General features: G+C 40.8%; 7 protein-coding genes across 12 annotated transcripts; 2 read left to right on the forward strand and 5 right to left on the reverse strand.

Moving 5' to 3' along the window:
* Positions 1-13,053: 13,053 nt before the first annotated feature.
* wnt9a (wingless-type MMTV integration site family, member 9A) lies at positions 13,054-33,173 on the reverse strand. The gene is made up of 4 exons (XM_058067182.2): positions 33,041-33,173; positions 18,949-19,208; positions 18,219-18,481; positions 13,054-14,052 (listed from the first exon to the last, which is right to left on the reverse strand). The coding sequence occupies exons 1-4, from the start codon at positions 33,130-33,132 to the stop codon at positions 13,522-13,524; spliced, it is 1,146 nt and encodes a 381-aa protein (XP_057923165.2). The 5' UTR covers positions 33,133-33,173; the 3' UTR covers positions 13,054-13,521.
* Positions 33,174-43,786: 10,613 nt separating this feature from the next.
* On the forward strand, positions 43,787-51,356 carry dhx30 (DEAH (Asp-Glu-Ala-His) box helicase 30). The gene is made up of 18 exons (XM_078791508.1): positions 43,787-43,982; positions 44,120-44,256; positions 44,332-44,442; positions 44,510-44,761; positions 44,833-44,979; positions 45,048-45,200; positions 45,270-45,725; positions 45,894-46,338; positions 46,417-46,521; positions 47,750-47,925; positions 48,049-48,255; positions 48,355-48,436; positions 48,939-49,132; positions 49,269-49,428; positions 49,535-49,692; positions 50,501-50,604; positions 50,676-50,815; positions 50,883-51,356. Exons 1-18 carry the CDS (start codon positions 43,811-43,813, stop codon positions 51,140-51,142), a joined length of 3,459 nt encoding a protein of 1,152 aa, XP_078647634.1. The 5' UTR covers positions 43,787-43,810; the 3' UTR covers positions 51,143-51,356.
* Positions 51,357-52,438: 1,082 nt separating this feature from the next.
* LOC131126198 (alanine aminotransferase 2) lies at positions 52,439-56,607 on the reverse strand. The gene is made up of 11 exons (XM_058068472.2): positions 56,503-56,607; positions 56,330-56,419; positions 56,155-56,263; positions 55,626-55,759; positions 55,314-55,557; positions 55,166-55,245; positions 53,610-53,746; positions 53,349-53,523; positions 53,030-53,185; positions 52,834-52,946; positions 52,439-52,718 (listed from the first exon to the last, which is right to left on the reverse strand). Exons 1-11 carry the CDS (start codon positions 56,605-56,607, stop codon positions 52,628-52,630), a joined length of 1,434 nt encoding a protein of 477 aa, XP_057924455.2. The 3' UTR covers positions 52,439-52,627.
* Positions 56,608-57,454: 847 nt separating this feature from the next.
* On the forward strand, positions 57,455-63,520 carry LOC131126199 (ranBP-type and C3HC4-type zinc finger-containing protein 1-like). Of its 4 annotated transcripts, none has more exons than XM_058068476.2 (9): positions 57,456-57,984; positions 58,598-58,769; positions 58,854-58,931; positions 59,002-59,146; positions 59,831-59,921; positions 59,983-60,268; positions 60,471-60,553; positions 61,470-61,574; positions 61,638-63,520. In XM_058068476.2, the coding sequence occupies exons 1-9, from the start codon at positions 57,724-57,726 to the stop codon at positions 61,695-61,697; spliced, it is 1,281 nt and encodes a 426-aa protein (XP_057924459.2). In that variant the 5' UTR covers positions 57,456-57,723; the 3' UTR covers positions 61,698-63,520. The 4 variants fall into 4 exon arrangements, with proteins under 4 accessions (XP_078647636.1, XP_057924459.2, XP_078647635.1 ...); XM_078791509.1 differs by having other exon boundaries at positions 57,458-57,987; positions 61,470-61,570; XM_058068475.2 differs by having other exon boundaries at positions 57,462-57,987.
* gpaa1 (glycosylphosphatidylinositol anchor attachment 1) lies at positions 62,152-67,652 on the reverse strand. Its single transcript, XM_058068471.2, has 13 exons — positions 67,536-67,652; positions 67,219-67,305; positions 66,955-67,134; positions 66,769-66,880; positions 66,535-66,682; positions 66,105-66,206; positions 65,844-66,040; positions 64,907-65,103; positions 64,689-64,842; positions 64,542-64,613; positions 64,267-64,460; positions 63,917-64,087; positions 62,152-63,837 (listed from the first exon to the last, which is right to left on the reverse strand). Exons 2-13 carry the CDS (start codon positions 67,290-67,292, stop codon positions 63,594-63,596), a joined length of 1,845 nt encoding a protein of 614 aa, XP_057924454.2. The 5' UTR covers positions 67,293-67,305; positions 67,536-67,652; the 3' UTR covers positions 62,152-63,593.
* Positions 67,653-69,112: 1,460 nt separating this feature from the next.
* On the reverse strand, positions 69,113-70,715 carry exosc4 (exosome component 4). The gene is made up of 3 exons (XM_058067797.2): positions 70,481-70,715; positions 69,767-69,973; positions 69,113-69,698 (listed from the first exon to the last, which is right to left on the reverse strand). Exons 1-3 carry the CDS (start codon positions 70,649-70,651, stop codon positions 69,339-69,341), a joined length of 738 nt encoding a protein of 245 aa, XP_057923780.1. The 5' UTR covers positions 70,652-70,715; the 3' UTR covers positions 69,113-69,338.
* Positions 70,716-70,928: 213 nt separating this feature from the next.
* prkacbb (protein kinase, cAMP-dependent, catalytic, beta b) lies at positions 70,929-80,973 on the reverse strand. 3 transcript variants are annotated; one of them, XM_058068134.2, is made up of 10 exons: positions 80,503-80,973; positions 75,482-75,537; positions 75,278-75,406; positions 74,117-74,215; positions 73,945-74,027; positions 73,731-73,857; positions 73,554-73,649; positions 72,833-72,955; positions 72,598-72,762; positions 70,929-72,265 (listed from the first exon to the last, which is right to left on the reverse strand). In XM_058068134.2, the coding sequence occupies exons 1-10, from the start codon at positions 80,546-80,548 to the stop codon at positions 72,140-72,142; spliced, it is 1,050 nt and encodes a 349-aa protein (XP_057924117.1). In that variant the 5' UTR covers positions 80,549-80,973; the 3' UTR covers positions 70,929-72,139. The 3 variants fall into 3 exon arrangements, with proteins under 3 accessions (XP_057924117.1, XP_057924114.1, XP_057924115.1); XM_058068131.2 differs by having other exon boundaries at positions 75,482-75,543; positions 80,503-80,970; XM_058068132.2 differs by lacking the exon at positions 80,503-80,973 and adding an exon at positions 75,944-76,991 and having other exon boundaries at positions 75,482-75,543.
* Between the last annotated feature and the right edge of the window lie 29,532 nt (positions 80,974-110,505).

Here is a 110,505-nt window from a genome sequence, read left to right on the forward strand (position 1 = left end):
CTTAATTGTATTTACTTACGTCTAGTCACTTAGTGTGTTCTAATCCTGGTATGTGAAGTACATGCAGTCTTTCCTCTGCCAGGAAAATTTTGGATAGTTGGAAAAGTTGTAAAAATGTGATAATTTCCTGGTGATTTTTGGTGTCTAATCATCCATCTTGGCAGTCATATTCATTCATTAATAAAAATGAATGCACATGACTTTCTCCTAGCTCGTGCTGCTATCATAAAAAATGGTTTTCATTAATGAATGACAGGGACTTCCCAGACCTGATCCCTTCAGGATATGTCGGCACAGTACTGCAAGCGACTCCCATATGACATTTGTATTTATTTTATTGTTAAATTAACATTTGTACGGGCTGTGGAACTGTACGGTGTACAGTGTAGTAAATGTTTCTGTAACATGATATTATTGGAGACGTGCTGACAAACAGAAACTGACAAACACAAACTATTGAAGGGGACCTATTATGCTCATTTTGCTCCCTTGTATTGAGTTGCTGACGCCTATAGAGCAGCTACACACAATACCCTGCACAAAAGCTTTCTAGATCTTCCAGCACCCATTCCAGCTGTATTGCCTTGGATTTCCAAAACGGTCTGTTTTAATTTATTCCACCCACAGCCCGCCTCCATGCAAGCCCATTTCACTGTGATTGGTCCTACTCAGCTTGTACAGCGAACAGCTTGTACCTGGCCATGGCCCTATAAGGATGTTAGAAAAAACTTGTTCAGAAAACCCAGTGTTCATAGCCATCCCAAACTTCTTTCAGGGCTCACTTCCAAATGCACAAACCTCATTATCTGAAGCATCATTTAACATGATAATATAACATTCTCGCAACATTTATAGTAAGGTTTAGGGCGAGCATAATTATGTGGAAGATGCGTGCTTATGATAATTTTTTGTGTGGTACATTTTCAATCCTTGCACAACAACAAATCCATCAATCAAACGGATGGTCTGGAATGTTTTGCATCTAAAACCTGTTCTTGTAGTGTGAACATCCCAAGCGAAAAACAAGACTAACACTAACAAGTTTGTGGTAGCGGGTTGGGTAGTTCAGAGGGATTGGCGTGATCTAAGCCTGCAAGGTACACTCATCTACCCCGGCTTGTTGCAGGCAAGGAATGGATCGCCTCCTGACAGCTGCTTTAGTGTGTTGACTAAAGCCAACGCAAGGAAACACACAGAGTGAAGACGACGGTTGCTTAACCTGTCGACAGCTCCTCCATAATTCAATAAGTGGAGGAGGAGGACCATTCCTGCCACAAATAGCTGTCCTGGATGATGATGAGTGTGTTTTTTTCCCCTCCATCCGTGTGGTAATCTTGCTTGTCTCTCTCAACAAGCCTGCTCAGATAATTGAAAACACGGGCTTGAAAAAACAGTAGTATCACTAACACAAGGAATGTTCCTTTGTCCCGCATGGTTACGCTTTCACTGTCCTGTTTTAACATGTTCCAAGAATTTCTCCATCTTGTCTGCAGGTCAAGCAGTTTGAGAATGCAAACCCTTGTTCCATCCTTGAACATGAGCTCATCACTGGTGTTAATAGTGTTTGTATCACTATGGCAATAAGGCGCTATGTTGAAATTGTGTGTTTTGATGCAAATTGATTTTTCTTGTTGGTGTACACAGCGGAACCTCATGTGAAACTGATGTTGCATAATTTCACATGCAGAAAAGTTTGTTTTCATGCAAGAGCTCCTCATGCTTTTTTGCAACCTTCTGCAAAAGAAGGAGAAGCCCAACAAGGACTTCAGAAGTTAGCAGACTTGCATCCTCACCGCAGGCATGCTGGAGCCTATCCCAGCTGTCTTCGAGTGAGAGGCGAAGTACACCCCGGATTGGACTGGACTGAATTTCAATACATTTTAAATTTTTCTTTTCTATATGATAAAACATTTTTAAATAACAAAATATGATCCATATCAATAAGAAATTCCAAGAACAGAATGGCCCAGGGGTTTTCAAACATGTGCGATGCCAAATGCCTTTGGGGGAGGTGTAGCAGCTTATTAAAATAAAGAAAAATGCTTCTTAATTAAAAGGCTATCTTACTGTACGTATACAAATACATTTTTATTTCAGGGTCCGGAAGAAAACTGGAAGCCTCGATATGTATTGTATTGTAAACTCCTGCCTTCATTGAAGTTAAGACTCTTTGGAGTTTCTATATTTTAATACTGAAAGCGGTCGGCTTCTTTTTCCACATGCAATAAATAACATTAAAATTGATCCATCCATTGCTTATCCTCATGAGGGTCGCGGGTGTGTTGGAGCCTATCCCAGCTGTGTTCAGGCAAGAGGTGGGGCACACTGGTCAGCCAGCCAATCACAGGGCACATATAGACAAACAACCATTCACACTCACATTCATACCTATGGACAATTTGGAGTCACCAATTAACCTAGCATGTTTTTGAAATGTGGGAGGAAACCGGATTGCCCGAAAAAAACACACACACACACACGGGGACAACATCGAATCCGGGTCTCCTAGCTGTGTGGCCTGCACAATAACCACACAACCACTGTGCGGCCCTAACATTAAAACGTCACTTAAAATATTAATGATGTGTATAAAATGATGGCAGGTTGATCCTGGACATTTGCTGTTTCGAAACACAAACTAATCTTTGGTCCCACGTTGATCTTTTTTATTTGTGATGTCTCCAAATATTAACAAAAGTGAGTCTACACAAGTTATAAAGACTTTTCCATTCAACCTACCATGGATTTTTATTCCAATTCCCTCTTCAAAAGGACCTTTTGTCAAATAAAAGAAGGCATTCCAAAGTTCCCACCGTCCTCCCTTCAATATATGTGCCCAACTCTCAATTGTGACTTAAGTCTCTGCTGGATCCTGGCCAGTGTGTTAACTCCAACTAAATCAATGGATTAGCTATTTAGCCCAGCCCCACTACACAAACACACTCACACTCGCTCCAACACAACACGGCCGCTGCTACCAAACACTAATCTCGGTGATGTGACTTCAGCCAACAAATGGCCAAATTCTCACAAAATGGTGATGAGGGTTCTCGCCGACAATGCGGTCATCCCTCGTCCCGCTGAGAGGCCCCCATACATGTGGAGAATGCAATGACGGATGTTGAAGTGGCTGGCCTGTTAAACGAAACCCCAGCATCCTTTGGGATTTAATTTAGTCTGCACATGCTTGTCACAAAGGCTGCGAGGGTGGGAATGGAGCGAAAGCAAACTTTCCTGCATTTACGGAGAGGATTAAACTATCTCTTTAGCTCATGTTCCCACAGCAAACTCTCCTCGGGCGTTGTAACAGTCGCGGTGGCGAGTGAAGGAGCCAGTTGAACTTTTCCTGACGTCCGACAACTCTTAAAGCTTATTTGTGCCTTAATTTATGGGCAGTAGTTCCAGTGCCTTCCAGTTAGCAGGCCGTGTACTTGTGACACATGAGGTCAGCGTTACTGTTGAACCCCTGCCACAGCGTCTGGTACAGTCAAGCAGGCAAATGTGCAGCTGTGCAAGGGCTGCACAAACACCACGCTGACACACTCTTTGTCATTCGACATGTCAGTCACATTGAGCGCTGCCAAGCCAGCATGAGCTTATTTTTGTACTATGAAGATGCGAAAAAGTTAATACACTTCCTGTGTTTGCATCACTATTTCCCATACAGCATTCCACAATGTTATTTATTTTATTATTATTTATTTTATTATATACATCCACTTTATGTGGCGGCACGGTGGTCTAGAGGTTAGCGCGCAGACCTCACAGCTAGGAGACCAGGGTTCAATTCCACTCTCTGTGTGGAGTTTTCTCCGGGTACTCCGGTTTCCTCCCACATTCCAAAAACATGCTAGGTTAATTGGCGACTCCAAATTGTCCATAGGTATGAATGTGAGTGTGAATGGTTGTTTGTCTATATGTGCCCTGTGATTGGCTGGCGACCAGTCCGGGGTGTGCCCCGCCTCTCGCCCGAAGACAGCTGGGATAGGCTCCAGCACCCCCCGCAACCCTCGTGAGGAAAAAGCAGTAGAAAATGAATGAATCCACTTTATGTGTCACGCCCTGTGTGGGTTCCCACGTGACAGTTTGTGTGTGTTTCCTGTGTGGGCTTTGGTTTCCGTTTTGGATGCTCTTTTGTATGGAACTTGTATGGAACTTCCTTCGTTGCCCCAGTCACCCACACCTGTCCCTGATTTCTGTTATATTTAATTCAGGTGTGTGCTTCTCCCTGCGTGGGATCATTATCATTTCTCCGTCTGCTTCCTGAGTTGCTGTAGCCTGCTGCTGCAATTATTATTCTTAAATTTAACTTTTTACCTGCATTTGATCCCGTTTTCTGAACCTTAAAGCTCTCAAGCCCGACCGTGACAAGTATACATAGGAGAACCTTTATCAACTGTACAGACCATGTCTTACAATCGTAAAAATAAGTTAACCACTGGATAACCCAACCATTCATTTTCTATACCTCTAAGCCTTAAATCTTATCCTCACAAGGGGCGCAGGCATGCTGGAGCCTATCCCAGCTGTCTTTGGGTGAGAGGCTGGTCGCCTCACAGGGCACATATAGACAAACAACCATTCACACTCACATTCATACCTATGGAACACCCATACCTGAAGGAGAACATGCAAACTCCACACAGAGATGCTCGAGGGGAAATCAAACCCAGGTCTCCGATCTGTGTGGCCTGCACACTCACCCCCCATCTTATCTTGATAAGGTGTATGTTATCTTATCTTGATGAAGAGTAGTTCTGCAGACTCCACATATCTCATTTACTATCACTGTTACTTCTCACAACCATCTTTATTTTAGTAGTGTTGCACAAAGCCAAAGAAAAAGCAAAATTTATTTAACAAGGGTTGTATAAGATAAGCTGGAGTGTCATACTGTAATAATATACAGTCAGAAAGGATGAAATAATATATTTACACTTGTTAAAGATCCTCTACTGTGTATGACAGGACCGCTCTGCTGTTTTTAAGAATTCACTGCAAAAACTCTAATCAAAGCTTTTTCATATGACAAGAGTACTCTGGCAATTGCAGGAATCTGCTGCAAAAATGCGACCATCACTCCCAAGTTTTGGACTGAATTCAAGGGCCGATCTGATTTGATTTATGAGGCCGCCAGTTGAGTAGCGCTGGTCTAGACCGTTGCATTCTAATAGACAATACATACATTTCAGGATAGAGACGTGCATCAATAGTCTCTCCCTCGTCCTCCTGTCCCACCACACTCTTCATTCTCCCTGAGTCAGAGGCGCCGGGTCTAGCCCCGGTGCCATGTATCCTAATCACATAAGCACACAGACTAATCCCGAGGACAGCTGGGGAATCTTTTACGGCACAGTTGAGGCATGGATTTGGACTGCGGCTACGTTGACCATCTCTGTAAACCCCCTTCGCTTTCATCAACCAGCCCCCTCTAACAGTACAACTTATTTTCCTACCACCCGCAGACAGACATACTGTAAATGTGCTGTGGCGTGTAGGTCAGCACAGCTGCTGAAAGAAACTTCCAGGTCATCATCCATTTGGTGCCAGTACAACTGTCCTTTATGTGCTGTTTTAGCATCAACATTTTGGAAGGATTTATCCCGGTAATTAAAAAGCCGTTCATCACTGATTGCATGAAGCGGGTGCTGATAGAAGTGTCACTTGTTGATGGCGGGTCACCGTGACACTGCTGTGGTATTAAAAGGCCATTAAAGTGATCCCCAAAGTATACACTGTCCAAGATAATTGATATACCGAGGGGTGAATGTCCATTAAATACATCCCAATGATGATTTATCTTGTTGAAGATATCTACCGCAGTGTTCAGTCTCTGTTAGACAGTTTAAGCATCCATCTCCATGGAGGTTTTGATGAATAATGGAGTCATAGGAGGAAGTTCCTTATGTTTCTAACCATGCACCTCTGCTGGCAGATGCTCCTGCTGCAAAAGGCTTTGCCAAAATCACAGGTGTCCATACTGATGTCAGCTCATCCCACAAAGCCCACGAAGGGGGTCTCTGCCCGGCCTCCTAATGAAAGAAACACAATCCTTTTTGTTTGTTTTTGTTGTGTTTAAAGTCCCCACATCCCCTTTATGAACAATACTGAGTGAGCTCTTCATCTGTTGGAATGGAGCATTTTGAAAAATGAGCTTTGTCATGCGAGGCGGACATTTTTATGACTCTGAGCGAGCGTTGTAAACCTCCCGCACCAGTTATCCATCCCTGACGTGCAAAAGAGGCCTTAAAGGTACGGTCCCTTGTCTCAAGACACTTAAGATTTAGTACACGCATCTGGTGTTTCATAATCAAAGTCTTGAAGAACACTATAAACATTAGTAGATCATACATTATCACCTAATATTTGCAGTTGAACCTCTAGGATGGACACAGAATTCGAAGTTCAAAACAGACTTTCCCATAGGATTTTTTTTTAATGGTATTAATTATTAGTACAGTACAACCTCGGTTTGCATCATGAATTCTGACTCTACCCAAAACAGACTTTAAAAACAATTCAAAATGCATATAAATGATAACTGAGGCATGAATGAACATTTAAGGTTACTTTTACCCGCCCAAAGTCAGCTGGGATAGGCTCCAGCATACCCTTGGACCCTAATGAGGGTTAAGCATCATTGAAAATGGATGGATGGAAGACTTAAGGAAGACTAATTCTTCACTTGAATGAAAACTGGAATGATCTTGCTACCAGATCGTGTCTTTGGGAACAGTTACATCTTCAATGAAGTAAACGTACATGTTCCCTTTTGTTTGTTAAAATTGATTTCTTCATGTATAACTAAAATTGCAACACTATAAAAACCTGTTTGATGTTAACGTTTTTGAGAGTCAACAGCTGATGACATAGGCGAGCAACATAACGTAGCAAGCCAGTGGGATGCTAACAAGAATGTTTTGTGATTTAATTTTTTTTATTTTAACATTTTAACTCCACTTCCCACATTTTTTTAACTAGCTCCAAGTTAATCAATGTACAACAAAACTAAAATAAAGTAAAACCACACACATGTGAAGAAGCCTGACAGGGTGTAACAACATAATAAACAGCTTTAGTATTTTTACAGGCAATATTTTGAGTAGCAAGGTAAAGTATAATACCGCAAATAGAAGGTAAAACTGCTCACCATTTGAATAAACCACCTTCTTTCACCATTTCCATGGTAGCCATTAGCCTTGATGCTTTGAGCGACATGCTATTTCTGTTAATGTCATTATGTTGGTCAAATTCATATGAAGATTAAATCAATATTATATGTATGACAGTTGATTTTGTGCCTAGCAGCCAAACACTTGTCACAGTTAGTTCCATCGCCATAGTTATCTTCTCTTTTATTTGTTTTCCGTGGATTTTTAATCTGTTTTTTTTGTCCTGCCAGGTACCGAACAACAATGACAAAATACAGCCTTAAACACAGACAGCTTTCGGGCAGGGCACAGGAAGGAGGAAGTGACATACCCATCAAAACCTTCGCACAATTTCCTGAGGGAAAGTTTTACTTCTTTCCCATGCTTGTTGAAACTAATGTGTAGAGATATAGATATACGTACATATACTGTATGTATATAACACACACACACATACACTGAATATATATCACTGTGAGTTTCAAAGACCTACAGCATGAGCTCAGGTGTTTTCATAGTGGTCGGCACATATGTTTTACCCTCCCTACGAGTTTAGCTAATGCTTGGATTTCCTCTCTGATGAGAACATTGACATGTTATTGATAATTTTGAAAGTAAAAGTCAGAACAAAAATATGTTAGTATCACCTGCAGTCATAATGCCTGAAAATTAAAGTTAGTGAACTGCCAAAACAAAGAAACGGTTTCTATTTTACTATACTGTATATTATTAAAATATACTGGCTCAAATTTACTAAATGCAAATAAGAATAATAAATAATTTTAAAAAAAGGTCACGGATGAAATGGCCATATTAAAAAGATGGTTTCATGATTATGGATTATCCTTCAACCTAAGTAAAACTAATAGGCATTTAGTAATAAGAGAAAACATACGTACGAGCAAATACAAATAGACGATGTCGGCTATTTCTGGAGATCAAAAAATGGGCTGGAAATCTCCTAGCAAAAATATACGACATAAGGTGGTGAGAAATATTTCAATATTGAACAAAGCAAAATTAATTCTAGATCAAAACTCATTCCATAATCTTTATCGCTCTCTGGTTCGACCATATCTAACTTATTGTGTGGAGATTTGGGGTAATAACTATAAAAGCAATCTTCACTCGCTAAATGTACTACAGAAAGATCAGTAAGGATAATCCATAATGCCGCCTATAAAGAACATTCATTCATTTTCTACCACTTATCCTCACGAGGGTCGCGGGTATGCTGGAGCCTATCCCAGTTGTCTTTGGGCGAGAGGCGGGGTACACCCTGGACTGGTCGCCAGCCAATCACAGGGCACATATAGACAAACAACCATTCACACTCACATTCATACCTATGGACAATTTGGAGTCACCAATTAATCTAGCATGTTTTTGGAATCTGGGAGGAATGATGGCCAATCATGCGCGGGCGATGGTGGAATCGAACTCCGGTCTCCTAGCTGTGTGGCCTGCTCACAAAGCACAGCCAGAGTGAGCAACATATTATATAAATAAATGTAACGACAATGGATAGTAAACACAAAATGCACCACAACAACATAGAAACAATGCATTTCAAGGTTAGTTCCGGGACGGATGGTTCTCAAGAAAACATCACTGCCTCCTTTTTCTCCAGTCTCCTTCACTGACAATCCAACAACTAGCTTGCCATCTCTAGTCAGAAATCATCACCCAAGTTAACAATACAGCTATTTACCTCTTTTTGGTCAGGATTTTTATTTTATTGTTCACCAAAAATTAACAATCTGTCATCCCGTCTGCGGTTCCGCTGTCTCCATTCATGCCAAATATACAGCAAATAGTGAACATTAGGGCGAGAAAGCGTGTTGGGTAATACCAAGTATTCAGCAGGGGGAGGGCGGTTACATTACTGGATGATTAAACCAGCTACTGTTATGCTGGCATATGATATAAATAAAGAAAAACAACAAGATGTTAATGCAAGATAATGTATACTTCTATTAAATCTGAATAATGTGATTATGGGGTTATATGGGCTGGTTCTGATTATTGCGGTGGTCATAACTGCACTTTCCCCGGTGCAAATCATTCACCTCCTTTAGTTGGTTTATTTTCTGGCTTATTTATTTTACTACAACTTTAAGTCATTTTTCAAAATGTTAAATTATGCTGTCCAGAGTTGCATGTTTGAAATATACAGTTATTGAATGTAAAAGTAAGGAGCATGCAGCAGAGCAACACATTGCATGTATAGCTTGTCTAGTGACGTGACGCTAGAATAGCATATAGAACACTTTTCATAAAACTATATCATGACCACGAGGAAGGCCGCCCCGGTTGTAGAGTCGTTAGGAAGAAACTTGTGAGATTCCTGCATTTTTTTTCTTCTGTGTGTGTGCGTGTGCATATGTGCGCCTGTGTGTGTGTGTGTGTGCACCCACTTCCTTCATGGTAACAGCTGTCAAAACGTTGTCGGATTATAGTACACCGCAAAGTTACAGCTCGTATTAGAGCCTGGTACAGGGCAGGAAGCGAGGAGGAGTCCAGAGTCTCTCAGAGGAAGAGTAGCCAACAGTCCAGAGCTGCTAATTTAGCTACACGTGTCAGGGATTTGCTATTCCGGTATTAGAACAGATATCCAATAATTGTGTTTTGCTTTCAAAGCTCGGTGTTAAATTCCTCTATGGAGTCTTGGTTGTGCACCGGGGCTTTAGGGCGAGTGTGATGAAGTTTGTTAGGAGAGAAAACTCCCCCAAAATCTCCCCTCGCCCGCCCGAGGGAACATTGAAATTAATAATAGCAGTGCAGTAGGGTAATTCCGCTCACACGTAATGTATGTCTGAACAGTGTAAGCCCAAATCTGAGTCATGAGTTGCATTTCATGGTGACTTTGTTTGACACTGAGGTCAAGCACACAGACACACAGGTCGAGTGTACAGTACAGTAAGACAGTATGCAGCGTATATAACGGAGGTCTCCATGATGAGTTGACTCTAGACAAGAACGTCAAAGCAACATCATATTGATACTGTATCCTAGAGACCCCAACAATCATGGTAATTCAACAATCTGCCTATCATGTTCAATTTTGAAACATCTCAGTTTTGACATATTGTCTGTCTTTTATGGTCAAATTATTACATACATCACAATAACCAAATATCAAATATGAGATATCAGATATCAGAGTGGGCTGCACGGCCACACAGCCAGGAGACCTGGGTTTGATTTTCAGCTGTGTGGTGTTTGCATGTTCTCCCCATGCATGCAAGGTTTTTTTTTTTCGGGTACTCTGGTTTCCTCCCACATTCCAAAAACATGCTAGGTTAATTGGTGACTCCAAATTGTCCATAGGTATGAATGTGAGTGTGAATGGTTGTTTGTCTATATGTGCCGTGTGATTGGCTGGCCACAGGAGAAGGATGTGGGATTGTACTGCCTGAACTACATCGGAATTCTTTTCTGCTTCATCTCGCCAACCTAGTTGGTATAAGTCTGGGTTTTTCCTGCTCCAGCCTATCCTTTATGCCTGTTTCCTGCCCTCCTAGTTTTTATCTTTGTCAGGTTTTTAGTTGTAAGTTGTCTCTGTAGTTTTTTTCTGTGTCTTCTGAAGTCAGCTGGGATAGGCTCCACCATCCCCCCTCGAACCTAAAGAGGATGAGCGAAATAGAAAACGGATGGCCTTTTGTTTAGTTACCCTGTTTTGCACCATCAACCCCAATGACTCGCCAAGCAAGATGTGAAATAATTTAAAAATTCATTTATTATTTCAGATTTTCTTTCCGCCTTTGTTATACAAAGATGTTAAATAACTTAAATACATTCTTACCAGTCATTTGTGATCTGTTTACGTCTACAAGCTATACACATGAGGTAGAGGGGAAATAATTTAGGGTTCCCATAAGACATGACAAACCGTTGTTGCTGTATGGCATCATCGTTGCAATACATGTTTGTTTGTTTCCATGCACAACACAAACCCTAACAAAAAAATGTAAATGTGTAAAAGTGACAATGTTATATTTCACACAAGTAGTTGATTATACTAACGGATCAGATGCAATAGTCCATGACTGATTTAGTCGGAAGATGGTGCACATGAATACAAATTTGTTAGGATTTGTTAGTGCTTAGGAAAAAAAACAGCAAGTTTTGAAATGAATACATAGAACTGCTTCTTGAAGCCTCCACCCCGAAACATAAAAAAATACATGATATAAACTCAATTTAGACTTTTGACGTTATTTACACTAAACACATGCTCATAATATATTTAAAAATAATTTATCTTTTTTTTTCTACAAAATAGATTTTTTTTTGTACATGATCTACTGCTACCTAAACAGTGCAGAGTTTTGGGATTTGTGGTTTGAGATCATCATTATCTGCTGCTGCGTCATTCTCCTCTTTTGGCTTACATACAATCTATAAACAAACTCTGTGGGCATCTTGCTATTCCTGTCAATGCATCCAATAGTAGAGACCGTCTTGTTTTGGGGTTTTTTTGTGTTGCGAGAGCACACATACCAAAAAGCTGTGGCAAGAAGGCATTTGAGCTGCATGGACCACCATAGCTATTATGGTTTCCATGCAGCGTGGAGGTTCTATGTATATGTGACCAGGGCTTTATTTGGCATGACTCATGCTTATCAAAATGCTTCAAATTCAGGACAAAAAAAATATCTTCCTGGAGCTTAATTAAAAAAAAGAAAAGGTCCATGGTCTATGATTATGATTACAATCTAAAACTTTGAGCAATAACATGTGCCGTTACTTTTGCCTTTTTACCACAGGAGAAGAAACATATTTACAACAAAAGTCTCTACTGCATAAATACAGATTTTTTTTTCTTTAAATACTAGGGGTTTCAGTGTGGGAATGAACGCTATAATACAAAGCTGGGTCCCTCACTCAGTAGTCAAAAAACAAGGCATATGGAAAGGTCCTGTATTTGATAGCTGGATACAATACAAGGCTGTGTTCACACTGGTATAGTTCAGCACTTCAGTCTGGACTGAAAATTTAAAAAAAGATACTCAGGGCACACTTTGGTGCGGTTGGCTGAGCATTCACACTGGTATCTTTGTCATGGGACCAAAGGCTGTGCATATGCAGAGAGTGAGGACTTGATTGGGCAGCTTATGTCACATATCACGTGATGTAACGCAAATATTCCTATTCAAATTGCCATCTTCTGAGTTGAAGGTGTACGTTATTTTAATATTCTGCTATGTTTAGTTTAAAATTTCACAAAAAGCTCCTAAAACATATTTTTAAAGAGTGCTGTTGTCTTACATACAGATCCAGTTTATTTTCTCTCACATATTTATAATTTCTGTATGCTGTTTTAATGTGTATTGTACACATTTGAGCTCTAGTAAACAGAACCATGCCAGAGTGTGGTTCAGCACGCCAAGGGTTCAGATGATGGCATTCTAATGCACCTTATGTGCTGACAATACACACGCCTTTATTATCATAGAAGCAGCTTTCCCGCACCTTAACGAGATGTGTGGTTGATTAATGCGAATGGCAGGAAGAGTATGGCTCAAAGGATTGGTGGTAGTTGTTAAGGGAACAATTTGAAATACTAGTAAAGGGGCTACATTCCTCCATTTTCTCCACAGCTTTCTGAGTGGATTTAAGTTCCACAATGAGGAGTGTCCAAGTTTGATCACACAAGGCCACTGCAGTCTTCATAATGCCGTCAAACAGCCATAGTGGTTTGAGTTATTCCCTGAACATTGATTTGATGGAGACACCTAAACTGGCTGCTTGTGTTCCTCGTTCACCAGACGACACATTATTAACACCTGTACAATCTAGGAGATCTAGATCTACAGGTGTCCTTAATATAGTGTCCAGCAAGTGTATACTTATACTAACATTTGAAAATGCATTTAAAACCAAAGTGTTCCCTCCAAGTGTGAAGGAGAAGTCTTAAAAAAAAAAAAAAGTATCTGATCAGTCACACAAACGGCAAAAGCGTTGGTGCGGTTAGTGGTTTCTCTTAATGTAAAATGAGATAAGTGGCTTGTATAATGTCTTTACAATATATTTATATAATGCTATATGAAGTTATGTACATGCATATGCAAACACACAACATGTGCGCGTGTACAGAATGTGCGTGTAAAGTCATTGATGGAGCTGACCTCCTCTGTCGCTTTCAATACACGCATCGTTCTTCTTCTTCTTCGAGTCTCTTGGCTATGCTTGCTTTTGTAAAGGTTGCATTCTTTGTCGTCTTGAAGGCTTGAGATGTTTACCCAGTTGTCTGAGGAGAAATTCGCAAAGCCAGCACAAAGAAATAAAACAAAAGGAAAAAAAAAATCCCTCAAAGTGCATATGGCGTCAGAGAACAGTGTCCCAACTCCCTCTCCCGGTGTCGGTATTAGCCCTTGCAGGTGTAGACCTCCTCCCTCTGTGTGCACTGCTTGCACTCCACGTAGCAGCACCAGCGCACCTGACACTGGCAGGGCCGCGTCACTTCTCTGCTCTGGGTGTTGTGGCCCCGCCCGCAGCAGATGGCATCGCAGTTTTTGTCCTTGTAGCACTTACGAGCTGCTGTGCCTGATGAGAACTTGCTGGGCCTGCAGAAACTGGGTGAGTCCTCGATGTGGAGCAGGTCCATGGTGCGGGGGATCTGGTCGTTGATACCAGACAGGTGGTGGTGGGGATGCTGAGGCGTCTGCTGCTGCTGTTGCTGTTGGTGTTGCTGTTGTCCCCGCGCTGAGGTGGAGATGTCACCCTCCCCCGTGGCCTCGTTGGTGGAACTGCCCACCTTAACTGATGTCTCATAACGCTGCTTCAGCTGCTTGCCAATCTCGTGGAAGGGCAGCAGCTGCCTCCAGCAGGTCTGGACGGTGCAGGAGCCGGAGACCCCGTGGCATTTGCAGGTGGTCTCCACACCAGCTTTGATAACCTGGACAGTCAGACAATATTATTAATGGCTGTTAAGGAAGAACACTGGATGACAGAATAAGACTAATGTGGTTCTTTGGTCAAATCAGAGACTAATTGCTTCATTCCGGAACCCAAAAGCATCTTTCTACACCTGTCTATGGGATGATTTGGACAGTTTGTTACATGCTGTATAAAGAAGATGCTGCACCTGTCTCGCATGGAACCGTGGAGCTTGTACAGATCGTCTCATTATGAACCGATTTACTGTTTACATGCTTGCATTAGCTCCATTGAATAAACTGCTTAAAACAGTTCACTGCAGGTCCCAAGTTGACTTTGGGCGAAAGGTTGACAAGAGGGTACTTGAGTTGATAAATCTCACGCCAGCTGCGTGTATGTCAGCTACAGTGTCTCACGTGTCAGCAACCACTTCATTGGATCGTCTCAAAGAACAAAACAATTAACTGTGTACTATGAACCACAGCTCCTTACAGTACCGACAATGGAAAACCTCAAGATCTCACTCAGTGTATTTTTTGTCATTTCTAGTCAAAATACCTCAGCAAACTTAATATAAGACAAAATCCCCCGAAGAGAACCGTATATAAAGTCACACTTTTTTTCATAGGTTGGCTGTTCCTGTGACTTATACTCCAGAGCGACTTATAAATTAAAAAAAACTGTTTATGTTACATAAACACTGGACACCTTTTCTGTTCATGTTTATTTTGTGTGTAGCTGAATAACCATTGTGTTAGCATATCTTATGTATATGTATATGTATATGTATATGTATATACACACTCACTGTATAATGGAAAATATGAATATTTATTTGATGTTATTCACTGATGCAGTTCTACATTGTTTCAGTGTTAATCATATAGTAAAGTCAAGGTGCATTCATTGTTACAATTGATTGGAAAATCCAACATTATTTGAATGTTGATTCAATCACTTTCTGATGTAACGAAAAAGTGAAATATTAATGGAACTTGGAATATTACAACAATAACTTAACTCATAAGAATGAATCTTACAGTTTGAGTACGGTAATTTTACTATATATGTGTCTATATGGCTATGCTCAGAGTTTGCCCGTGCAAAGATTGTGCTGGTATATCAAGAAGGTTTGAGCGCTATACCTGACTGTGCTTTAGGACTTTTGACTGCCTAAATAAATGTGTGGTTATTTTCAAGAAGTACGTAGGTTAATGTCTTAAATCCATCACAGTATTACTGTTATAGCTTGCTAATTCTGGTCAGGGATTCCACCTTAAAGACATTTCAAAATGTAGGTGGATGACCTACTGGAACTCAACACACCTAAGCCCAGTTTGAACCGCGATAAATAACACAGGACGTGACCAAGTATTTCCATGTAGTGGCCGTGCTGGACTTCCACTTTCTCTCTTATGGTATGATGTAAAATTGAAGTGGTTTTGAAACCATGACTTTATCATACCGTGGTTTACATTGAAATCAGTAACCAGCCCATACCTGTGGCCGGGTGTTGATTATTTTCTGTGTATAGTACATCTGTACTTGTTATACAAGCTGTACACTGACTACTCGACAAGTACATTCATATATTCAGTGTTGACCTCTCACCCTGACTCACCACGGGGAGATTATATTCCTGACAGCATAAGTAGGATATGGATGAGTGAAACATTAAAAAGCAGCATAAGCACTTAGTTCCATTAGTGGGTGGAGTGTTGTGGTTTGAGAAGATGAAGGTTATTATTGCTGGTCATCAGAACAAAAGGGGAGCAGTTTGTCTCAGAGTACACACATGGAATTTTAATCAAAGTCATTATTAACTATTATTATGATAGGTGAGAGGAGGTTGTTGCCATGACTCTCCCTCTGGATGATAAAGCAGCTATTCACAAAGATGTTTTGGACACTTATACCCGTGCTTTGGCTTTAACTGTGCTTTTGAAACCCAGATATGAGCTGGCCTGCAGCGTCAGTCATTCCATAACTTGGAAGTGACTTGGAACAAAAGATGCCTCATCTATAAGAAGTGAAAAAAAAAAATGACCGCAACGTCAAAAGCAATGAGCGTCTTCAGAATCAATGACAATAACACATTGTCTTAGAGCAGGTTTTGGATACCATCTCACTTTCTTTTCTCCCAACTGTGAAAGAGATCAGAAAGTGAACATTCATCACGGCAACAGGTCAAGAGAATGCAAGAGGTCAGCTTTTTTTTTCATAAATGTCAGACAAGGAGAGCCAGCACATTCCACATCCGTCCTAAATCTACGGTGGGATAAAAACATAACCATACATAGAAAATACATACCAAATTATCTGTTTTGACAGCTTTTATTAGTTTTTGTCTCTGACTATGAAAACTATAAATGTTTCATCATCTGAGAATCAGGAGCCAAAATGGTTGCAGACACCAACTGTCAAATTTATGTTAGTAAAATAAATACAATTTATTAGGGATCTGTATCTGTTCACCCACCTAAATTATCTGCATCTGTGCTCAAAATGGGCGAGGCATTAACTGGAAGAGGGCACAATTTTCTTGAAAAGTGGTAGTGCATGAACTGGAAGTGGGTGTACTTGGCCAGAAATGGGCGGAGCTTCAATCATTACATTATTTTAAGTCTGAAATTAACATGAATTGATGAAAAGTTGCTATATTTGTTTAATAACCAAAAATATGTGTACTGTGTATATGTGTAAGTGATCTATCAGACTTTCATTCGTCAATATTCAATGCCGCTCGCTAGGGCGCGGGGGTACTTTGGGCGAGAGGCGGGGTACACCCTGGACCGGTCGCATCTGTCAGAGTTATTCGTTTTTATTATCAACTCTTCTACAACTTAGATTTTTGTTCTTAGTTACTTTTTCTCGAATGTGCCTTTCACAAGCTCATAAAAAATACGGTCACAAATGGCCCACAGGTAACATTTTGGACATCCTTAGTTTACAAGGAGGTGCTCTTCTGCAGCAAACCTTTTGTGAGGATTACACAGTTTGCATTACAAATGGAACACTTCATCTCGGAGCAGAATTAACAATGCATACAAACAAAAATATCTTTTGAGAAAACAAGTGGGACAGCACTTATGGCTCAAAACTTAAGTCTACATTTTGTGACAAAACAGCACCCCAAAGTGCGCTGAAAGAACGCCAGGATTGGCGCAGGTGAAGCGCACCCTGCGCAGTGGTAAATTTGCTGTTGCGCACAGTGCAGCCACGTCACCAAAACCTCACAGGCAGTGTCAGAGTGTCAGGCACATTTCAATGCAATAAACAATCACAGGACCCACTATTTAATGTCACCGACTGAACCAGCAAGTTTTTGCATTAATTTTCCCATCACATTTGACGTCATATCAAAGACGTCACGCATAATAAGAACTGATGAGAAATGATTTCCATTACGGATACGGATAATTGACAGCTGTACTTGTAATCTGCATCATTTACCTCATCCCTACAATTTATGATCATTTATTTGGTTTATACTAATGCAATCACTTGTTACAACCATTCTTTTTTGTTGTTTATCATTAATATATATGTTTGTAAAAAATGTTTTCAAAATGTGGCACAGTGAGCCTCCCAAAGACGAACAATCAATTATTTGTTCCATTTACAGAACTGAATTTAGCTTAGCAGGTTTGAAAAATATTTTGTTCTTTATTTTTCTCAAGCTGCTCCTTCTCCTAAGTCATCTGGCTGGCCCGCCTCTGGCTTTGAAAACCACTGATCTATGGTATTCAACCTGTGGTCTTCCTTGGACTCTCCAAAACAATCACAAATGTGGTGAACCAATACATGAATTGCGTGAATATCAATAGTAATTCCCAAAATTAATTGAATACATTTATTGGAAGTTGAGACATTTTGCAGTAAAATGATTGTATGACTGTTTTATTATGATGTCTTGAAACTTGCCAATATACCTCATCAGTAGATATAGTCTGCTGCCACGTCAATGAAGTCATAGCAGAATAATGATTGTGTATCTTATCAGCTAATAAATCACTGTTGCCGGGGAACATGTGGAACCTCAAAGGGGTGTGCCTGCATGAGTTTACGATGCTCAAAAACAAGATAGATTAGAACAAGATGGGTCTCCGTGATTGCAGCTATGGGCCTTGTGATCCGTTTCAACTCCATGACCTCAATTAGTAAAAGGTTTGCACGAAAGCTCACCTTCAAGCCGACGTTGGTGTTGTGCATGTCCACGCGAGCGCGGAGGTCCTTGTTGGAGCGTTTGCCCAGGAAGTCCTTGACAAATTTGTTGGCATATTTGAGGTTGTCCCCGCATCCGCCCCACTGCCACGCCTTACGGTTCTCCAGGTCAGGGGCCTCGTCACATGTGCAGCGCTCCATACGACCTGCACTGCAGGCTTTGGCCATGGCGTGGGTCAGACCCGCCGAGGAGATGGCGTACAAGAAAGCTGTTTCTTTGAATCCTGAGGGTCAAAACAGATTTGTAGATTGTTAAGACGATAGAATAGACAGGAATGGAAGTTTCCAGTCTTTGGATGCAGGGCAGCCTCTTGTCTGAAGTACATTTTGACTAAAAACCCATCCAATTACTGTACATAAGAGTACATTTGCCCCAAGCAGGTTTAAATTAGGCATATTTGATCTTTATAAAGGTAAGACTACAATTTTCGGTCTGTTGAGTCGCATATTTTTTTCTCAATACTGTTCCACTTAACTTAAACTACAATTGATGCAATAGTTATCACAAAAAAATGTTGACGCTTAACATATTTATTAATGGGGTTGTTTCTTCTCAGTGTGCATGCACAGCAATGCAAGTCCACAAGCATGGTGGACATCCAGCTGTGAAAATGTTAAAATTCTACATACTGACAAAGCATTTTTTTCACACAGGATTCTTTAAAACGGCCAAGCAGAAACATCCCTTTACCTCTTTTAAGTATGTTGGCTCGGTGGCGGCCTTCCAAGGTGCAGTTCCACCTCTCGAAGCGGAATTGGTATTGGCATTCAAGGGCGCTCATGGTAATGGCCTCTCGCAGGGTCTCGGCCACGCCCGGGTCACGTCTACACATCCTGCGTTGCTTCTTTTCCAGTTTGAGCCGGTCACACAGCTTGTAGTGGGCCCGGCCCACGTTCTCCTCCGGTAAAGAGTTCAGTGGCAGGATAGACAGCGGCTCATTACCTGTCAACCTAAAAAAAACATGCATGGATACGGTTAAAACAGTGTATGAAGGAGGAGTAGTTTCTGTTTGTGGCATTTTTATATGTAAAAATGATAGGGAGGCAACATACAAAAAAAAATACTCTCTGACTACATGTTTTGCTTGTAACAATATAAATCATTCATGCTCAATATAAAACTCCACAACCAAATTGAAATTTTAACTATCTTGAATATACAGCATCATAAATAAACCGGATTCTGTGGCTTATTTTCTACTCCCTTGCCCAGTCACTTATCCTTCATGACACACAAAGTGAAAAATATGACTTCCACACCAGTAAAACTGCCATTCCAGACCCTAAAGCCAGTTCAAGTACTTGCAGCATGTTCAGCCTACTGCTTTAAAAGCAGGTGTGTCCAGAGTGCAGCACATTGTGAAATACAATAAAACAAACAAAAAAAATAACAAAAAAATGGAAAAAAGAGCAAAAATACATAATGCAATGGGAAAATGTACAGAATAATGAGGAACTATGACAATATTAAAAATACACATTTCCAAAATTAGGCCACACAGCTAGGAGACCATAGTTCGATTCCACCGTGGGGTATCTCTGTGTGGAGTTTGCATGTTCTCACCTCAGTGGAAAAAGTTTGGACAATCCTGTCTTAAAGACTTCCAAAAAAGTAGCTAATTAAGTTATACATTTGTGGATCAATTGGAGATTCAGATCAGACCTCCATCACCACAATTAGCTGGAAAGTGCATACATTGTCAACTATAGCTTGAGATCATAAACATTTTAACATGAATAATATGGTATAGAACAGCTACGGACAGGCTTTCAAAACAATGGCATCCAAGCAACGTAAGCACATAATCCAGTGTTAATATTGCTATCATCCACTAGTGGGGTTCGGTCGGAGGCATTCACAGCTGTGTTGTATAGATTTAAACACGACCATACCACAGGATTTACACTCTCATTATAGAATCCCCATACAAACATGGAGCATTCACAGTACTTGAGATCTTAACGCTGCTTAGCTCGCAGCTGCATGGAGAACATGTGGTCGGACTCGCACTCCTCTCTCCTCAGTTTATTTAAGGGAAGCGTATATAAAAACAAACAAGCCAGGCCTCCACCACAGAGCTGGCAGGCCCCCCGAAAAGCATCGTTCTGAGGTTGTGCGACGGCAGGAGCACGGAGCGACTTGCGTAAACACACACAGGGGACATGACAGTCAGCCTGTGACCATTTTGGTCATGGCGACTGACAAAATTGGCACCCTGGCTGCTTATTGTGTATAATCTCTGGCACCCTTTGCACACTTCGAATGAAACCAAAGAATAAACTGATCTGGAGGAGTGACAAAAGGCACACATGTTTTATGATTCATTTAATGCTGCATTGTTAAGTGGAACAAGCCGTTCCATCGGATTCTCCCATCTGTTCTTATTTACAAATTCTCCCCACTGAAAATTATGGAAAGCGGAATCATCTGTTCAAGTGTCCAATTGGCAGCAAAGTAAAAACTTAATTTATTAGTTGAAATGTTTTAGGCAGAAATTTTATCATTCTTAACAGTAATAAAAGTATAAAAAAGTTTGTTGCATTTCACCTCAGAAATGTGAACTATGACCATGTGTCAATGTGCCAGAGTACACCGCACCGGTTCACTTCCCCCATGGTGTGTACCTCCAAAAAAGTCATGTGTCGCAATGTCTGATTGGTTGGCTTGTATAGTATTATTTCCACTTTTGCGAGCACATGCCTTCTCCTCCAATGGGTGATCAGCATGATCAACATTTGCAATAAAAACGACTGTTGTAATGCATGTTCCAGCTTCTCTCTTTAATTACTGTTGTTCGCTCATGAAGAAAGAAGCTCAATATCCATCCATTTTCTACCACTTATTCTCACAAGGGTCGCAAATATGCTGGAGCCTATCCCAGCTGACTTCGGACAAGAGGAGGGGTACACCCTGGACTGGTCGGCAGCCAATCACAGGGCACATATAGGCAAACAACCATCACACTCACATTCATACCTATGGACAATTTGGACTTAGGATGTTTTTGGAATGTGGAAGAAAACCGGAGTCCCCATAGAAAACCCACACATGGATGAGGAGAACATGCAAACTCCACACAGAGATACCCCAGGGTGGAATCAAACTCTGGTCCCCTAGCTGTGTGGCCTATTTTTGGAAATGTGTATTATTAATATTGTCATAGTTCCTCATTATTCTGTCAATATTCCCATTGCATTATGGATTTTTGCTCTTTTTTCCATTTTTTTCTGTTGTTTTTTGTTTGTTTGTTTTATTGTATTCCACAGTGTGCTGCACTCTGGACACACCTGCTTTTAAAGTAGTCTGAACATGCTGCAAGTACAGGAACTAGCGGCTTTAGGGTCTGGAATGGCAGTTTTACTGTGTGTTGTATTTAAAATAGATTAGTGATGAATGTCTATAAATAAACATCAATGTCTAATTTTGTAATTCAAATCTAAACTGGTGTAAACTTTCACACTCACATTCATACCTATGGACAATTTGGAGTCACAAATTAACCTAACAAATAGTCAATGATAATTGTGGTTACTGTGGAATATATAACATATAACTATAAATACCTGGTGGGTAGGAGTGGAGGGGAGAGTCTGCAAGTCTTAAAAGAAGTGAATTGCTGTAAAACTTTAAAGGAAAAACAAAACAATGTGCTTGTGTTTTTCCTTTCAAAACAAGCAACAACACATTGGTGACAGCAATTTAAAACTCTAATATTTCCTTCAGCTTTAGAGGCAAATCCATGTTGTGCTGTGCAAATATTATTCGATACTTCCATACAAACTCCTGCTAGCTAGACACTTGAATGGATCAAAAAGATGGCCATCCACTTCCAATGACGTGACCGCTTTTCAGACGAGACTATCAGCACTCAGGCGAGTCACCTGGGTTCTTTAACAAGAGATTTGTTTTATTAAGTCAAATAACCGACTGAAGTGTTTCCCCCAGAGTCCTCACTTTCATGCTGACGGTCTTAATGGCTTCCATATGCAGCAGCGATATTGTCTTAAGGGTGCGTGCACCGCATGCCTGGGAATGCGAGGAGTCCAAATCGAACGCGGTTGTGGAGGCATCAGGATCCGCTTTCGGATTGCTTTCCTTTTTACAATGCCTGTTTGGCATTTCTTTAACTCCTCTCACAGTTGGGAATTTTAAAAATGGAAACCTGGCAAGCTGTGTGTTGATGCCGGCCGTTCTCTCTGCATCCTTAGGAAAAACATGTATGGAAGCAGGCATTGAAATACGCAGTGGTACTCTCACCTGAGACCATGTATTCCATATGACTGAAACATACCTTTGGTATACATGTTGTGGTAGATTTATTCTTCAATGTAACAATGCTTTCACCATAAGTTATATCCAATTTATATGGAGTCACTGTAAAATGTCCCTTATCTTTATTGCCTAGAGAAATATTAGACCTGTTTTACAAAGTATTTTTTATCAAACTGTATGGTGTGAACTATATAAACCTCGTATCATGGATGGTGGTCACACACTACTGTTCACCAGAGGAAATACAGTAATGCCTTGTTTATCGTTGTTAATTGGTTCATTGAATCCCTGTAAAGTAGATATCCTTATTTCAAATATTAAATCAAATATTTTCAAAGTTAGAGCTTAGAAAACCTATGTATGACCTTTTAAATATATACTTTTTATATGTTTAACATTATTAGTTCCCTCTAGACATGAAATTATCACCTTTACACTTGTATTACCCAATATATGTAGTAGACATAATCAGAGAAAACAAGCCATTTGTGACATAAATAGGACTTGTGCTCGTGTGTTTTTTGCAAAAAAATTGTTCTGGACGGGTGGTGGACAAGGACAAGAAGTGTTATTGTTATGTTTATTATTTATTGTTATGTTCTTTTTAGGGATTTCTGATATGGGCTTTTTTGCTGACAACCGTTATGCAGATATTGTCCAACTGCCTTGTCCAACAAGTGATACCGATATATGAAACATCACAAATTTGTCTTGAGTAAAATTATAGCAAAGTCACAATACTCTTAAATGAGTACAGTTGTTTAATTGGCTACTCCACCTATCTCAGAGTACATAATTAATGTATTACATTATTTATGTAAGAATGCATTTGTGTTTCTTGTGCCATGATTTATATTATATTTGGAAATATTTCATTTGTTTTTACTTAAAGACACTACTTTGTCTTTCTCTGTAGCTGACGTAATGTGAATTACCATTGTGTGGAATCAATAAGGTTCTTATCTTAGCCATCTGAGAAGATCAAATACATTGTATTTGGTGCCCAAGTATATTAGTATGTGTGTGAACGTACTATAACCTAGACGCATTAAGTTAAATTTCAGCCTTGCCACGTCCAAGTAGTTAAATGTATGGAGCTCACATAGTTGTTGGTTATTCTGCATTATTGATTGGTAGTGTCTTGTCTGTTGTTGTCTACATATTAGATCACTGTGTGATGTTTTAGCACTTTAAGACACTGTGAGTAGGAATGGCATGTGGAATAATATGGAACTGGAACTGGTAAGTTTAATGGGAGCTTTGTATATATTTATTTATATATTTGTATATTAGTTCATTTAGTCCTTTGTATGCTTAAAATGCTTGATTTAGACAAAACAGGTGGTGATGTAATAGTATAGTTCCTCCCATCTCACAGGCCCACTCAGCACCTCACCAAGAGTGATTCTTCCTGACGTGTGATATTAGTTACTCCCACTCTCATATAACCACTACTTTACAATCATTGAAAATTGCATATTTACAATCCACCGGTGAAACTTGGAAATAATACCAAAACTTGACGTGCGATGTGCAGTTTGATAAGGACTCACTCATGCGCCGATATTATTGGCAAAAAAAACATGGATATATGATCTGATTATTGTGCCATATTGGCCGATAATATCAGTTGGATTATATTATCTGTCTAACTTTAAAATAATATTTAAATAATATAATAATAAATTCAAGATGTACACCTGGGTTTGTCATAAAGTTAAGTCCGGAAAAAATGACTTCATAAGTTTTGGAAAACAGAAGTTTAGAACATTTAATTTCATTTTGCCTTTAACATACAGTAACTGGAGGCATAAAATTATGTTTTCATTCTTTTTATGAAGCTGCTGAGCCGCGGAAGTCTTCTGGTGCTGCCTCACTTCCACACTCATGTATACAGCTAATGATTTGTCTCCAAGGTAAGATATTCAGCAAAGATCTAAGGTGCAAAGAACAGTACTTTGGGGAACACCACTCCATTGACAAGCCATTGTGTTCTTTTAAGGGTCTCTCAAGGTGTAGTCTGTACTAATTTGTAGTTCTTCCAGGAACAAAAGACAAAAAAAGTTCCCAAGTTGTAAAAGTGAACAGTCACGGGTGCAACAGCAGAACTTCGCCTTTGTGACAAGCTACATACCCCTAAATATGTGTCGAGTACCATAATATCATCATAAAGCTACCAAAGGACTATTCAAATGATGTAAAAAGAAGTAGTTCTAAAAAACAAGTCGAAAATTAAAATAACATCTTCTCCAAGAACATGTCCATAACATGAAATGATTCCATAGGACTCCCAGTATGAGGAAAAATAGCAACGGGCCACCACATGTCAATGCCTGACAGCTGAAACTCTTACAGAGTACTACTACCTCTATCAAGACATGTTAATGTGATTAGACGAGAGCCGAGTGGTGTCTGTTTGCCTGCTCTTCAGGACATCTCAGTGTTTTCACATCCTGGACCGTTTTTCCCCGTACGGTGTTATTGTTTGAGGTGTTGGCCCAGCAACACAAGTTACACACACACAGAATATAACACCGACGTATAAAAGTGGTGATTGTGCTACGTGAAGCTTTGTTTTTCCATTCACACGCACACAGGCTCTTACTCTTCCACCTCTGTCTCATCACTCGCTACAGCGCTGCAGTTTGTTTAGTTCTTTCTCGCCGCATGTCAGCACCTCCCATTGCCCATGACGTTTACTTTACATACATTTTCCATTTCCACTCGCTAGAAGACAATCCCTCAAGGGGAGGAATCATAGACCTTGACAATCATCACTCCCTCTCTGGAAGTGATGCTCAGCTAGTACCATTTTGTTCTGTATTAAAGTACAAGCTCAACCTTGAACCTCCTTCATCCCTAATATCTCAAAAATCCAACCTGTACAATCCGATTCTCTATTAGTTAATTGGCATCAGTGAGTAATTGATACAGCCACGTATAGTTGTCCCCTGTTTATCACAGTTAATTGGTTCCAGACTCAACCGCAATAAGTGAATTTCCGCAAAACAGGATTCAATATTGATGAATTTAATATATTCATTGTTAGAACATAGAACGTGTCTCTAAACACATTCTTACCATTGTTATAGCTCTGTATATGAAATAACACCCCATAGTCACATTTACACTAGTGTCATATATTTGTTTATACCACATTGCAAATGTGCAAACTATGGGATCACTGTAGGGACACAAGACCCGGCCACCGTTTTAACCATAGTATGCTAGAGAGCTAACGAGTGACCCTCCAAATAAGTTATTCTAAACTTAAGTAAGGGGAAGAAGCACAAAGTAAAAAGCCAAAAACGTACCACTTCCACATGGAATTTGAGGATAACTTTTTTCACAATGTCATGTTTGCCATGACATTGCTCACTACATGCAGTGTGAAGTTGAAGTGATGTAATGCCATGTATCATCAATGTTTTGTGTCATTATTGATGCCTAGTGACAAAATGACTCCCCTGTGATTGGTCACACTGTGAAGACAAAACAGTGCCGCAGAACGGGAAAGAAAGGGGAAGCCTACAGCTTGTACCTGGGCACGCCCATACAAGGAAGTCTTTCAGAACCATCCCAAACTTGTTTCAAGGCCTCATTATCTGAATCATATTTTAACACAAACATGTGTAATAGTGTTTCAAATCGGGGAGGCATGACAGGGGGGCATGACAGAACGTAACTGAAAAACATTGTATTATACTAACAAAATATACTAGTGTTATAAATATATTAAGTACATTTTAGTTAACATTTGCTTTTCTTGTAGCTCAACTAAACGTGCGACGACTATAGTCACATGGACTTTGTGCTCACACACAAACACACAAAACCTTACTCAACAATGTATCAACCACCAGCTGAATGCACAGGTTTCTCCATCACAATCCATCACAAGTAACCGCCCTCCTCCTCCTCTTCTCCCTTCTACTTCCCCCCCTTCTACTTATTCCCACTGGTCAATTACTCTAAACGAATGCCAATCATTCCGCCCAGCTGTCGGCTCCACACGAAGCCTCCTTCCAGACAAAACCAAAACGTGGCATTTGCAAAAATGACAGACATCCTGGAATACAAACCTCTAGTGCTTTATTCATTAACTCAACACACTGTTGTAATGCTTCTTCAGTTATACTGTTTAAATACTCTTTTTTGGGTGGCTAAAACTGGATGGCTGAACTTTAGACCACCCTGCCCACACAGGCCATGCCAGCGTTGTAGGAATGTGTGCCGTGCAGCTTAAGTCCTGATGTCTGGAGGCCTGATTGTTTGCTGATTTTTTCTCCAAAGTGAGTAAGCAAGAAGAAGAATAAATGAAATGAACCAACACAGAACAGTAGCATGGGGCAACTTATGGGTCATGATTACTTGTTGAGTCATGGTGAGGATGTCAATGTGAGAGGAGGAGGAGGTGGAAGTCCACTATCTAGTATGACTTAACAGGATGTGCCCCAGCGTTATGTCATCTTTTCGCTGCTCATTTAAAAACTCACTCAGGCTACATGGAGAAATTCTCACGCCCCGAGCCTCCACACACACGCCACACATTTTGTATTATTTTAAAGTCACAGCCCAATTGTTTAATCCAGAGCCGAGAGTGCAGGCAGCATGGTGGTTCGGGAATGGGAGTGTGTGGCATAGTAAGAGGTTTAAGTGCTGTGCCTTCTAAGGTCAGCAGCTCTGTTATGGTCACTGTGTGACTGGCACAGATTGGCCGAGCGACGGCGTCCCGCGTGACTACCGCCGCCGCCGCCGCCACCGCCCCCCGGCTGTGTTCTAGCCCATGCCGTGGCACAGGAGTGGGCTCGTACCAGCCCACTGATGTGCTTCACTCTTTCAGGCGCTGGCTGGTGGCACTGACTCTAACAGAGACCCAGACTAGGCCGGTTTTCCTGAAAAAGCATTTAATTCTTAAAAACGATACATTCCACGAGTCACACCACTACACCATCAACACCAAAATAGTACATCAAATATAATGCATTTGCACCCTTGACCCTTGAACTTTTAGAGTTTTGGCACTGTTCTGGCACTGTTTTGGCCATAGAGATGCCCGAGCAGGGACTCGAAACCAGGTCTCCTAGCTGTGTGGCCTGCGCCCCTTGATATATAAGGGGTGAAAGTTACTTCTTGTTTAGAGAAAATCTGTCTTGAGGGAAGACGCCAGTCTGTGAGAATGTCAATTATGGCATTGCTACTATCAATGATAATTAGGACTGCAACGATTAATCGATGAATCCAATTAATCGACAACTATGTTGGTAATCAATTAATCATTTAATATGAAAATGACTTGACCACCAAATAAGGCACCACCCCTCACCCCAGAGCAGATGAGCCAAAGCCAAATCCACACCCTGCCCCTAAAGTTTATTTATTTATTTTTTGTTTGTTTATTTATTGGTGATACATGCAGCAGTGTGTGCCAGTGCCTCGTTGATTTGAAGCAGTGTTTGTGATATTTGTCAGTTGATCGTTAAAGAAAGAAATGTGAAAGAATCTCCTCTTCCTTGGCCTCTTTGCTATGATTTTGGGGAGCGAAAAAGTCAATTTATGCATTCAAATTAAAAATGTTTTTTGTAATCCGATTTATCGATTAATCAAAAAATAATCGCAGTAGCTGCAGCTCCAACTGTCATTCTTTTAACTTTTATGATATTTAGTTTTTGTTTCCATGCGGGGCTGCACGGTGGTCTAGTGGTGAGCACGCAAGCCTCACAGCTTGGAGACCCAACTTCGATTCCACCCTCTGGCATCTCTGTGTGGAGTTTGCATGTTCTCCCCGTGCATGCGTGGGTTTTCTCCGGGTACTCCGGTTTCCTCCCACATTCCAAAAACATGCTAGGTTAATTGGTGACTCCAAATTGTCCATAGGTATGAATGTGAGTGTGAATGGTTGTTTGTCTATATGTGCCCTGTGATTGGCTGGCGACCAGTCCAGGGTGTAGGGATAGGCTCCAGCACGCCTGCGACCCTTGTGAGGATAAGCGGTAGAAAATGAATGAATTAATGTTTCCACCTGTGGAAACATTAGGTCATGTATGCAAAGATATAAAACATTTTGAAATACATTTTGTGACTCAGGTGTCCAGTCATATTTTTTGTCAATGTAGTTTTCTAAAAAGTAATATTCGTGTATCATCGTATCTCATGAGCTGACAAATTGTTTTGATGGCCAACTTCTAAAAAAGTACGCATTAGTCTCCCTGTTGTGCAAATTGCCTGTGACTCTTTTTTCCTTGGCTTGCAAAAATCATCAAATGTTCAACATTGGACCAAACGGGAATTTCCTTGCCGGGTCCTCTGACGCTCACACCGCCGCTGACAGCTGGAGCTGACGGCTTTTTAAGGCAAAAACACGTCCTCGCTGTGGTCTCTTCGGTGCAGCGATGACGCTCGAGTTGCTCTGATGTGAACACATTTTACAGGGCCTCCCGAGCCATGTCATAGAGTCAGAAATATTCAGCCATTTATTGCCTCTTAACAAGCCACATAAAAAAACAAAGGTGTGTATCAACTTTACCACTTTTTAATGACCCAGTCTTTAAAATCAACAGGAAAGCATCTCTCACATGATTATTTTTGCTTTGTATGCTGAAGTTGAGGATTTCTTAATTGCTTTTACACAAAGTTGGCTGCCTTTAGGTTGGCTGTTTTCACACTTTGCTTCCCACTCTCCTTGTGTTACTGCATTAGGTCACAAAGTGCACACAATACTACTCCACCTAGTGGCACCCTCATGCATAGCAGCTTGTGACATGGGGATGGCATCCAAATTATATATTATAGAAAGCAAACACTCTCAGGTCTGTGTGATGTCAACCCCACAAGTACTGAGAGAATCCTATCTGCTGGCTAAAGTGATACCCTTTGAGGCGGGGCTCAAAACCACAGGATATCCTATGAAGTTGTGGAAATCCCTCTATATCGTCTGCGCTCCACGCCTTGCTGCACGTCAGAGTTAATCAGCCCTTTAAGGCCCAGTAAATGAGACGCCCGCCTGCACCCACTGTCTGCCCACCCACTGGACACACTACTAATGAGCCGTAATCATTCAGAAGCTCCCCACAAAAATCACTGCTACAAGAGCACCGAGAAATGTTTATATGTCAGCTCTTCAGTGATAATTTGCTGTTGACTTTTAAACACAAATCACCCCCTTACTCATTTGTTCATGTTATTTTTGGCAAAGTGCCTCATGTTGCTTGGCAATAGAAAAAAAACAAGTGATGACAGAATGTTTTAAATTAGTAGTAAAGAAGTATTTAAGTATGGAAACTGAAAACCATAGGATCCGTCAAGGATCAGTCACAAACAAACAAGTAATGTGTCTTTTGTATTTGCTTCTCTGTGCAATTGTTGGCCACAATAAGGAGTCACATTTTATCCAAGAGGAGACTGGGGGCAACTAAGTGGAGACTCTAGCAAGGAGGTAAGCTAATATCATCATGTGTGTTTAGTTTTGTAATTTGTTGCAATGTATCCTCAAAGTGTTGATGCTGTGATAGGTACTAGAAAAAGTACCTGGTTGTAACTGCTTTTGCTAGTGGAAATGCATCAAAGTGGAATGGCAACTAGCCAAAAAAGTACAGCTAATGAATATATGTGCTAAATATTTGTCTGTTTTTACAAAACAGTACAGCAAACATGTATTTTGTATTGTCTTCTCTATGTAGCTGTTGGGCAGTCACATTTTATCCAACTGGAGACTTAGGGCAAAGTACAAGTGGAAATAGTGGATGCTATATGTATACTATAGCAGCAGGGTAAGCTAATGTGGGCATGTGTATTTTTGTCATTTTTTTGGAGTATATCTTCACAGTGTTGATGCAACGACAGTTACTAGAAATAAACATTAATAAACAGTAGTGACACTATCAGTAACACCACATGTCCAAGCTGGTCCATATAGGCTTTGTGTTGCCATGACACTAACAGAGATGCTGTTCTCCTTGGTACAAGTTTGTGTGACACAGCACTATTTTGATTCTATTTGAATTATCACTTACTGTGTCTTTAAGATGTGGTCTGCCTAAATTAGTATAGTCATATCATTTGAATATGATGAAGTTGAGCACAGAAGTATCAATCGACAGGTCCATAGTGTCCAACAGAGTAGTCAAGGGCTCTGTTTTTGCTCCTGTCGCACCGTGATTGGAGAGTCCAGCTGCTTCTCCAATGAACTCAATAAAAACAAACCATTGCCTCCTCGCAAACCAGTGAGCGTTTACAAGACCACGGAATGAGAGGCCTTCCTCCCATTTAAGCCAACAGCAGATGTCTTTTAGGCCCAATCCTTGATGCAAAATGATAACGCGTTCAGCAGCACCTGCCACAACAGGCGGGAGTGGAACGAAAACCAGTGCTTGCATTTTTGTGGCGAAGAATGACAATTTAAGCGGGCGCCCGACTACGCCAGGAATCCCACCCCGCCCTCAGCCGCGCAGACCGTGGGCCGGGGAGACGATTGTGTTTATGTTTCACTTACGCTCTGCCGCATACTGGAAATTGGGTATGCAAAGTTGACCCTCTTATTTTGAGTAAATCAGTACTCAGGAGGCCCCCGGGAGGGCCCTGGTGTGTGTTTACAATATTCATGCTGGCAGGTTTGTTTGCACTGTTTGTGCTGCCTCTAACCAGCAGGATAGAGCCGGCGTGACATCAGTGTGGAGTTTCTTTGGGTCGAAGTCACCTGCGCTGCCTCTTTCGGTGAGCATCATGTTCCTCGGCTGCACAGCTCAATCATTCACCCCCCAAAAAATACCTCATTCATATTCTCCTCTCCACCGGGCTGTGACCCGTAAACCTGGAGTGTTGTAACACCATGTGGTAACCCTTTGCTAAGAGAGCAAGTAAATAAACATTGCCATGAGCCGTGAGTGAGTCAGCCAAGAGAGAATCATATTTGTCGACCAGTGACGTAGCATAAAAGGAGCAATTCCATGCTACACATGAGTATGGATCAGCATTTTTTTAACTAAGATTCTGTTGTGTATGAATGTTCTGAACTCCTGTTTGATACAAGATAATTCATTAATCAATGCCCATGTATTATATCTTTCTATCACAATTAATAACACTGGCCAATTTCCAAGTTGAAGACATGATATTCCCAATCAGGCACCTCACTACATAGTAATTCAGGAATATATCACTTTTTGCAATATCATGGATGTATACTTGGAAAATTAGTACATCAGTACATCAACTTTGACAAAATTCCCTTGCTATTTGAATGTTCTGAACTCGTGTTTCAATGAAAATGCTGTGCCAAAGCACGAATGAAGCTCAGCATCACTTAGATTGCGTCATGTTGTCCTTCTTCCAGCTCAACATCCCTTAGCTGATGTCATGCTGACACTTCCTGAGCAAATTAACGCAATTAATCAACAATTAATTCATCAGTTGATTAATTTTCAGCCTGGAAACCCCTGACTACATGGCTTTTGTATCCTTTTGACCCTTCTAGAAGGTACAAACACTTGGCTAAATGTTCTAGGTGTAAATTAGGTGTAAATTACTGTGGACTATGGCTTCTAAATCAGTAGTTTTCTAACCTATTACACCAAGTACCACTACTTTAAAAGTATTTCGATATCACCCTACCACTCACCATCACAGTACAGTACAGTATATGTTACTAATATTTTATTTTTATACAAAAAATACATCTCTGGTGTTCCTAAGTACCACTAGTTGGAGTCTGTGTACCAACAGTGGCATTCGTACCACCATTTGACATGGTTCTGAGAACCTTGTAATATGGTACTTCAACAAAATGTAGTTTGGACACATGGATTTGTTTGGATGTTACTTTAGGATGGATTTCGACAATTTCTTGTCTGACTAACCCATCGGACGAAACATTTCTAGTCTAGTTTCACAGACCCCTTCCAGGTACAATAAATGTACTTCATGTACTACTTCAGGCTCACATCAGTGCTACATTTGATGTCAGGATGGGTCACACCTCTTCCATTCTACTTTCCATTTGCTCCAGTGTGCACCTTTGCCCTCTGTCCAATCAAACATTGACAATTTCAAGATTAATTCACGTGTTCCTGGTGTTATTTTACATACATATGAGCAAAAGGTTGAGGTGAAACAAAAGAAAATAATAGTTCCTGCTGCCTGAGGTGTGTGATGTTTATGCTGGATTGGGTGGGGGAGTTTTTTTTGTGCAAGCCCAGCAGCAGCAGACGTTTGGGCCACCAGTCCAGTCCAGTCAGTCAGATGGCTTTATTGTTACCAGCTGTTGCTTGTGAAGCATGTACGTACACTCACCTTTTGCATTAAGGATATGATGATTTGCTATTTTTGTAAGTAAAAATGTAAAAAAAAAATGTGAATGTAACACTAAACGCAACAGCGCATCTTATAGTGAAAAAAACCTGCAGGAACAAGTGATGCCACTACACTTCATTCATGCACACGTCAAAACGTACCTCCAATTAAGTCAATTAAGTGACAAGAGCAGCAGGCATCAAACTCAACGGAGTCAACTTACCCGAAGTAGGCTGCGCTGGGTGGCGGCAAGTGGACGACAAACACTACGAGTGTGAACGATAACCATCCCAGGAGTAGGTGTCCATCCAGCATTTTGCTGCGGCTCCAGGGAAGATCATTTCGTTGCTCCTGAGTAGCTGTGTGGAGTCCCAACTTGGACGCTCCGGGCTTCTTATAGGAAGAGGAGACGAGGGGCGCTCCTCCCATCCAGCTGCAGAGAGAGAGAGAGAGAGAGAGAGAGAGAGAGAGGAAAGATCGAGCGAGCTGCACTATATAATATAAGCAACACGCATCGATCCTTATGTCACTTCTTTGTTATCTACATACATCTACATCACATCTTCTACAGGCATCACAATGGAGCTTTTTAATAATGATATTTTGGCGCTGATATTAATTTCACCGTATGTTTAGTTGGTGTTGAACTGCACTGAATCAGGATATATAGTATATATTTTTATGTATATTTATTTATATTTATATCATATATATATATATATATATATATATATATTAATTTATTTATGTATATTTATATATATATAATATATTTTGCAATATTTTTAATTGTATATATTATTGTATATGCATATCTATTTATTTTTATGTTACATTATTTCATAATATAATTTTATAATTTTTAAAATATTCTTTAAATACATTTTTCGTATGTATTTTAAATACATCTTGAATATACTATGTGCCATGTTTGTCTTCAGTGATTATTATTATTTAGTTACCTATATAGCACATCACTGTACATACAGTATGTGAGAGTATTCAATTTTAAACCAAAAAATCTATGTTAAAGAATCTGGAAACCGATGTGTATATTTATTATCATAATATATATTTAATAAATATTAATACTATATAAATTTAATACAATTATTCATTCTAATATTATCCATCCATTTTCTATACTGCTTATCCTGACTAGGGTCGTGGGTATTATATTATTATAATGTATACCATTTTTGTATATGCAATTTGAATAAACTATGTGCATACTGTATACATGGATAAATAGCTATACTTGAAAATTATACCATTATATAGCAATGTGAGATGGTCAAAATATAGCAATCAAATGTGTGTATATTTAATACATGTATTTTCATTCATTAAAAGTAAACAATATAAATGTTGTTTATATATGTTTAATGTATAAGATGTATAATACTTATATATAAGAAGATGTATAAGATGTATTAGATTTGATTAAACAATTACAAACATTATACATATAAAATTACAAATATTTAAATACTGTATGCCTGTATATTTGTTTGTAATAAAAAAAAGATACAGTAAAATTTATATGCAGAATAACATGTTATAACTATATATGAGGGAAATTTTCATTTCCAACAGTAATGGGTGGGAGTAAATAAGTTTGTGTTCTTCCCACTCTTTTTGGAGCTAATTTATTTTGTGTGTATTTCCATTCTCCATTCTCTTCTGTATATGTACTGCATATGTATATATATTTTTTTGCTCTACCCACTGTGTGTACATTGTTTACAAAAATGAACACTATATATTTTTGCATGGCCCCAGATAAAGAATCAATCATTCAAACCAAACGTTACGTCCAAGCACCATTTTACAGTCCTTATATTGAAGCTCAGAAGAATGTACAGATGTGCCTAATAATGTGTCTACGTGGTGACAGGATCTCATCGCGGGCCTGATTATTTCCGGTACTGACCTCTAGTTGCAAGTCAAACACTTGTAACGCCATGTCTGCGTCCATGTCACCTTTCCAAAAGACAACACAGGCCTCTGAGAAGTGCAGTAGATTTTTCTTGTGTGTTAAAGATTGGCAGCGGAGGTTAAATATCAGTCCGCTCCTGCCACTGCAAAGCGAGGTGGGTTCACACGCGGTTCACGGCGAAGAAAGAAAAGCTAAAATGTTGTCAGCAAATATGACTGTAGGCCAATTTCACAACAGACCAAAAGCTGGTAATCACTTTGCAAAGCTGTGACACACTGAGAGCCATTGAGATCCACTGGCCAGCTATCAATCATCCTTGGCGAGTAACCTGAACACCTTGGCAGGCCTGCTCATGAAAAATATTTAGCCTCTGCTACTGCTTTTCAATGCGTACGATTTGGGGATTAACTGAGCTGAGGCATGGCGAGTGCAACCGTAACCGCATTGACGAGAACTACTTTTTTTTATGAATTCACATCCATTAAAAAACACATTATTTATGAGGTACTAATCATGAATTGATCACAAACGACAAACCCTGTGTCTACATTTAATCATTAGATTTAGCACAACCACCAACCTCCTTTTCTGTGTAAACACACTTCTGCTACCACCTGACATCTTTTGTGTGCGCCCACACCTTGAATTCTGGCGCGTAAACACGGGCAGGTCGTATGTGAACTTGGAAGCACTCCAGACACACCTGGGCTGCGCTCTGCTGACAGGATCCAGGGTTCAGAGGTCAAATTGTTTCTGAGAATGATCAGCCAATCAGTAGTTACAAACAGTTGGCCGACTCTCCCTGTCCTTTTTATGCTGTGTGTGACAGCGGTTTACTTTCTGTGAATGTTCTGAGCTCCTGTTTCCATGAACATTCATTAAAATCAAGGTTTGCATGAATGTTGCCCAACATCCCATTGCTGACATAATGTTGTTCTTCTTTACAAAGCAGACTAGTCTTCACTTGTTTGTTCCACTTTTGAGAGTAGAGGCTTTTGAATTTCTAGGTTTTCATGACGTCATGAAGGAAAACTCTCCTTCCTTTTAGACATTATGCCCCATGATGAGGGGACGACTTTGTAAAAAAAAAAAGAAATAGGCCTTCCTACACATCTTAAAATAAAACTTTACACTCTTCTACCAGTCAGCAACAGACGTGCAACCTTAATTATGATTGTTTTATTTCCCTCCAGAGAATAACCTTGCAATAACCTTGCATGAGCAGCTCACACAGCTTATACACAGGCAAGTGTAGACTTACGTGGATAAAGTATGCAATAGCACTTCTAGGAGGCAGTGGCCAAACACAGCTCATTAGCATTAAAGCTACAGACATTCAAAATGCCATGTTCCCAGCAGGACTTACCAAACTAAATTCCGACATTAAAAATAAATTCATTACACCCCCACGTGACACTTAATTTACTGTAAAAACTAATTAAAAAAAGAATCCAAGAAGCTATATTGTCCAAAGACACATGTGGCGTACAGTTATTTAAAGCAGTCACGGTCATATCAGTTTTTGATTTGCATGATTTCACTTTAAGGTCATTGGATATTTCACACAGGTGAGCGCTTGAAGGCGCAGGAATGCACTTTTCCCCCTCCTCCAACATTATGAGCTTGTCACTCACTCCCACACAAGGTTTTTTTAAAGGCCTATAGGCCCCCAGTGAGAGTCTTTGCTGCTTAATAACACCTGCTTCTAAGGAGATCAGCAGGAGGGTTTGTCAGTACATGACAAGAATGGACACTAATCCCGGGCAATACCCACCGGGCCCTGCATGTCTCTGGAGTGGGATAATTGATTCCTACACCCTTCTTAAAACACGGCAGTGCCTCCGGCTCACCCCCGCTTCCACTCCACACCAGCAATGAGGGTTAAAAGCGTGTGGTCTTGGCGAGGAGCAGAAATGGTTTTTGGTAATGGACACTAATCTCTCCAGTGTGTCTCCCTCATCTTACCTCCTGCTTTTCTACTCTTCACTCTGAGAGACTGACAAATAATTAATGATAACAACACAAGCGTTCGATTCTTGTGGGTTTTCTCCGGATACTCCGGTTTCCTCCCACATTCCAAAAACATGCTAGGTTAATTGGCGACTCCAAATTGTCCATAGGTATGAATGTGAGTGTGAATGGTTGTTTGTCTATATGTGCCCTGTGATTGACTGGCGACCAGTCCAGGGTGTACCCCGCCTCTCACCTGTAGACAGCTGGGATAGGCTCCAGCATGCCTGCAACTCTAGTAAGGAAAAAAAGCGGTAGAAAATGGATGGTTAGATGACAACACAAGCATATTAGAAACGAAACAATGATACCATTGCAGTAGTATAGTGTACTATAATAAAGTAAACAGGCCAAAGAATGCTGTAAAGCGGTGATTTTTGCCAAAAGAAATGGTGTAATGACCAGTTGTCATTGAACGCACTTCGCGTCTGTGCTATTCACCTGCGATGCCACCATGAAGTGCTTGAGGGGAGTGGAAGGACATAGAGTGAAAACATAACATGCCACATGTCCGATACACAGCTGGATAGCCAGATAGCTACTGGAGAAGAGTGAGATGTAAAGAGAAAGCCCACGTTGAAGCTCAGGAAGACTGCTTGGTCCAATATGAGGATAGGCTTCCTGTTTAATGTGTTTAATGTCCAGTTTAATCTACTGGCCCAGGCAGAGGCGTGGTTTACCCGGAAAAGTGGTCCTCCTTTTATTATCAAACATATAGCACGTGTTGAATCAGAGTAACTGGACTCACTTGATTTTAACTTCATGCTTCACTTCTCATCCAGTGGGGATGTGCAGAATGATACTGAAATAATGATACTTCCGATACCAGCTACTCAATCTCTAAAATCAATATTCAAACCAAAATATTGATAATTTTGACTCTTCAGTCATTTCAAGTAAGGTATATCATCAACAGGAACCCAGTGGAAAACATATACTGGAAAGCATTACAATGTTTTTTGTTCTAATAATTGTTTTAATTTAGATTTGACCTGATCATGAAACTTTTGATATCATTCATGGGCCACGAGTTGAATTCTAAAAAGTTCATGAAGTGCAAAAGTTTAAATATTCTATTTTGAATGGGATTTCTTACCCCTCTCGGGGGAAATACCTCCAAATCCAACACCCAACATCCGAGTGCACATTCCGTCTCATTTGAACGGTCTTGCAACCTCAAAGCCCAGAGGTCCATCCTTGTAATTGCACAGAAATAAAACACTCTAATGTGAAAATGCTGAAAGAGATTTGGCTTTTCAACACCTTTTATTTCAGGCTGCCTCTTTCATGGAAATGTAATATTTTTGGTTTGTCAACTGGTGTCAAAAATCCTCTTTTCCGGACAATCTGGAGACAGTCTGAAGAAGCCACATGGCATCCCTCCTTGTAGACCCTCCACCTGCGAGGGCAAGCATAAGGTAAGCAATGCGCTTTGGGTGGAGTTCGAGGGCGGGCACCTGGTTGACCTGGTCTTCGGCGGTCAAATCTGTTTTTTGGGAGAGAAATATTTCTCTGGTGGGGAAAGAGCCCAAGCTTGTACGAGAGGTTGTCCACATTTTCAGCTTGGCGCAGTGACAATTTCATGGCAAAACAGCACACCAAAGGTGCCCTGGAAGATTGCCAATTCCAACCTGGTCTGTTCTTCATCCAGGCGAAGCGCACCCAGCGCAGTGGTAAATTGGCTGACAGGCGCACTGTGCACACACGTCACCAAAACCTCACAGGCAGGTTTTTCAGAGTGTCAGGCACATTTCAGTGGAATAAACAATGGCAGCAGTCACTATTTAATGTAACCGTACATTTTTGTATTAATTGTGCCATCATATCTGACGTCAGATCAAAGACATCATGCACAATGGGAACAGCCTATGATACCAATCGGGGCCAGCTCTACACTGTGGCTGGGGGGGGTAACACCCCCAAAATAAATGGCTTCATTTTCTAAAAAGCTCTACTCATCACTCATCTTCATGGCTCCCCTCATCCAATCCCAAACATCCAATCACTGTTAGTATGCAAATGCAACAGTGACCCATTAGACAACTAATAATTAACAACAAAGAACCCTGTGATTGGCAGGCGACCAGTCCACCCGCCTGAAGACAGCTGGGATAGGCTCCAGCACTCCCCGCGACCCTCGTGAGGATAAGCGGTAGAAAATGAATGAATGAATAAAAACAAAGATTAATATAACCCATTAGACAACTAATAATTCACAACAAAGAACCCTGTGATTGGCTGGCGACCAGTCCACCTGCCCGAAGACAGCTGGGATAGGCTCCAGCACTCCCCGCAACCCTCGTGAGGATAAGTGGTAGAAAATGAATGAATGAATTAATAAAAACAAAGATTAATATAACGTTGGTTGTTAAAATCTGGCTGTATGATATATTTTTTTTTACTGTTCATTTTTTCTCAAGAAGCATAAGGAGGAGATCCCAAGAATATAGCATCAAAGGTTCTCCTATTTGGCGACGAGGTGGATCACAAGTGCCTGGATTAGCCTGCTGCTTTGTTTAATGTGACTGTCAGGAGTCAGAGTCAAGTTCAAATATTGTCGTCTCATTCTCGTAGACCCAATCTTGCGTATCTTCTCGTCTCATGACACCCCTAGTCAATAGAGTCTGAGTTTTGCGACCTCAGGTTTACCCTCCCTCTCCTCAGCGTCTCGTGCATTAGCCTCGCTCTGACCTTGTCTTGATATCACACCCTTGGAAAAAAAAGGAATGTAAATCGTATCCGTACAATCCCAACCCCGTTACCGCCAAACGCCTCGTTCTCACCGCCCCTACTCGGCTCGGCAGGGCCACATGATCTTTTCCATGTTCCAGACATAATTTGCGGCTTAAGGTTTTGGAGGCTGACGGTGCGTCTGCGCCACTCTGCTGTTTCAGGCGTCGGCTTCGCTGCATGCAGCACTTCTCAGTAGTCGGGAAAAGTCCCATTGCAGGGACCCCCGAGAGGTCGCTATTGATTATTTTCTTTGGAATGCTGTGAGCACCGCATGGGCTAATGCTAACTGAACCACATTATGAAATCATAAATTACGAAAGAATACGCTCACAAATTTAATGCATTATTTTGAATGTAAGCATTTTTTACAGTGTACAGACACATAAACATTTCAGTGTGTTTAAAGGACATTAAGAAACATTTTAGTGCAACTTAATCTGCCTTCATTGAGGGCATTTAACCTAAAGGTTGTGTGCACATTTTCTAGTGAAGTGTTATGACACATGTGAGACATATTGCATGTGAGCGTGCAGCAGCTTGTCTGCTCCTAAAGTCAACTCATCTAAAGTAGTGCTGCTGCTGCAAGAAGCATGACATACATTCATGGTGCATGGCTGGTATGCTGTGAACACGGAAAGTATTTGCTTGCTTCGATATTAAAGAAAAAAAGCTCTCTTATCGAAACTTTCATAATTTTTTTTTAATTTCGACAACAAAATTGTGGGTTGTGCAAAATTTCATGAGGAAAAACATAAATAAAATAGAAATAAATAAATAAATCCTAAATATAGCTATATACAGAAGTAAATAAATTGGTCATGACGGACATTAATCAGTCATTTACCAAATCAAAGAAGTATGGTTAAAAACAACTGAATACCATACAGAGAGATCCATGGAGTGCTGTGGGTTTGATGTGACCTCGTCTGGCCTTGAGTGTTTTCTGAATGGTACTGACAATTAAAAATCATTTTAGGGGGGCGGATGAACCAATAAATTAAACAGTTGAAGTAAAGACAACACAGATTTTTACCTGACCTAAGGCGCCACCAGACAGCTGACATTAAGATTGGACTGTGTCTACCATTATTTGTTTTATCAGTAGCCTTTTTACACCCTGCATTGCAAAGAGGGTTGGATTAGAGATACGTTGTCAACGCCTTTGGTATTGCCCATCCTGAAGATAACGTCAAAGTTGAGGCGGACCCTTTAATTCTCATGCATGGACACCCAGTGGAACAGACACATAAGGAAAAGTGATGAGGTGTTTTAAGGTGTGAGCTCCTTTCCTTATTTAGCAAGGAAATACAGCATGTTACTCTGTAATGTTTGTGAATAGTGAAACGTTGATAAATGTGAAACCAAATAAAAGATACAATAATGCACATAGTTGTTTGTAGTTTTAACTCAGTTGTTACACCAAATTGAATTGGATTCATGTGTACTTTCTGCTTTTTATCCAGCTTTTGTCCAATTTAAGTTAATCTTGTCTGTCTGCTTACTGTTCTTTTAAGGCTACGGAGATACAAAAATTGAACTCTTTAATGAATTGTTTAGTGCAAATAAAACAATGGCTCGGCGCTAATTCCCTTCAATTTAATTCAGATAAAACTGAGGTGCTGGTGATTGCCCCTGATGAAGTTATTCCAGGGATTAAACAGCCTGTCTTGTAAGTCAAGCCTCAGAAATCTTGGAGTAATTTTTGACAAGGAAATGTCATTACAGCACCACTCAAAGCAGCTCACTCGGAATTGTTTCTTTCAGCTAAGAAAAATCTCGAAACTTCGAACAATGGTATCTAAAGGTGAGCTCGAGATGATAATCCATGCCTTTGTGTCTTCTCGTTTAGACTACTGTAATAGTTTGTTTTCTTGTCTAAACAAAAAAGAGTTGTCTCGTCTGCAACAGGTTCAAAATTCTGCTGCGCGGTTATTGACTCGATGCAACAGAAGGGCTCACATCAGGCCGATTCTGAAAGCTCTCCATTGGCTCCCTGTCTCATTCCGTGTGAATTTTTAAATCCTGGTGCTCACTTTTAGAGCCTTGCACGGCCAGGCCCCTGCCTACATACGAGACTTGTTGCGTCCCTATACCCCCTCTCGGAGGCTGAGATCGTTAGATCAAAATTTACTCATGGTCCCTCGTAGTCGTTTTAGGACCTGAGGAGACCTATCTTTTCAGGTTGTTGCGCCGAGGCTCTGGAATGACCTTCCACCCTCCCTACGTTCGCTTGACTCTGTCGATGCATTTAAGAGTAACCTTAAAACTCACTTGTTTTTGCAGGCATACCCAGCTCAGTAGATTTAGGGTACTATGACCATCATATATTTATGTCTATTTTTATTGTACATTGTTTTATTGTATTTTTTATGTGTATTTTAACCCTGTGTTTTGCCTTTTGTGAAGCACTTTGTGACTTCTGTTTGAGAAAGGTGCTATATAAATAAAACTTACTACTTACTACTACTTGACAAACAATTTTGTCTGTTTATATTGTGTTCATTTTCATAGTAATATGTTCAAATCTGTTCTTTTTTCAGTTTAATAAATTGATTTTAAATGACCTGTAGTGTTTTTACTTATCTGTGGCACATTCTACATTAAAATTAACGAGATGATGCAGTGTCAGCAAAAATTCTATTTGTGAATTCTGAAAAGCTGAAGCGAAACTGAAAAACTTTGAAACGGTGCAAAAGCAAAAATTTAGAATGAAAACGTTCGGAAGCTGAAGCTGGACTGAAATGCTGTGGTAATACGCTAAAACATAGAATGAAAGTAAGAGTAAATTGGTAGCTTGAGCTCAAACCAGGCATTGAACCAACCATCTAGGCCAGGGGTGGGCAAACTTTTTGACTCGCGGGCCGCATTGATATGACAAAATTTACAGGGGGGGGGGCAGACTATATATTTTACACGTAACAGTCCACCTGGTATTATTGTATCTGTAAAATTGTATATTTATATTTAAATATTTTAAAAATAATAAAATAATATAATAACTACAATAAAATTAAAATAAAAATTATTATATTATTATTATGTAAAATATGCAAATATAACAATAATATTATATATAATTAATATAATAATTAGCATTAATATAATAATTATAATAATCATAATAGTTCTAATAATTATTATAATAATCTAATAATAATCTAATAATAATCTAATAATAATCTAATAATAATAATAATTATTATTATTATTATGTGCTTGTGTCCCTTTTTTCAGGAGCACTTTGTAAACAACAGACCATGTCAAAAAACGAAATTGATAAAACCATCAAAAGGTTGGCTCAGGCCATGATGCCAGGTTGTATGTTGAGTTTAAATGAAATACTTTGGAAAGATTGGGCGGGCCGTATTCAAACACTTGGCGGGCCGGATGTGGCCCCTGGACCGTAGTTTGCCCACCCCTGATCTAGGCAGTAGGGTATGCCAAATAAGTCTAGTGTGGTCTCCTATCCTGCTTTGCGGCGCTGCTCTTTAAATGGTTGTTAATATTATGTGTTTAGGCCACACAGCTGGGAGACTGGGGTTCGATCCCCCTCTCCAGTATCTCTGTGTGGAGTTTGCATATTCTTCCCGTGCATGTGGGGGTTTTCTCCAGGTACTCCGGTTTCCTCCCACATTCCAAAAACATGCTAGGTTAATTGGTGACTCCAAATTGTCCATACGTATGAATGTGAGTGTGAATGGTTGTTTGTCTATATGTGCCCTGTGATTGGCTGGTGACCAGTCCAGGGTGTACCCCGCCTCTCGCCCAAAGTCAGCTGGGATATGCTCTGACATACCTTTAGTACCTTTAGTGAGGATAAGTGGCATAGAAAATATATGGATGTTTAACTGCGTAGCATATTTTGCATGTTTATTTCAGAATATTTAGCAAAGTATATTTTCACCTACGTTGCATTGGTTTTACGAGTTTTGCATCTGTTTTGCAAAGGTTGGACACCTCTGATATCGAGATGTCATATGCTTTCCATTAAGACGCAATACATACTGTAATACTGTAGACATGTAACAACGCTGACATCTAGTGGAACTACTTATGTGTACACATCCTATTTTCGCACACATTTACTTTCCCTTAACTTTAGTCTTGTCTTTCGGCCAGTCACGTCAGCTTATCTGTACAAATCAAATATCAGCATATTAACATACTATTTAGTATAGAAATTGAAAAGCTCAGAATAACTCCATGTGGAAGCATTATAATGTGTTATTAGTCTGGTCTACTGCCAGAGGAGGCGCTGTTAGCACAACAATTGCTCCACCACCGTCGAAGAAGAAAAATTGTAGTTCAAAGATGGCGCTACCCGGTGTTTTACTCGTGCGATTGAGAGCGCTGTGTCGCCTTGGCAAATGTCTTCAAACGGGAGGACAAACGGTGTCAAACTGGGGCAGAGACATGCGGTGGTGTAGGACACAAACCGGGCGCTTTCGGGAATATGGCACGTCACATTTCCAGGCTAAACGAGGTGAGTGGCAGGGGCATAATAACTCCGTAACAGGTATGGATGTCAAGGGCATCATCATGTGTCAAAATATCACCTTCTTTCGAGTGTTCTGTTGTTTTTCCCCTCTAACGTCTGTATGACTTGTTTTTTCTTATAAGGAAACATTAGCTCAAACCTACTGGATGAATTTCCGGATCCCAAAAGTCTCTTAAATAACACCCTTGCTCGCTCGCTGGGAGTCAACGACCTGTCTCAGCTCATCCAGTACACATGCACCGAGGAAGAGGGTGTCAAGGCAAGAACAGTACCCATAGCTTGTCTAGACTCCTGTTGTATTACTGTATTGACTGTTGTGTAATTTGTTGCATAGAAAGCCACTGTTACCGTGCTGTGGCCCTGTAAGATCGCGGAGGAAGGTTATGCCTCCAGGAAAGTGGATGCAGAGAGACTTGCTGCAGCTGCTGCTTGTCACAAGCTAAAAGTACGATTTTCAATACGAGTGTCAATCTTATAGTGTAATCACTCATAACTATCATGTCATTGCACAGGAAATGGGTGTGATCGGCCCAAATAATCAGCTCCCGAGAAGGAGAGCTAGCAGAGGGAGAGGTGTGCGGTCATCCCTTTACAACATCGATGACAACCCTTGGACTGACTGTGTCCATGATTCTACGCTTGACCTGGTGCCACCTGTCCCTGAAAACACACCTAACTTCACTGAAGCGCTTTCTCTCTTCCCTTCTCCCAAAGCACTATTAACCCGGGTGGTTCAGGTGGCCACGGGATCCAACAGCAGCAAAGTATGTAGCATTGCTCATTAACCATGCTCTTTATGAATGCTGTGTTACTCATTATATATTGTTGGCATTAGCCGATACAGTTCAGGACAGGTGGAGGGAAGCTCAAAAGGTGTGAGCTGACCCTGCACTGGCCGCAGGAAATGACTTTCACTGCGACAGCAAACAACAAGGCTGGAGCAGAGAAGAGGGCAGCGGCTCTCGCTTGCATGAAACTGAAGGTGAAGAGTCTTGCTGTTCTTTTGTGCTTGTTTGGACTGTAAAGTGCATCAAATGTCGTCTTGTGTAGGAACTACAATTGCTGGATGAGAACAACAATCCGCTGACTCATGCCAAGTACCACCGGGATAAGGTGAGGCAGGCAGCAGAGAGTGAGCGGCGCCCCCTTCAAGTGCAAGTCCCGGACTACCTACAGAGCCGTATGAGAGAATATCTCACACAGGTCAGTTAATGACAGCTGTTTCGTTTTAGTTTAGTCACTAAATATGTTTTTGTGTTGTCTTCATGACAGTACCCAGTAGAAGCAGAGGTGCAGAAACTCTGTGAGGAAGAGGATGAGAGAGAGCAGCATGTAGCAGAGGAGGAAGAAGACTTGACGTTAGACGCCATCACAGGAAAGCCGTACAGGCTGCGGTCTCCGCAGGAGGAGACATACCTAAACAACCGCCTGCAGGAGGAATGGAGGAGAGCCTCCCCCAGCCTGAGCGTGGCGCTGCCAGTCGACAGTCACCGTCAGCGCGTCATCTCGGCCGTACGTTCTTCCAAGGTGGTGGTGATTGCCGGAGAAACTGGATGTGGCAAAACCACGCGGATCCCACGGTTTCTCCTGGAGGACTGTGTGACTGTGGGGCAGGGGGCCCAGTGCAACATCCTGGTGACCCAACCTCGTCGGATCAGCGCAGTGTCAGTGGCACATCGCGTCGCCCAGGAGATGGGTCCTGCTCTGAAACACTCCGTTGGATATCAGGTATTAAATGACAATTATTTGAATACTGTGTTCCCTCGTTTGTGAAACTCTTCTATAGCAAACTAGTTGAAACTCAGCTAGAGAACTCCATTTTGTATGCAGTTATTCTACAATCAATTTACATAATTGATAATCTACAGCGTTATGTATAATGATCCCCCTCCATAGGTGAGACTCGAGAGCAGACCCCCGGAACACAATGCCGGAGCCTTGCTCTTCCTCACAGTGGGCGTCCTGCTAAGGAAGCTGCAGTCCAACCCTGCCCTGAAGGGCATAAGCCACGTGGTCGTAGACGAGGTTCACGAGCGTGATGTGAACACGGACCTCCTGCTGGCACTGTTGCGCTCTAGCATGGACAAGAACCCTGACCTACGCGTGGTGCTCATGAGTGCTACCGGAGACAACCAGCGGCTGGCTCGCTACTTTGGGGGCTGTCCCATTGTGAAGGTACCTGGTTTCATGCACCCAGTGAAGGACCGATACCTGGAGGACCTGCTGAGAGAGATGGGGCGCCCCTTGCCTGTGCCAGAGTCGGCACAAACTGATGAGGTCTCTCCAGACCTGGACCTGGTCGCTGATGTCATTGAGCACATTGACAGACATGGACAACCAGGTAGCAAATTCACAAGTCTCTTGCTTTCCACTTGAATTAAAATTCAAGATGACACCCTATCTCCCCGACCTTCCATAGGTGCTGTATTGTGTTTCCTACCTGGCTGGCAGGACATTAAGACGGTTCAACAAAGGCTTCATATGAAGCCACACTTTTCCTCTGGCTCACAGTTGATCCTGCCATGTAAGTATGGAGGACCAAAACTGCCAAAATAATAAATAAATAAATAAATAAAAGTGGAAATAAAAACAAAAATGAAAAAAAAATGAAAAAAATTAAATACAAAAAATGAATATAAATGGAAATAAAAACAAAAATAATTTTTTTTAATTTTTGAATCTTGTTTTTTATTTTTGCTTTTATTTATTTATTTATTTATGTATATATGTTTTAATTTTTGTTTTTATTTCCATTTATATTTATTTTTTGTATTTAATTTTTTGATTTTTTTTTTCATTTTTGTTTTTATTTTCACTTTTATTTATTTATATTTATTTATTATTTTGGCAGTTTTGGTCCTCAGAAATGCAGAAGGAAAAACTATTCAAATGAGGGGGTGGTCCTAAGTGGGTTGGGTTGAACTGTTCGCCTATTGGTTGATCGACATGTGAGTGCGAAAATCGACTAGGTATGCCTGCAAACAGCCACAGCAAGAGGAAGTCACCACACCACTCTCGTCCGATTCGTCCGAAGTTGAAGCTTGTGAAAGCAGAAAGTAAAGAAAGAGTCAACACACCTGAACTGGAATTAAGTAAAAGCGCAACACATCAGCTGTTTCATACTTACCACGTTCCAAATCATCCAAACGATTGGCAGCGTCCCTGAGAAGCTCGGACACCGACTTCCTGGTGGACCCCGCCATTATTGTCCCGGTAAATGTATACTTTTCTGCCTGTATACTTCCTCTTGCTGTGGCCGTTTGCAGGCATACCTAGTCGATTTTCGCACTCACATGTCAATCAACCAATAGGCGAACAGTTCAACCCAAGACACACTTAGGACCGCCCCCTCATTTGAATAGTTTTTCCTTCTGCATTTCTATGAGGACCAAAACTGCCAAAATAATAAATAAATAAATAAAAGTGAAAATAAAAACAAAAATGAAAAAAAAATTAAATACAAAAAATAAATATAAATGGAAATAAAAACAAATAAAAATATATATACATAAATAAATAACTAAAAGCAAAAATAAATACAAAAATAAAAAACAAGATTCAAAAATTTAAAAAAAATATATTTTTGTTTTTATTTCCATTTATATTTATTATTTTTTTTTTTTGTTTTTATTTCCACTTTTATTTATTTATTTATTATTTTGGCAGTTTTGGTCCTCCATATGTAAGAGCACACACATCCATCTTTAAAACACATTTCATTTGCAGCACATAAATTCATGCTTTTGTTTCAGTGCATTCTAGTTTGTCAGTGGCGGATCAGCAGGCGGTGTTTCAGCGCCCCCAAGAGGGCAGGAGGAAAATTGTCTTGGCCACCAACATCGCTGAGACCTCCATCACCATCGATGATATTGTGCATGTGGTGGATGCAGGAACACACAAAGAGCATCATTATGACCCACGCACTAAAGTAAGGCCATGCATTTGCGGTACTAGTACAAAGCCATTTTAAAATTTCATTCAAATTTTTATAAAAATTCCATGCTAAGCCAAGAATGCGTTGGGGAAACATCTTATCTTTATTCCTCTCCAGGTATCTTGTCTGGACACTGTGTGGATATCTCGATCCAATGTCACTCAACGAAAAGGAAGAGCAGGGCGCTGTCAACCAGGGCAGTCCTACCATCTGTTTCCACGAACACAGCTAGACTCCATGAGCCCCTTCCCCATCCCAGAGATCCTGCGCATCCCCCTAGAGAGCTTGGTGGTTCAGGCCAAGATCCACAGTCCAAAATGCAAGGTACATTTTATTTAATTTATTTTTGTCTGCCTGCTTGTCTTCCATAAACATTGCATAATGTCCTACAGTATTGTTTGTGTGCGTGCGTGTGTCACTTAGGCTGTAGAGTTTTTATCACAAGTGTTGGACAGCCCAGAGCAGGGAGCAGTGTCAGACGCCGTCCGAAATCTACAAGACATTGGTGAGTGTTCTGTGTGCCAACAATTTTATATTCCGTAATTAATGTCCACATCTGATTTAGATTTGAATTAAATGTAATGTTATTTAAACCAGTATTTAATTTTTCCATTTTTCAGGGTAAAAAAATAATGTTCCAATTTTTAAACATCTACATATGTAAAACAAATATAAAAGTAATGAATATTATTTAAAAAAAAACATGACTAAAATTTATATCTTTGTGAGAAGCAACTTATTAAATTTGTCTGATTTTTATGAGCTAGATGTTTGATAAAAGAGTAACATTAAGACAGTCATATACAAAATGCAATAAATGAGATTGAAAAACTATAACAAAAAGCGTAATGTTGAAGAATATAGAATAGCATACATATATTAATTTGCTATATTAGCTTTTTTTTTTAAAGGTCCATAATGTCAGTATAAAGTGAACCAAAACATGGTTTATAAATGGATACAATGACCAAAATTTTTTGTAATGTATGCCAATGTTTCCTCTGCAGGAGTTCTTGACGGGTCAGAAACGTTGACGCCTTTAGGAGAGCGTGTGGCGTCCATGTCATGTGACCCACGTCTTGGCAAAGTTCTGGTCCTGAGCACCATGTTCAGGTGCATCCTGCCTATGTTGTCAATAGCCGCCTGTCTTACCCGGGATCCTTTTCACAATAGCCTGCAGAACCGATCGATGGTCACCAAGGTGAGATGCACAAAGAGACTTCAAAGTTCACACTGCAGTGTATGAAAATGCCCAAAAGCATATATACGAAAACAAAAATATCAGAATGACCTGCAGTGTAGCCTAGTACACAACTTTTTTTTTTTTTTTTCCTCAGGCCAAAGCGAATCTGAGCGACTCCAGCTTCAGCGACTACTTGGTGTTCAGTCGAGCCGTATTGGGATGGAGGAAACTTCAGCAAGAGGGTGACTGCAAGGACAGGGACGGCTATCTGGAAAAGCACATTTTGTCTAAGGCCGGCCTCAGGTTCATCAACGGTTAGTGGGAAGCTATCACACACACATATACACACACACACACACACACACACACACACACACACACAGCAAGTTGCATTACACTTTCTGTTGCTCTGTGTCCCAGGCTTGATCTCTCAGTTCAGCGATAACCTACGCGAGGCTCAGCTAGTGTCCCATGCTAGCGAGTGTCAGCGTCACTCTTCACTTTTCAACAAGAACAGTGACCAGGAACACCTACTGAAAGCGGTGCTGCTTGCGGGACTCTACCCCAACCTTATCCAGGTACCTGCAACCTCTTTGAATCAAGTCGTATTCCACTTTAACGCTCCAAAGCTTGAAGGACAAAATATGAATGGAAGAGTTTGGGCTTTTTCTGATCATGCACAGGCATTTTTAAAAGGCATTGAAGGCCTACCAGCAAAATTCATGTAAGGGTTCTCATGTAGCTATGTTTGGAATCGTATCGGCACATGTCCAGATTCAGGTATTGGGATAATTGTGGATGGGTGCATGTCAAAGCAACAGGTGGTGCTGTACTCCTTAACTGTCCAATTAGGCCAATTAGAGTGGTTAGCACGCAGGCCACACAGCTAGGAGACTCTGTTTCGATTCTCCGCTGGGGCATCTCTGTGTGGAGTTTTCATGTTCTCCACATGTTGCGTGGGTTTTCCGGTTTCCTCCCACATTCCAAAAACATGCTAGGTTAATTGGCGACTCCAAATTGTCCATAGGTATGAATGTGAGTGTGAATGGTTGTTTGTCTATATGTGCCCTGTGATTGGCTGGCGACCAGTCCAGGGTGTACCCCGCCACTCGCCCAAAGACAGCTGGCATAGCCTCCAGCACTCCTGCGACACTCGTGAGGATAAGCGGCACAGAAAATGACTCACAGACACCAGAAGAAAGCTGTTCCTGGAAAAGGCATAGTGATAATCAGAAATGGAGTACAACTTGACTTATTGTAAAGTAAACATACTCCTTAAATCACACGAATAATACACAAAAAGCAAATGAAATTTAGAAAAATGACTCCTCAGAATATTTATACTGTGATACACAAGAGTAACAAGCCAGTGTCTTTACCTTCAAGGTGAAGAAGGGCATTGTGACCAAAGGGGGGCGCTTCCGTCCCAACCGCTTGGCCTTCCGTACACTCAGCGGCAACGTCCTGCTTCACCGCTCCTCTGTGAACAGGTGAGACAATGCTCATACGGGAAAAATCCAACCAAGTATGACGTTCCTAATGTGTTTTTATGGCTTTATAGAGGAAAGGAGGAGCTGCCTTGTCGATGGCTCACTTTCTTTGGAGCCGTCAAGTCCAATGGCTCAGTTTTCATTCGGGACTCGTCAGCAGTACATCCACTTGCCCTGTTGTTGCTCACAGATTGTAACATCACTGAGACAGGTACGTGGAGCTTGTACGCCATCCTCACATCAATGTCCACCTAAATATGTATTCTTTTGTGTTTAAGTGAGCGGAGACACAGTCGAGGTGTCTTTCCCTGGTCGCTCGCTGGTGCGCTGCCAGCTGGTGGCTGACACGTGGGAGCTGCTGTGGGAGCTCCGCACGTCCATTCAGGCCATGCTCCAGCGCAACCTCCGCAACCCGAGGAACATAGCCACCCACAAGGCCCAGGACGGAGAGCTTGTCTCACTCCTGGTGGAGCTTCTCAATGACACCGAACAGAATCCGTGGGCTCGGAATGACGGCAGCGACAGTGAAGTTGACTGAGGACAGACACATAGCACATGATGGCCAGAAGAAGGGGATGTCATCTTATTTATTTTGTTGTTTTGTATTGTGAGTACCCTTTTTGGATTGGTACTTAAAATATACTGTAGTATTCAGGGCTCCACCACGAAAAAAAATCATGAACTTGTCGTATGGAGCCTCATATTTATTGCTTTATTAAAAGCAGATGTGTTGACATTCATTAATGAATAAAATGACGTGACTAGTCTAACATTGTGCATGTATGATGTTATATACTATTTTTAATATATAATATTTAATACGATGGTCATAAAATTGGGTTCACCTGCACCGTTTACTCAGCGCTAACACGGGGGTAGGCAAAATAGGTGATAATACAACTGCACGCTATTGAATGTCCCTTTTTAGATCGATTTTAAGCCATACAAATGGCCACAAGCAGGCAGAAGTGCACACATGACAGGAAGGAGGAAGTGGAAGATCATGGAGGAGTGTAGCAAGGTTACTCATTGTAGTGCATACATACACACACACACAGTTTAGCTCCAAATATAACATTTGTAAATGGTTCATGGTGTTATATTTGTAAATAAATTATTTTGATGTAAATCAACACGGTTTGTGTTGTTTGTTTAGATACAGTATTTCAGTTAATGGGAAAAGTCAATATATCTTTTCATAAAGCTGGTTTTCTCCATTTTTAGTTTTTTGTCAAGAACTTAGACATATTTTCCTGAAATGTACCTATGTTCTACTGCTGATTACTAAAGAATGAAAAAAGATAGAAACTGATGAAAGAAGTGAGTCTATTCTTTCTTTTGGTAGGTTTCATGAGCCATAGAACACAATATTCTGTGTGCATTGAAAAATCAGTCAAAATTGTCTAAAATGGTTAGTACTGAACGCATTTGTCTTTTCAAAAATTGCCACGATTAAATGAATTGAAGTTAAACTTACGCACTTTAATCCATTCATCCATCAGACACCAAAACTTGATTATTACTGGATAGTGTGGTAGTTATTGAGAGGTGAAGAAGTAAACATCTCTCTTTTTAATGAGCCAGCTAATTAATCAGCTGCTCTCTGCAGAGCCAACCCTTTTGACCAAGAAAATGGCGGAAAGGAAAAAGATATGGAGTACCACGCAAAACCATGCAACATTCGAAGTCACATTAATAGTACAAAGTATTTAATTCATTTCTGGGATAGCTTCAGTATAACACTGTTATTGAACAGAAAAAAATCAGAGACTCATTAAATTCTAAAATTGTTGGTCTTGCAAGCATTTAGTTATATTCAATGTTAAAAAATATATTTCTCTCTATGAAATAAATGTTAAAACATGTAGCTTTCATGGGTCTCTTAGCCAAAAATGTTCCCGACCCCTGCGCTAACCCAATAGCTGTATGCTATATGTAATGTATTAATACTTCCTCTGAGAGTGTGTCAGTGTTGATTTAAAAAACTGTATTATGAGCAATCTGGTTTTCCAAAAAGTTTGATTTAGGAAAAGTCCTTCATGAACTGTAAGTGAAAGCTGCTCAGGCGTCGCAGAAGTTCCTTCATGGTGTCAACAGTCGTCATGATGCAAAATCTGTCAAAAACAAACAAACAAAAAAAAAAACATTTACTAAACATCCATTCTGCTGAATGTGTGCTCAATGTGACACACTGGAGAGTAACTTGACCAAAAAATATTGTCTAATAACCTGATGTGATAGGTGCCTTCCTTTTGTCCGTACTCACAGCCAGGGCTAACAAACACGCCCTCGTCCTCCAGCAGTCTCACACAGTAGAATGTGTCAGGCTTCATCCCCACTTCCTGAAAATATAAATAATATTGTTTGTGTGAATGCGAATATTGGACCATTTGTGTGTGTGTGTGTGTGTGTGTGTGTGTGTAACCTTGGCTTTCTGGATGGCTTTTGGTGGTAGATGCAGTCTGGGGAAAGCAAACGCTCCTCCTTCCACCGGCTGGCAACTGAAACCTGGCAACCGGTTTAGAACCTTCTCCACTTTTTTCACATTATGAAGCAGTGTGCTTTGTATGTGTCTGATCTCCTAGAGAATAACATGAACTTAAAACTGGCATTTAGTTATGGCAGTTCAGTTATTAAATTTAGTTATGGCCATTAATGCGTTGTTGTACACACACAACTCTTGCTTCTTGTGCATGCTTTCTGAAATAAAACAGCTAAAGTTCAAAGGTCACATATGGACTCACATTCGTGTACAGAGTATAGGAGGGCTCTCCTGGCTTGGGAGGGTCCACCATCAGCTCCAGCGCAATCTGACCCGCTACTGGAGGACAGGCGTCCATATGGAACAGCATGTAGATGTGTTTCAGGACATCAGGCTCTATGTTTACAAGCTCCACATATCCTCCACGAAGACCACACCTGCAGGGAAACCCAGCATTGTTACTACAAGAGCCAGTCAGGAATGTGTGTGTGTGTGTGTGTGTGTCACATGATCCACAGCTTACTCTCCCAGAAAGCCTTTGGAGGCCGAGTGGAAAGAGGCCAGCTCCAGCATGTCAGAAAGAGGAGGCCCCATGTTGGATAAAACCTTCTTATAGGAGACAAACGGAGTCTTTTCTCCATAGACACAGCCCTGATAGACCTGTAGGTGAGCATGTGACATCACTGGGGTCATCCACAAATTCATCTAGGTTCCCAAAATGGAGTATGCCAATTGTCATGGGGGGGTTGTGAATATAAAAATGAAAAACAATTAACTCACAATTACGAAATGTGTGGTTTCTTATCCACATTTTTTATAGTGCATTTGTGAGATGTACTACTAGCCCGTGACTAAATGGGTAAACAGTCTGTGATAAGATCATAGTGTGCATGTACATTTGCAGCCAATGTGGACATTTGATGGTGAATGTGTTTGAAATTACTGAGATTAATTTTGATTTGTTTCAAGACAAGTGCTTTTAATGACTGACAACTTTGAGTCAACCCAAACACTCAGATATTTGGATTCTGATACGATTGTCACGTATGATCATCGAGGTATTGTTGAACTCAATCCGCTTAAGTGTATCTGGTGAAAAATTAAAACATAATTGTGACAGTGTAAAATGTCTTCTCAAGATGGAGGAACACAGCACCGACAATCTTGTTGTTAAATATGAGATCAATTAGTGTCTTTGTGGCGTTTGTTATTCTTGTTGGCCCATTGTTGATCTAATGTTGATCTAATTCCTCCCCCTTTTCTTGGTCCCTTTGCGGCTTGCCTGTAAATATTCTAACCAGAAATATTCAGAGCTACTGATGGTGCGTTTTGATTAATCCAGATTTTGGTTAAGCATAAGCATGCAAAGGTAAAAAGCAAGGCCAACACAATGGTGAGCAAGACAGGTGGTCACAAAAAAACCCACAAGAACATCCAAAGAACTGCAGGCCTTGCTTGCCTCAGTTAAGGCCAGTGTTCATAAGAGAGACACAGGGCAAAAACGGCCTGCAGGGCAGTCTTCCAAGACGAAAAACCACTACTGAACAAAAATCATATTTATGCTCAGTGGTCTAAAGAGACAAAATGGAAATTTGTGGAAGGACTGTGTTTATGTAAAGGTAACGGCACATTTCAGAAAAAGCATCATACCAACGGTAAAATATGGTGGTGGTAGTGTGATGGTCTAGTGCTGTTATGCTGCTTAGAGACCTGGAAGACTTGCTGTGAAAAATTGAACCATGAATTCTGCTGTCAGCCCAAAAAGTCCTGCCATCTGTTTGTGACCTCAAGCTGAAACCAATATTGGATCCAAAACGCATTAGCAAGTCCACCTCTCAATGGCTGAAGAAAAACAAACTGAAGACTTTGAAGTGGCCTTTTCAAAGTCCTGACCTGAATCCTATTGAGGTGCTGTGGAATGACCTTAAAAAGGCGGTTAAATGAAAACCCACCAGTGTGGCTGAATTACAACAATTCTGCAAAGAAGAGTGGGCCAAAATTCCTCCACATGGCTGTAAGAGACTCATTGCAAGTTCTGATCCAAGACCATGCTGATCACAACGCTCAACGGAGGCCTACCTCATCTGCAAGAAGGAAAAGTTTCTTTTCCCAGACGAACCTGAGGACCTCTTCCATGGATTTCCTGCTCTGGATGTGACCTGCCAGGAAATTAACACCCAAAAAAATAACTTGGATGCATTTTAAAGGCAAAGCTTTAAGGTGGTACCTGTGGGATTTCCCGGGTTAATGATATACAAAGCCACAGGCTTGCAGACCCCTTCAGCGGACTCCAACGCTCGATGCAGCTCCTCTATCTGGAGCTCCCATCCGTGCTCCTCATCCAGGAAGTAAGGGACCACCACCCCCCCAAGGGCCTCCACAGACACATGTGACGTGCTGTAACATGGCACTGGCATCAACACGCCACTCCTGGGTGACCCGTCGCTATTTACCAACACCCTGAGCATGTTCTAGAATGTATAGTACAAACAATTTGTCACATAGAAAAAGCAGAATAACTTATTGATGGCTGTCATACCGTGAGTGACCACTGGGAACCAGAATGGATCCATATGTTCTCAGGATCAGCTGGAACACCACCATCTCTTTGGGTTATGAAGTGAGCGATGCTGTGAATTACTTCGGTTAATCCTGGTGTGTGTGTGTATGAGCCTGGAAGAAAAAATAATACAACATAATAAATGTAATTTTAAAAATGGTATAATGTAATTGTATCATTGTGAAGTCATAGAAGATGGATGAATTCTAAGTCAATATCTCCATGTGATGATGCAGTAGAATGTATTTTCAATAATCTACATTTGTCCTACCTACGGCACGGTGGTCTAGTGGTTAGCACGCAGACCTCACAGTTAGGAGACCAGGGTTCAATTCCACCCTCATCTCTGTGTGGAGTTTGCATGTTCTCCATAGGTATGAATGTGAGTGTGAATGGTTGTTTGTCTATATGTGCCCTGTGATTGGCTGGCGCCTCTGGGATAGGCTCCAGCACCCCTGCGACCCTCGTGAGGAAAAAGCGGTAGAAAATGACTGAATGAATGTCCTACCTACACAGCCACCCTCACACCAGTGCAGCAGCTCCCGTGCTCGCTGTTTGACATCCACTGGCAGTTTGTTGCCGTCCATGAGTTGAGGGTAAAAACAAGCAGCGAGAACCTGACAAGTAATTTCAGGAATGCCACTTTAATGTATGCATTATTACAAAGCATATTTTGAGGTTACCTGTCTGACAAAGGTGAGAGGCTTCACTCCTGTGCTGTGTGGGTCACCCCAGGAGACATTTATCACATATTTATAGGGCTTCTTCACTCCCTGTTGCAGACATTATACCACAGCAGTAAATATATATATACATGATATCCACATTTTACACAATTACATCTCCATTCTCTTACCTGCCTGAGCATCTCCTTGATGAGATTCGCTTGTCTTTCCAGGGCCGTCATCTCGGTTTCCCTCATGTTTTTCACATTGATGTTGATCTCCTGCAGGACAGACATGTTTCCAGCTCCACTTGACACAGTTTAAGTGAGGCCAGCAGCTCACTTATTGGCAAGTAAGTGGATTTTTGGTTAAAGATACACAAAGAAAAATAAATATGTGCCTTATTAAGAGTTTTTTTTTTTTTACATGTGTTGAATCCAGGTGTGGTAGCTTTCTGTTCGAAAATGTTGTTAATATGTGACCATCACTGCTAGGAAGGTGAGAGGTAAGGTTAAACATTATACTTTTTGACAGTTTACTCACTTCGTACACCATGCTTGACATTTTCAAATCAAATCAATAACACAGGGGCGGCACAGCGGCCGAGTGGTTAGCGTGCAGACCTCACAGCTAGGAGACCAGGGTTCAATTCCACTCTCGGCCATCTCTGTGTGGAGTTTGCATGTTCTCCCTGTGCATGCGTGGGTTTTCTTCGGGTACTCCGGTTTCCTCCCACATTCCAAAAACATGCTCGATTAATTGGTGACTCCAAATTGTCCATAGGTGTGAATGGTTGTTTGTTTGTATGTTTTGGCAATATGTTCTTGAAACCAGCAAAGCGCTCCTGTCATATCTATGATCTTTGAGTAGTGTTTTTTTAGGTTGTTAAAAACAGCCATGCTATGCTACCTGTCCATGCTATGTGTAAGCTTTATGACTTGTGCTTTTGGAAGAAAGTGTGCTATATACATTTTGATATTTTTCAAATGTATATTTTGTTAGAGTGTGAAAATATCCTTAATGTTTATTTTGGTATTGTGTGGTGTGTTTTTACTCTTACTTTTTACACCCTACAATGCGATAACAATGCTGTTGTAATAACGTATACTCCCATTCAACAGAGGGCAGTATGTCACGCAAACAAAACAGACAAAGAAGAAGCCTACGTTGTTTCTTGACGGAGAGCAATCTTCGACGTACTGGTCCACTTCCTGTTTTGTTTCCTCTCCCCTTATTAACTGTTGGCTCGATTCTCGTTGGAAATGGAGCCATTATCCAGACAGGTAGACAACAAGAACCACCCCGCGAAGACACGCGCTTTCATCCGCCAACGGTGGACCTTATAAACACAGCCTAAGCCGTTGACGCCACTTCTCGTAAGGGGCTTTCGAGCCCACACAACCCCCGGCGACATGGCACTCAGCTCGGGCGGCTGGGCTCCGCAGGTCCCGCTCCTCGGATCGTCCCAGCCTGGTGCCTGCGATGGGCTCACGGCCTCGGCTTGCTGCAGTACGGTCTTAATGTCTGTACGCGTCTCGGTGTCCCACTCCGGTATCCGTCCCTTGTGCCTCCCCGGAGCAGACAGCGAGGCTCTGCGCCTCCAGCTCAGCATGGACCCCAGCCGGGCCGGAGAGTTCCGACTGGCCCTGAGGGACACCAGCGGGAATCGTAACGTGGTAGACCTTTTTTAATTTATATATTTATGTATGTGTGTACACACACATATATACTGTGTACATTTGTTGCAGTACATGGAGTAGTAGCCCTTTAAGACAATTTTAATACAAACCCCAATGATGAGTATCATTGAGTGTTGATTCCAAACAATGTCTAATAATAGGGTGCGGCCAGTTTCACTTTAGTTATTAACAAATAATCAACATGTTTCACCTTTTGAGATCTTCTAGTCAAATATGTGCCATTCACTTTATATCTGTGTTACATGAATATAGGTGAAATATGCCAGAGGATATTGTGTTTGTATTCATTTTATGTGAAAATACAGAATGCAATGTTTATATAAAGATGGTAATTGGGATTACTTACTTTCAGTTTGCCTGCAGAAACATGTCTCACCTTTGACTGCGTGTTGCTTTTGAAGCAACACGCATACTGTATATTAATCACAGAAAACACTGAAATAGTATTAGAAGGTTGACTCAGTATATCACCTTTTGATAATCTGTGAATGAATTATATGGACTCAAGGGTTAAATATGTCCCTAACATTAACTTAACACTGACCCACTGACTAACCGCAACCAAACCCTTCTCCTCCACATCCAGTTGGTGGAGTTTGACCTTCGCTCAGTGCACTACGAGGTCAAATCCCCTCGTTGCCATGAGATGCGCCTGGCTGCGCCGCCCCACAACTTTATCCGCTTCACTTTCCGTTGCGACCGGGAAGCAGAGGAATGGGCCACCGTGGTGATGTCATCTCTGCGAGAGGCCCAGCGGGGTCAGTTGGACGGATTTTTCATGTACTGTATGTCATGTGGCAAGACATTTACATTGTGTTTATATTGTGTCTCTTGGTTCACAGTTGCCAACATGGCTGCCTTCGATGCAGGCGGCAGGCAAATACAGACTTCTCCAGAAATGTCCTCCTTACCACTGGCCGGTGAGTGTCTTTATTCTGATTATCTTTTAGCTGAATCTCTTTCCTGATATTATTCTCATCCGTGCTTCAGAGGAGCTTTGCATGGAGCTGGCCAAGGCGGTGGAAGCAGGTGACGCTCAAGCCGCCTCCCAGCATGCATCAGCTCTTGCTCGACAGAAAGCAGCACTCACCATCCAATTGGCAGAGAACAACTACACCGCTACTGGAGAGATCAGGTGACTACTTCAGCCTAAAATATACATTTTACTAACATTGTTGACAAATGTGGGCTGTACAAATGTGTGTGTATGTATATTATGTATATATGTACTGTAGAGGCATTAACTTAAAGCGGGAGTAACATTCCGACGTATGTGTTGCCACACACATGGGCTCCGTAATTTTTGGGAAATGCATTGGCCATGGCCATTACGTAGAGGAAGCAGGGCCAATGTACACAATGTACTTTTAAACTTGCAACGCACTCACTCCTCCCCTGCCTTACCATTGCAAGATGGCTGCATGCAAGGTTTGCTGCAATCTCAGCAAATGCAATGTTAATGCTGCATGTTCTGTATCAGTTCTCATTATTGGGAAAATCTCACCCCATATCGGATTTTAGGCTGATATTGTTCTACAATTATCGGTATTATTTATATTATGTTCATTCTTAGTTGCTCTTTTTAGCTGTTTGATATCTTTATAATGCACAGAAAAAAAGAGACGTGTTCATGGTTGGATGAGAGGCAAAATTCACTCAAAAGTGCAGTTTTGAAATGATTGAGGAAATGTGTTTGTAGGTAAATATGGGATCAAAAACAGCTTTTTAATGACTTTTTTGGGGGGACAAATGTGTTACTTTCCCTGTAGCTTTGCACCAGTTGAATGAGTTTCAGCCAATGATACGCAATGTCTTCCAGTCTGTCCGTGGTGGTGGAGGACGTGTCTTCTTCCTGCTGCTTCACAGTCAAAGTCTTCCCCTTCATGACCGTCGCTGCACTCAAACAACAGGTCAGAAGGTCGTAACATCAACAAAAGTCCATAAAACACTGATATTGTTACCTCGTCCCAGGTGTTTGTGGAGTACGGCTTCCACCCGCGGGTGCAGCGCTGGGTGATGGGTCAGTGCCTGTGCACAGACCTTAGGTCACTGGCCTCTTATGGCGTGCAGAAGGACGGTGACACTGCCTACCTCTACCTGATCTCTGCCCGTCAGGCCCGCATCACAAGACAACTGTTTCAGCAAGATTTAGAGGGTGCACTGGTGGCCCCGCCCCTTCCTCCCAGCAATGGCCCCACCTCTCAAGACTGGAGGGGCTACAGTACTCTGCCGCCACGGCTAACGCACAGCAACCAGGGTGAGTGGCGCATCCCGATCAGGACCACGGTCATTTTGTTCACACAATATTTCCTCAAGCATAAACAATTATTAATAAATGATGTGAAATGATCCCATTAATCTAATATTCAAAAACAAATGTGCAGTGGACTGCTACAACTTATGTTCCTGTTTTTTTTCCTTGTTACTTATGGTGTCTCCTGTATCACTTCCGAGCACAGGAGGAGATAAACCAGCTGACCTTCAGGTTGTCCTTGACATGGATAACCTGCAGCTGAACAACAAAACTTCTACAAGGACACAGGTAACCACAAAGAATCACCTTTGGGTTAACAGATGTCCACATTTAGTCATTTTATTATATGATTGGATTTTTCAGGAATTATTGTTTCCTGGTTGATTATGGTCTATGCCAAAAATATGTTATGTACCTTTGAGCATATTTTATATAGGATTGGTCTAAAAGCATTTCCAAGCATAAAAGTTGCTAACTAAAGGAAAATACAAGGCATGGGGTACACATACAGTGCTTATTGTTCAGTGTCCTCTGCACTGATTGGCTCAGCTTCACGCAGCATCCACCCACATGTGCTTCCTACATTCCTACACTTCTAAACATGCTGCCTTTTCTACAGCTTTATCTATTCGTCATTCATTCATTTTCTACCGCTTATCTTCATGAGGGTCGTGGGGGGTGCTGGAGCCTATCCCAGCTGTCTTCGGGTGAGAGGCGGGGTACACCCTGGACTGGTTGCCAGCCAATCACAGGGCACATATAGACAAACAACCATTCACTCACATTCATACCTATGGACAATTTGGAGTCGCCAATTAACCTAGCATGTTTATGGAATGTGGGAGGAAACCGGAGTACCCGGAGAAAACCCGCGCATGCACGGGGAGAACATGCAAACTCCACACAGAGATGGCTGAGGGTGGAATTGAACTCAGGTCTCTTAGCTGTGAGGCCTGCGTGCTAACCACTCGTGCAGCCCAGTTTTATCTAATTTCTGTCATATTTTCTATTACAATACAGCACAGTATTATGTTCATTAACATTGATTCATAAATCACAGAAATGAGTTTTACAATTGGGTCTCAGTGAGGAATTGCCGTATTCCATTTAATATTGAATTCTACTTTGCGGAAATTCACTTATCACTGTTGGGTACACAGGTACATTTCTGTGTTGATGCTAAGCCAACACTGTTCTCTTGTAGAAGGAGTGGGCGTGTCCTTCATGCACTTTCATCAACAAGCCTTCTCGTCCAGGCTGTGAAATCTGTGCTACAGCCAAACCTGACATAAACGCCGCCACCCAGCAGGTACAAAGTCAACAATTTTGCTCATTCTAGTTTTTGTCACCTTTTTGACTCTCTTTCCTACAGGAGAAAGTAAGCATAAATGACCGAGGTGAGCTGGCCTTGAGCAGCAGCAGCAGCAGCTGACCGCCCATCACCAGTAGCTGACCACCCATCACCGCCACCGTCTGGTCTCTCATTCACACATGCACAGCTATGCTAATTCTACCATCCATGTTGTCCACTCTTACACAGTGATTGTCAAGTGCACTGAGAGTCTTGGCAGCTGATTGGCTTTTCAAGACGTTTGAAGCACTGTAGCATGATGCTGAGACACACACACACACACACACACGTGTTTGGACATTTTCAGTTCAGTCAATGTGTTAATTTTAAAGAGGCCCTAATATTTATTGGAGGGGAAGTGCTGATTGTTAGGAAGTAGTGGCGAGTTACCTAATGTTCAATTGAGGGAGGGCAAAACTGAAGTTGGCAGTGGATGAGTGAGGGAGATGTTTACATACAGGGTCATCAAGTGCTTTTACTCTTTAAAATCTATTTTTCTTGGGGGTGTGTTTTTTTTAATGAGGCGCAATTGATGTACATTTTAGTAGCTGGTTTGATTTTATTAGAGTGCCGCTGAGTTGTGACAGCAATGGAATGATGTTTTCAGTACATACGACTATGTAAAAAAAAAAAAAGACATTAGCTGAATAAACATAATGTAACATTGACGACCACATAACTTTTCCTTGTGAAAAACTGGTACCTGCAAAAAAATCATAATTTAAACTAAATGTACAATGATATCAAAACTCATAAAACCCCCTTTGCTCTCAAAGGGTACCTGCCAACATCAAAAACTCAGCAATATTTTACAAAGACCCAGAAGGCTTCCCAACATTGTTTAGCTGTATTTAGGCATTAAATAAGTTAAGCGATGATAAATCAGTCCATAAAAGAGATTTTGCTAAAATAATAAATTCACATGAAATTAAAATTGAAAAAAGAATTATACATTTTATGGCAGGAAATTGACAATTTTTCATTCATAAACAAATTGACTACATTTATAGTTTTCTTACAATTTAGCGTGGCGACTAAATTATTCAATTTTGCATATGATTTTTTTTTTTATTTACTGCCATAAATTTTAAAATTAAGATTAGGTAGGTTTCCATGTCCAATAACCTTTTTCCACTTCAAAACATCAAAATAGTATAGACCCTAGGTACCCAAAGTGGAGTACGTGTTCCTTCATGGGTACACCAATTGTAATAGGGGGCACGTGAATAAAAATGAAAAACAATTAGTGTGTTACACTCCCAATTCTGAGACAACCTGAACACCTCACGGTGCAAGGAGAACAGCAGAAAGGTGACATAGCATAAAGTTCATTGCTATACATGCATCAAAAGAACACATTAATTTGATGATTATTTTATCATTTATACTGGTGTTCTAATCTTCTCACGGTGTACTGAGTAGGGGTTCCCCCGAAAATTTTTGCTTTATTGTTGGTTGTATGTATTTTTTGTACTTCGGCTACTGCTTTATTTTGGTTGTTCAACTTTGCCCTATAATATGATAGTACATTCAAATGCAGACTTCATGAGTGGACAAGAAAGTGAAGCTCAAATTCAACCCATTCATATGGAAGGATGCCAACATCAGACTGGAACAAAATATATGTATGATGATTAACTACTTATCAGTACTCATGTGAATATCAAAATGTCACTGTGCAAAATATACATTTTTGACCTGGAATTACTGTAAAATTAATTAACCAAAGCTTGGCAACCACAGTTCAACTGACTCAACAGTGCCTCTAATGGTTGCAACCAAGTAGTGCACGCTATTTTGATTCAGTTTTCTTTACCAATAATGGACTCATTTATTATTCCCATCCCTAATACAAATTATGTAAAAAAAATGTCAGTACAATACAGACCTTTGTGTTTTCCGTCTCTCCAGTATATTGTTGACGTTTCCATGTAGGGAGAAGAATCTGAGATACCTCAGAGGTTGTTGTCCTCAGGTTTACTTCCAGAAAAGAATGTTCCAAAAGAGCAGCCAGCAGGGATAGACCAGCAGGGAGACCAGCGGGAATACCAACGAGCCGTAGAGCGAGTGGTCCAGGATGCCCTGCGAGATGACCGACAGGAAGAGCAGCCAGCCGTCCTGGAAGCTGAGCGGCATCTCCTGCAACTCCTGGAAAAGGAAGACAGAGAAGAGCAGCGTGCAGGCAGGACTGAGGACCACCATGATGAAGGCCGTCAGCAACCTGAGCACACAGAGCGGAGGAGGAGTGAGCTTTAGTGAAACAGTTTGGATTTTAAGCTTGTGACGTTCAAGTGTTGTACTTGGGGACGTGTGGCGTGACCACGGCGGCCACAGGCACCAGCGTGAGGGCCAGGATGAAGCCTAGAGAGAAGTTGATGAGGGCGATGCAGCCCAGCAGGACAGCTAGGTACAACACAGCCACCAGCTTCAGGACTCTCCAACCTTGTTCTGTACCTTCACCGGACACCAACCTGATCACAACAATTGGACACCATCAGTTGATGGCTGAAAACATTTAAGAATGAAACACTATGTTGCTGGGGTGTCTCACAGGGGGCCAAAATTCAAAGCTGACTTTACATCATAGGCAGCAAATTTACTATCAACCTGCAAACAAATCCTTGTGGAAGTAATAACACCAAAATGTTACCTGTGTGTGTTATGAGGCAAAGCCAGACCCGCAGTATATACAGCAATGGCTGTCAGCACCACTGCCTCAGTCTCCGACACGGGGAAGTGCTCTACTGCCATCTCCTGGAAGCGGATTGGCAGCGTGTACAGCGCCACTCCTGTCAGATGGCTGATAACCAGAGGTGTCAGCACAGACAGCACACCAGGACTGGCCTGTTAAGGGAATTGAATGTGGATCAAAATTGTGCCATTGGATGCAAAGAAGAGACTGTGAGGTAGTGAGGTATAAGTAACCTGCTCCACATCAGCAATGCCGTCTTCTGTTGCAGGAGGCGGAGATGACAGTTGCACCCACAGATCCAAGGCCTGCATGGCAATCAGTCAAAGACTAAAGCATAGGTGTTGTATATTTATTTGAGATGGAACCTTGTGTAAGGATACACGGAGCAACAAGATGACAGCCAGCAGGCCGAAGGCTGGCATGTAGTAACCAATGGAGACAAAGTGGGAGAGCGAGGGCATCAGGTAGAAGAAGTAGGACTGGTGCAGTCGCTCCAGCAGGTTGTTCAACTTGCGGTACATTCCCTCCAGGAGCCTAGCACACAGGAAAAAGCAGTGAATCACATCCTAAAGATGAGGGGAAGAAACTGAGAAAATACCTGCCAACAGTAGTGGCGTCTGTTTTGTATTGACGGAAACTGTTGATGCCTTTGATGGTGGCAGCCTCGATGTGGTAGCGCAGGAAAAGACCGTGGTCCCCCCAGGGACGTCCGCTGGCTTGCTTGAGCACCATCAGCATCAGAGTCTGCACCGCGTGGCTGTAGCCTGACGCACTGTCCCAGTCGTTCCTCTGCAGCTGTAACATTTTAAAGATGGGATAAATTGGGAATGGGAATCCTGCATACACACTGGATTTTAAAGTGTACTGCATTTTCTTTATGTATTTAATATTGGCTGTGCCTGAGATCAAGGAATTTAAACATTGATATGGGTATTTTTTTAAATGTAAATAATATTTGTTCATTCATTAATTTTCTACCGCTTATCCTCACGAGGGTCGCGGGGGTGCTGGAGCCTATCCCAGCTGTCTTCGGGCGAGAGGCGGGGTACACCCTGGACTGGTCGCCAGCCAATCACAGGGCACATATAGACAAACAACCATTCATTGTAAATAATATATTTAACAAAAACATGCTAGGTTAATTGGCGACTCCAAATTGCCCATAGGTATGAATGTGAGTGTGAATGGTTGTTTGTCTATACTATGTGCCCTGTGATTGGCTGGCGACCAGTCGAGGGTGTACCCCGCCTCTCGCCCAAAGGCAGCTGGGATATGCTCTGACATACCCCCACGACCTTAGTGAGGATAAGTGGTATAGAAAATATATGGATGTTTAACTGCATAGCATATTTTGCATGTTTATTTCCGAATATGTACCCCGCCTCTCACATGAAAACACATTTTAACATGAAAAATCAAAGAAATGCCATGTCATTATTTTAGACACATGTTATTCAACACCCTTGACTAAAGGAAGATCACATTTCATGACAAATTTTACCATTAAAAATAGTAATGTGTTGTGTGGTGTTTACCTTTCCCTGTATGGTGCAAAGGACCCCAATCTTCTGACAGAAAGCATAGAAGAGGTTGGTAAGATCCAGGTTGGGAAGCTGCCCATTGAGTCCCTCCAGCACGATGTCCAAACTGGTCACAACATCAGAGCTCAGCTCCAGAGACAGCGCTGCCTGGATGGAACCGGCGCGGCCTTGCAGTGGAGACCAGTTCATTCCTAGATGGAGGAGGAAGAAGTTAAAAGAACACACCTCTACTCCATAAGTGGTTGAGATGGTCACCTGTAGTGTTTGTGTGGTGGTAGCCTTCCAGCCAAGCCTGCATGCCGATCAAATCATGTTCATTGACCAGGAAAATTATGTCCTTGGCCCAGTACACCTGATCTATAGGATGGGAAAATTATGTACAGATCACTCTTGACTGACACGATAATGCATACAGAGTGCTGTACAAAAGCATTAGGCACCACTGATGTTTTGGTTACTTTGTAAGACTACACAACATCTACATATCAAAGATTAGTGGCAGATCTGGATACATATGTATTTTTCAGCATTAAGGTGTGCTACTATTGGGGTCAAGTGTGGCAGTAAACCACCAGATCTAGCAGATGGACCTTCAAAAAGCACTTATACTACGTAATGTATTCTACTGCCACCTATAGCACAGTGTTTCACATGATCTTTTGATTGTATTTCGCCACAAGCTTACTTCTGAAGTACTGTGCCAAAACGAGCAGCAGTCCCACAGCCTGGTTATTGGTGTCCCCTGGGCTGCAGCTTGCGCTCAGCACTAGTGTTTCTGTCCGTGGAGCTCGAGGTGCACGAAGGATACCATACACGTTTGTACCTTTCACCATCTTGACAGAAAAAAAAAAGAATGGAAAAAAATCACATGACGACAAGCATCAGTTATGCATCAAATATGCAAGAAAGGCTGAATTACAAATCTCTCTTTGTTTTCATCTGGGAATGGAAGAGTGCGAGAGAAGGTCTGCTTGAATACTTCCAGGCCTCGATCCTGCATGGTCTTCACCAGCCAGTTCACAGGCATCCCACTGCACATAAATGACATAGTCACTATAGCACTAAAAGAATGATGTCAGCCATGACTGAATTGTGTGTAAAGTACTGTTCTTTTTTCTTATGTGCTGCAAACTCCCTGCCCGTGACCAGTGCCCTTTCTCCGGCTGGGAAGCGCTCCTCCACCATGGTGGAACCCATGGCGTTCTCTGACATATAAGTGCGCAGGGTGAAGGGCTCGAATGCTAAACCCATGAACCAGGCCACACCTGCCATGTAGCACACAACACTGGAGGATGAGAGAGGAAAAGATGAATAATATGACCAAAAGTAATGATGGACATTGCTGTTTTATGGGAGACCAGGAACAAACCAGATTGGAGCATTAAGACGAGTGAGCAAGCTGATCAATGCCTGTCTTCTGTTGGGATCAGACAAAAGCCCCATGTTTCGATGAATCCTGCAGTGAGACAAACACATAACTTAAAAGATTATATTATTACATGTCCACAGTGAAATCGACAATATATTATGATTAGGTTATGTTTACACCTGCATCAGTGTCGCTGTTGACAGCTGAGCAGTTAGCCATTAGCCTGGTAACTACCTAGCTTCAAAACATTTTCAAGAGAAAAAAATGCAAGTAGTCACAAAATATATTTATGTTTGAAAAACATATAAAAGACGTACCCTTTCCCAGTCAAAACAGCGATCAGAGCCACCGACTGGGGACGTGTTACCGTTTATTCATAGAAGCCGTATTTTAGTTTGCCGGTTCTTCGTTTCTCTCGGAAAAATTAACACGACGGATCTACTTCCGGTTCCATGAAGGATTCTACAGTTAAAAAAGGATGAGTACGCAAATGAAGGGAAGGCACTGAAAGTCCGCCATGATAGAAAGCAGAAGAGGTGGGCGGGGCGAGGCGGCCAATAGAATACAATGTATTCACTAGCTCTGAACTGAATACAAAATAAAGTTATAGCCGAGCATACACACTGATAAAATGGATCAACGTTATTTAGTGACCACAACAAATATATATGTCTATATTTTCGTTTGTAAAAACCCATTATACTTTTATACTATGAGCAAATGAATCTAGCAACTTCCACGGTTTTCATAACTTTTTCAAAATCACTTATATTCTTACCTAAAAAACTATACCATTGTATTTTCAAGAAATGTAACTCTTATTAGCTATTTTTGTTGTCATCGTTATATTTGTACAAACAACCGCACCTTTGGTTGTACCAGGCATTAAAATTGACAAGAAACTGAAGAAACAAAGTGGTCTAATAATTTTTGGAAGTACATGGCTGTTGGAAGTGTTTACACAATGCAACATTTATTTCAGTACACTATAATCTAATTACAGACTTGCCATTAATTCAGCTAATCGCCCATAATCGCACATAAACAAATTAGCTAAAAGCTATATTGTGTGGGATACCCATACAGTATACACTTTTTAAATCTTGTCCAATGTTCTGTTTATTTATAACAACCAGTGTTATAAATCCACAAAATTTTTATCACACATACCTGTCTGGACCGACTACTTGAGCAATTATTGGTTGAGCAGTGTGCCGAGAACTTGTTTTCAAGGCATTTTTTTCTGGATTCTGCTTTCTATCATGGCGTCCAACCCCGCCCAGGACATAATACGGAAACGGATATTGAGTGGTTTGTCCCATTCTATACTGTCTTTGGTTGCCATGTCGCGCACCAACTTCCGGTCCGGGCCCAATCCATGAGGGAAAAAAATTCTTCTAATTTTTTAAACACTAAAAAAGGATTAAAAAAAACGTTTTAAGCCACAAATGACTAATGCAATACCAACAATAGTTGGTTTAACATTTATCACAAATTATACAATCATAAAAAAACAATGTTTATGGTTTCTTGTGAGTTCATTCACAGTACTCAGCCATTATCCGGTCATTTTATATTTTACACTTGTGACTGTTACATGAATTATTTGCAATAAGACCTTTGACAAATATTTTACCACAAATACATTATCTTGTCATTTTCCTATGTATGAATGTCAATGTATTGCAATAGATGCAATAGATTTGCTTCTTCCTACTCCTTTTGGAAATGTGGAACTATGAATTGTATTAACTTAATTGTATTAACTTGTTCAGATAAATTAAACCATTACATTATAGCTCAATTAAAAAAATCTTGTGTATCTTAGTGTCATTTCATTCAATTACCAAATACAGTATTTTAATAAAATAAATCTTACGGTTTCATTTAAAGTCTGTGAGGATTTAATAACATACTGCAACAAAACAAAAAAACAGTGGCAAGGAATATTAAGCCATTAGTTATGTATTTTTAAAAAATCATTACAACTTGAACAATACATTATGAAAAGTATGTATAATTATTGTCACTCACAAATACACAATAATGTACAAAGGTAATTTGTCATAAATGGATAAAAAAAGGTTTTATTTGTTCCAGTTCTTATGTTCTTTTATCTATCATTCTCCAGTCGACAGTGAGACTTCTTGGAGGTGTTGACGCACCACCTGGTCAAGCACCTTGCTCATGCCCTTGCAGGCGGTCATGGCGGCGTCTATCATGTTATCCAGGTGGTCCTGATGCAGTCGGGCGTCCATTTGCAGCAGAGCAATCTGCCCAGCTCGGGGTAGCAGCGCCAAAGCCAGAGAGCTCACGCCACCGCTTTCCTCGGCGTAGCAAAGATCTGCGAGCGGCGTCTCATCCACAAAACCCACAGTGCAGGCACATACATAGTCCAGCATGGGAATGCCTGCATCGATGATGGCGAGGGTGGCGGCATTGACGCACACGCTGTAGTTTCCTCCGTCTGACTGTAGGATCTAATTATGAGTGAAAAAACCCATTAGGACCAAAACTTTAAGACCTTGGCAGCTGGCAAGTTATTTACCTTGACATAAATGTCTATTTGAGAGCGCGGGTACAGCTGAGTCATCACAGCGGCTTCAAATGTCTGCTTGAGGTGGAGGCTCATCTCGGTAGACTTGCGATCACCGTGTGGCCTCCTCTTCCTTTCAGATGTGCTGAAGGTGGCCATGCTGTACTGGCAGTTGATGACAGCCCGGTCGTGAAGGGTCCGACTGCGGGAGCCTCGCATCTAAAAGGAAACAGGGTCAGTTCTTGTCACATTCTAAATTTGAAAAATAATATGGTCATGCACTGAAATAACCACACAACGATTACAAACTTCATAGTTCATCTACTGTTTTAGGTTTGCACGCATATTACCATTATAATTTTACAGCTAATGCCAAGCAATGTCAAGCAAGAGTGTGTATAATGTTGCATTGCAGTCGTTAATTACATTGTTGAAGAGCCTTGGCCAGGATACTTTTAATAATTTTCATATATATCCTATCTTGCTTAAATAAGAATAATGATCTATGGCAAAAACGTAATTGATTCATTTGGTGCAGTCTGTGACTTAAGTCATTGCCAACAGTTACACAACAGTATTTTAAATAGAATTTAATTAAAATGTGATACAATGAACATTCAAGACCAAAGATAAAGATACTTAAGATACTGTAGGCACATAAACGCCTACAGTACAATACAACTTTAGCACCAAGTTAGCATTCGGCTAACTTCCATTGCTACTTGCCTCATGTGGACCGTACACAACAGCCAGAGCTTTGGTGTTCCCTTGCTCTAAATACGCGGAGCCGTCGGCCTGGGCGAACACACCCATGCGGGCCTGAACCTTCCGGAGTTCGGTGGCCTTTCTTCCATCCAGACGATAGCCTTGGTCAGACAGCAGCTCCAAACCCGCCATGTTTGTACTGATTCAGGTAACGCAAGAAGACATGTGTCTGTCTGAAGTACTACATTACCTATAATCCCTTTCGCTGGGAGAGCTACGGAAAGCAAAACTAGTCAAAACTGTAGTGCAACGCCATAAACTGTAACACGGGGTCTACCACAGTGGAGTATTTTCGGAGTGAAATTTTTATGCAAGTTTTACGCATTTACAGTTACCTGTATTTGTTTTGTCAAACTACTGTACTATCAATACGATATAACTGTTAACATTAACGACATTACCATGTAAACACTTTTAAAAATAAAATTTATTAGCATCTCTAATGTGTATAAATAAAACATATGAAACAATGCATATACGTATATGAGCTGAACAGTAACAGGGATACATGGTGTTACAAAGGAGCAGTTCTTTACTTGAGCCAGTGTATTTGTGAAGAAAACTGTACCTTGATATTCACGCCATCAAATATGCACACTTATAAATTGCAATCCACATTCCTTGAAAAAAAATAACTGAAACCAAACATTCACTGGCGGTAACAAAAAAAAGCTGCAGTTTTGTGTTTTTATTAAATTCTCAAAATCAATAAACGATTCTGCACATTATATTTTTTAAAGGTTTCACTAACCATGTTGAGGCGTAGAGCTTCAACGCTATTCACATTGACTTTTCTCACCTTTTACACTTCATAAAAAGCATAAAAGGATTTCTTTTCACTTCATTTGAATTTACAGAAGTCACATTGTATTGTAATAAGGGGTCTTTATGCGCAATCTTGGAGAACATATGAAAAAATATGACAAAGAGCAGACACTGACAAAAAAAAGAGTAACAAATGGCATACGTAACTATAAGACCCCAAAAGGATCAAACAAGTCAATAGCGTTATACTCTAATGTAACAGGGTTGGTTATTCTCAGCGATGGCTTGCTGTAGGCCTGGGTCGGAATACCGAGGAGGATCAACGCTTTCGCTGGGCTCTCTAAGGCAAAAGCAGAGAAAGGGAGAAGGAACGTCTCCTTCTTCTTGTGTCGCCCAAAGTTTTGCTATTCAGTCATGCTCTTAAAACACTCAAGAGTGTTCAAACATCTTACAAAACGGACAGATATGCACACACGGGACGAGAAGCTACCGGCCATGAACGTAACAGGACCCCATGTAACATGGAAGTGGAACCATTGCTTTGTCCTTCATGGTTTAAAAGGGCAGGACAACATCCAAGACCTTCAAAAAGTACAAAATAAACAGTAGATGGGTTAAAAAAGAAAAGTGGTGCGTCTGCTTTAATATGCAGGTGTTGGTGACAGTGAGAGGTTATCGGCACCAAAGGATCATGGCAAACTCATTGAGCTGTGTGAAAGATCGTGTCATAGAGCTGAGAAAGGGAAACAAGAGGGGAGGAAGGTGGAGGAAAACATGGTCTCCAAGTCTCCATTCCAAGTCTTTAGAAGAGTGCAAAGATCCCCCTTATATCATCCCCTGACAAAGCCGTCTGTCTTAAAACTCCGCAAACTCCTTCACGCATTTTTCCGTTACGGAAACACGGATGTCCTCCTCATCGTAGTCGTCAAAGTTGCTGGTGTCGCCGGGGCCTCTGCACTTCGGTATGAAAGGGGCCTCCACCTGACAGAGCAAACAAAAAGTGTCAACCAAGCCTCTCCAAATTACAAATGCGAATGTGACTACATGTTGAGCTCTCATTGTCGCTAATTAATAAACAAACATCATCATAGCATGCCATTTAACCAGCTAGCAATTAGCGTTGACGCTTAACACATCATTAACAGCTGTGGCTGTAGGCAACCTCCTTATGTAGTTGTATATTCCCAGATTTTACAAAATTTCCACAAAATGTTTCCCATTGAAAATGAATGGGACATTTTTAACAGTTGCGTATATCTCAACATGTTTGATGTAGCTGCAATCAAATAACGAAACAGCACAAACTGTCTTGCCTTCCTCTCGTAGACTGCGATCCAGTCTGTTGTGGCGAACCATTTGTGTCCCTTGATGTCGTTTACGCCGTTCTTCAGGTTGCCGAAGCGTTTGGTCAGGTCCACCTGCAGCAAGTTCCTCAGCAGATCCTTCAGGTCTGAGCTGAAATGGGAGGGGAAGCGCACCTGAGAAGATAAAAAGGCGTTACAGATATGCTGTCGTTATTAAAGCCCCCCCTTCTCTCTTGATGTATACCTTGCCGGACACGATCTTCTCGTAGATCTGAATGGGCTGGTCGGCAAAGAATGGAGGGTAACCAGCTGCCATTTCATAAATAAGGACGCCGAGGGCCCACCAGTCCACAGCTTTGTTGTAGCCCTAAAGAGTCATCACAATGTCAAATGTAAGGACAATTCCCAAGTTCTCTAAAGTTGCACAAAACCTAGTTCAAACCAGGGAGCAACAAATGACTAATTAAGTGCATTATGCTTATTATTTAGCTTTTTGTGGCACTTTGGTGCGGGTTATAGTCCGGAATTTACAGAAATGTGTCATGTTGGAGGACAAAGCGTTAACGCAGGTGGGCTGTACACCCTCTGAATAAGTCTTTACAGACAAAAAAATATGTACAATAGTTTGCGTCTCTGCAACTCGGTAATTTATTTTTGGAGGTGCATGTCACACTACAAGAAGATACTTGAACTCAATTAAAACGGCGAAATGCAACAGAATTCATACCGAAGAGTGTAGGAGTGTGTTCAAGGATTAAAATGTGGGCCGTGTATGAAAAATAGGTATATGTTAGCAGGTCTGTGTAGTTTAAGATGCATTTCTGGGCATTAATGTACATCATAAGGGAAAATACAATCTAAAGGAGAATCATAAATACCATCACATACAATCTATATGGCACATGCCAAAAACATACTGGAAGTGCTAAATATGACATTAATAAATCTGTGCTAAAATACTGTACTTTGCTGAGAATAATTTCTGGGGCCAGGTACTCCGGTGTGCCGCACAACGTCCAAGTTCTGCCTTTTACCCGCTTGGCAAACCCAAAGTCTGTCACCTGAAAAATGGGAATGCAGCGCGTGAGAACCAAAGAAAGCGACCACCATTTTGGAATGCACCAACAATGTGGAGCTGTCACCTGAATGTAGCCGTGGTGGTCGATGAGAAGGTTCTCAGGTTTCAGATCTCTGTAGATGAGATCTAGTGAATGGAGGTACTCAAATGTCAGCACTATCTGGGCGGCGTAAAAGCGTGCGTGTGGTTCGCTGGAGATGAAAGGAACAGAAAAATCAATGTCTGCACAAACCGCAAGTCAAAACAAAGTAGGTCCTTAGTCCTCTTTACGGCCTCACCTGAACCTTCCAATCCGTCTTAAGTGTGAAAACATCTCTCCTCCTGGAACATACTCCATTACCATGTACAAATTGGAGTTGTCCTAATATAATACACAAACAATTACTCTTATCTTCTATTATCAAGTCGAAACTGACTGTCAATTATTGAACAAAAGGAGTCATGCCTTACCTTAAATGAGTACTCAAGTTTAACAAGGAAGGGGAAGCTGACAGCTTGTAATATCCTCTTCTCGTTCAATGTGTGTTCTATTTGTTTAAGTTTCACCACCTGACAGACAAAAAGTGGTAAGTGACACTCTGGTCAATACATTAGGTACACCTGCCTATACGGATTTATACTCACAAACTACCTTGTGAGGAAAAAGCGGTAGAAAATGAATGAATGAATAAACTACCTAATTTTTTTGTCCACTTTGCACAGACAGCCCTTCACTTGAAATATGTATGGTGTGGCAAGTGGAACATTACGTGTCCAGGCACACACACCTACCCATGCACAGTGCAAAAAATATTGCACACTCGCGGTTGATAAGGGGCGATTGTCCCGTGCAAGTATTTTACCATGCACTGTTGAATCCGCATTGTATGATTTACAGTTTCAGTCTATTTTAGTTAATTACTATAATGAAGCTTTGGTGTTAAAATACAGCTGTTTGACATGTTTCTACATGCCGGGATGCATCCAGGCATCATGTCACGTATTAATAAAGTGTGTCCTTTGAGACATTCTGAGATTTATTGAACAGGTATTGAGAAATCCTGACATTAAACATGTAGGTTTTTATTGTATCCATATAGACTTATTTCAGTATCTGTATGTTTTGTCTGTCTCTCGGTCTAAACGTTGACCTCTCCCTCTGGTTTCGTCTTCTGCCAGGGCCGTTGACAAGGGGGGGACAAACGAGTATCTTGTCTGGGGCCCAGAACTGGTCCCTCATGAAAATATGATGAATCATTCTGTTTCATTTCAAAATTTGTTAATTTGGGGGCGAAAATGTGCCATATTTACATGCAAAAAATTATTTTTGGTTCTTTTGCCTTTATTGAGTCAAGAATCCCCCTATCACCCCTACTGCACAAATGGTTTGGTCTGATTAAGGCATTAATCAGCGACTTATATACAGTGTCACTTATATAAGATTCTTCATGATGCATTATTGATTGATGCAACCTGTACCTGTAGTCCAGAAAATACAATACAGTACATGTTCTATATAATCTGTAAAGAGTTTGATAACATTTTTAACTTTAGCTGCACATTTTTAGCATTATAATTATTATTATTATTATTAACTCCTCTGTAAATATAACTCTGTAAATAAAAGCAGACCTTCTGCTTGTCCAGTATTTTCATGGCAAAGTACTGCTCTGTTCCTTTGTGTTTCACCAGCATGACTCTCCCAAATGAGCCAGTCCCCAGCGTCTTTAATCTGTCAAAGTCATCGAGGCACGTCGTGCTCTGCAGGGACACACAGCATGTTAGTGTGTCTGGAAATATTTGTTTTGTTGATCAACTTGAAACAAGCATTCTAACCTGTGGCGGACATTCCCATTTCCGCAAGAAATCTTCTTTGGCTTTGGCTAGAAACTCTTTCACTGAAGAGGAAAGAAAACAATGGCGGTAATTAGCATACATTCCCTTAGTGATGACTGGCATAAAAAGGTATTAGGGTTTTAGGTAAAAATATGCAATGTAGGGCATCAGAGGAGGGAAGGAAAGAGAAAGTCATTAAAGAAGACTCTCATCTGGATATTAGACATATCGTTTTAAAGAAAACACAAAACACAAGGCAACATCCAGGGCAGGCAAGACTAGTGATGCATGCCAAGACACCGTATACTCTTAATTTCTGTTATTTAGTAGCCTTAGTCAAGGAGGAGGAGGGGACCAGCACAACACTCAAGTTAAAAAATTTTACTATCTCTGAGTATCTTGTGCATCACTTTAAAGGGGAAGGCTAATAAACACAGAAGTGTATTTGAAGCAAAGACAAACCGATGTATGGCAAACACAGCAGATATCCAGATTGAGAGAACATACAACAAAAACAAAAAGCACACACTTATTATCAAAGCACACAATAACAGCAAGCACATTGAGAAGCTTTTTGCACAATGAGACCAGGCACCAAATTTTGCCATCTCATCTTTTTGTTGTTGCTGTTGCAGGAATGTGCATACCAAACGTCTCTATTGATCACCACGTTTTTTTTTGCAGGAACAACCACCCACACGGATGGGATGATACGGACGGAAAAAGAGAAGACAGAAAGAGAGAGAAAAAGACAAGCGTTGATGTAGACAAAACAACAATAAACATGACTGCAGGAAGGAATTTGCGGGCAGCTTTGACAATATCAGTGGTGTGTATTACATTAGATTGAAAGGAAATGATAAGGAAAAAACCTCCTACACAGTTTATATTAGCTTCTGAATTTAAATAGTAATGATGATAATGGACCTTGTTTACATTCTAATGTGCAATGTTGTTGAAATATACACTCACAAGTCAAAACATTAGGTACACCTGAACAATCAGATCAGATTTCTGACACACGGATTATGTTGGTATCAGAACTCAATACAGAATGAAAACTGACCTAGCTCAAAATGTATTATCCTTCTGATGTGGGCATAAAGGCTCAAAGTTCGGTTCTTTTGCCAAATATATAAGCTTAAATTAAAATTGTTTGACTTGCATTATTAAATCAACGGGAAATGATGCAATTTGTGCAACAGTTATTTTCTAGCAGCTTCATTTGCATCAATAGTTGTCAGCTATTTTCTGTCGTGCCTCCACTAGGGGATAGAAATGTTTTAATTTATTCCACCCACGGCCCGCCTCCAGGCATGCCCACTCCCCTATGATTGGTCACACCTTCCTAACTATGAACCATATAAGGAAGTCCATCCCTCTGTGACATCACAAAAGAACAGTTTTACCACGCCTTTTCAATCCGATTATTTTGAGCCATCCCAAACTTCTTAACTTTAACACGAGAATACAACATCGTAACTTCATTTATAAGTCAGAAAAGTGGAAAAAGCATAATAGGTGTGTGTGTATATATATATATATATATATATATTGCAGTTGACCAAAGGAGAAGACAAACATGAAGACAATCTTCAAACTGCAGCAAATTAATTTGTTCATTCATTCATTCATTGTTGAAATTGTCCACACACACACACACACACTCACAAAGGATGCTAATCTGCTGTGACTGTCAGTGATCCATCCACGTAGGCAGACGTCTTAGTAGTGTAAACACAGGTAATCTTGTGTGTATTCAGCAATGTAGGTAACCAGGTTGCCTCATCAGAGCTGCTCCACTCACTCGCACACATAGAGACGAATCTGCAACTGGGCCACCGTGTCACCTTTAACAGGTTTAACAGTCCTGGCTTTTTAACAACTTGAATATAGTCGGGCCGGGCAATACGGACCAAAACCTATATCCCAATTTATTTAGCTTGAATATCGATAAACAATATACTGTATATCCTGATAATTTTTTCCCCACTAAATGAGTTCAGACAAGGCAAATATGAGTCATGTTGTTTTATTAAAAAAAACAAGTACTCAAAATGGGGAAGTTTTTTGGCATTGTCAAGCAGGGGTCAATAGCCACATATTTTAAAATGCATTTCCATGAGCCAAGTAACCAAATTATAACCAATAATAATAACATACTTTTACTTCTGGTGCATGCATGGTCTTTCACAGTACGCTTCGTCTTTCTATCTTTTCACCATATTCTTTGTCAGCAAGGTTTGCTCTGCAGAATAAGCGAGCTGACTATTTAATTGAAGGAGGGAAGTTTACTTCTTGACTTCTGAATGACCCGAGTAGGCTACCACCTTCTCCTATAATAATCACATTTTAGTGTATAACCCAGAAACTTTTTTCCACTTTTCTGAACTGGAAATGTTGTTAGAATGTTGTTTTATCTTGTTGAACTATGCCAAAGTTTCAGATAATGAGGTCTGTGCATTCGGTTTCAGCAAGTTTTTTCTAGCACCGGCTCAATATATTTGTTAAGCAAGCTAACTTGCCTAAAGACACAAACATCAAGCAGAAGTGGTTGGAGTTGCAGATTTTTTTGTGAACATGTTAATTGCAGGGGAGAGAAATATTGCCAAAAAATTGTCATATTAGAATTTATATAGCTAATAGTCATATATTGGTTAAAATAGAAAGATTAAAGATTTGTACAAGAGCAAAGTATTAAAATTACAAGAAAATTGTGATGACAAAAGTAATAATATTAGCGAGAAGACAATTGCAATATTGGGAAAAAAGGAAGTAATTTGGGGTGAAATTGGGCTTCTCCCATTCTGATAACATTCAATTTTGTTTCCAATTTCTTAGCACATTTCACCTTTTTTCGGGTAATATAATGTCCCACCTTTATCCAGGTTATTACAACTTAAATTTTTTGTCAATCTTTTAACGTTTCCCTTTTTTTGTAATGTTTCAACTTTATTCAGGTTCTATAAGTCACCCCTTTTTTGAAGCTTTGAACCCAGCGGGTTATACAAAGCTTGACGTCTTCTATACTTCAGAATTAATCGTTTTAAATATGTATTTTGGAAAACGCTCCATGAGGGAGCAAAAAAGTACAGAAAACAACCAAAACACGTTACGAAGCCCCCATTTCACGACGTTTACCATTAACAATTGAATGGGCGACAATCACAATTTATGTGTAAAATAATGTAAAACATTGTGCGACTTAGAATTATTCAATTAACACATACCGCCAAGATTGCAAATATGTTAAAATTAATGAAAAAATGTGAGGCTAAGCGGTAGAAAACGAATAAATGAATATGAAATCACAGACATACCTGGACCCAGGAGAATCCAGGCACTATGATGACTCAAAGGAGGCCACAAAGGTGCCACTGTACAGTCGTTCTTATGACGTCCGGAGGATCCATCAGAAATATTATGCAATATCCAGCTATTTCATAAGTGATGTACGTAGTGCTATGGCCATACAAATCATACCCGCTGACATAAATGAACAAAAAGAGATAAATGAAATATACATGTAAAATATAAAACAAAATATAAAATGCTGCGTTGTTTTCTTGTAGATGAATAAAATACCTGTCCATCTCAATTTCACAGGTGACCCTGCTAAACCTTTATGTAATAGTAGCTCCATAAGTATACACGTCATATCTGTTGACATTCTTCATGTTTGCAGCGGGTCGAAATCAACAAATAGGTGCATGCCGCAACTTTCAATACCGGAATGTAGGTGTGGTGCCTGGATGTTGACATGAGTGTCTTGATATTATGAAGCTGTTTAATTCGGACATGGAAGATGAAGACTTGTGTGTTTTTTTGTTCCCAAGATGACAAAGGCAAATGACTTCTTGTAAGCTATTATTATTTATATTCCCCAACTGGCACTGTTCAACTCTGGTGCACAAGTGGTCTAACTTTAGCCACTCAAAATACACTTTTTAGAAACATGCATAAGGAAAACAGGGAAACACTGATGATTTACTCTACAGTAGATGTTCAGTGATGACAACATGACAACATGGGAGCATACAAGTACGTTAACACCGGCCTGGGTCACATTACGTCAAACCGTTCAAAGCTTGTAATACCCCTTCATCCCCTGACGGAGGTCTGATGACAAGCTGCTCCAGTCAATGACAAGGTCTGTAAACCATGATGGACCCTAAACCACGCCATTAAATAGAAGCTGCAGGTCATACATTTGAAGATGGTTGAAAAAGAGTAGTATGGTGCCACTTTTTGTGAACGAGAACGCGTGCATTTGTCATTTCTTTTCCATATTTGGTAACAACTGTGCAGTGCAGCTGGAAGGCTTTGTTTATGCAGCCAAGAATAAAATGTGGCAATGCAGCCCCTGGGGTGGGGGCAGAAGCAAAGCACACCCTCCCATTCTAGTTGAGTTTGAGTAGCTATTCAAGACAATTACACATGGTTTTGTGGCTTCTAGCTGCAGATTTGATCAGTGCTGTCCAGATTGAGAGATGATGAGGTGTCTGGAGACTTGTAGCATGCCAATAGGAAGTGACAACACACGCACACATGCCTGATGGCTCCCACCATCAAGGGGCGTTAAAATGACAGGGGCCTTCTGATGGCTAATCCCCCTCACCACAACTCCCTTTTACGGCTACAGTTAGCATGGTAACTGCTATGTCAATATAAGGCCCGTAACAACAATGTATTAACTAATTTGCTGTTGTTATACTTTCATAATGACAGATTGTGCTTTTTTAAATTCCCACCCCTTCCATCAACATCTAACGGGATACTGCGGTGGCTAGCTCTGCATTTAGCTCACCGAAGAATGTATCACAACAAATACGCCAACTAGTTGCGTAATATCAAAAAGACACATAAAAGGTTGTTTTTTGTAGGAAAGTGATGGGTGACAGTCGTGCCTCTGTTGCTTGGGACAGTTCTGGTGTCGCCACAAGCTAGCTAGCTATTGGCTACGTGATAATAAAACAAAACATTGAACCCGTTCGGTGAGGACCACCACCAGCGGGACTCACCGCTCTCTAGCTCGTTGCCCTTCTTGGCGGTGGCAGCGTTCCCCATCGTGGAAGACGCACGGTGGTGGCTCCGACGTTAGAGCGAGAGATGGCGGTGGCTGGCTAGCTCGCTAGCTAACCTCCCTGCAGCGCTTGCTCCGTTTCACAAAGTAATGGTCGATGTTGTTTAAATGTGTTGCTGGTCCAAACGAAAATTAATACAATGTCCTAACCAGCAGTGGTCTTCGCTCGTCATTTGCCGTCCACCCTCGCTCTTTTCTCTGTGAAAGGTTCCCACTATCGTGTGGCTGACATCAAGCTAGCGGTCACTGGTACTGCTGCTTCCGCCTGCCTGCCTGGGAAACGCTCCCCCCCGCCCGGGAGTCTCTCACCACCTCCGTTATGCCTCCGGGACACAACTACTTCGTAGTGATTACATTTGAAGCCATTAAACCAAAAGCATTACTACTGTTTTGTACCACAAAATGCCACACTTGATTGGTATTACACATTAAGGACAAGTAGGTGATCGACCCACCTTATCCTACAGATGGTTGACTGACGCACGTACATGCACACACACACACACACACACACACACACACACACACACACACACACACACACACACACACACACTTTTTGACTTCCCATCCTATCCGATTTTTTTTCTTTATAGTCTTGAAGATCCGATACGATTTTTATTAAATAAGTTTTTGTTACAAATACGAATTTGTGGAATTCAATATGTTTATCAAAATATTAATACAATCATTAAGAAAGCATATAACCGAAATATTGCAGAATTTACTTTATTACAATATTTTTGATTCCAATAGTATTGTTTTTTTTATCAAACAACTTGAACAAGAATTTTATTAATTTTCTGTTAGCAGTACACAGTCACTGGCAATGGTAACCTGCATTAACTGGCCACAACATTAGGTACACTTGCATAGTAGCACAAGAGTGGCATCAAGCATTCTGCATGTATGGCTGTCATAAGCGTACTAAAATATTACACCCCTCACAATATGTTGCAATCTTAAATGTGTTTCATAACTTACAAGATGTGTTTTACAAAACTGTGAGCACGATTGTGCATCAGTCACTGACGAGTATGGGTTTTTTATTCATCTGCTTGGAAAACTACTTGCAATAGGAACGTGGTTATTTTGAGAAAAATACACTCAACAAGGCTGACTTTCCTGTTTGCCATGTTTGCATCACCAACTTCACACAGCTCATTAAAATAATCGATAAAGTCACCAGGATCACTTACACACATACACAGTACAAATATATCTGAATAATAACCATAGCAACTGAGTTGCTAACCAAGTCAAATTTTGACTTAAAATAATGTACAGACCATTTCCAATTAAACCTGTCTATACCCAGCCCACTCAGAGTACCGCTACGGATACAGATAATTCAGAGTAACAGATACAGATATCGATACAGATAGTGGTGCACTCGCTCATCCCTATTAATTGGTGACTAAAGTGTTCATAGTTATGAATGTATTTGTCGTGCAATTTAAGTTTAAATTAATTTAATTTGATTTACTAAAAAAAGTATTGAATTTCATAACATAATTAATTTCACTATACTTGAAAATTATTAGTTCAGTCAACATTATCAAATCATTATCAAAATATGTAGTTTCAGATAAAATGATTTTGTGCAACCACTGAGAATAATAACATTATGTTGATTCAACAAACTATTTTTTTTCAGTGTGGCACAAGTGACAATAAAAATTGATGGGACACGCCAAAGCAGTATTGTATACGTCTATACATATGATAGATAGCATTAGTATAGCTAAACTTTGTCAAATCGCTGTCATAACTAGTGGTGGCTGTGTTACGTGGAAAGTATTTTACAAGCTCACAGCAGGAACAGGGCGGGACAGAATGCTTGATGTTTGAAAGTTGTAGCGTCGTCATGGCAGCCATATGTTAAAATTTGGTGTCAAATTAATATGCAGATGTAAAGTCAGACATAATTACTTTTTCAAAATGCGACCATGCAAAATACATTTTTGACCTGGAATTACAAAAAAAAAGAACCAATTATGTTCAATATTTCAAGTTAATTTGAGATCAAAACAAAAGGTTTATGTTTATGTGGGCTGAGACAACATGTAATTAGCAAGCTCTTTTTCAAAGGATTTTTGAAATATTCCTTAAATATAACTAAGTTTTTCTAAGTTGATCCATTTTCAGGGAGCAAGAAGTGATATGGATACTATGTATAATTTGTATTTTTATCCAAAATTGGTTCAATATTTTAAGTTAATTTGAGATAAAAACAAAAGGTTTATGTTGATGTGGGCTGAGACAACATGTAAGTACCAAGCTATTTTTTTCAAAGGATTTTAGAAGTATTCCTTAAATATAACTATTATATTATTATAATTATTTCTAAGTTGACCCATTTTCAGGGAACAAGAAGTGATATGGATATGTATAATTTGTATTTTTATGCAAATTAGTATTAGTATCCAGTGAAATAAAGAACTCCAATCATGGATGGTATGTACTGTAGCTGCAGTGTCAGGTCTTTTTCACAGATATGTTGCGTGATTATCATGACAGTGTGGAATGGGTGGTTCCGCCTCTGCCGTTGACACACTCAGCACAGTCATAATTTGAAGTGTGCAATAACTTGTGTTGTCTGTCTTCCCTGCTTCAAAGGTGTAGTATCATTTACATGTACTGCTAATGATCATTTAAACAGAACTCAACGCAATGTGAGTGTGCAATGTGCAGTGCTCTAAAGAAAAATCGTCTTATGCAATTTTACTTTCGTACACAAGAGGGCAGCAGACTCCTGTTGCACAATTGTCAAAACCTTCAGTCCGGTCATTAGCTGTCATCTGTTGTGTAGTTTTTTGTGCTTTTGCTCACGTCTGCTGTTTGCTGTGTGAATTTTTATTTTTGTTTGGAAACTACAAATTGTAATTATTTTGCTGTACATAGACAGTTTATGCCATCTTGAGAATAAATGTTGGAATACAAAATGTGACCAGCATCTGTATTCACTCTTATCTTCTCATGTCTACTGTCTTCCTGTTTACTTCTCACCAGAAACATGTCATGTTCAACCCAAAGGACAGCTGCTTTCCATATTTATATTGCCTTTTTTGTCTTTTAATGTTTCTCACTGGGCTGTGCTTCAAAGGGAATGATTTAAGCCTTTAGGTGAATGAATGCATGAATGCAGCAAGGAAGGAGAAGCTCCCACTTTTCTGCCCGTTATTTTCTACTTGGCGTTCAACTTTGAACATCAGTGATTATAATGACTTGGCTGGCATCAAAACGTCTCAGCTGCTTTACCAGTCTTACAATGACAGTTTTTGTGTTTGTTTTTCCAAAATATGAACACAGTGGAACCTTTAAAATGCTGAACATTGATTGACCTGTGATTTACTTGGATTCCCGAAAGAACTAATGGACATTGAATTAATCAATTCCAGCACCAATATGTCTCCATGATTAAACCATTATTAACTACAGTCAATGTTTTAAGTAACAGTTTAGAAATGCTGTAAAACATTGAATAACTTTTATTATTGGTTATAATTATTATTCAGTTGAATATGTCTGGAATAAAAGTTGTGTTTTTATTTGTTTCTTTCTTGGAAGTGGACAAAATGCACAGCAGAAAGTTTCTTGGAAACTACTGGGCAATTAATTATAAGAAGCTGGTGACAAACCTACTGGAGTCCTGCAAAGCCCTTGGTTGTAATATGTCAGTGAAGATACATTTTATACATTCCTGTCTAGATTTCTTTCCATTGAACAGTGGAGAAGTAAGTAACGATTCCATCAGGAGATTGCAGCTATGGAGAAAAGATATCAGGGAAAGTGGAATTCATCTATGCTTGCTGACTACTCTTGGAATGTGCGGTCAGGGATGACATGCTGCTCAGTATAAAAGACAAGACAAAAAGTGTCCTTCAGATACCGATTAAAGGAAACTAAGTGATCTAAGTGATCCATCTATTTTCTATACCGCTTATCCTCACAAAGGTCACTGGCATGCTGGAGCCTATCCCAGCTGTCCTGGGGCGAGACGTGGGGTACACCCTGGCACACAACAAACATACATTCACACCACACTCACAATCACACAGAGATGCCTGAGGGGGAATCGAACCCAGGTTTGGCATGCACGCTAACCACTCATTCACTGTGCATCCTCTTTCTAAGTGATACTTGTCAAGTAACAAGTACATATTTTTTGCCTAAATTAAGCATTTTCAACCCAAATATAAGGCATTCAAAAGACCCATTCAAAGACATTGACATTGTATTCTACAGTAGTCACTGTCAGTAATGTTACTGTATGAAAATGAAAATAATTTTATTTGAAAATTTTGGCGATCGCATTAATACCGATGGCTTAGAATATCTTGACTGATGTTGGATTCATTTTAGTATGTTTCATAACAAAAGGATGAAGAATCGCCTACAATTCATCCTTCCAAGTCTGAACACCCCTGCTGCACTGTAAGCTTTTCCAACAGGTCACTCACTTTTGCACAAGGAGTTTTTGTTCAACACAAATAAATCCAAAAATACATTCTGACAGTCACTTGGACGTCTGCTCTGTTTGCACATGATTTATATCTATCCAGTACGTGACATTAAACAAGCAGCGTTTGCTATAAAACCTACTGTACACGGCACTGCAGTGGACAACAATAGAGCCGTGCCTTGTGCAAATGAATTATATAAACAAATGCATGATTAAAAGTGGTGCTGGGACTCGAAAGCCAGCTGTTTGACACAGCTTGTGCACATGTGTCTGCTCGCTATAAATCAAATGTCCCATTGTGCTCATCTGGAGTGAATTAGGAGAGAATGGAGGGAGGGGAAGGTGGTAAGACGGGGTGGGAGTGGGCTTTGATATACAGAGAAGGAAATGGGTAATGTCCTGAAACCACATGCAGCATCCTAATAGTAGCGAGTAACTTATAGGGAGGAAATAGATAGAAGATGGGTGTCTACAATTTATAACCTGGTCTTCTTGCTTTTTAAAGAGGATCTATTATGCTCAGTTTTGACCCTTTTATTGAGTTGCGGACTCCTATACAGTCATGATAGCCCAAACAGAAAGCTTGCTAGAGCTTCCAGAATCTTCACCAGCTGTAGACCGTGATTGGTCACACTCCCAAACACTCCCAAGGACTTCCGGACTACTACCAAACTCCTCTTTCTGATTTTGTCAGTATAGAAGTTGATCATACTGTAAATCAATGAACCCTCTAGAGAAGTACTTAAAAATGATTAGGAGCTACTGGTACATGGGACTCCTGACTTACTGTGTATGAACTCAAAGCGTGGTAGAGCTCAGGAGAAACTTGACATGAGGGCATTCAAAGCCATCCCAAACTTCTTTCAGGGCTCACTTCCAAATGCGCAAACCTCATGATCTGAAACTTTGGCATCGTTTAACACAAGAATACTAAATTCTAAAACTAGTCAGAAAAGTGGAAAAGAGCAAAATAGGTCCCCTGTAACTATATTTAAAATGTGTTTTGCAATGTATTTTCTTCTTTTCATAATCTCCTTGGCCTGTCCTAATTGCGTCCATCACTACATATCTATTTAGCTCACACAAGCGGTGCCAGCACAGTCGCACATGCTTGTGAGCTGAATGGGCTTGGCATCGCAATCCCGAGCTTAAGCTGGAACACTGCAAATACCTCACAGCCCAATGCTTGCTATACATTCCCGGTGTGGACTGTTGTGTGCATCCAGGAGAGGAGCCTAGAGCAGCAAATGTGTCTGAATTATTACTGTAGTACACAGTACAATTCAATAAATATACCGTGGCACCTCGACTCCAGTCGAGGTCTTTACATCTTCATCTAAACTGCAAAGAGACTGGAGAATTAATTGGATTAATTTGTTTGACATGCAGACCGCACGGTGGACGAGAGGTATGCATGTAGGCCACACAGTCAGAAGATCAGGAAGACCTGGTTTCGATTCTCCAATTGGGCATCTCTGTGTGGAGTTTGCATGTTTACTATTATTTCCTAAACATGAAAGTTCAGAAAACTTTCCACCCCTTTTTTTGTTTTTGCAGGTAACATTTTTACTTTTTTCTGTTCATTACTTTGGTTGCATGATTTTTATGTATTGATCAATTATAAAATTCAAATTTCAAATTTGTTCCTAGATCAAGGAGACACCCAGGCTTAATTTCCCACCCTGTTGGGTCCCTAGAGGACAAGTCACAACAGCAGAGCATCTTAACTGTAAATGGAAACATATTTGCTTTACTTTTCATGGTGATAATGACTTTTTGCAAATGTGTCATGGCCATTATAGTCGTCAGGGACCATTACGTAATTAAGCACCGCCCCCCCCACAAATGGATCCCACCACAATCAAAAGTCAAAATCATCTCATTCTAAACAATAAATATGACAAATTGGATTGTTTTTCAACAAAATGAAACCCAGAAATTAGAAAATGCATGTTGCTTTTACAAGGGGGTGAAAGCTGGGTCTTATAACAGAATTCAATGGGGGGGGGGGGGGGGGGGGGGGGGGGGGTTTATGGTCGTTAACACTATCACCTACGTTATGAAATTGTCCAATCTGTTCTAATCAGTAAATTGGACAATTTCTTATTTTTCAACAAAATATAAACCCATATTGTCATATTGTCTAATTACAAAGCATTGGTGCTTATAATGGAAGTCAAAGGGACTTTTTTGTCTTCCAGGGACCCAAAATAATGGGAAATTAAAAATCAAATACATACAGTATCATATACTACACATGAGTAGCAAGTAGCAGTAGTTTGCAAACTCAGGGGTAAATTATAAGATATGGTTATTTCACTGCATATTTTTGAATGGTTGCCTGGCACAGCAGCATCTTCAGTACAACATTAGCGCTTCGTCCGTACTACACGACTTCATTGTTTGACAAGAAGGTAATGTTGCATTTGATTAAAGTGCTTGCTTGGGCTGTGCATGCATGCATGAGTGAAGCTAATTACAGACCAAAAAATAGTCAATTTCACGAATACGTTGATATTTTTGCACCGGTCCATGTTATGTGCTGATAAGGTGACTCACACTTTATGTTGTAAAGCATGAAGGAGTGAAAATATCGACCAGGCCAGACGTGCAGTCAGTTTCACTGCAGCGATTCACAGATGACAGATTATTTGAGGATAATGCAGCACAACATGGCCACCCAAACCAGATCAAAGCTGAGACAATCAAAGTCGGAGTGAAAGCTACAGCAGTGAGCTCTTTTAAATGTCTGCTTTCAACCCTTCCGCCCCCGTAAGAACCCGAGGGGGGAGGCTCAGGTTCATCTCCTCAACTCCTTCCATCCATCCTCCCTCTGCGGAGGTGACATAAAGCCTCTTTTGCGGCAATAACGGGCTGCGAGGCACCGACATAAATCCTTCAAAGCAAACAGTCAAGTCCGGTGACCCATGAGAATATTAAAACCTGGGACATTGCGCCCACATAGCTGGCTGGCGTGTGCAAGGGCGCCCCTGATAAGACATGACACTGGTCGTAATCGCTTAGGCCCGCGCTAGATGGTCGTGACAAACGGCTCATGGTGACGCAAGGTCGCCTGGAGAGAAAAGTTCAAAACAGAGCCCGGGTTCTCACACAAGGAATGAAAAAAAAACAATCAGGAAAGCATTTTGACTCTGAGACCTCTGACCTTTGACCTTTGACTGTTTTGGAGCTGATGAACATGCTCATTGCCTACAGCTACTACTGCTTTCACGTCACACAAGTATGAAAATGAGCTGCAGACATGTCATCCATCACTTGCTGTATCCTGCTTGTAGTAATACATTTAGGATTACAAGTATTGGTATTTGCAGAATGACAGTTTCATTCATTTCATGATTTTGCCCTGATACGCCATCACTGTGGATTTGAAATAAAACAATTTGTAAGCTTTCTAATTTAATAGGCTTGTTGGCAGGATTACACAAAAAACACTTATCATTTTGATGCAGGCCATGGAGGAACCCATTAGATTACAGCATTGAGTTCCCAAGCTCAGGGTCGCCAGTCCAATTTTTTGTATTTTATTGATCATTTATGATGCTGTGATGTTGTGGCAATGATCTGCCGTTGCACACTGGAGAGGTCGCTTGACTGTAAATTTCTTCTGAGAATTTCTTCTCAATGGCCTTTGCTTGAAGCTGTTTGTTATTATGTATTGTTCTGTTTTAGTTTATTTTTTAATTAATACTTGTATTATATCTTAATTTTCTTTTATTATACCTTGTCTTTTGTGAATTTAATTTATTATGTCTTGTATTATTCTGTACAGCACTTTGGTCTGCTGTGGTTGTTTTGAAGTGTTCTACAAATAAAGTTGGATTGGATTGGATATTTTAAAAAAAAAGTTAAAAATGTTAAGATAATGAGTACTGTATATCGTAATAAATCAGCAATTTTTTAGTCTTTTTTTCTCTGAAAATAGGCTGTTTTTTCAGCAAAAAACAAATTTCATTCACAATAGGTAATTTACAATACATGGTAAAACAGGTAAAATGTATAGCATATACGTATGTATCTCATAAAAAGCTCACAATTTTTACATGTTCATGTCTTAGAGACTGTCCACATGGACACAAACGTATTTTAAAACTATTTTATCGTTTCAGCCTTTCATCCACACTGCAACAGCGTTCTGGGTGCCCTGAAAACAGCTTTTTTACCGCTTATCCTCACGAGGGTCACGAGGGAGTGCTGGAGCCTATCCCAGCTGTCTTCGGGCGAGAGGCGGGGTACACCCTGGACTGGTTGCCAGCCAATCACAGGGCACATATAGACAAACAACCATTCACACTCACATTCATACCTATGGACAATTTGGAGTCCCTGAAGAAAACCCACGCATGCAGGGGGAGAACATGCAAACTCCACACAGAGATGGCCTAGGGTGGAATCGAACTCGGGTCTCCTAGCTGCGTGGCCTGCACGCTAACCACTCGACCACCGTGCAGAGTGTGAAAATTTAATTCCAAAGTTCTTTTGGACTTAAGTCAGCCTTCACTTTCACAGATTGTAGAGACTTGTAAACTTTATAGGACCTTATCAGGTCAGAGTTAGGTTTGGGTTAGGTTAGGGTTAGAGTCGTGACAATGTCCAGTAGTAAATTTCGGTGTCTACTAAATATACAATTTTTTCCTTTGTACAACCACCAGTCATCATATAATGTACAGTATGTTATAGTTATGTCACATAGGAATCAAACAAGTCAATTTGTCATTATAATTTGTACCAGGGACATGCACTTTTAGCATCACAATCGTTCTAGAGATTGTCATACTCTTTGATGAATACATTTACAGTCATGTCAATCCCAAACATTAAAAGCTTATTTTCATCTTGTTCAACCGCTAAGCTATTTAAGGTTTCTTCCAGAATACCTGCTTTGTCCTGGCGCGAACGAAAGGGGTCTTCCAGAGAATCTTCTCGTGTCTGGAATACCGCTTACCATTACCATAGTATTTATGATCTATTAGGGCCTTGAGCCACAATTCTTTACTTTTATTGCAATATTTTTTAACTTTGGTATTTGCCATTGTTTGGATATGTATAATATTTCTGTATTCCAAGCGTAAATCTTAATGACACAGTTCAGTCATAAGAAAGCCTTGGTTTTATGTAAAAGGGAACAATTGGGTACTGAATTGTTTGACCTTAGCGGAGATAAAACCGTCTTTGCGTCTCTCTACCTGCACCTTATTAAAAAGACAATAATAGATAAATAATGAGAGCATTAACATTCAGGCAACAAAAACAATCCCTACTAATTATTTAGAGACCACAGGAAAAAAGCCGAAAAACAAAGAAATCACCAGTGGAATACCTTGTTAAAGTACTGAGGATTTCATCAAGGTGAATGAAAAAAATTACCTTTTTCCAAATTTAGATCTGAGCATTGAATGAACCATCTGGAATAAACTTTGAAACAAGCTTAATTGCCGCTACAGAATACCATAAATTAGTAATGATACAGCATTCCCTCTAAGTTGTGTGTGTGTGTGCACAATCCCGCACTGATCTTGTGTTCTCAACGCACAGCAAATCCTTGCCGTGCAACAAATTAAAATCAAACCTAAACTGTACCATATTTTCCGCACCATAAGGCGCACCGGATTATAAGGTGCAGTCTCAATTATGGGGTCTATTTTCCATAATGTAGAACTGTGTAGAATGTTGAATTGTGAAATATGCAGTACTGACCTTTTGAAGCCACTCGTATACAAAATACCACAGAATGGAAGTTGAAGTACAAGTTGTCAGGTTTTGGACAGGTGTGATACTGCAGGTGTGTATGTCTCAAGGTGCTCACAGGCGATGGTGCTTTATGCGTATGCTCAGACACCTGACAAATGAGCGGGAACATTGGTAATGAAATCATTATTTCATATTTGCCAAGTAAATGAGGTAAAGTTTGGTTTTCTGCAGAGGAATATGAAGCAGTAAACAACCTACAGTATGCCTGAGGTGTTTGCTTTGGCCTCAGGGACAGAGGCCACAGGTAAACCTCTCCAAGGGATGACTTCACTTCAGGCAGAATGCATCAATTGGACCTGCAGCAGAGGTGCATAAACCTGTGTCATAATTTAGTATACAACTAAATCGTTAAACCTGTGATCAATCACTCAGCCTTCTGTTGGAGTCTGAGAGCAGATGTGGATGGAGCATTTCCATCCATCCATTTTCTATGACACTTATCCTCACCAGGGTCGTGTGGATGCTGGGGCCTTGATGGAGCATATTAATGGAGAATTTCCATTTTGATTTTATCACTGTGGTGCCATACTGTACTATTATTATTTTTAAACTGTTAATTTCCTGTTAGCCCATAGTTAAAATCTATTTCCCAGGTCAAGTGCATGCCAGAACAAAATGTTGCGCTTTAACCTCTAATAGGAAGACCAGAGTAGCCAACAATGGTGGGTAGTGTATTTGGTACCTGGACCTTTAGTGGTCATTTAAAGGGACAGAATTAAAGAAAAAAGGTACTAATTTATATTGCTGTATGCTGACTAGAATTTGAAACCCTGTGCCAAGTGACAGCCTTGTTGCCCACTGAGCTACCCAGCCACTTACTAAAACAATGAACTCTTAACACAGGATTTATCTGTACGACAAAAATTACAACTTCATAATAAAATTGATTACAACATATTGATTGGCTGCACAAATGTTGATGAGATTAATAACGACAACCAAGGTCCCGCTGTATGTCTTTTCATTTTTATGGTCTTTGCAGGGGCATCACTAGGGATACACAGGATATGAATGCATGTAGTAGACATTCAAATTTTTTTTTTTACATCCCAAAAACAAATAATGAACAAGAACCGGGATATAACTTTCCCATTTTTGGACAGATTTAGTAGAGATACTCAATTGTTTTTAATTTACTTTAATTTAATTTACTTTTAATTTTAAAGTACACACAATCTACACTGCAAAACTGCTCAAGCTCTGCAACCATTCTGTTCCGTGGACAGTGATCAATTATATAATAATCATTGTTATATTATTAATTAGCCTATTATTATTACTATCATCATTATTCTTCTTCTGATTATTGATTATTCTTCTTCTAATTAGTATTAGCCTGCTTATTGGCTTGCTTATTAGCCTGCTTTTGCCCTATTATATGAAATTTGTCAGAGATATTTTTTGTAAAAAAAAAAAAATCAATACAAAAATAATCTATAAAAAATATCACATTATTTAGGGGGTAAGGCTTAAGAACATTTAGGGTTAAGAACATTTTAGGGGGTGCTGAAGCCCCCCAAAATAGGCCTAATGATGCCACTGGCTCTTTGTGAAGAGTTTTGAATGGGTTTTTATTCTTCTTTAATAAAAACAACAAAAAAAGCTCAGTTCATGTCGCAATCATGAAAAAAAGCATCTTTCACCTTCATTTATTTTGTGAAGGGTACTTCCTGTCAGCTAGCTGCCATTAAAGGGCTTTGAATCGCAAGCCAAACTTCTGACAAGTTGCGTTGTCAACCTTTGTTGCCATTCTATTTTTTTTTCCACCCTCTCGTCATTTGTCTGAGTGCAGGATGAATGACTTTGCTGGCGTGGACCTGCAGTGGAGCATTCTGAGTGACTAAAACGACTGCTGCCGCTGCTCTAAGTATTTAGCTATTGCAGACTCTCAGCTCATACGCTGTGACTGCTTTTAACAGGAAGTGACTGCATCGTGGGTTGGAAACTGCATCGCCACTGTTATGGCTCTCAAATAGCTCGGAGCACGCCTCCCGTGGACACGAGAGATTAGCAGTTAGCAGTGTGCAGCAAGCAGGGGTGGTAGCCTGCACATTGTCCCGAAAGCAGCACAAACATTCATTTTACCTGCACAAAACGAGCACAAAAAATGACACAACTTTGGTTCAATTCGGAGCATTTTGAGGGGCTGGTTATGTAATTGGCCAAAACTTAAAACCATTAATAACTCAAAAATGAAAGCAGTACAAACATAAATTTTACTTGCACAAAACAGCACAAAAAATGACACCACTTTGGTTCAATTTGAAGCATTTTGGAGGGGCTGGTTATGTAACAGCTCAAAAAATAAATTGTAAATATTGGGTTATTGTTATTGGGTAAATTGTTAATAACTCAAAAATGAAAGCAGCACACACATTTATTTCAACTGCACAAAATAGCACAAAACAAGCACAAACAAATGACACCACTTTGGTTCAATTCGGAGCATGTTGAGGGGCTGGCTGACCTTTGGTTGACCTATGTTATAAACTGTAATAACTCAAAAACGAAAGCAGCACAAATATTTGTTTTACCTGCACAAAACAGCACAAACGTAGCACAAACAAATGAGACTATTTGACCTGAGTTTTGAGCATATATATGACATTTATTTTTACTGTCTGCACTTCCTGTGTCACCACAGCCATCAAATTAAGGCTAAGAAGGATCAGACCGGAATCAGATGAAAGACTCATAAAGCCCATGCTGTATTCAGACATACGCCAGGGTCCAGCTCTGTTACACACATCATTTTTTGTTCCTGACCAATCTTGCAGGGGGGCAGGAGGGGCCCGAGCAGCCATCATGTGACAATATTCCAAGCATTTTAATCATCCATTTCCAGTGGCACCATGGGTCAGCGGAGGATCCAAAGGGCCAACAATCTGCTATGAAATTAAACCCGGGATCCGTACGTCCCACTGCCATAATTTGTGTTGTAACTTGCACCCCTTAACATTTGGACCTGCAGTGTGGATCTCTTCCACGTTATGGAAGGAGGTTGATCATTGCAAATCTAGCAACAAAAACTCAAATGTCCCATATTCTACTATTTTATAAAATTATAACTAAGTTATAAAATTAACAATTTTAAATTGTCTCAGAGGTCACACAATTGTAAATGAGAAGTGTGTTATCCAAAAAAGTGCCTTCATTGAATCCACAGGAAACATGCCTTTTTGTGTGCCTGTAGCTTTAAGGTTAATGAACTGTTTGTCCACGGCATGAGTGGCTCCATCATCCATTTCTAACACACAGTGTACACTGTAATCTGCACTTGTCCAAGGTAATTGATGACACATGTCACTAGTGGTCGTGGTGCATTTGACACCATGAGAGCCAATGAGAAAAGACGAAAAAATAACACAACAAATACTTGCCATGGCAGGGTTTCAAATCACGGTAACCCATGTAGAGCAGTAGACACAGACTTTCAAAGAGAGGGGAACTCCAAACACATTGAGTAAGATACCCGAGATTGCTGCGGTGCCCCGTGGTGTGCAGTCAGGGCCAGCAAGGCCTTCTCTGCTGGCCTAACCATTAGCAATAGCACTGATCTACATTTTAAACTTATCATGCTCATGTATTTTGTCTCTGAGTTGTGGATTCCTATAGAGCAGCTACATGTAATCTAGATCTTCCAGGTTCTGCACCTCTTTCTATTGACTTCCTGTTTCCCTACCAAAACCATTCTGTTTAATTGCCTCCAGGCACGCCCATTCTGCTGTGATTGGTCACACTCATAAGCGGTCCCAAGGACTTCCGGATACATGGGCAATCTGCAGCCTATATAAGGAAGTCCCGATCGCATTGACCACAGTAGACATCTGTGTTACAAAGAACTCAACTTAAACGGAGCGTGCAAAGCCATCCAAAACATCTTTCAGGGCTCACTTCCAAATCCAATCAGAAGGATTCCAATCAGACTAATTCACCTCTCAGGGCCAGCCTGCAGTCCCATAGTCCTGATTGGCTGATCACTTCGACAAGATAAGTTACTCCCACAACGGATAACTGAGGAGAAAGAAATTGACATCCCTGGCGAGTAGATTTTATTTAAAATTTGTGTCTTTTTGTCATGTTATGAGATAAATATTGATCGTGAACTGCTTCAGATGATGTTGTCATGCAAATGTTTTTCTCTGATCAACCAATCAGGGCAGGGGGCCTGTATCTTTGCTCTCATCAACCTGTCAGAACTGGCAGTCTGGAAGCTGGATTTGAGACAACAGCCTTGCCAGGATGTCCGAGAATTTGATTGTGAAGGCCCTGGGCAGATTACACTGATGTGGCAACACACAGGACACTGAAATTTGATTGGACATATAAAAAAAAAATGTGACATACACCTACACAACAGGAAGCATTGCAGTCAAGAAACACCCTGCTAAATGACAATAATAGACTGTTGGGAATAAATTAATAGTTAATGGAACAAATACTGGAATGGAATGGCCTTTATTGCTTCAAGTTAAAAAAAAGTATACAAAAGTAGAGTAAAAAGACAATTTTACAAGATATATACAAGATATCCAAAATATACACATAGTATTGCACAGGAGCATATGCAGGAGCAGACATATTGCAGATATATTAATTTTAGTGCAATGATAAATGGGTCATAGTGCAAATATTGACTGGTGTATACAGATGAGTAAAGTCACATATGAGTGTATTGTATTGGGTTGTTAAATAAATAAATATGATTGCGGTAGTAACAGAGGCAGTGATAAATTTAAGTTGGAAATGTAGGTCAGTGTTTTTGGTCGTGGTTATGTCAGAAATCAGAAGAGAATACTTTCCTGACCCTGACTGCACACCATTGCGAAAAAGTGATGTTTTTTTTTCACTGATTCAAACATGTCACGTGTACTTTATAAACTTCATTAGTTCTTAAAAGATAACTTTCCATCCTTTGATTCTGGTCTCATTAAGTTTCCAGTCATTCAGAGTAAACAGAATCTCTCCTCCTTGTATCTAACAGGCTCCCAGAGCAGCCTCTAAAAAAATAAAAAATAAATTATGTTTTTTCTCTCACATCATTGCCTGCGCATACAGCAGCGTCTGAAAGAATTTCACACTATCTTGCCCTCCAATCTTGTATGATAAAACTCAACTTTTTGATAGTGACAGTCTTGAAAGGTGAAGTCAAGTGTGACTATTGAGACAATTTTGAAGAGCAGCGTTTATTTAGAGTTAAGAGGAAATGTCTCCTGTTGTCAAAAAGCACCCGCCGGTAATGTGTGTGAGTCTTAAAGCCTTAAGCCTTAAAACAACACCCCAGGCTAACATAACCTGAATAAATAGTTTCAAAAAGGCATGATGATAGATAAAAAAAGAAAGTCTTTAAGACTAAACTGTGAATTTTTGTAAACATGGCAGAAATTATGCTTCCCCTATTTCTTTTTGCAAATGGCATCATTCCCGAGCAAACCATCTGGTGGCAGCCTTTGCCCTTCACCATCACCATCACTTGCTGCCTCATTAAAATGAATGATGGTAATAAATCCCAGGGGGCTCGTGCAATGAAACTGTTGATCCTATACACGCACCGTATGCATACATATGATTCTACAAAGAGGAAGCACTCTTGGAATATTTCATTTGAAAATCCCCCTTTCACACTGCAGCACCTTTCGCCACCGTCAGAAAGATGACCAGAGGAGTGTTTAATCAGCCAAGGTCACTGTGTGTTTCCATGTTGTTAGAGGAGGTCCTGGCTATCTAGCTCATCTGTATTCTCTTCACTTGGCTTACGTTTGCAGGATCATGCAGATATGGGATTTTGCTCTGAGAATTAAAACCCAGATATCAGATAGAGGCAGTAAAAATATTATTTATGGCTCCCCAGTCGGCATAACTACAGTAACGCCTCAGCCTTGACAATCAGTCACTGTGAACAAAAAAGTATTTAATCTGAAAATGCTGGCAGTTATCCAGTTGTAGAAATTGCATCGACCACCCCTGACTGACCCTACATTCATGTACGCCTGGATGTTTAATACATACCAAATCATTTATTGTTTGTTTTTTGCACTGGAAGTTTTTCATGGAATGTCTAGTGTAAAAAGCACATACAGTGTAACCTCGCACAGAAGAAATTTATAGCCCTTTTAGGTTAACGTTGAAAGTTTATGCCACAATTTTGCGTACATTTTCTGGTTAGCGTACAATACGGCGCATGTATTGTCGTTATGAATCCACTGCATGAGTCCAACTATGTTTTTAATGCATTTTAAATGTTGTTAGCATCATTGTTAGCATCTTATCAGGGATGAGCAAGCACACCACTAACTGTATCTGTTCACTCATCTAAATTATACGGTTCCATAGCCGTCTCGGACTGGGCGGGGCATAAACTAGAAGTGGGCGTGACTTAACCTGAAATAGGCGAGGCTTAAATATGTACATTATTTTAAGTCTGAGTTGAGTTGGATTGATCATAATCAGTTGCTATATGTACTGTTTATTATTCAAGTATATGTGTACTGTGTATGTGTGTAAGTGATCCTTTTTATTTAAATTATTTTTAATGAGTGAAGTTGGTGATTCATGCAAACATGGCAAACAGGGAAATAATCTGTCAGCCTTGTTGACTGTATTTTTCTCAAAAGCACTGTTGTCAGTACTACAAGTAGTTTTCCAACTGACTTCATACAGTATCATCAGCCAAACCAGCTGAAGCAAGCCAACTAAAAAAAAAAATACTGTCAGTGACCTATGCACTATTGTGCCCGCTGTCTTGTGAAATGCACTGTGTACATTATGAAACAAGTTTAATATTGCAAGGTTGCATACTGCAACGTATTGACAGAGGTGTAACATTTTAGCATCTTTATGTCAGCCATACATGCAGGATGCTTGATGCGGCTCATGTGCTAATGTGCAAGTGTACCTAAGGTTTGGTCTGTCAAGGCAGGTTATATTAGACGTAGCACGTCTGTTTTATGATGACTTCATGGAATAAGACAAAAACACATTTTCAGGGGGAAAAAAATGTGGTCATGTTACCCCGAATGGGTTGTTGAGTGTCTGCACCATGCTCTCCACTACGCATATGGCAGAACAAGTTTACCAAGTAACTTTAGATATAAACCAAAATAGAGGTGAGCTGAAGAAAACCTAATAAAGTGGAGGCATTGTGACAATCGCAATTGCACCGTGTATATGAATGAGGCACAGGTGAACTCCTCTGTAGTTGTCGCTGCCTAGGGTGAGGCTCTGTGACTGGCATATCACAGAGCATGAAGAATGAATACATAATGAGCATTTTCTTTAAACATGAATATGGACAATGACGAAATATACTGGTTTTATACTCATATCTGGCAAAAATGCATTATCCGTAACAGATACTCATTTATAACGGCTTATTAGCTTCCCACTACACAAAGACAAGAACCAGAAGCCCATCTTCAATGTTACCAGTTGACTCTTAAAAATGTTAATTTCAAACTCATTTTTAGAGTTTTACAATTACAGATTTATATACACAAAACAATACTAAAGACATATAAAATGCCAAAGCAATGAACAAGGATTAATGAACATTTAATGTTACTTTTATCTGAAATGAAGACATGACTGTTCCCAAAGACACAATTAGCAGCAAGATCAACATGGAAAGCCACCTTTTTGTTTAGTCATGAGTTATTTCTTAAATTCAAATCACTTGCTTTCTTTGGATCCACTTTGGGTTGTTGAAATGAGAAACACTATTGAATTTAAGAAATACTATACTACTATAACTACTATAATACTATAATAATTCCCTTTAACAACACTATTTTTTTGACACGTGCTTGACCCTCGGCCAAGCAGGAACAAATATTGAGCAGAAACAGATAAAGAGAGTATTTTGAAAGGGAAGTTAAGCTTCAAAGCCCTGGCAGATGGCGGTCCTTACAAGACCAAAGTTATTTGTATCTACTGTTGCTGTTAAGTTGTCACCAAAGTACGTTGAGACTTAAGTGCCACAATGATGGACAGACCAGAGGTCTGGGACCTTTTTGGCCAAGAGAACTATTCAATCTATATTTTAAAATGCATGAAAGCCATATGATATTTTTTAACACTGAATATGTGGTGTGAGCCGGTCTGGAACCCAAGATGCAGAGGGAAATTCCATGTAACAAAAGACGTTTATTATAACAAAAGGTGTCCACAAAGGAAAAAAGCAGTCGAACAAAAAAGACCAAAAGATGGGTAGAGCCACCCAAAAATACCAGAACCAAAAATCTTTACTGGCAGGCAGAAAAAACAGGCAAAATGACTAAATACAGGACACCGCTGGAAAAAAAAAAACTAAAGAACATCAAGTCACCGCAGTATAACACAAGTGAACAGACACTTACAGGTAGTTTCTAAAAGCCAGAAAGCGGGTACAGGGATAAGCAACACGAAGCCGAGCAAAGCGGAGGACGTGAGAAGCATGTGGTAGCACGAAGGACAATCTGGCACTGAATGGCTGCTCCTGCTCCGCGCAATGAAGGCAATGAGAGTAATGAGGCACAGGTGTGATGAGGGAACTCTCTGAATGTTAACCAATGCTTGGAATGATTACCAATAATAAACAAAATAATATACTGCTAAAATATTTTTACCTCTCAATGTCATTTCTGTAATATTTTACATTAAAAATGTAAGTGGTAAACAAATAAATACATTTTATGGTGTTTTATCACCAATATCATATCACACACGTGACAGCTGTCAGGTTACATGTCACAACCTTCTTCACTTCATTTAAACTGGAACGGATGAATCCATGTTGCGGAGTGGCTGTATGTGCTGATGGATGTGACAAGATGACATGTTGATGTGTTTTTGCGGTGGCAAGAATCCAGACACACTCCGAAGTGACAATCGAGTGAGTCACACAAGAGCCTATGGCTGTTTTTTTTTTTTGCATGGAGATTGATGCGACTTTGATGGCGCTGCTCGGTGATTGCTGCAGCGGTAACACAGTCACAAGAACATGGCATCAACATGTTGCAGGGGCACAGTGCAGGTACGATGCCAAAGTTATAGGGTTTAAAAGTGCCACCAAAGATACGTCTGATATAGAATTAGCATTCTTCCTAAGGTACATATGCCCCCCCTCCCCCCACTAGTAAAACCTGATTAACTTTATGATAAACGGTATGATGTGAAGCTGTTAACCCAGAGCTGTGCTGGAAATCAGAGGTGTATAGAGTGAACAGAAATGGACACAGGACAGACCCCTGCAGTGTACCCTGCAGTACTGACCACAGTATCAGACAGGGAGCTCCCAAGCCACACAAACTGGGGCCTGTTCAGGAGACAGCACTCCCCGCCATCCATGTGAAAGTGAGCACAATGCAGCATGTAGATGACAGCATCATCCAACATGAGGTTGATATGCAAACTGTAGAGGGTCCATGGAAGGAGCCATGAGGAGTTCCAACTGAGTCAGCACGAGCCTTTCAAGGACCATCATGACATGACGTCAGAGCAACCGGTCTGAAGTTAGATGGGATGGCCTTCTTAGGCACCGGCACTATGTATGACGTTTTCCAAAGTACTGGTATGCTTTCCAGGTTCTGACTCAGGTTGAAGATAAAGTGCAGGATGGAAGTATTGGGGTACTAACAGTGGATAACAAAAGCAGAGACAGCCCAAAAACTTGATGGTGATTGGCTCAATTTTCAAAAGTCAGGGTTGATTTGACCATTTGTGCCAATTGCACTATTATGCACCAGATTAGTCACAACAGTGCATGATATGCTGCTATGCCTGGTGTATAATTACAGTAATTCATACTAAGAAGTCATACTGTTTAAACAGGGTAGCCAAAATATTAGAAAAGTAGTTTAGTTTTACCTGACAGCAAACTACAACAGGAAATCAACATCCAATTACATAGAAAAAAAAATAGAGGAGTGGTCCTGGCATTTTCTTTAACCTCCTCCCAGCCCACATTGACTGCATTCATTCTCCTGTCATTATAATACCACACAGCAGAAACACACATTGAGACCCTGTGAAAGCCACCTATACTTAAGAGTGCTGGACATTAAATGGAGACATACCTCAAGGTGACACAAACTTGGCAGGGTAGAAGTAGTTTCCAGGGAGTTAATTAACCCCAACGACTGGTTTGTGGTGGGGCACTCTCAGCATTGGCAGAATCAATGCTGGGATAAATACAAGCAGTCATGTTGACGTGCCACACTTCATACATGTCATTTGCATGCCTGCCAGGCTTTACGCTTTGTTTAGGCCTCAGTTCACAGGAGATTTGTGTTCAGTCTGGGCCATAACAACACCATAGTTCTCTTTCGGTAATTAACTCTGAAGTAGTTTGTAAAAAAGTTGTTTGTGTAGTCAAGTTATACAAGCTTTCCATGTTGTATTAAATACACGGTACGATGCTAAAGTAGTTTAAAATGACCATAATTGCTGCAATCATTAAGATAAAATAGTAAATACAGTACAAGGGTATATATACACACATTACCATTTATTAGGGTTCCATTGTGCATTTTATTTTGTATGAATTCATTAATTTTGTCTGACGAAATGTATGCAACATAAGTGTAAAACTCGTTACGACCTATTGAGGCTCCACAGCTATCCATCCAAAAATAAATATTCTCAAAAAATATTTAATGTGGCTGTGATGGGTATGAACTTGTTAGCCTCTACAAAATAGGACTGTTTTGCTCCACAAATTGAATTATAGCAGTGATAAGTAATAGAAAAGGCATATGCTTCGTCAATTGGGTGTATCAGCATGAAATATCACATAGTTTCAGGATGAGAAGTTTGAAATATGAACTCTTCATTGTGAAACACACGGAATTATTTGGACATTGAGTCAAGTCAAATAACACATTTAATGAGTTTTTGTCGAATAGTACACGGAACAATGCAATTTACTGATGATGTCTACATTTTTGGGCAAGTTTAAGGCACATTTATTCTGTACTGGTCCAACCTTAGTGGCGTTCCAGCTTTGCTGTACCACTATAATTATGACACAAGTCTCCCAGAGAGCAGCTTTAGTATAGATTAGTGGTAAATTTTACTGTTTTGCCACAAAAAAAAAGTCCAGATTTCACTCTCCCGCTATTTTATGACGAGAAAATGTCAAGCTTAAGGGGTGGGCGGCCAAAGATGGAGTCTACAGTGTGACATAAACATTTATGTGGCTCACTTGAACGTTTCCCACTAGCGTCCAAAGCTCAAAGCTGCTCTCCTTTTGAGTGAGGCATCACTATGAGACCATTATGAAAGTATGAAACATCTGGTGAGTAACACCTCGCGCTCTGCTTTCCCGCGGGAAAATAAAGTCATCACTTGTTGAAAGAGACTGACAAAGACTTAGAAAGGTTATTTTTTTATGTGCAGGGTGTTTCTAGGACATGTTTTTGTGAGGAGGCGTGATGATCTTTTTTCCCACACTGTGAGGACATGCATCAAGAGAAGATTGAGACCTTTCTATTTGTCCTGAACAGTGTCAGATACATTAGCTAACAGCTTAGAAGTCTATTCTGGACGTCTTGACTTTTGACTGCACCATTATGGGACAATTTGCAGAGGAGCCAACCAATTTGAAACGGCTTATTAGTGTGATTTGGATGCCCAACACAATCATGGCTGATGCCGGCCCAGGTCCGGCATGCACCGACCTGTCAAAGAGCACCCTGATATTTTTTTAACAGAAGAAGACATGCGGTTTGTGTTCTCAGCCTGAAATGTCTCCAGTTTCTTCATGGAAAGGATTGTAGAAGGGGGGGACGATCCACTGACGTTATTTATACACGGTTTTCCAGCCTCCCTCCCAGACAGAGCATCGGGAATGTGGAATTTTTTTGGCACTGACCTACATCTGGATTTCTGCACTGGAAGGTGGTGCCCCACCCCCTGACAAGCCAACACTTTTCCCATCTTTCTCAGGGTATCTCTGCATTGTGGACGCACTCGGCTTAATCTTAAAACAACACTTCCTGTTTCCATGCTTAACTTTATTTTTACAAATGAGCTGCAAAAAGACAGAAGCAGAAAGCGTCCCAAGGGCATTAAGTGTCCTTGCTGTAGGTGGAACAGTCTGTGGAAGCCTCAATCTGGTTTCCATCCCAGCAACTCCACCCTGACTGGAATACAATAGATTTGGAGAAAGCCTGTAACTCTTAACTCACTCTACAGATTCCATCGGCTTGAAAAATTCCCTTGATGTTTGGACCAGAGCAGCTTTGAATTCAATCACACGGCCATATATAGGTTTGCTTGTTATAGAACATCCGTGTTCCTTCACTTAGTCATGTGGGAATTGCTTTTATGGTTGGCGACATTGTGAAAACAGACTTTTAGATACAGTGTTGACGTATAGCAAGACATCAATAGCGATTTAACGCTAACAAACACAATTCACTATTGGCTGGGAGACATCACATGGTTGAGTTGTCTGATAGTCAACACACTCTTTAACGACATTCTGGTATATAACTTTATAACAATATTCTAATCATAATATGTGTCTTTAGAGCAATATGCAACAAAATGGAGAGTCCCAATTGCAAGCAGTACTGGAGGTAGCAGGGATGCGGATGCTGAGGTTCACATTGGGCGTGACCAGGATGGATAGGATCAAGAAGGAGTACATCAGAGGGATATTACTTGGAGATAAAGTCAGAGAGGCCAGACTGAGATGGTTGGGACATGTCCAAAGGATATAGTGAACATATTGGTAGAAGGATGCTGCCAGGTAGGAGGTGCAGAGGAAGCCCAAAGAGGAGGTTTATGGATGTAGTGAAGGAGGACATGAGGGTAGTTGGTGTGAGAGACAGATGCAGAAGACAGGGTTGGACGGAGGCAGTTGATTTGCTGTGACGACCCCTGAAGGGAAAATCCCAAAGAGAAAAAAGAAGAATTGCATGTTGAGTACTATAAATTTGTACATGTTGGTAGGTCTGCATTGAAATGAAAGCCTCTTGCACCCCCTCACAAAACCCCAGGGCGGGCCCGCTATTCCATTTGACAAGCGCTGCTTTAAAACCTGTTTATGAGCACCAAAGGTGAGACAAATCTGTCATCGCCAGGATTTGACACCCCCTTCATCTTATATCAGGGGTCTCAAACTTGCGGCCCACAGGCCAAATGCGGTCCGCGAGACGCTAGTTTGAGGCCCCCACCTTGATACCTAGATACCACCTAGAAAAATAAAAATTAAGATATTTGAGAACAGTGGAATGTTTTATCAGATATTTTGGTGTTGAAAACCGGAACCAAAGTACTGAAAAAGTAGGGTATAGCAGAAGCAAAAGCATTGAAGTTTTTTTATCGATTTTTTTTTCCAGTTTTTAATAAATGCGTTTTTGGTTTTTTTTGGCTTCACCCAGAACCTAGCTCCGGTGGCCCCCAGGTAAATTGAGTTTGAGACCCCCTGAGTTATATCTTGAATTCAGTAGTATTTCTCACTTTCTTTATCAAGATGTGGACACTTGCAACTTTCTTTGGTTCCATTGTGGCCGATTTTGAAGGCGTGATCAAAAGAAATGTACTCTAACCAAAAAAATACACTTAAACAAAGAAAAACATTACAATTAGTAGCTCAAAAAGCACTTTTAAACTGTTTAAATTCCAGCATCAAGGCTACATTTTGACTTAATACACTCCTGAGACACTGTTGTGAGACTTCTGAGACTTATTAAAAATGGCTGAAAAATAGTGTAATATGGGGTCTTCACGGGCTCCTAGCAGGATAAAGGGCTGAGATAGTTGTTTTTTTTTAATTCATCATGCGCCTGCGTATTGATTGGAATTGTGCCCGGGGTGTGTAATCAAATCTATATTTGTCAGTGTTGCTTGCAGCCTGTTATTGAAGGCCAACTTTCCGTATGAGGACAAGTGCGGCCATTTTAATTAAAGAAAGCTGGGATGAAAGAGTGAATGCCTTGCATGTCAGTTGTTCATCCATCAAAACTTTGAAGTGCTCTTCAGCAGACGTCAGACGTCTCCGCCGTGGCTTTCCAATGATTTTCTCGTTGTAGCCACCGGACAAACAAAAGGCACCCTTTTAGATTTATGCCTCATCCCTCTGTCTCATATTTGACTCCGGGGGCTTTAAGGCTTTAATTAAATTCCAATCCCCTCCTCTCACTTCTCCGCCGACTGTCCGTGTCTCTGTGGGAGGTTGTGAAGCCGGCTTTGCAGCCTGTTGTGGCTTATATTTAAAAGATCCCGAGTCTCTGGTAAGCCATGCTCTTTATGATAGAATTCACACATGTGGTGCAGACAGAGCAAGAGGGCCCGTGCTTGTGCATGACACAGCAGCCATGTGACACTATGTCTTAGTGGAGGGCTCCCACCTGAGCTGTGGGATTTGTGCATTCTCAAATTCATTGTGACCGCATTTCCTCCATGCATTGTGTTGAAATGACTTCCATCATTGCACACATCCAATCCCGCTTTCTTTCCGGGTGGTCTCCCGCTTCCACGGCCCAGATTGTTCAGATCGAGCCCACAAGCGGCGCCAGCAAACGGGAATCAGCTGCAACATCGAGGTTGTCATGTGAGAGTCCTGACAGCGATATGAGAGGGCGAGACTGAGCTAGTCCAGTCCGGCGGGGAGCATCAGGAGAGGAAGGATGAGTTCTGCACCACTGATCCACAGTGACAGTGATGGACAGGTCCACGGAGAGGAGCTGATGGCCAAAGTTCCTCTGCTGTCTGGACAATGTCGGGAAAAAGACAGATGTGACAGCTGCCAGGCTTCCAGGTCGGACCGTACGTGCATGCATGTTCTGCCGTGTTGATGTGGGCGTGTGCTTGTGTCAAGCGGACAGAGTCATGATGGTGAAAGGCGACACTGAAATCAGAAACCTGTTTTTATGTTCCCTTCCAGACTGAACGACACATTAAATAAGGGTGGAAAAACGCTCAGCGGGGACGCAACTTCCACTTCTGCAAAACACATAATTCTATACACATAATCACAAGCTGCTCAGCTCTAAAATTAATCATCAATTACCTTAATTCATATTATATCTACTGTAGATATATACTGTATATCAGCCGAGTAGTTAGGACGCAGGCCACACAGCTAGGAGACACGAGTTCGATTCCACCCTAGGCCATCTCTGTGTGGAGTTTGCATGTTCTCCCCGTGCATGCGTGGGTTTTCTCCGGGGACTCCAAATTGTCCATAGGTATGAATGTGAGTGTGAATGGTTGTTTGTCTATACTATGTGCCCTGTGATTGGCTGGTCCAGGGTGTACCCCGACTCTCACCCGAAGACAGCTGGGATAGGCTCCAGCATGCCCACGACCCTCGTGAATGAATGAATACTGTATATCTTTCCAGCCATCCATCATTGAACTAAATTCCCAAGGAGTGAATAAGCTCTGCTTCTTCCTACTCCTTGTTCCATTCCATTCTCTTCTGCTTATCCGGGTCCGGGTCACGGGTTCAGCTGTCTCAGTAGGGAAGCCCAGACTTCCTGTTCCCCGGCCACCTCCTCCAGCTCCACTGGGAGGACACCAAGGTGTTCCCAGGCCAGCGGTGAGACATAAACCCTCCAGTGTGTCTTAGGTCTACCCTAGGACCTTCTCCCAGCATCCGGACTAGATGCCTCAGCCATCTCAACTGGCTCCTCTTGATGCGAAGGAGCAGCGGTTCTACTCTGAGCAATTCCTGGATGACTGACCTCCTCACCCTATCTCTTGCGTCCAGCTACCCAATGGAGGAAACTCATTTCACCTGCTTGTATCCAAGATCTCGTTCTTTCGGTCATAACCCAAAGCTCATGACCATAGGTGAGGGTACGATCACCTCACCTCACCTTCCCTCACTTATGTGATGTATTCCATTGTAATATGTATGCATCTTCAATTATATTAACCCATTACCATATTTATATTATTCATTCATTTTCTACCGCTTATCCTCACGAGGGTTACGGGGATGCTGGAGCCTATCCCAGCTGTCTTCGGGCGAGAGGCGGGGTACACCCTGGACTGGTGGCCAGCCAATCACAGGGCACATATAGACAAACAACCACTCACACTCACATTCATACCTATGGACAATTTGGAGTCGCCAATTAACCTAGCATGTTTTTGGAATGTGGGAGGAAACCGGAGTACCCGGAGAAACTCCCATATAGATGGCCGAGGGTGGAATTGAACTCGGGTCTCTTAGCCTGTGCGCTAACCACTACTTCCGCATTGCAGCCGTATTGATATTATATTTATTGTAGTTACATTAAGCTGGGATAGGTTCCAGCACCCCTGTGACCCTTGTGAGGATAAACAGAAGAAAATGAATGAATGTATTTACATTAGTCATAATAAAAAATGCAGCTCAATTTGTGTGAGAACAAGCTGCTGAGAGTCCCGCTTCCATTTAACAAGTAATTATGTCACAAACAAATGTTCCCAAAGGCGGCAATTAACGCAGAAGTCATAACACTTCAATGATAGTTGCATGTCCACTTTGATGATTCACATTCACGCACAGTTTATCTTCTTAAGTAGCGTACATGTGTTGCTCGGCAGCTCAGAGACGGATTACATGTGCTATGGTGTCCAAGGACAAGTCCGATTTCATGCACATGATGTACATAATGGAATAGTGGAAGCTGAAGACTCAGCTGGGCTGTATATCCTATTTATGTTGACGATGACTTTTCCTTCATGATTTGTTGTCCCTGTGGGAAATACACACTATATCTAGGACAAATCCCTCTTCTCCCCTCTGGAAATGAGCTACAACAGAAGCCTTGTGCATCCTGATTTCCACGGATGGCCCAAAGGTCTCCATCATATCTCACGCAAGCTGGTTACCAAATTGGAATGATGTTGATGAAAACTCAGTGGTCAAGAGGTTTGCTGCTTATGAATCAACGCCTGATGAGATTGGTCTTAAAAAAAAAAAAAAGACAGAGGGACTCTTTCCAGTTTTAGAGGTGGCCATCTCTGGATTTAGGCTTTTGGGGCTTTGTGAGGTTGTTAAAAAATGGTCTTCACTTTCCCAGCTGTAGCCTTTCCAACGGCGCATTAAACAACAGATAGCCTTGAAAAGACACACTGGGGGAAGCAAGACATACTGCTTACTCTCTTTATCCTTTGGTGACATTTGGATGGGCAAAGAAGGGAAAAAAGGTCATCTGAGATGGTAAGAAGATAAAAACAGACAGCTTATTACGGAGTCGTGGCCTTTTCTTTCCATTTTTACACACAACTGATACTGTTTCTGATGGTATCATGAAACAGCGATTCAGCGATAATCTCAAGGGGAAGCCCTGAGTAAGTCCTTATATATTGTTTTTCTGACATTTTGCAATTATAATAAAAATATTACAATGGACAATAATGTCTGAGGTGGGTAGCAATGGTAGAGTTCATTCATTTATTCATTTTCTACCGCTTATCCTGGGGTGCTGGAGCCTATCCCAACTGTCTTCGGGCGAGAGGCGGGGTACACCCTGGACTGGTCGCCAGCCAATCACAGGGCACATATAGACAAACAACCATTCACACTCACATTCATACCTATGGACAATTTGGAGTGGCCAATTAACCTAGCATGTTTTTGGAATGTGGGAGGAAACCGGAGTACTCAGAGAAACTCCCATAGAGATGGCCGAGGGTGGAATTGAACTCGGTTGTTCATATTTGGTGTCTATTCTATCTATTTATTCTCCACATTATTATTATTATTATTACTTATCTTCTTTTGTGTCTGTTATTATATGGGAACCAGGCAACGACATTTCGTTGGCAATTTCACTACTGTGTTTTTGTGCAATGACAATAAAGGGAGTCTATGTCTATGATAGGCTCCAGCACCCCCTGTGACCCTCGTGAGGATAAGCGGTAATAAATGACAATTTGGAGTCGCCAATTAACCTAGCATGTTTTTGGAACGTGGGAGTACCTGGAGAAAACTCACGCATGCACGGGGAGAACATGCAAACTCCACACAAAGATGGCCGAGGGTGGAATTGAACCCTGGTCTCCTAGCTGTGAGGTCTGCACGCTAACCCCTCGACCGCTGTGCCGCCCAATGGTAGAGTTAATAATAATAATATTATCTTGATTGTTTACGAGTGTGCAATAATGTTTGGTAACTAAGGGTGGGAATCACGGTGTAAGTCATCATCCGATATTCAGCCGATACTTTATGGTAACTACTAGGGATGGGAATTGTAAAGTAAGTAAGTCCCTACATGATGATATCATATTGTATTTTGCAGACAATATTGATCATTTTGTCAATACAATGATAATAATCTGTTATATATCTGCTAATCTTTATTAGTAACTTAATTGGTTCCAGACATGAGCCCGATAACCACATTATCAATACTGTATGAAAGGTGTAGAGATGACATCATGTATTCCATTAACAATATTGTGCGTCGCCCCTAGCAACAAACAATTTTGCCATTTTGAGTAGAAAATCTGATGATGCCTTTTTGCAGATGTGAATTTCTGAAAAGTAGCGTGTCATTTCAAATGCACTCTCCCAGGAAGTTACCATGGAAATGAAAGTGGCTGAGGCAGGAATAAGCGCCGCTCCCAATATGCTAAAATGTGGAAAATGTATGCAGACATGTGGGGTGAAAACCTGAAAAGTTCCTTTTTGTCCATGAGATTTTCAGTCTGATCTTTTTACAGAAGAGCTCAGAAGATGTGGGAAGAAAAAGACTTTGCATAAAATGATTTTTAGAAAAAAAGGTCTATAACATCTAATATTTATTTATACATGATTCCAGGAAGTTTAGAGCAGGATCTCGTCTAAACAAAAGCCTGCAATGAAACATTTATTTTCTATTTCTGGTTGCGTGTTCACATGGTTTCATAGGTGGTTTGCTGCTCCAAAGCCAAATATTTGGGTGAAATCGGAACCTTTGTTGATGCAGTCGGTCGTAAAAGGTCATTAAAGTGTCTACAAGAAGGCAAAAATAAAACGTGTCACCGCCGTGGTTCAGTTGTACAAACCTTTTTCTTTTTTTCTTTTTACCCGTCACTTTTATTTTCAAAGCGGTGGCACCAGAAAATGTTGCTTGACATTGATTTTCCTTTTAATTATCTCCACATGCTACATTTCTCATTCAGACGAGGCTGGGTGCCACTGGAGTGTACTCACTGCTAATATAGTTTAAGTACATTAGCTGTGAATTAAACTTTTAAATACAGCATCGATCAGAGGCGCCCCGCCGTTTAATGCTGAATGTCTTCTCTCTGGTCCCGCTGTGAAGACAATGTGAGAGGCTAACTGTAACTTATATGCTGATTTATCAGACAAAACGTCAAAGCATTTTATTTAACCTCCTACCTGTCGGACCAGCTGTGGAAGCCAGATGAAAAAAAATAAGATTTTGCTTACCACTTTTGGCAAAAAGCCTTGGAAAACTGGCAGTATCTTCCCTTTTTGGGTCCTGTGGCCCTCTGATGAGAGTATGGGAGGTCGCCCCGCCCACACACGAAAAGAAGCTGTGTAATGGCCTGAAAAAAAGGGACATTTTGCAAATTTTGAGTGTCATGTTTTACTACTTTGCTGCATGGCAGTCGAGTGGTTAGCGCTCAGGTCTCAGGACTAGGAGACCTGAGTTCAATTCCACCCTCGGCCATCTCTGTGTGGAGTTTGCATGTTCTCCCCGTGCATGCGTGGGTTTTCTTCTTCCCACATTCCAAAAACATGCTAGGTTAATTGGTGACTCCAAATTGTCCATAGGT

Source organism: Doryrhamphus excisus, linkage group LG6, assembly GCF_037039965.1.
Source record: "Doryrhamphus excisus strain RoL-2023G ecotype Guam linkage group LG6, RoL_Dexc_Guam_v1.1, whole genome shotgun sequence".
NCBI lineage: Eukaryota > Metazoa > Chordata > Actinopteri > Syngnathiformes > Syngnathidae > Doryrhamphus > Doryrhamphus excisus.

What these genes read in the sequence shown, in the direction of transcription:
- wnt9a (XM_058067182.2), bottom strand. Translation starts at nt 33,132, where the DNA reads ATGCTGGATGGACACCTACTCCTGGGATGGTTATCGTTCACACTCGTA. An exon ending in AGCCAACATACTTAAAAGAG is followed by an intron (nt 18,482 to 18,948) that starts GTAAAGGGATGT and finishes TTTGACCCTCAG; the next exon opens with GATTCAAAGAAACAGCTTTC. An exon ending in ACACCAACGTCGGCTTGAAG is followed by an intron (nt 14,053 to 18,218) that starts GTGAGCTTTCGT and finishes CTGACTGTCCAG; the next exon opens with GTTATCAAAGCTGGTGTGGA.
- dhx30 (XM_078791508.1), top strand. Translation starts at nt 43,811, where the DNA reads ATGGCGCTACCCGGTGTTTTACTCGTGCGATTGAGAGCGCTGTGTCGC. An exon ending in CCGAGGAAGAGGGTGTCAAG is followed by an intron (nt 44,257 to 44,331) that starts GCAAGAACAGTA and finishes TTTGTTGCATAG; the next exon opens with AAAGCCACTGTTACCGTGCT. An exon ending in TCGCTTGCATGAAACTGAAG is followed by an intron (nt 44,980 to 45,047) that starts GTGAAGAGTCTT and finishes CGTCTTGTGTAG; the next exon opens with GAACTACAATTGCTGGATGA.
- LOC131126198 (XM_058068472.2), bottom strand. Translation starts at nt 56,607, where the DNA reads ATGTCTGTCCTGCAGGAGATCAACATCAATGTGAAAAACATGAGGGAA. An exon ending in CTCTCACCTTTGTCAGACAG is followed by an intron (nt 56,264 to 56,329) that starts GTAACCTCAAAA and finishes ATTACTTGTCAG; the next exon opens with GTTCTCGCTGCTTGTTTTTA. An exon ending in AAGCCATCCAGAAAGCCAAG is followed by an intron (nt 52,947 to 53,029) that starts GTTACACACACA and finishes TTATATTTTCAG; the next exon opens with GAAGTGGGGATGAAGCCTGA.
- gpaa1 (XM_058068471.2), bottom strand. Translation starts at nt 67,292, where the DNA reads ATGGGGCTTTTGTCTGATCCCAACAGAAGACAGGCATTGATCAGCTTG. An exon ending in CCACCACACAAACACTACAG is followed by an intron (nt 66,041 to 66,104) that starts GTGACCATCTCA and finishes TCCTCCATCTAG; the next exon opens with GAATGAACTGGTCTCCACTG. An exon ending in TTGCCTCATAACACACACAG is followed by an intron (nt 64,088 to 64,266) that starts GTAACATTTTGG and finishes TGTTGTGATCAG; the next exon opens with GTTGGTGTCCGGTGAAGGTA.
- exosc4 (XM_058067797.2), bottom strand. Translation starts at nt 70,651, where the DNA reads ATGGCGGGTTTGGAGCTGCTGTCTGACCAAGGCTATCGTCTGGATGGA. An exon ending in TTGTGTACGGTCCACATGAG is followed by an intron (nt 69,974 to 70,480) that starts GCAAGTAGCAAT and finishes GTTTCCTTTTAG; the next exon opens with ATGCGAGGCTCCCGCAGTCG. An exon ending in AAATAGACATTTATGTCAAG is followed by an intron (nt 69,699 to 69,766) that starts GTAAATAACTTG and finishes ACTCATAATTAG; the next exon opens with ATCCTACAGTCAGACGGAGG.
- prkacbb (XM_058068131.2), bottom strand. Translation starts at nt 80,548, where the DNA reads ATGGGGAACGCTGCCACCGCCAAGAAGGGCAACGAGCTAGAGAGCG. An exon ending in GGGCAACGAGCTAGAGAGCG is followed by an intron (nt 75,544 to 80,502) that starts GTGAGTCCCGCT and finishes TTTCCTCTTCAG; the next exon opens with TGAAAGAGTTTCTAGCCAAA. An exon ending in AACTTGAGTACTCATTTAAG is followed by an intron (nt 74,028 to 74,116) that starts GTAAGGCATGAC and finishes GTATTATATTAG; the next exon opens with GACAACTCCAATTTGTACAT.
- LOC131126199 (XM_058068475.2), top strand. Translation starts at nt 57,724, where the DNA reads ATGGCACTCAGCTCGGGCGGCTGGGCTCCGCAGGTCCCGCTCCTCGGA. An exon ending in CCAGCGGGAATCGTAACGTG is followed by an intron (nt 57,988 to 58,597) that starts GTAGACCTTTTT and finishes CTCCACATCCAG; the next exon opens with TTGGTGGAGTTTGACCTTCG. An exon ending in TCGCTGCACTCAAACAACAG is followed by an intron (nt 59,922 to 59,982) that starts GTCAGAAGGTCG and finishes ACCTCGTCCCAG; the next exon opens with GTGTTTGTGGAGTACGGCTT.